General features: G+C 37.1%; 3 protein-coding genes and 1 long non-coding RNA gene across 4 annotated transcripts; 1 reads left to right on the top strand and 3 right to left on the bottom strand.

Moving 5' to 3' along the window:
- Positions 1 to 42,467: 42,467 nt before the first annotated feature.
- Arf6 (ARF GTPase 6) lies at positions 42,468 to 46,767 on the bottom strand. Its single transcript, XM_026391060.2, has 2 exons — positions 46,597 to 46,767; positions 42,468 to 46,496 (listed from the first exon to the last, which is right to left on the bottom strand). Exon 2 carries the CDS (start codon positions 46,012 to 46,014, stop codon positions 45,487 to 45,489), a length of 528 nt encoding a protein of 175 aa, XP_026246845.1. The 5' UTR covers positions 46,015 to 46,496; positions 46,597 to 46,767; the 3' UTR covers positions 42,468 to 45,486.
- A 16,302-nt stretch (positions 46,768 to 63,069) lies between these two features.
- Positions 63,070 to 64,966, bottom strand: LOC144255496 (uncharacterized). Its single transcript, XR_013343794.1, has 3 exons — positions 64,869 to 64,966; positions 63,360 to 63,640; positions 63,070 to 63,157 (listed from the first exon to the last, which is right to left on the bottom strand). It is a non-coding gene; the product is annotated as an uncharacterized LOC144255496 (long non-coding RNA).
- Positions 64,967 to 71,146: 6,180 nt separating this feature from the next.
- Positions 71,147 to 119,162, top strand: Nemf (nuclear export mediator factor). Its single transcript, XM_077800246.1, has 33 exons — positions 71,147 to 71,255; positions 72,035 to 72,103; positions 72,239 to 72,341; positions 76,289 to 76,414; positions 81,393 to 81,541; positions 82,435 to 82,502; positions 83,370 to 83,456; positions 84,963 to 85,036; positions 85,655 to 85,725; positions 85,806 to 85,881; positions 86,357 to 86,419; positions 88,862 to 88,939; positions 89,035 to 89,243; positions 89,468 to 89,659; positions 90,004 to 90,067; positions 92,891 to 92,979; positions 98,599 to 98,702; positions 99,667 to 99,729; positions 104,171 to 104,283; positions 105,656 to 105,713; positions 106,092 to 106,150; positions 106,233 to 106,353; positions 107,940 to 108,219; positions 108,848 to 108,890; positions 109,027 to 109,076; positions 111,537 to 111,684; positions 113,143 to 113,220; positions 113,578 to 113,775; positions 115,556 to 115,588; positions 117,275 to 117,375; positions 117,474 to 117,517; positions 117,591 to 117,670; positions 117,907 to 119,162. Exons 1-33 carry the CDS (start codon positions 71,197 to 71,199, stop codon positions 117,982 to 117,984), a joined length of 3,228 nt encoding a protein of 1,075 aa, XP_077656372.1. The 5' UTR covers positions 71,147 to 71,196; the 3' UTR covers positions 117,985 to 119,162.
- Positions 119,163 to 119,253: 91 nt separating this feature from the next.
- On the bottom strand, positions 119,254 to 131,427 carry Klhdc2 (kelch domain containing 2). Its single transcript, XM_026391100.2, has 14 exons — positions 131,221 to 131,427; positions 130,548 to 130,737; positions 127,719 to 127,798; positions 125,226 to 125,343; positions 123,498 to 123,613; positions 122,911 to 122,992; positions 122,685 to 122,768; positions 122,145 to 122,225; positions 122,012 to 122,070; positions 121,525 to 121,634; positions 121,078 to 121,150; positions 119,919 to 120,006; positions 119,779 to 119,831; positions 119,254 to 119,562 (listed from the first exon to the last, which is right to left on the bottom strand). The coding sequence occupies exons 2-14, from the start codon at positions 130,698 to 130,700 to the stop codon at positions 119,439 to 119,441; spliced, it is 1,221 nt and encodes a 406-aa protein (XP_026246885.1). The 5' UTR covers positions 130,701 to 130,737; positions 131,221 to 131,427; the 3' UTR covers positions 119,254 to 119,438.
- Positions 131,428 to 144,179: the final 12,752 nt, after the last annotated feature.

Here is a 144,179-nt window from a genome sequence, read left to right as displayed (position 1 = left end):
TTGACAAGACTTTAAAGATTTATTAATTTCAAAATTTCCCCCTCCCACCCCACATAATGACCCACCTCCCTCCTCCCACTGGAGCAAAGAGCAGGCTCCGCGCTTCCTCAAAGGAGGTTGTGGCAAGGTAGAAAACACAAGTTGCCGGTGGGACATCTTCCTCCAAAGCTTAAGCCAAAGCCAGGCATGGTGGTGCACACCTGTAATCTCAGCAACTTGGGAGACTGAGGCAGGAGGATCACAAGTTCGAGGTCAGTCTCAGCAACTTAGTGAGACCCTGTCTCAAAATAAAAAGGGCTGGGGACATGGCTCAGTGGTAAAGTGCCTCTGGGTTCAATCCCCTGTACCCCAGTACCAAAAAAATCTTAAGCCATTGATTAATTTATTAGGTGGGGGTAGGGAGCACTTTAAGGGAAATATGGAGAAAGTGGAATATTTATCAGGTTAAAGGATTCCTGGAGATGGGAAGGAGGGTCAGAGGCCTATGGGTTCCTCAAGCATCAGGGGCTAGTGCTCTCCCCATAGCAGCTGATCAAATCTTCAGGTCTTAGCTTTGTGGTATACACCTGGACATCTAGGACATCTAGGCAGCAGCCTTGCTAAAGCTCCCATGCTTCAGATGCTGCAGGGAGAAAACAGAGCCAGCAGATCTGAAGGGACTGCAGAGGCCAGGACATTGGGTGTCTCAGCAGTCACTAAGCGCAGCTCAGTGTATGTCCCCTTGTCTTGACACCATAAGACCCTGGGCTTCCAAATGACCCTTGGGAGATGGGACTCTGCCTGGGATACATTTCCTTCCTGCTAGGTAGGAACAGATAAAATTGAAGTTAAGTTGATTTAAATACATGAAAAACTCAACATTTCTTGCCACCTAAGCTCTGGATTCATACCTACAAACGTTGACTAATTCAGAGCCTGTCCCCAATGGAATTCCTCTCTATGTTAGTTGTGTCCGCTTGAGAGCTTGTTTGGAAGTTCTAGAAGTGAATGCAGTTACTCACATGCCCTTGACCAAAGAATGATCCTCTTCAATTGGAAAAGGTCATCCTCTTCAATGCTCAGCTTCAGTTAGGACATACACAGAACAGTGTGGGAGGAACAGGACAACCCACCTAGCCAGCCAGATCAGCTGAATCAACCCTGGCAATCAATGGGGTGACAGATGCTGTAGCCAGATTGTCCTTACATCCAGTCATGTCCACTTGAAACAAGCCAGAACTCCTTGACCCTAGATTGGCCTTAAAATCTCTCAGTACAACTGCTCTCCCATGAAGAGTACACTCTGCCCGCTGCAGTCTGTGCTAAAATAGCACTCAACTAGCAGCACTAGAAACACCTCTTTAGATTTGAGGAGAGCAACATCAGGACCCCCCAATATAATTCTTGGTTGCAAGCAACAGAAGCCAGCCCTGGCTAATTTTATCTAAGCTGAAATGTAGGATATTGAATAGTTCACAGGAAGGATGGGAGGGCTAGAGAATGAGGCTTGGGAAATGGGCAGCAAGGCCTAGGACATTCCACAGGACTTTTTCCTGCTGCCACAGGAATGACATCTGAACCATCCTTGAACCTCCTGCCTCTCTGTTATTCAACATCACAGAGAAGGGACTGATTGAGACTGGCTCCTGCCCCATACTCTGGATTTCTGGGGTAGGGAGAGGAGGATCACCCTGAATATAGTGTAGAACACTGAATCACCCCAATACTATGTCCACTGAGGAATCCCCTCCAGAATGGAAGATGGCATGCTGAGCGGAGAATAACTCAAGGGCTGGGATGTAGCTCAGTGCAAGGGCACTTGCCTAGCATGTTCGAGGCCCTGGGTGCAATCCCCAACACAAAGAAGAGTCAGGGAAGAAGAAAAGAAAAACTTAAACAAATGTCCACTGCATCCCCAACCACCAAGGAAGGACGAAGAGTGTCACAGCTTTGAAATTTACAGCTTTTATTTCACTACCTTGGAAATGTACACACCCTCTTTCCTGTAACCAAGGCCCTGTAAAAAGCTTTATGCAGGCTCATAATTTCACTCTCAGATCAATTTGTAACCTATGACCCTGATTCCTGCCATACGCTTGGCCCTGCACATTGGCCCTGCACATTGGCCCTGCCTTGTTTCCTGTTGAGTTTACACTGCTGCAGGGATTCCCTGGCCCAGGGACTGAAAGGCTTGCCAGGCACCTAAGTTCAAACAACCTTTTGTACTTCATCCCTCACCTCCCACCTCCACCCTGATGCACATGTGTCCCGTTGGCTTCCTGGTGAAGTTAAGAGGGAGGATAAACTTAAGGACCCCAGATATAGAAAGAGCTATTTTCATTTCTCTACTTATAGACGGAACTCTGTTCTCAGAAAAACAGGAATATGGCCTATTTTTAAGCTCTTCAAAAGCAAGAAAATACTATTCTTGATACATCCAACAGTAAATAAGATATAAACTGTTTGGAGCTGGGGTTGTAGCTCAGTGGTAGAGTGTTTGCCTAGCATGTGTGAGGCAATGGGTTCGATTCTCAGCACCACATATAAATAAATAAAATAAGGGTCCATCAACAACTAAAAAAAATTTTTTTTAAAGACATAAGCTGTTTTGGCAATTCAATAGAAAACAAAGAACACATTGGGGCTGGGGATGTGGCTCAAGCCGTAGCGCGTTCGCCTGGCATGCGTGCGGCCCAGGTTCGATCCTCAGCACCACATACCAACAAAGATGTTGTGTCCGCCAAGAACTAGAAAATAAATATTAAAAAAAAATTTCTCTCTCTTTCTCTCTCTCTCTCTCTCTCTCTCTCTCTCTCTCCTCTCTCACTCTCTCTTTAAAAAAAAAAAGAAAGAAAGAAAACAAAGAACACTTGATTAAAATAAAAAAAAAAAAAATGGGCCCCGGGGAAAATGTCCATAGACTTATCTTCAAATCTGTTCAACCACATAGGAGTAAGAGGTCACAGGGTCACGGTAGTGGCTGGGGATCTGTCTTCCCCACCACTGTGCTTCTTGCTGTTTCTCCAGCATAGTGAGCAGATAGAACCTATGGCATGGGTTCAGGCAGGAAAGAGGTCCTCTGTTAGATCTGGAAGCTCCAGAGAGAAACAGCCTCAGGATCTATAATTAACAAAGAATCTCCCTTTTATAGAGGTTTATCAGGATCTGGGACATGACAGAGGAGAGGAACCCTCTGGAAAGGGTAAAACCAGAGGATGCCTAAGAGTACATCCAAACCTATCACTTGAGTGACAGTGAGTCACATGTCTTAGAAAGGACTTTGAAGTTATAAGCAGCTAATAAATGCTTAATAAGTTCTTATTAGTTAATTTTCTTTAAAAGGAAAAAGTTGGGAAATTTCACGTAAAACCAAAATCTCTTCAGTTTTAATGTTCCCTAATTTTTTTTGCTCAGTTCATTCTGTATTCAGGGTCTCATATTGTCAGTTGGGCCAAAGGAAGGGCCAAGTCCCCCTGACTGTTCTGCCCTCTACCATCCGCAACCCATGTATGTGTGACTGAGCATGCCAATTAGCAGGATTTTGAAGTCACAGCACCAGTGGCCTCAAAGTTGGCCATTGGCCGATAATAAACAAGTTCTAGCTAGTCGCACCTGAGGTTTGGAAATCTGCTTTGTGCCCAACCCTGAGGTGGGATGAGGAGCCTGGACATGAACGGGCAAGCTCTGTGGATGTGTGAATGAGCCTACTCTGGGCTCCCTCCAATTTATGCTCTGAAATGGAAACCTCAACAAGATATGAAGTCTCAAGGGGGAAAATAGAGCAAATTTTAAAATTCTGAGAGCTCTATGGAGAGAGAGAAGATTATATCTCACCCTTTGTCCCTCCCCCCATCACTGTTCACTCTGCCAAAGAAGTTTCTGTCTTATGTAGCAGCAGTTATGTCAAAACAGAGGAGGAAACTGAAACTACACCTGTGTCAGATTTTTCAGAGGCAAACCCAAAGTACACAGTATTTATAAATGTTACATAAAATATAAATAAAGTACATTGTACTTAAGTTCCTCACAAAATTTGCCTGAATATGATTGACAACGGATGAAGGACATGACATGAGGATATTGGGTGAGTCATTTTTCTTTCTTTCCATTTCTTAGCCGTCACACTCACCCCATAATAAAAGGCTTTCTAACGTATTATTACATCAGGAACACTAACATTTCTCAAGGGAACTCCCTGCCCCAAGGAGCTTTTACTTTCTCTCGGAAGAAGACATAGCATTCTTGAAGAGCGACTTGATTTATCAGGTTAGTTAAGGCATAAATTACTCAGCCATCACTCCTTACAAGAATTAGTTCTGCATAGGTTTACTGTATCAGACCAAATTTCACATTAGAAGTTAAGCCCTCAACTGATCAGAAACTCCCAGGGTGAGGTTTTGTTTTGTTTGAATTAGCTCTCGCTAAATCACTGAGATTGGACTTGAACTTGTGATCCTCCTGCCTCAGCCTCCCAAATCCCTGGGATTATAGTTGCACATTAGTGCGCCAGGCTCCCAGGATGAGTTCTATAAGCAAGGTTGAGACCTTAGCTCTCCCATGGCTCTCAATATTAGCTTTTGGCTCTTAAATGGATGTTTTTGGGATTCAGAAGAAAACGAAAAATGAAATGTAATATATGAAGTCCACAAAAGAGAAAGGCACCATATATTTTAATTGATAATTCCTCCCATTCTCAGCAGATGACCCAGTCTCCTGTTTCAACAAGAAGGGAAAGAACATCAGTTCTGATAAATCCCTTTCTTCTCTCCTTTCTACTCCCTCAATTACATATTCATTTTCTTCCTTCTACCTGAAGGACTAAGAACCTTCCTCCAAGACTCACCACTGTGCTCCTGAGACTGCCCCACCTCCCTGAAATCTCAAGACAGCAGGGAGGTGGCTTGAGGCCCCACTCTCTTCTTTCAGTACTCTCTCCCTTGCTACTACGTTCCCCTCTTACTGTTCTCCCAAAGAAACATGGTCCACACTTCACCCTGGAAAACCTGTCAGTTCGACTCGCCTTCTCCCTGTCTATCCCTGTGAATAGACAGACCAGCCTCTCTTCTCACCAGTCATTCATGCCTGAACCCAGGAGCTTCTTTCTTTCAGCTGCTCCACTCCACAAACATGCTATTTGAGACCAGTGACTGTCCAGTGGCCATACTCCTATCTTGGCCTTGACTTCCAAAAACAGGACTCTTTCCCAAACCCCAATACTAGACTTTTTAAAATCTGTGAATATTCCTTTGAATGTTTACCTCTACGCCAATGGTTTCACTTATTACTTAGAAGCTGATAATTTCTACGACCCATCTCTAGCCTTGAGCTGTCTTCTGAGTTTCCAAGTGCATTTTGGCGATATATACCTGGGGGATCCCAGAGGCCCTTAAATAAACAAGTCTAAAGCCAATTTATAATTAGCATTATAAAGCATAAATTGGCTTTATAATGATGCTCATTTCAAAGTGTCTCATCTCTTCTCTAATCCTCCCCACCCCAAGAAAAATGCCTAGATTTTTATCCACTCAAGTGTGATCTTTGAATATCAGAAATTTCATTATCAAGAAACTACTCCAAGGGCCGGGACTGTAGCTCAGTGGCAGAGCGCTTGCCTAGTCTGCGTGAGACACTGGGTTCGATCCTCAGCACCACATAAAAATAAACAAATAAAACAAAGGCATTCTGTCCATCTACAACTACAAAAAAAAATTTAAAAAAAAAGAAAGAAATGACTACAAACTGTATATAGTAGTACACACCCACAATCTCAGTGAATTGAGTAGCTGAGGCAGGAGGATTGCAAATTCAAAGCCATCCTCAGCAAGTTAACAAGACCCTGTCTCAAAATAAGAAATTAAAAGGGTTGGAGATGTAGCTCAGTGGGAAAGCATGTTTAGTCTTCAACACTGGAGAAAAAAGGCTGAAGAAGGAGGAGGAAGAGGAAGAGGATAAAAAAGAAAAGACTATAGTTAAATTAAATAATCCCAAAGATTCAGAATAATACAAGGGACATCTGTAACAGCCTTAAAAATGATAAAACAAAACAAAACAAAACAAAACAAACAAACAAACAAAAAAAAAACACTGAAGAATGGCATGAAAGATTATTGAATAGAGAAAGTCCAAAACAGTATAGAAAAGCATGTTAAAATAGTAAATTTAAGTGGTGTCTTAGAGACAATTGGTGAAGACCAGACATGTCTGGCAATTAAGAAATAAGTAACTGATGGTACTTGCTCGGACTTAATTTGCTCAGCCTACTATTTCCCATTGAAAAGATCAAAGGACATCATTACATGGAATATGGTATTTATCACTGACTAAGTGGAATTGCCTGTTGAATCTGCCCAACATGGTCAGAAAAGGTGCTTCCAGTAGAGTGTTCCTGATCCAGTTTTCCATGCTTGCTTTAGTAAGGGCTCTAGCAAGAGCAGATACCATCGTGAACCAAGAGGGAAAGCCAGGAGAAGAGGGATTTAAGAAGCATCACTTTTCTCCATGTGCTAAACAAATTACATCACAAATAATGGTCATTTTCTTCAAGTGACTCGAAGATATAAAAGAATTGGATTCTGATCAATATTCCCAGCCATGTGCATATTATTCACTGGCCTTTGGCAAAAGACTGATATTTTCTGAGACCATTTCCAGATCTAAAAATGGACTGTCTCACGGTTAAAAATCACTTGACAAAATCAAGCTCAAGCTCCAGAGAGATGGCTAAGCGTTCAAAATCCCCAGCCCTGCCAACTGACTTGTTGAATGTTCCGATCTGATTTTCCAGTTGCCAAAAAAAAAAAAAAAAATGGAATCAAGTTAGCTTACATTTCTAGGAAATGTCAGATGAAGCAATTTGGAAAATCCACTTGCTGTGCGTAAGCCGGAATCTAAAACAAGAAATGGTCCATTTTTCTCTGGAATTTGAGTTCTCCTGAATTAATCTTTTTATAAGACAAAAGCTTGAAAGTAAACATGATGAGTCACGGCTCCTGGCACACCTGCTCATCCTGGTGCAAGTAGTGGCCCCTGCTTTCTCTCCAACACCGCTCTAGTAAAGAGCTAAGCCGCTGAAGCAGTGTGATCCACAGATGCTCATTCCATTCCTGGCACTTCTCTAGTTGCCGACCCCAAATTTAATTATTCACTTATCTGAAGCAGAAAAGGATTTCTGAAGCATTCTAGTAATCTGTGCTACCATGCCCCCCTGCCCCATGGGCCTGCTTACTCAGAAGTTTTTGAAGGTTGTATGTTCTAGCACAGGCTGTGTGTCTCTTCTAACTGTAAACAAACCATTCTCTAAAAATGCTCATGAGAATTTTCTACTAGGGATAAAGTCTAGTTCAGTGAAGACTGGAGACTACCCATGATTCAGGGGAAGAATATTGGAAATAAAGCTGCATATGTAAGTGGGTACTATCAGGTCAGCCTTTGGGCTGGGGCAACTCTCAACTCTTCTACCATCACCTCCCCCAGTTTGAGATGATCTTGAACCAGCAGCTGGATCTAAGGAGGTCCCAGGGTTCCCCATTCATTTAGTACTGTCCATGCAATACTTTTTCCCAGTCTTCATTCTGCTGACCCTATATTCAGTGAATTCTGCCTCAGCTTCAAACCCCTTGGAACAAAGGGACTGCCTGGGCTTTATTCCTCTGGACTGCTCTACAATGGGGTTTCTAGGAACTGGTCTGATCACGTGACCCTGCAGCCGCCTCAGAGGTCCTGTTGGCTCAGGGGCTGGTGTCAGGCTGAAGCAGAAGGTATGTTTACCCATGAGGGTAGGAGGGTGTTGGCAGATGGTGTGGGGAGGTTCAGCAGGGCGCTCATTCCCTGCTGTGGGTCTGTTCCTCGAATCAGCTGGCATCCTTCACTCTGTCTTCAGGAGCAGAATTCCTCTCTTATAGAGGGTGATGAGCCACTTCCATGTGGTTCGGTTGGCAAGCTTTTCCCAGCGCACTCCACTCCCAGCAAGGCCACCGTGACTGGGAGAAGGTCATACTTGTGACTCGGGCCAGACCCTGAAACTGACAGGGTCTTTAGAAACTCAGGTCCCTCTCTGGTCACTGGGCTGAAAGACGTGTGTCTTGCTCACAACTTGAAGACAGCCCATCTATCAGGTTGGGGGTGGGAGGGGTTCCCTTTCCACCATCTGAGCCCTGCACTCAGCCCTGCCTGGAGCCAAATTTAGTATGGATTTCATTTTTGTGACTTCACATGAGTTGTGTGTTCTTTCCCTGAAATTTTCCTCACTAATGAACACTCAACCTCATTCTCTCCCCAGTTCCTGCCTAATTTATTTAGATGAGAATCTTCCTTCTTTTTGTGGTCTTTGCCTAAAATTGCCCATCCTCACAGACATTCCAGACCCTCCATTCCTGACCTTTAAACTCAGGTTAACTCTAACTCTTAAAAGGATATGTCCCGGATGAACCCATAGATTCCAAAGCCTCAGAGTCTTCAAGGTATGAACACATTAATACATTCCATCCTGTGATCACACCCTAAGTGCCAATGTCATCCTTGCTGTATCATTGTTCTTTAACCATAAAGTTTTTGTGAGGATTCTTATTTAACATCTCTTACTGATTTAAAAAGAAAAAAAGGGAGGCACCTAATGTGACATACAGTGAGGATCCAACCCAGGCACACATGTTTGTTAAACAAATGCTAATATTTGAATGCTTATTGTGTGCCAAGCAGTGGGCTGAGCAATTTATACACATTCTTCATCGACTGTTAGAACAGCCTTGTGTGCTGGGTATTATCTCCTATCTTAGATTAGATTATTTATTTTGGAACCAGGAATCAAACCTAAAATTACTTTAGCACCAAGTATCATCCCAGGCCTTTTTTTTTTTTTTTTTTTTTTTTTAAGACAAGTCTTGCAAAGTTTCTAAGGCCACCTTCAAACTTGCAATCCTCCTGACTCAGCCTCTTGAGTCACTGGGATTCCAGGCATGTACCACCATGCCTGACATATCTCTTGTTTTACAGATGATATATCAAGACTTTGAAAGATGAGCTAATTCACTCAAGGTCACACAGCTGGTGAAACACAGGAGCTGCACTTTCTGAGTCCTTGGGCCACTCTTATCACCTCCAGTCCTGCCCACGCCCTGGGAGCAGGCAGCTGCCTTCTTGGAATGGCCGGTGCAGCTTCCCTTACAGTTACTCTGCGCATGTAACTCAGTACTAGCAGGTCAGTGTTTTAACAAGTGAACTCACAGCTCTTCTATCATTTCTTACCCATCATGGGACTCCCTCCAGCTGGATCCCAGATGGCCTCAGTGGCTGTATCTTATTAATACTTCTACGGCAACATTATTCACTTTATCAATTCATCAGCATCTATTTTAGACATATATAAATATGCTCCTTTATTTTGTTTCCTGGTTCAGAGCTATAATAAACAAATAAAACTTAGGAGGGAGAGCTGGGGATATCGCTCAGTGGTAGAGCACTTGCCTAGCAAGCATGAGGCCCTGGGTTCAACTCCCAGCTACCGCCAAAAAAAATTAAAATATAACTTAGGAGGGATTGTGAGGTGAGAACTAACCTTAGAAAACAGTCACAAGTGACAAATAGAACTAAAAGGAGCTTGAAAATCTGTTAAAGGAAGACATGGGAACTCGAGACACAGCCAGAGTCTACCCATCCCAGGCCTCTTCACTGCCAGATTTACAGACAGCCCTCAGAGAAAGGAGGCCCTCCCTGGTCCCAAGGACAGCATTATCACATGAGGTATGACCTCCAAGGCATGGGGCAGGGCAGAGGGGCAGCATACAGCTCTGTATGTAGGGTTGGCAAACATGTCACCAGCAGGTTTACATAAAGATTAGGTAGGTGTTGAGAGCCACAGCCCAAGGGGCCCCAGCAAACTTCCAGCTGCCAGCAAACTTCCAGCTGCCAGCTGGTGATTGGCTCACAGCGGCCCCAGTGAACTTCTAGCTGCCAACTGATTGGTTCCTCTTCGGTGATGCTCATTGGGCTGTTTCCCCACCCTTTCAGACCACGGAGCTGCTCATTGGGGGACTTTTTTGGCTCTGCCCACACGACCCAGCCAATCGGCCTCAAGAGCAGGAGGAGTGGGGGATGTTGAGAGGCTTGTGGGAAGCCGGTGGTGGCAGTTGGGCTCTGAGGGAATTCCTGAAGAGCTGTGTGGTGTGGTGTGTGTGTTCTAAAAATAAAGTTCATTTCTGCTTGACAAGTGGCTTGTGAATTGTGCCCAGCCAGACTGTGGCAAATAGGTGTTCTTTTTATGACTATTCAATCATCAAACTGTCTTTACAAATGTCTACATTCACTTTAGCTCTTCTGTAGGCCAATAAATTTGACTAATAAATCTTATCTAATAAATCTGACTTCACAGTGTTTCACGTAGTACTTGAGGCCCAAATGTCTGTATTACATAGATAATAAATTCTAGTTGTTTCTGTGATAAACTAATTGGACATTATTACTTTGAACACTGTCTAGTTTGTAAATGTTTTGTTTTGAATATCATCACAGAGGAATCTGTTTCTGAAACTAAAGTGTTCCATTCACAGAAGAGCGTCAGTGGACACACAAATTCAATAAATCCTCACATATTAGAATGTGAATAAAAAGAATAGGGGAAGAATCTTTAGAAAGAGGCCCATTAGGACAACAGGTGAGAAAAATTGAAGGAGGAAGAAAAAGCTTTATCAAAAGTAGGCTTACCAAGCCTGGAGTGGTGGCACATGCTTGTAATCACAAGCTTGGGAGGCTCAAGCAGGAGGATTGTGAGTTCAAAGCCCACCTCAGCAACTTAGTGAGGCCCTAAGCAATTCAGTGAGACCTCCATCTCTAAATAAAAAAAAAGTTTATCTGGGTGGTTCTGGGGTCTTTTAAAAAAATGGCTGGGGATGTGGCTCAGTGGTTGAGTGCCCCTGGGTTCAATCCTTGGTACCAAAAAAAAAAAAAAAAAAAAAAGTATGCATATCAAAAGAATCAGCTAAAAGTTAAAGTGATGATCTCAGAAGAGAAGGGAATCTCCCCCAAGTGTCCTTCCACACACACATATATACCTACTCCACAGGTTTGAAAGAGTGATGATTTTGCATCAAATTTTGGAGAACTGCAGCAGTCTCCAAAGTGGCCCCTTAGATGATTCTTGCCTAGTGGTTCACACTGTTGGTAGGTCACTCTCACAATGAGTAGGCCTGACTTGTGTGACCAATCAGATGCTGTGGAAATGATGGAGTGTGACTTCTGAGGCTGGGTCATAAAACACATTGCAGCTCTACCCTTGGATGGGAAGGAAGCCAGTTGCCATGTTGTAAGGACCCAATGGAGAGGCCCACAGATGAGGAACTGGACCTCCTGCCAACATCTGACCCCAATTTGCTAGCCATGAGAGAGGGAAGTGGATACTGCAGCCCAGCCAAGTCTTCAGGTATTAGCAGTTCTGGCCAATATTTTGACTACAACCTCATGAAAGACATTGAGAGACTCCAGAACCACCCAGATAAACTTGTTCCAAACTTTGACCCACAGACTATGAGATAATAAATGCTTATCATTTTCTGAAGCCACTGAATTTTTAGGGTAACTTGTTATGCATCAATAGAAAATCAATACAAAAACCATTTGACTCTATATTTATATGCTTATGTACCTTTGATTTAAAAAACCCCCCAATCTGTTTCATACTAATATTTTCACATGGTTTCTGGGATCTTTAATATCAAAGTTAAAGACTATGGAGACAGTGGGTTCCATGGTCAGTTTGTATATCTATAGCATACAAGAACCATACCTCTTCAGACCTTTTTCTGACATATAACTACTCAAGTCTCAAAAGGACTAAAATATGAGGACCTTCTCATTGAGTCCATATGCTCCATGTTCAATGATTTTAGTTTTACCTCAGCCAAGTCTTGTAAAGAGTGTGTGTGTGTGTGTGTGTGTGTGTGCATGTGCACATGTGTGCATGTTCATACATTACAGATATTAGGGAAGAAATTAGAGTTTAAAATATAATAGTAATATGTTTTTAAGGAAAATTAGGATATAAGTAGGAAAAAATAAAAACATAAAAAAACAAAGCATATGTTGAGGAAAAAACAACAGAACCACAGTTCATATTGTTTTTTATTTCTTTCCCATCTTTGTGCCCACCCAGGCATTCTTATTTTGCAAGCATAATGAAGAAGGAAGCAATGTTCAAACCTAGCCTTGACAGTTCGAGCAAAAGCTTGGCTTCACTATATTGTTGTTGTTTTTTTAAGATTCGTTCTTGAAGATACAGAAATGACAATCGTAAAAATGTGCAACTGTATAAATATGCACTAAGAGAGCTTTAGTAAAACACTTAACAAGCATTTTCAGCACTTCCTGTGCACACCAGACCAGAGCAGCTGTTTCCGGGAATCCTAAAGAAAAGAGTTTCCACCATTAGATTATACTTTATACTTCTATTCAGATATCAAAATGCATTTGTTTTGTGGTGAGCAAGTAGCCATATTCTTCTAATCATTCGATATAATTTATTTGATATAATTGATGATTTCCTAAAAATTTAGATCCTCCAGTGTTTTATGATCCATGGAATACACATACATGTGAATATGCATTGCTATTTGCATATATGTATGTATATACACATATGCACACATATATTCTTAATAATTTTAATTTTCACCTCACTGGAGACAGGAAATACCAACTGGATAAAATAGAACCAGGTTAGATGTATATGTTCCCGGGTAATAATGACAAAAGCTATTGTGAGTTGAAGGTCTACTTTGTACTTAGCATTTTACATAGACCACATTTGATCCTCACAACAGTCCCAAAAGGTAATGATAGCCCATTTTACAAAGGAGGAAAATGAGATATAAAGAGAATGAGCCACTTGCCTAATATCACCTAGCTCTTAAGTCCTGGAACCCTGGGTTGGAAGCTTAGTCTGTAACTCCAGAGCACTTTTTCTTCTCACAGAACCATCTTATCTATTAGATAGGGCTCTTATTTTCCACCTGATCCCTAGACCTCCTGTTACTCACATAAAAAAATGGCTTTACATGTTAGAGTCTGTAAACAAGTCAAGATGGCGCCTGGCATTTTGCCAGAGGGAGTGGTTTGTGAAGTAACGCCAGCAAGCCATTAAGTGTGGAGATTCCTTATTGGTTGACTGCTGTATCTAGTTTATGTTAATTAAGATAAGCTGTGTGGAATGTATATATACCCCTCCTGTCCTACAATAAACGGCTCCCACTCCTGCTGTATCAAGGTACACAAGTTGTTCGTCACCCCCCGGTTATTTTGCTGCAGCCGGACTGTGGCATTTACAGGTCTCTTTCCTTCCACAAGAAGACTGCAGTATCTCCTCAGATGACAAGTTGAGGTCCTTGGGAGGGGGTTGGGGGATACAGAGGGATGATCAAACATGGCCACTGACCCTCAGCATCCACAATACAGAGGTGGAAGTCAAACACCTGTTAAAAATTCACTTGCAATTTCTTCCTAGGGAAAAGTCTGATTTGCTCAAAGAGTTAAAATATTTGTAGAACACAACAGATGCAGTAACTTCATCCTATTATTTAACCTTGTTCGTTTTTCTCTGAAAATTTATTTTCTAGACCATCAATTTTTATTTGCTTGCAGAGACAAGTCAATTTCTTTCTGTCAGAAACTATCTACTCTTTTGTGTGCAGTACCTCACTCTTGCTTCTCCATAGTTGGAATGAGAGGTTTAAACGTGCCCACTCTGAAATGGTGTCATCAGCTATTCAGGTTCAACTGACAGCCACAGAGCACCCATGTGTCAGACTCAGAACTTAAAGATCTGGATGCACTGTCTCTTGAATGAAATTTCCCATCTGATAAATGCTAAAGCTCAAGTTTGGATTCCCTTCTTCACCCGAGTTCTCCAGGCATTGACTTATTTCAACAGTACTTTCTAAACACCAACTAATGACTAGGTTAGTAATTCTCAGTGTGGTTAGTCAACAGCCACACTGCTGGTTTTGCTGTAGATCCAGGAAGTAAATGAAGAGAATAAAGCTTGTTGTGATGGTTAGTGCTCACACAATGCTTACTGCGGAACAGGCACAGGTCAAAGTGCTCTACATATAGTAATCCATTTAATCTAGCACCAGACTCTTCCTCCTCCTTTTTTTTTTTTCCTTGAAATACTGGGAATTGAATCCAAGGCCTCATGCATACCAGGCAAAAGCATTTTATTCTAAGCTATATCTCCAGCTTTTTTTACTTTATTTTGAGGCAGGTCTTACTAAACAGTTTAGGTTTGCCTCAAACTTGTGATTCTCCTATCTCTACCTCCCAAGCTGCTGGGATTATAGATGTACACCATTGCACTCAGCTATCTACCTTCATTTTACAGTTGAAGGAACTGGATCACAGAGAGGTTAAGGAATTACCTAAAGGTCTGGGGATGTAGCTCAGTTGGTAGAGTGCCTGCCTCACATGCACAAACCCCTGGGCTCAATCCCCAGCACCACAAAAAACAAAATAACAACTACAAAAAATTTACCTAAGCTCACACAGCTTTCAGAGCCAACACCCAGGCAGCTGGACTCCAAAGTCCACATTCTAAAACACTGCTAAATTGGCTCTCACATGTTGAGGTTAATGGTAGCCCAGGGATGTTCAAAAAGTAGACAACTGTTTTTCCCCAAATGCCAGCCCTAGCAAAAATCATTTATGTAGTTTCATTTACCTCTTGTAATCCTGAACAAAGATATAGTTAAAATGAGATGTTCCAAGTGTCCTCTAAGTCTGAGCATTCTGTATGTGAAGTGCATTAATTAATCAGCAGAATGTAACCACTGATTCTACAGTTTGGAAGAAACTCACTAAGGCTGAAGTGGTAGTAATTCAAAAGTGACAAATTTGGAGACTTAAAAAGTCAAACTTCTTATTAGCATTTAATGGAATCAAATATTTAGTAGACTATAGTAGAAAGAACTACAAGAATAAGTCTCAATAAATCAGCAGATTCCAGGAACTTTTGGGGGTTAAGAATTTTTAAAGTATTCTATATCAGTGATGGCTATTCTTGGAAATGAGTCCCTTAAGTTGATGGAATAGATTTAGTTTTTTTTTAAATGTCTATTTTTAGAAATGTCTAACTAGAGTTATTAAGTGATCTAAGCAAAAAAAAAAAAAAAAAAAAAAGCTCAACTATCAAAAACTTTTTTATACTACACAGTGGTAAAGAAAGATACAACAAGGCTGGGGATGTGGCTCAAGCGGTAGCGCGCTCGCCTGGCATGCATGCGGCCCGGGTTCAATCCTCAGCACCATATACAAAAAAAAAAAAAAAAAACAAAGATGTTGTGTCCGCCGATGATTAAAGAATAAATATTAAAGTTCTCTCTCTCTCTCCTCCTCTCACTCTATCTTTAAAAAAAAAGAAAAGAAAATAAAGATACAACAAGATATAACACAGATTGTTATATATTGGAAAAAAATAAATATCAGCTTTTTAATTAGCATAAGTTACAACATTGTGATAATAATTATAATCTGAAAATGAAGGACATACCTCACACCCATTGAGATGACATTTATCAAATAAAATGGTACAGTTGTTATGGGAAATAGTATGGAAGTTCCTCAAAAACTAAGCAGAATTACTATATGATCAAGCAATTTGAATTTGGATATACATCAAAAAAAATGAAAGTAGGTTCTCAAGAGATATTTGTACACCTATCAGGATGCATAATTTTACATGTTAAATGATGGGACTAAAGACAAATTCTAATCAGATCAACTATAGAGAAGAAACAGAAAGTTTTCCACTAGAAAATATGGGACGTAGACGATTTCACAAGACAGGTCTGCTAAACCAGTGGCTCTCAGCTTTGGCTGCACATCACAATTACCCTGGAACCTCTTTAAAATTCTAAGAGAACAGTTTGTGCCTCATACCAATTAAATCATCATCTCTTGGAGTTATCAGTAGTTTTAAAACTTCCCAGATGATTTCAGTATGAAACCAAGCCTGAGAACTGCAATTCCAAATTGCTAGACATTTACAATGCTGATTAAAATTCTCCCTGGCATGGATAAGTAAAGACAAATTTCCAAATTATTAATGATTTGCAAAGTAAGTTCTTACTTTGTGCTATCATCTGAATGTTTGTGATCCCTGAAAACTCATATGTTGAAAACAAATCCCCAAAGCAATAATATTAAGAGGTAAGGCCTTTAGGCATTGATTAAGTCATGAGGTGGAGCTCTCCTGAATGGGAGAAGGGTCCTTATAAAAAAATACCTGAGATGGGGCTGGGGTGGTAGCTTAATGGTAGAGCACTTGCCTATCATGTGTGAGGCACTGGGTTTGATTCTCAGCACTGCATATAAATAAATAAAATAAAGGTCCATTGACAATTTAAAAATATCATTAAAAAAATTTAAAAAGACCTGAGATACTGACCAGTTCCTTCCACCATGCCAAAACATATAGACATCTAAGAAGAACAAAGGCTCACCAAACATCAAATGTGCCTTGATTTTGGACTTTCCAGACTTCAGAACTGTGGGCAATAGATTTTTGTTGTTTAAAAATTACCCTGCCTATACTGGGCATGGAAGTGTTACTGCTGTTGACCGGTGATGAGTCCTTGCTTCCCCAATGTTGAAGAATAACACCAGAGAAGCACGCCGAGGCAAGGTCAGAGTGGAAAATTAGAAGTTCATTAAAGGACAGCAGAAAAGACTTCTCCCAGAGGAAGAAGGGGACCCAAGAGGTGGAATCCGTGGAAGTGCGATTGTCTCTCCATTTTATAGTTTTCAGTGATAGAATGTAGGTGGGAAGGCCCGAGGGGTGGGACACAGGTGGCCAAAGAAGTAATCTGGACACTTCCCAGTCAAGTTTGCTGTTCATTAACATTTCTTTGGGATGGGCTATCTTCAAATCTGTTGGGGGCTGTTTCCTGGACTTCATTAACATTTCAAGAGTTGCTCAACTTTTCTGGGAATTCATCCTCATGGCCTCCATTTTAGATTTCACTCGATATTAGACCCGATTTACCTAACTACACGGACTACCTAATTTTAAATCTGGCTTCAGTAGCCCACACCTGTAATCCCAAAGACTCAGGAGGCTGAGGTGGGAGGATTGTAAGTTCAAAGCCAACCTCAGCAATTTAGCAAGGCCCTAGCAATTTAGCAAGACTCTGTCAAAATAAAAAAGGTTGAACAGTTAAGAGCCCTTGGGGTTCAATCCCCAGTACCCCGCCCCCAACAAAAAAAAGAAAAAGAAAAAATAAATTATTATCCAGGCTAGGACTGGGGAAGTAGCTCAGTGATACAGAACTTGCCTGGCATGCACAAGGCCCTGGGTTCCATCCTCGGCACTGCAAATCAACATCATCATCATGATCATCATGATCATCATGATCATCATCACCACCACTACCATCAGCACCACCACCATCCAATCTAAGCAGTAAGAATCAGGTAAGATACTTTGTAATATTACTATTAATAGTATTACTTTGTATTAATTTATAATGTTATTATTAATAGTATTACTTTGTAATATCACTGAATGTAACACTGACCCCCAAAATAACAAATAGCACAGGCACTAAAATCAAAACTGCACCTGGGTACAGTAGTGCTCCTGTATAAACCCAGCAAGCTGAAAGGCAAGAGGATTGCAAGTTCAAGTCCAGCCTCAGGAATTTAGTGAGGCCCTCAGTAACTTAATGAGACCTTGTTCCAAAGTAAAAAAAAAAAAAAAAAAAAAATTTAAAAAGATTGTGGATATATCTCAGAGCTTGTAAAGCATCCTTGGGTTCAATCCCTAGTACAAAAAAAAAAAAAAAAAAAAAAAGGAAAAGGAAACTAGACCAATATCCCTAATGGTTATCAATTCAAAAAAAGCCTAAAATAAAAGTCATCAGAATTTAACAGTACTTTAAAATAATAATATACCAGTGTGTTTCATTCTAGGATGAAAATATTAGAAAAACAAATATTAGAAAAACTTACTAGTATAAAACACCATATTAATAGATTTAATAAGAAAAATCATGATATGTCTATAATTACTAGAGAAGATTTGATAAAAATGTTATCAAATTGGTGATATGCACAAGTAGTCTGAGCTACTCAGGAGGCTGAAGTGAGAGGATCACTTGAGTCTATGAGATTGAGACTAGCCAGGCAACATAGCAAGACTCCTCTTAAAATAAAGAAGTAAGCAGTATCACTTTTTGATTAAAAACTCTTGTTAAAATAGTAATAAATAAGCAAAGATGGATACTTCCTTAATGTCATAGAAATGGACTCTCTCCCAATTCCAAACCTGAAATACTGCATGAGGACACATTATCCCTACAGAGTCCTTGTATGTGAGGCCTCATTAAGCTCTTTGTTCCTAGATGTCCTCGAAACTGATTACTCAATGTTTGGTCTCAGATTGCATGTCACCTTCTCTGAGAGCCTCCTGTGACCATTCAATGGAAATATCTGTCTCCAGATTCTCTGGTTTGTTCATTTCCTAGTCACTGCCTTCCCATGTCAATTTCACATAAGCATGATCTGGTCTGTTTTGGCACCACTACATTCCCAACACCTGGATCAGCACCTGGATTTATAGTAGATAATCAATAAATTGTGTGTGTGTGTGTGCGTGTGTGTGTGTGTGTCTGTGTGTGTGTGTGCATGAGAGGCGGGGGAGGAAGGATAGTTTCTTACTAAATTGCCCAGGCTGAATTTGTCATCCTCCTGCCTCAGCCTCCCCAAGTAGGTGGCATTACAGGTGTGTGCCAACAGACCCAACTGCCTGGTTTTTTATAATTTAAAATCAAACAAAGCAGTGCCTGAAACTTCAATATCCCTTTATAAGCTGTATTATATCTCCACTTGAGAGTGTGCATGTGTATATGTGTGTGTGCATTTCTCTTGGCCAAGTCCACCTGCATATAATTTTCATCAGCTACTTTTCTTCTTGGAAGTAGCAATAACAATAGTTCAAATTTGATCTAGGAAAGCGTCTGCTTTACACACTCCTCAGCTGGTTTCCCTTCCCCACCCTCCACTTCCTTCCAGACCTAGTCAGTAGGCACCTCAGCAACCCCAACTGATGCGTCTTTCTCTGTATGCAACCCATGGTGGAAAGAGTTTATGTGCAAGACCAACACAAAGCCTTGGACAAGGAAAAGAATAGATTGGTCCTGGATTAACTTAGCTGTTTCTGGGGGAAAAAAAGATGTCTCATAAACCACACTCTTGATCTGTTAGGCCAAGTAGTTTGAATATCAAACTATTGAGTGCAAAGAGAGCAAATTGAACTAGGAAATATGCATCAATATCAGTATTATTGACACACCAGATCTTCTGCAGCATAGCCAGAACTTTCCTCAATCCTTTTACTTTGTGTGTGGGTTAGGGACTGAACACAGCTCACATGTGCTACACAAGCATTCTGCCTCTCAGCTGCATCCTCAGTCCCTGAACTATATTTTTAAAAGTAAGTTGTATTTTACTCTAGATTGAGAGTGAGAACCATCAATTTATTACATGGGAAATAGCCTAAGTTAGACATCATATAAATTCTAAAAGTGTACACAAATTCCCCCTGAAAGGAAAAGATTGAACATATATGTGAGATATTACCAGAAAAAGGTAATTAGCCAGAACAGATGAAAAAGTGTCTGACTGGAGTGGTGGCACACACATATAATCCCATCAGCTCCCGAGGCTAAGGTAAGAAGATCTCAAGTTCAAAGCAAGCCTAAGCAATTTAGCAAGGCCCTAAGCAACTTAGCAAGAGCCTGTTTCAAAATTTAAAATAAAATGGGCTGGGGACATGGCTCAGTGGTTAAGTGCCCCTAGGTTCAATCCCTGGAAATGATGGATGGATGGATAGATGGATGGATGGATGGATGGATGGATGGATAGATAGATGATAGATAGATAGATAGATAGATAGATAGATAGATAGATAGATAGATGATATGGGGATGAAGCTGGGTGGCAGAGAACCACTGGGTTTAATCACCAGGAAAAATGGATGAAAGAAAGGAAGGAAGAAAGGAAGAAAGAGAAAAAAGGAGAAGAAGAAATCTAAGGGCATTTCCCCCTTAATATCATACTGTAAAATTTTTGAAACAGGATTTGAAAGAATTTTAACACCTGTGTATCCACCACCTACATTCAACCATCACCATTTTACTTTGTTTGCTATACCACTCTATCCATCCCTCTATTTTAGTTCTTGATGCAGTTCCAAGAAAATTACAGACTTCAGTATATTTTCCCCTAAATACTTTAGGATGCATATTTCTGACTAGAATTCAATATTTGCCTACCATGTTTTGTCAAATTTACATACAATGAAATACACTTTGAGTGTATATTTGCTGAGTCTTGACAAATGTACACACAGGTAACTCAAGCCCCTCTCAAAATACAGAACACAGCCATTACCCCAAAAGTTTCCTCATGCTCCTTTCCCAGTTTGTCCCCACTTCCATGCCCTTCAGTTAATACTATTGCTCTGGTATTTTCGCCATAGTTTTGCTTCTTCTGGAATTTTATATAAATGAGACTGTAAACTTTACACTCTGTGTAAGGTTTCTTTCATTCGAATGCTTTTTGAGATTCACCCATATCATCATGTGTCAGTAGTTGTTCATTTTTATTAGTGAGTATGGTCTGCTGTGTAAAATACACCACAGTGTATTTATCTGCTCTCATATTGATAGACACAGGCTATTTCTAGTTTCAGGCTTATTATAAATAAAGCTGTTATGAACATATTGTATAAGTGTTTTTACTAACATATATTCATTTTTCAGATAAGGAACTATGTTTAATTTTATAAGAAACTGCCAGACTTTACCCAACAGAGGGTAGCACATTTTATGGTCCTACCTACAATATTTAAAGGTTTCTATTGTTCCACATCACCACCATGGTAGGTATTTTCAGTCTGTCTAGTTTTAGCCATTTTGGTGAACATGTAAGCAGTTTTATTTTTGAATTAAAATATTTTTCCTGGCTCTCTCCCGCTCTGGAGATGGCCTATATTCTCCCATAAACGGACATTCCTTGCTTTATCCCCCACAAAGCTTCTCACTTTCAAGATGGCTGGCATTCTCCTTGAATGTGTATTTCTTACTTTACCCTTCAGACGAAATCTTTTCCCTGAGATAGCCCACATTCTCCCTTGAATATATATCTGCTTTCCAAAATAAATGTCTCAAAAAAAAAAAAAGACTTCTTTCTTCTTCAAAAAAGTGTTTGCAGAAGACTACAAAAATTCATGTGGCATGAAAACCAAACACAAAAATCAGAGTGAAGAAAAAACAAGAGTTTCTAAGTATGATGAACCCAGGAAGCTTTTATGGAACGGAATAAATGCATGAGGTGTTACATAATGATTAAAGTTAATTCATTTAACTGAACTCTGAGCTTCTGAGTGGCCCAAACAAAGAGGGAAATTTGAACAGACACAGGACATATGCTGTCCTTAAGGTAAAAATAGCTGTTATCATGCACTGGGACTTGAGAGATCTCCCTTGCTGGTTCTCAGGTAGCCCATTCTCTGAACAGTTCTGTGGTATTAGAACACTAAAGATCAAATCCCCTCTTCAATATAACATCCCTCAATGCAATCTAGAGCTGTGTGAGGGTTTGCCATTCCAGAATAAAAGCATGGGATAAAGTACAACAGAAAATACAAAGCTCCCCTTTCATAACGGAGGTAAAGTAATCAGAATCACCTTTTTTTAGTTCTTCTGTGCCTTATAGCCTCTGCCTTATCTAACTCAATCCCTTTAATTCAAACTGATTTGCATTGTTAATTTCAAATTGTTCACATTTCTATATTGAAATTTACTATTCTCTACTTTGTTCCAAAAAAAATTATGTGTGACATTTCCTTTGCTTATGCATTTTAACAAGTGACCTTAAACTTTCTGTGTATCTAAATATTACCTCTTCGACTAGATTATAAATTCCTCGAGGGCAATGATGACTTCCATGTTTCAGCCAATAGTAAATGTTGACTAAGAAATTGCTGGTAGAAACGATGTGTGTAGACACAGGCCTATAATCCCAGCAACATGAGAGGCTGAGGCAGGAAGATTGCAATTAGTGAGACCCCCATCTCAAAATAAAAACAAACAGGACTGGGGTAAAGTGCCCCTGGATTCAATCTCCAGTTTAAAAAAGAAAAAACAAACAAACAAAGAAGAAGAAGAGAAAGAAAGAAAAAGAGAAGAAAACAAGTCATAAATTTAAGTATTTATAATGCTTATTTACATTTAACTAGGGATGGTAGAATGGCAAGATTAGAGAGAGTCCAGGTTCATGATAAAATATACCTGAGTCTCCATGCCAGCTGTGGATTCCCTATGGTTGTGGCCAGCAACTAAGTTGGTCCCCAGGGATCCTCAACTGCTTTGAGTAGTCCCCTCCCATAGTGAATCAGGGCTGGCCTGTGTGATTAGCAGAACAGAGCAGGAGTGAGATGTGTGTGTCTTCTGATGCTAGATTATCAAAGTCATGGCAGCTGCTGCTTTGCTCTCTTGACTGCTCCCTCTGGGGAAAGCTAGCTGCCATCCCCAGAGGACAATGTGGAAAGAGATTGAGGCTTCCTGCCAAAACCTGGTGCCTCCTTGCCAATCATGAAAGTGAGCTATCCTGGAAGTGTTGCTTCCAGCCCCTTTCAATCCTTCAAATTGACTATAACCCAGCTGACAGCAACCTTGCCAGAGATCCTAAGACAGAATCACCTAGCTGAACCGTTGCTGAATTCTTGAACTACGCAAAACACAAGAAAGAATGAATTATTATTGTTGTTTAATCCATTCCATTTTGGGGGTGATTTGTTATTCAACATTCGTTAATATATGAATTCTTATTATATAAAATAAGCTGATGCCAGTGTTACTTGGGCAATATTTTTATTTGTGGCCAGACATTTCTAACTGATAAACTACTCTTGGAAAAAAGTTTTAAAGCATAAAAATTCATGTGTCTGGCAATTTATCCTAAAAACTACCTAAACTGGTCGTATATTGTGTGTGCAGCACACACAAGACTCCAGATTCAATCCCAGCATGATCAGAGCAAAAACAACAACAAAGGGGCTGGGGTTGTGGCTCAAGTGGTAGCCCGCTCGGCTGGCATGCTGCGGCCTGGGTTCTATCCTCAGCACCACATACAAACAAAGATGTTGTGTCCGCCGAAAACTAAAAAATAAATATTAAAATTCCCTCTAAAAAACAACAACAACAACAAAAAAAACAGTAGTTAATATACAAAATGAGGTTTAATATCAATACTATCTTCAGGGAAAAAAAATGAAAAAAACGAATCACATCTCATGCAACCTAAACTCCAGCCCCACCTCTAACACTTTCTTCTTATACGGGGCAGATCAATTTGTGGGCAATCTTTTTTTTCTTTTTTTCATTTGAATGAAGAGAGAACTAAACTAGACAAATTTTATAGCTTCCTTTAACTCTGTAATTCTGACCCTATGTGCTATAAGAGTTGTTTGGTATGTTTTTTAGGGATCTTGAAAATCTTTAATGAGGAAACATTACCTATACAATTTAGCATAGCACTGGATTTTCAATACTGGAAAAATGCCAGAAGATTGGTACTCGCCACTGCTGTTGGCCACATAAATTCATTTCATCCTCTTAGAAAGCAAATTGGTATTATATCGATTATATCAATAGTCTTTATTTTTAAAAGCCAATATTCTAATAGAAAATAATAGCATTGTAATCTTAAAGGTAAAACATATAGTAGCATTACAAATTATGTTTATGAAGAATTTATAGGGAAATATATTTTCATGCTAAGATAAAATTGAAAAACAGTTACATCTATGACAATCATCTTTGGGTGGCAGATCTAGAGATTATTTTTCTCCCCTGTCCCATTTGTTTTTGTATCTTCCTAATTTTTCATAAAAATCTTGATTCTCGGGCTGGGGATGTGGCTCAAGCGGTAGCGTGCTTGCCTGGCATGCGCGGGGCGCTGGGTTCAATTCTCAGCACCACATAAAAATAAAAGATGTTGTGTCCACCGAAAACTAAAAAATAAATATTAAAAAATTCTCTCTCTTAAAAATTCTTGATGCTCTTTTATAATTTTGAAGCGCTAACACAAAGTTAGAGTAGGTAAAATTCAAAGAGGGAAATTCAAGAGAATGGAAAAAATTAAGAAAAAATATTTAAGAGGGTGACTTTGGGTAGGCTAATTAAGCCCAAGGATCTATTGTATCTTGGGGGCTGGTCAAAGGAAGATGCTGGCAGTATGATCAGTGAAAGAAGAGGCAGTTGGTGAAGCTATGACTCGGAAAATTGGATTAGGAAATCACAAATGTATATGGCACAAATCCAAGAGGGATAGAGTTTATAGAGTCCGAGGAGTCAAGGCCAATGGGAAGTTTAAAAAAATGAAATATTCAACAGAATATAGGAACAAAGTGATCACCGAAGTAATAGGTAGAATGAGAAGACTAATTGCTATTGTGTTGTGTAGCATGCATACTGAGTCAGTCAAAGTCACAAAATCACACACAGAAAGTCAATTTATATTTTCACTTGGAGTATAAGCACTAGGTTATATACAATTGGATAGTGTTATTTAGAGCATTATATTGTTAGCTTTTAGCTTTTAATTAAAATTACTATGATAATGTCACTTCTGTGGTTGGGAAGTATAAGAAGTGATGGAACACCATGTCTAGTGCTTGCTTTCCCTCTCTAGAAGCTATTTATAGGCAGGAGACCAACAGTGAGCATGGAACATGAACACCCCCCACCAGGAAGTGTCCATAATTTCCACACACAATGAAGGGACCAGGTCAAATAGTAAGTGTCTAAGAGGAAATGCTCCTGGGTATTCTAGATTCAGTCATTTTTTTTTCTTCTACATAGCTCATCAAATTAAAATTATTATATACTTCACTACCAAAAAAACCTATAAGAAATGTGACAGAGCCAGGCATGGAGGTGCACATCTGTAATCCCAGTGACTTGGGGAGGCTGAGACAGAAAGATTGCAAGTTTGAAGCCATCCTAGGCCACTCATGAGACCCCATGTCTCTAAATAAATACATAAATGGCTCAGTGGTAAAGCACCCCTGGGTTTAATCCCCTCACTAAAAAAGAAGAAAAGAAATGTGACAGTACTTAGAAAAATAGTTTTGAAACCACAAATGAAGCTTAACAGAGACAAGTTCTGCTTTAGATATCTGTACTGGTTATAAGTTGGAGATAAGCTAAACCAAAACAAACATATGGGGCTGGGATTGTAGCTCAGTGGTAGAGGGGTAGAGCAGCGCTTGCCTAGCATGTGTGAGGCACTGGGTTCAATCCTCAGTACCACATATAAAAATGTAAAATAAAGGTCCATGAATAGATAAAATTTTTTAAAAACATTTGCATACTACCTTACACCCAGCAGAGTGTTCCATGACATGAAATGATTCTAAACTCACTGATTATCTTCTAGTTGTTGTTTCTTTGCTCCATCTAATAATAAACATTCTTTGCCCCCACCACTTGTCCTGTCATTCTTTGGGAACAATTTACAACTTATCACTTTAATGGCAATACACCAAAAAAACCCCAAAACATATTGAGCATGACTATGTTCTCTTTTTTAGTTTTGTAGTATTGTGGTACTGGAGATTGAACCCAGGGATGCTCTACCACATCCCTGGCCTCTTCTCTCTGTCCCCCACTTTTTTTAATGAGGGTTCTCACTAAGTTGTCCAGGCTAGCCTTGTACTTGTTATCCACCTACCTCAGTCTCCCAAGTAGCTGGGATTACAGGCATATGCCACCACACCCAGCCAAGTGCCAGCTATGAGCCAGGCACTGTACTAAACATAAGGGCATACCAAGAACACTCTGTCCACAATTCAAAGGAAAATACTTGAGTTACAACAATACATCATGTCAAATCCTCTACAAAAGGTTAACGTGGATTACTATGGGAACAGAAGAAAGGGAATGATCAATTGAAGAAGGCTTCACAAAAGGGGATATGGCTAAAGGAGGACCAAAATATTCTAAAGCAAAAATGATAATTTCAGACAAAAGGAATGATAGGTGCAAAGGCCTGGAATTATGACACAGCATAACCTGTCTGGAAGTTTGGGATGGAGGAAATGAGGGGACTCATATTTGAACTCTTACATAATTCCTCTGGAGCAGTTTGGATGTTTCCCTGTTAAAAATTAAGCAGGTAAGGGCTGGTGATGTGGCTCAGTGGTCTAGTGTCCCTGAGTTCAATCCCCAGTACCCCCAAATAAATAAATAAACAAAAATTAAGCAGGTAAATGAAATTTCAATAAAATCAGTGAAACTAGTTCCTGGAGACCATTTGTCAAGTCAGGTGGGTGATAAAAGAAAGAAAAAGCCAGAGAAGAGAATTGGGAGTTCACCTCAAGACCATGAGAAGAACTGAATGGAATAGAGACAAAGAAAGGGGTAAAGACAATCAAGATCATGAGGGCAACAACATGGACCCGGAAAGAGAAAGGGACAGAGAGAGAGAGATGAAGACTGTGAGGATTGCTTCAGATGACCTAGGGATGTAGATGGCTGGAGAAGAGAACCAGCCACGGAATCTTTTAGTGGGAGATATCCAAGTTGCTATGATAATCAAAGTGAGCTAAGAGGAAAGTGAGATCTGAGAGATGACCGAGACTGGAGAAGATGTCCTCTCAGATCAGAATGTTCTGGGAGACAGGATGATAGGAAAGATGACCAGGCAGAAGAGCAGGACTCTCCTCATGTTCCGCTCCCCCAGCTCTTTCAAGAGATGGAGAAAGAGACAGATCAAGCAATGGAAGGTGAAAAAGAGAAGCCCTCATGGAGAGCTGAGCTAAGAAAGGCAGGGAATCTCTTCCATGGTATTAAAATGAGACTGATGAAGATGGTGAACCACAGAACGATGATAAGTCCCTGGATAATGGATTCAAATTTGGGTTTTATTTAGATTTTTTCACATGCAAGTATTTTTATACTTGTGCTTCAACCACTCTAAGTCAGATTCCTTACTGTTTCACCATAACACAAAAAACAACTTGCATTAATCCTGTGTGACAGAGATAAATTGGTCTTGTACCATATCCACAGAAGACTGGAAAAAACATGTGCTTTCTGGAATTTAAGGTATTGCATTATCTTATCAATTATTTGTTTACTAAAAAAGAAAAACTAAAAAATAAATGTAAAAAGTGAGCCCTTCACATACTAAATAACACATGTATCTTGGTATAAAACTGATTTTTTTCCTTTCAACTTTGAAATATCTGATATTAATTTGGAATGAGTTATAGTTCTGTAAAAGGAAATGCATTGGAGGACCTTTTAAACCAGTGGATTTGAAACAATTTTTACACCATTAGTGGTTGAAACATACTTCTTTAGGTATTTTATTTACTGGTAACTAAATTTAGGAAGGTTTTAGATTTACTAAAAGCACAGTAAACATTACAAATGTAGGGTACAGTGGGATTTTGTATAGTTTTGACTTAAGAAAAGGTGAATTTAAAGCAATTTGCAGTCATTATTGTAATGACAATAGTGCTCAAGTGTGAATCCAAAACAGCACAGCTTTTAAATCTTAAAGCATTTGGTAAACTATTGCTGAGCCTTTTTTCCAACACATAGCAAACTGTTTTTCCATTAAATGGAGAATTTGTGCCTCTCATGCATTTTAAATATGACAATGTTTATAAATGTGTGGTTTAGAGAAATTGTTTAAATTCTTTTTTCCTAACTTCCTTTCTCTTCAGAGTAGATTCTTTCAATAGATAATTTATAGTAATGACTGTGTTGAGTTCAGTTTTGGAGTAGTAGCTATGTTAAAGATTAACTCTTTGGAGTTGGGTGCAGTGGCACACACTTAACAATCCCAGTGACTCGGGAGGTTGAGGCAGGAGGATCACATATTTGAGGACAGCCTCAGCAACTTAGTGAGGATCTAAGCAACTTAATAAGACCCTGTCTCAAAATAAAAATTTAAAAGAAGAACTAGGGATATGGCTCAGTGACAAAGAGTCTCTGGGTTCAATGCACAAAAAAATTAAATTAAATTAAATTAACTTGTTGAAGCCAATAGAGAACTTGCTATGTTTTTTCTTCAGGGATAAATAAAATATTTATAGAAAAAAAAAATCTAGGTGAGAAGTGTTGGGAGCCTAAACTAAGAGAGTGGCAGTGGGAGTTGGAGGATGGATTCTAGAAGCAGAATTGATCAAATCTATGAGTAAAGGAATGCAGGGGATAAGGAAATGGACCCATATAAGGCAAGAAAAAACAAGAAAAAGCAAGGTGCAAGGCAAGGGAAAGCAAGAAAATGCTATCTATTTTAGATATGTGGAATTAAAAGAATGCTTTGGACTGTCCGTGGGCAGATGCCCCATGAACACTTGAATACAAAACTGCAGAACTTAGAAACAAATATGGGGGCTAAAACCATCACCTGGACAGTTTGAGTACTGAAAGGAAATGCAGTCATCCAACAAATATAGGATAGAAAGCATATAATTTTATCTATAAATTCAAAATCTCTCAATATTCAACGCTCAAAAACTCTTGTTTTCTATTGTGCTCTATTTGTGTACAATGAATTGAAATGCATTCTGCTGTCATGTGTAACTAAGTAGAACAAATTTTTAAAAATGGGAAAAAAAAAAGCCAGTGGAACAACAACAACAAAAACTCTTGTTTTCTCTTTCTTCATCTACTCACCAGTCTTCCATTTGGACATCCTACCATAAACTCAGATATGAATGAATCTAATGAAATTGTAGGTCAAAATGGCTGAATGTTGGAATTATCTGTTTTAACCTTAATAATTAACATTTCAGGGCTAGGTTGTGGCTCAGTGGTAGAGTGTTCACCTAGCAGGTGTGGGGCCCTGGGTTTGATCCTCAGCACCTTATAAAAATAAATAAAACAAAGGTATTGTGTCCAACTTCAACTAAAAAATAAATATTAAAAAAATAATTGCTGCTGGGGATATAGCTCAGCTGGTAGAGTGATTGTCACCTATGTACAAGGCCCTGGGTTCAATCCCCACCACCACCAAAAAAAAAAAAAAAAAAAACTATCAATTTTGGGGCTGGGGATGTGGCTCAAGCGGTAGCATGCTCGCCTGGCATGCGTGCGGCCCGGGTTTGATCCTCAGTACCACATACAAAGATGTTGTGTCCGCCAAAAACTAAAAAAATAAATAAATATTAAAATTCTCTCAATCTTTTTCTCTCTCTAAAAAAAAATAATAATTGGCATTTCACAACTGCATTATCAAAGCCGTATCCTTGTTTCCTTGCCTCCCAGTCCATCTCCTTATAACTTATATTGCCAAGTGTAATATTTCTCAAACACTTCTTATTATATTACTTTATTAAAAGCCCTTTTGAAGTGCCCTGTTAATTACTGCAACCAAGCTATGCCCCACCCCCACTTTCCTACACTTCTGAACATTATTCTGTACCTAATAGAGCTGGGCCCCTCAATGTCCAGTAAACTAAATTCCAGGGTTCATTCCTTCCTTGTTGTTCATGTTGCATCCCTTACCTAGAACTCTTCTTGGCTTGTTCAAATTCCGGTTCAAAAAAAAAAAAGGACAAACATTTAAAGCCATATTTATCATGATTCTATTTGATAAAGCAAAATCAAAACCTGTCCTCAGGGGCTGGGGATGTGGCTCAAGCAGTAGCACACTCGCCTGGCGTGCATGCGGTCCGGGGGTTGATCCTCAGCACCACATACAAAGATGTTGTGTCCGCTGAAAACTAAAAAATAAATATTAAAAGTTCGTTCTCTCTCTCTCTCTCTCTCTCTCTCTCTCTCTCTCTCTTTGAAAAAAAAAACCTGTCCTCAGCTGGTTGTGTTGGCACATGACTATAGCTACTCAGGACGCTGAGCCAGGTGGATTGCTCCAGCTCCTAAGTTTGAGACCAGTCTGAGCAACATGGTGAAGCCCCATCTCAAAACAAAACAAAGTAGATCTTTAATTTTCTGCAATAATCAATTGTGCCTTCAAACAATCACTAAAACGCAGGAAAATCATACAATATTTTCTTTAACATCTCAATGCTGTATAAATAGCCACATCCCTATGAGTAAGTGGCCCACATTTGTTTACTTCCTGGAGTTTTTCCAATTGTTTGTAACTCAATATACATTCTTAGGAAACCAATATGGTTCAGAAGAGGAAACACTGGTACCTGTCCATTATCATTCCTGAGATAATGGAAGCTGGTTCCAGTGTCAGAGTAGTTGTTTTGGTTACTGTGTTTCTTCACCCAACTGCCCTCTTTCTCTGGTTGAAAATTATGTTAGCAGAAGCCATGCCACAGAAACTCCACTCTGAGGAGTGACTCAGATAATTAGACAAAAGTATTTGAACCTCTTCAGGATTTTTTTCAGGCTTATCTCTAGGCACTCCTTTTTTTTTTTGGTCAAATAATCAGTAATAAAAAGCACTAACACCATTCTTGAATCAATAATGCCTGTTCTCAACTATGATCTTTTTGATTTTTTTATTATCATTATTTTATTTCTTTGTGGTACCAGAGATTGAATCTGGAAGCACTCCACCACTGAACTACTTTTTTTTTTTTTTTTTTTGGATAATGGGAGTTGAACCCAGGGGCACTTAGGATCCACATTGCCAATCCTTTTTTGTATTTTATTTAGAGATGGGTCTCAATAAATTGCTTAGGGCCTCACTAAGTTGCCGAGGCTGTCCTCAATCAAACTTGAGACCCTCCTGCCTCAGCCTCATGAGTCACTGGAATTATAGACTTGTACTACCATACCCAACTATCATCTTTTTTTTAATAAATAAGTTATAAGTCTATTGATAGTTGTATTTTATCTGCATATTCCCTTTATATCAATGTATAGATTTTTAAGTACAACAAATAGTTGATTTCTAATCATTTTAACATCTTTGTTCACTAAATTTTTTTTTATATATAGCCTAATTTTTAAAACTTTATACAATTTTAAACATACAAATAATGAACACCCATTCACCCTTCTGCTCAGATTTAATAATAACCATCGTGGTCAATACTGTTTTATCTATAATCCACTTGCCAGCCCAAGATTATTTTATTACAAATCCTATACATAAAATTTCACTCTTTAGGGCCAGGGCTGTGGCTCAGTGGTAGAGCATTTGCTTAGCATGCATAAGGCACTTGGTTCCATCCCCAGCACCACATAAAAATAAAACAAATAAAATGAAGGTATTGTGTCCATCAGAAATTTTTTTCACTTTTTATATTTTAGTAATAACTAGCATAAACATTGAATTTTATTTCTTCTTTAACATTTTAGTATTAAACTAGAAGATAGAAAATAGAATTTTAGTTTCTATGGAACTTAACCATGCCAAATGCCAAGCTACGAACTTTCTCATAAATTACGTCTTTTAGTGATAAACCCTGCTGAATGAACATTATCATTCCCCCCCCCTTTTTTTTTTTTTTGGTGCTGAAGCTCACACTCAGAGCCTCACTCATCCTAAATATGTGCTCTAATACTGAGCTACACCATTAGCCCCTTACTACTCACACTTTTAGATGAGGAAACTGAAACAAAGATAACTTTCCAATGTCGTTTGGCTATTGAATGGCAGGGTTGGGATTCAAACCTAGAACTAACTCAAAATTCTGCTTTTTCCCTAATTCACCTCAGGCAGGAAATGAAAAATTTCTGAGAAAGGGTACGAAATGTCTTATTATATGAACTATTTGAGGAAAAGAAGCCTTTTTCAATCATCATCTTCCCGTCCAGAGTGCTCTTCATAGCATCATACATAAATGTTTCCAAATCCTAATTTCTCTAGTATTTGATTCATAATCCAGTAGTAATACAGTTTAAGTCACTTTTTTTTTTTTTTTTGGTACCAGAGATTGAAGCCAGGGGCACTTAACCAATCATTGAACCACATCCCCAGCCCATTTTTTAATTTTTTGAGATGGCGTCTTGCTAAGTTACTTAGGGCCTTGCTAAATTGCTGAAGCTGGCTTTGAATTTGTAATCCTATAGCTTCAGCACCCCTACCCACCCCCAGACAGCCACTGGGATTACAGGCCTGTGCCACCATGATCAGCCTTAAATCAAATTTTTGATGCTTAACAAAGTAACATGGACTCTTGAGTTTATTGATAGGAAACATACTTTAGGTTTTTAAGATAGGACATGCTGTCAGAAAAACAATATAGAAAAACAAGAGGTTTGAAAGAAGAAAAGTTAAACTGTGTGTGTGTGTATGTGAAAACAACAGCTCTGCCAACCATACTAATATGAAGATTAATTACCCAGGAGGCAATTTAAAAATCTTGTCATGCTAGTTTAAAATCCATACTCTATTCAACAAGATGCTCAACAAATAAGAGTATCTATTAGCATTTTTAAAGCATTATCTGTAAGACACCATTATCATATTGCTACACTAAGTAAAAAAAGAATAAAAATTTAATATTTCATTCTATAATTCAAATTTTTTAGGCACTGGTAACAGGAAATATTTAAGATTTTTTTTTTCCTCATTGTAATACTTGGGATTGAACCCAGGGGCATTCTACCACTGAGCTATATCACCATCCCCTTTTACTTTATTTAAATTTATTTTTTTAATTTATTTTGTAGCACTGGAGATTGAACTCAGGGGCTCATGCCATGCTAGGCAAGCACTGTACCACTGAACTACATCCCCAGCCCTTATGTCACATTTTGAGACAGTCTAAGTTGCTGAGGTAGTCTCAAACATCCTGCTCAGGCTCCCAAGTAACTGGAATTGGAGACTGGTATCACCACACCTGGGTCTCAAGTGTTCTTGATAAGAAAAGTAGGATTTAAGACATCTCAAGCCAGGTATGGTGGTGCATGCCTCTAATCCCAACAACTCCAGAGACTGAGGCAAGAGGCCAATTTCTATTGTTATACTGTGTGCATGTATGAATATGTAACAACAAATCCCATCAATATGTACAACTGTAATATACCAATAAAAATTGTGGAAAAGGGACTGGGGCTATAGCTTAATGACAGAGTACTTGTTTAACATGTGTAAGACCTTAGGTTCCATCTTTAGTATCACATAAAAATAAATAAAATAAAGGCATGCTATCCATCTACAATGACCAAAAAAAATTTGTAATGTGGAAAAATAAATTTAAAAGGATAACAAACAAACAAGCAAAAACCTCAAGATCTAAAGGCTAGGTTCTAAAAATGAAGCATTTAAAACAGGAGAGAATCAAAAACACAAAAGCTAATCTTATAAAGAGTCAAAATAATAAAGATAAGGAATCAACCACAAAAGACTGAGAATTTTTCATATATTACCAATGTCACTTGAGATACCTATCTACCCACAGACCTGATCATTAGTTGCATTTCAAATTTTTAAAATTTCAAAATTAAGCATAATGCAATGTGCTCTTTTAGTTATGAGCTCAAGGTTCCTAAGAAATAATTCATGTCTCATGAAAAAATTCCAGTGTACCAAATAGAAATATGATGTGTCAATAGCTACCCGTGTTCCAGGTTTATCCTGTTAAGTTTATAAGTGAGTCATCATTTACTAACCTCAAAAAACTTGTTTTCAAAGCAGATTAAGAATCACTATTAGTTACCCAAAGCTAAATATATACACAAAGGTACTGATGTTATTCCTATATTTTAATTATTAATACTTTTTAGTTTGAAGAATATATCTACTACTCTTGGTACCCTTGCATTTCTACTAAATATTTATTGAAAAAAATGAATGAATCCAAATACAAAAGATTTCTAAAAACAAAACAAAAATAAACTCTACTTTTATATCCCTGATAGCAAGCAAGATTTTTTTCAGTCACTCAAGGTTAAGCTCTCAAAGTCAATGTCTCAGAAAAAGGAAAGTTATGGTTCCTAGTCAATGACTCATTTCCTTAGATGATTCAACCTTGTGTCCTTAACATTGACTTGTCTTCCCCTCCCCCTTCTGATTTTAATTCAGAAAGGGGGGCATTTAATATTTTAGAACTGGTTTTCCTGTACTACCATATTATAATCTTTTAAATTAATCAAGTCTTTCTACCAGTCTTTGTACACTTTTGAAACTGATTACCAACTTTCTGACCTATTGGAAGGAAACATCGCCTTTATTTCCTTCAGATAAGCCCCTGCCCCTCCAAAATGCCCCTTTGTCTTCAGGAGTCCTATTACACAATTCAATTAACAGTGGATCAAACTCAGAACATGCCACACAGATCTCTCTAAAAGTGATTTTTTAAATTCAGGGACTTTTTTCCCCACCTCTTAAAAATGAATAGTCAAATTGTCACTGGCACAAACATGATTTAATGTGTATTTTTCTGCCAGCCTGCATAAACCTTTGAAAGTAAATATGTTTTTTTCATGTATCCCTTAAATATTTATATGCTTTAAATGTTGAGTTCCTTATGAAGAAGTTCATGATTTTACCTAACATAAAATCCAGTCCACTAAGAAAAATGAAGAGAATGAAATACCAACACACCGGAGGCATGTCTAGACACGCCTATGACTTCTGGCCAAATGCACAACAGAAACAATACATCTGGCTCCTCTCTAAGTAAGGCAACACAAGTTATACACAAATTGTGTACAGTGATGCTGCTTTTGAAAAAGGTACCTTGCAGAGTATTCCTCACTGAGGACATATGGAGGAATAGCTCAAAGGAGTTTGTTGCCTTATCTAACAATGCAGGATAGAAGAAAGCAACAAAGTTTGCTCACCACCTGTGCCCCATCCCCTGACCCAAAGCCATTTTCTATAACCATGCCACCAGTGCTAATGGGTAGATAAAGAAGGATGTTTGGGAGTTACTTAAAATTGCCAACTCTCTCACTCCTTGGAAGGAAATACCTCCTTTATTTACTTCAAATAAGTCCCTGCCCCTCTAAAATGTCCCTTTGTCTTCAGGAGCACACATAAACCATGGTGATAAACTGGATTGACCACAGAACTATTGGATTAATGACAGAACTATTGGATTAAATCCACCACATCATACTGGGTTCCATGTTTAAACACACACAAACACATGCACACACAGTATTTTGTTAGAATTCTGTCTCCCTTCCTTAAGTTCATTTGCTTTGAAGTCAACAGGACTTAGGTTTGAATATAGGCCTTGCCACTTAAGAGCTTCGGTGTCATGAACAAATTTACTTAATGTTTTTGTATTAAGTCTCTTATTTGTAAAATGGGAGATAATATCCCCTAGTTTGCTGGTATATTGTAAAGATTACATTTAAAACCCATAGCATACTGACAGTTACACAATTATTATTCAGTAGCATGTATTATTTAAGTCTACATTCCATTTTTTCATCCTGCATATTTTTTCCTCTAATTCCTCAATCATTATGGAAGAAAATATTCTACAATTCGGAATTAATGCTAACAATGAAGTATTAAATCCCAGTTTGTCAGATGCACATATGCTTGTAATCCTAGCAGTTAGGGAGGCTGGAATAAGAGGATCTGGAGTTCAAAGTCAGTCTCAGCAATTCAGCAAGGCCCTAAGCAACTTAACAAGACCCTGTCTTAAAATAAAAAACAATTAAAAAAAAAAAAGGGCTGGGGATGTGGCACAGTGGTTAAGGGCCCCTGGATTCAAGCCCTGTGATTAAAAAATAAAATTAAAAAATAAGAATAAAGAACAGTTTGCAAATCTCAAATTTCACAGTAAGTTTTGGTAACTATATTTTAAGAGATTAAGTTAATCATGATGCCCACAAATTAGAAATTTTTTTAAGAAATTCTTCTAAATTTCACTCCATAACTATTTGAGTGATGGATACAAGGAGATTTCAAGTTCAGTTTCTAGCATATCACTAACTGCTAGAATTAACTGGACTAGTCTCCAAGTCACCACTCCAGTAGCTTTCTACTTTGAAATGAGTATACCAGCATCTGCATTTTTAATTACAGTGGGACTAGAATCAATTAGGCATAATCATCACAAGCATTTCTAGAAGAACTTTATGCAAAATAAATAAATAAATAAAGCTTAAGGAATTAAGATACTTTTTTTTTCAAGGAGAGAATCTTTTCTTTTTTTTTTTTTTTTTTTTTGTAGATGGACACAATACAATTCCTGTGTTGTTTTTTTTTTTTTTTGGTGCTGAGAATAGAACCTGGGTCCCACCCGTGCTAAGCGAGTGCTCTACCTCTGAACCATAATCCCAGCCCAAAGATACTATTTTTTGAATGGATTCATCCTGGTGGTAGGGAGTACATGTTCTCCCACTCCATCCTGGGCCACCAAAACCTACAATACTTTTAAGAAAAATATTTTGATAAATAAATGGCCCTGTATTAAAGTGTTTCTGTAAGTGTTCACACACATCTCCCTCTATCACACCCTTAACTTCTATCATTGTCCCTTCACTACCAGCCTTTAGCTTCAACAGCTTCTCTGCTGCCTTCTATCTCTTTCACTGAAAACTAGTTTCAAACTTATCAAAGGAAGCTCCCAGTGACTCTAACGTCAATTGTAAAGAACTCTTTTTGAACTTCAACCTTGTCTCCATAGAAATGATATCACTGATGTTCTTCCCTTTAAATTTTCCCATTTTTTCTCAGATTTTTCTGTTAATACTCTCTTCTTCTACCCACCCTATCCCCCCATATTTTTATTGGTACATTATAGTTTTATATAATGATGGGATTTGTTGTTATATATTTTACATGTACACACTATAACAATATAATTTGACCAACATCATTCTGCAGTATTTTCCCTTTTCCTCCCACCCTCCCTCTCCTGTTCCATTTCCTCTTCTTTACTGATCTCCTTTAGATTTTCATGAGACCCTCACCATCCCTTCCTTTCTTTTCCTCTCTAGCTTCCACATGAGAGAAAACATATGACCCTTGATCAGACTTGGTGTATTTAGCTCAACATAATGGTCTCAACTTTCATCCATTTTCCCGCAAACAACATTTCATTTTACTTTATGGCTAAGTAAAACACTATTATGTATATATACCACCTTTTCTTTATCCATTCATTTGTTGATGGACATCTAGAATAGTTCCATAATTTATTGTGAACTGTGCTACTATAAACTACTCACCCTTTTAACATCAGTATTCCCTCAGGCTTCCAGCCTCTGCTCTTTTGCTCTTCTCACTCCTAGGAAATCTCACTATTAACTAGTATTTCAAATTAACTCCATTTTCAAGTTAATGCCTCACCTCTGTCTAGAGCCTAGATGTCTTTGGAACTCTTGACCTATGTACCAGATTACCTCCATCTAGATATCTATGCCATAGACACTTAAAATACGCTTTATTAAACACTGGCAGGTAAACCAGGCATGGTGGTATATATCCGTAATCCCAGCAACTCAAGAGGCTGAGGCAAAAGGATGGCAAGTTCAATGATTGCCCAGGTTTCAAAATTAAAAGGGCTGGGGATGTAGTTCCATAGCAGAGTACTTACCTAACATGTGTGAAGCCCTGGGTTCAATCCCCAGTGCTTGTGGGGGAAAAGTTCAGTGGCTCCATTACACATAAAATAATATCCAAATTACTTGGGCTGCTCTCCAAGCTTTCTAAAAATCTTATTTTTTATTTAATCATTTATTTTTTGGTGGTATTGGTCACGGAACCCAGGGCTTCGTGCAATACATACCAGGAGACATGAAATAAATGATAATACTGTAATTCTCTTGAGTCCAATTAAATTCCCACTGGCATTCTGTAGCCCACTCCAGCCCACAATATAACCTCTGGTCTGTCTAGTATTTTTTTCTAACTTTTTTAGTTGTAGATGGACACAATATCTATTTTATTTATTTTTATGTGGTGCTGAGAATCAAACCCAGTGCTTCACACTTGCTAGGCAAGTGCTCTACCACTGAGCTACAACTACAGCCTCTGTTTAGTATAGCACTTAACTATTTTGAACATTTCATGTGTGTCTTACATAGACTTAAATGTCTACTTCATATAGAAATGACCGACAAATAGGGGCTGAGGGTACAGCTCAATAGTAGAGAGCATGGATCACTGGGTTCAATGCCCAACACCACACACACATACAAATAATTTTTTAAAAATATTTATGTTTTAGTTGTAGTTGGACTCAATCTTTATTGATTTATTTTATGTAGTGCTGGGGATCAAACCCAGAGCCTCACAGGTGCTAGGCAAGCGCTCTACTGCTGAGCCACAACCCCTGCCCACAAAGAATTCTTAAATAAGACTTTTTTAACAACAAAATTAACAATGTTTACTGTTCATGCTCCCAAGTATATGATTAAGGCAGTCTTGCTGACCCTAGACTCTGTTATAGAAGGCATGAAGACACAGTGGGTTGTTTTCTTACATAGTGTTCAAGTAAATCTCAAAAAAGTGAACAGTAATGGCATCTGTAAAAAGAAATACACTTATTAAACAATATCTGAAACATTAGTCATTATGAATTTTTTGGCTACAAACGATAAAAATTGTGTACTATAAATTTTATTACAATTTTTCTTAAAGGGAGTTTATGTAAACATGCAAATAATAAGTGAAAATCAATTTTCCTGTTTTACAATAATCTGTAAAATTTAAAATCAAGAAGTCATATTTAGCTGAGTGCAGTGGTAAACACTTGTAATCCTAGCAACTCGAGAGGCTGAGCCAGGAATATCACAAGTTCAAAGCCAATCTGGGCAACTTAATAAGACCCTGTCTGAAAAAAATTTTTTTAAAAAGGATGAGGGTGTAGCTCAGTATCAGAGAGCCCCTGAGTTCAATCCCCAGTTCCTCACAAAGTAGTAATATTTGATTTTCACATCATTTTACAGAAGCCTCATATTATACAGACTCAAAATCTGCTGATGGTCTGAGGCGATAGCCCAGTGTGGTAGAGCCCTTGCTTGCATGCAGGAGGCACTGGGTTCAATCCCCAGTACTGCAAAAACAAAGCAAATAAAAACCTACTAATAATCAAGTAAGAAAAAGATAATAAATTACTATTTGTAAGAAAACACACTATGGGCTGGGGTTGTGGCTCAGTGGTAGAGCACTTGCCTAGCATATGTGAGGCCCTGGGTTTGATCCTCAGCACCACATAAAAATAAATAAAATAAAGGTATTTTGTCTATCTATAATTAAAAAAAAAAAAAAAACTAGAACAAGGCACTGCATGCCTCTAATCCCAGTGATGGAGGAGCCTGAGGCAAGTTTGAGGACAGTCTTACAATTTAGCATGATCCTCAGCATGTGAGATCCTGTGTCAAAATAAAAACATATAAAAAGAACTTGGGCCAAGTGTGTGGTGGCAAACACCAGTAATCCCAGTGGCTCAGGAGGCTGAGATAAGAGGATTGCGAGTTCAAAGCCAGCTTCAGCAACAGTGAAGTGCTAAGCAATGCAGTGAGACCCTGTTTCTAAACAAAATATTTAAATTTAGGACTCATAGATTCAATTCCCAGTACCAAAAACAAATAAAAAACCACATACCAAAAAGAAAAAAATACTAAGTTCACCTCAATCACATTCATAATACAAATTACTTGAATTCATATTCTGGCTTTACTAATTATGAACATGAAACTCCCCGTGCCTCAGTTTCCCCAAATACAATACTGAAGTCCCAAGGTGATTGTGAGGATTTAGAGAATTAAGCGTAGAACTATGCCTGACACATCAAACATTCAGCAAATATTATGTTATTATTATATTTCTCAATTTGATCTCTTTAGGCCCAACTGCAATGTAGGACTTTTTCATAAAACTTTTTAAAATAAAGATATGAGGAAAAAAACACTTTATAACAAACTTAAAAGATACAAATCCCCACTTCTATAACTAACAATTTTTTGTTTGTTTTTCTCTATGACCTCTCAGGCCAGTCAACTCAGCTGTAATGGAAACAACTTTTATGGTCATGAATAACCAGTTTCACATAGATCTCTCTATGAATGACAAGTGTTTTCATTTCTTCCAAAGCTCATTTTGTAAATGTCCTTCATATACTACTTTCCTGCTAATTTGGTTTCTCTTTTTAAATGGTTAAAATGTCCTATTATATTAGTATAGAACAACACTCCAGTCAAAAAAAATTCACATTTAGCAAATTATTTTTCCTTAGCTTATACTGGTTACAGAAATGACTCTGAAAGAACCATATATCCTGCAACATGTTAGTTTCTAAGTCAATGGAACACTTCCTCTTGCAAGTTTCACAATATGAAATACCAGACTCTGGACTTGATTACAATAATACCAAGTAAATAAAAGTCACAATTGAATGATGTTATCTGACCTTATTCCCAACTAATCTAGGTTATCTGGAGGAAAGAGCATTTTAAAAAAAAAATTTTGTAGTTGTAGATGGACAGAATGCCTTTTTTTATTTGTATATGAAGCTAAGGATCGAAACCAGTGCCTCATGCATGCTAGGCAAGCGCTCTGCCACTGAGCTACAGCCCTAGCCCAGAAAGATCATTTTAACAGAGTACATTTAACTTAAATCCAAATACCAGTAAAACCACTATATAAAGGGAAACATTTTACATGGAATTGTTTACAAAATTTTAAAGAATTACATTAAAAAGTAAAACAAACTACTGATTTCACACAAACTTGTTAAGAAAAAATATTCAGGCTATTTACTAACAAGTCTAGGAGATCACTAAAGGTGAAATTGTGGTAAATTATATAAGCCACCATTTCCTAAAATATTGATTCAACTTATTTAACAATGATTTTTTTTTTTTTTTAGTTGAAGTTGGACACAACATCTTTATTTTAATGTGGTGCTAAGGATCCAATCCAGGGCCTCGCACGTGCTAGGTGAACACTCTACCACTGAGCCACACCCCAGCCCTAACAATGGTCTTTTGCTCTAAATTATTGGATTAATATATTTTGATGTTTTAAAAGTTTGACCTTAGTCAACAAATATTTCCCATAGAGGGCCAGATAGTAAATATCTTGCTTTTCCAGTCCACATACTATTATTGTCACATATGCAGTATTCTTTTTCTTACAATCTTTAAAACCCTAAAAATATAAAAAACATTCTACAACTCTTATAAATAAAACAAGCCACATCCAGATTTGTCCTTGGTTAAACTGTTTTCCCAGCCTGCCTTTACACTCTTATGTTATCTTTTTGTTACTATGTCAATTACACCAATCTTATTTTCTTCTTTCAAATATTTGTTCAAATGTGACCTTTTCAATGAAGGCTTCTGAGAGCATGTTCTTAACCTGTTCCCCTACATGTAACATCCTATAAACAGTGTTAGCTAATACACTTTCACTTATTTTCTTTGTTCTCCCCTATCTACCATCTAAGTTCCATAAAAGCAAATATTCTATTTTTTCCCACCTAAACAGTTTTTGCACCTAAACAGTTCCAGGCACATTAGCAGATTCTCAGTAAATCTATCCTCACACTTAAAACAAATACTATGGAGGAAATGTTTAATCTATCTATCTAAAAATGTTTATCTCAAGTGAGATGTTCAAGAACAATTAAAGTTCAAGTAATCATAAAACATTTTAAATAAAAGGGAAAAAGAAGGCATTTTCTTACTCCTACAAAGTGAGGTTAATTCTCATAGTCTAATTCTCTTGAAGCTGACCATTACTTTAGCCAACTTAATAACAAATTTCAATTATAATTCCTAAAACCCTCTACAGACCAATTCTGCCTTCTTTGATCTCATCTAGTCCAACTAGTCTGGCAACTTAAAAGTATGCAGAGCAGGGAGAAATTTCTTTGATTTTTCTACAGCTCCATTTCCCAATATTCTATTTTTATAAATTTCTGAATACTGTAATTTTTCCTACTTAGTCTCTGCCATTTGATTAAATAGGCAAAATGCTAGACTCTACTGAATATTATATTCCAAATACATAATGCTTAGTGATTAGTCAGATTTGAAAGTTGTAATTGCTATTGTGGTTTTATAAATATATTTTTTACCTGAAGTAAGACTTGCCTTATTATAGAGTACTTTTGTATAAAGTATATTTAAAACTTTGGAATGTAGTACGCTCCATTACCATTCAGATTATGGCTGTTTCCAAGCCTATTAAAGCACAGCAAACCATTAAAGGGGAAAATATTTTTCTATTTCTATCAATGACAAATTGATCCTAGATATCTCAAAAAAAAAAATCACAGTACTGGATACATTAACAAATATTAATGTGGGGTTTAAATCAAACAAGGTATCACATTAACACCTATAAAATCAAACTACAAAAAGTTGCTTATAGAGGGGAATGCTTACTAAATGTGCACTAAAAACCCTTTTATCCAAACAAGTTATTCATCTACAATTTTACTAAGCAGTTATATTTCTGCCCTTATCAGACAAGCAACTTTGATCCCTTAGAGAAACTTTAAAATCCAAATCTTTTGTCAAAGGTTAAGACAATTCTGAAGGCCAAGTCTTTATAAACACAATTCTATACTTTAAAAATTATTATAAATTGAAAAAACAGTAAAATAAAGACTGCTGTAGGATGTTGATTTAAAAAAAAAAATTTATTCTCAACTGTTCTTGTGCCCTAAGTTGTCATAAAATAAAATTAGGTTAGGTGAAACTAGAACAGGGCAAACCTCCTTAAACAACCAGCATTTACAAGGACCAAACTGATGCTCTTGTTATTGACTCCCAAATTAAACCACTTTTTACCACATATCCCTGGAGAACAACAATGACCCAACACACCAACACATCCCACTTATCTAGTTCCGAGTAACATAACGTGAGAAACTGCACTGTGTAATTCCTTTATTTTCTGCATATTAGTGCTTTATCAACACTACAACCATGAAGAACACAATTCCAGTACTGTACTTTTTAGTTTGGGGAGATCACAGTCTACAGACTCATTTACTTATATTAGACAAGATTAACCTCATTCAAAACTTACTGCAATTTATAAATTCACATAAATACAGAAATTGATGCAATTAAACAAAAACTTGAGGATATTTTTTTTAAATCTTAAAATTCTTAGATTATAGCTTTTCTACGGGCTATAATTACCTGCTCCATTAATAACCAATGGTTATGGTTCAATTTAACTTCATCAATTATAAACTTTTTAAATCCTCAAAGAAAATGTTAAGATTACAGTTTTTCCAAGAGGTTTATTTAGGGTTTCCCAAATTTCAAATATTTGCTTCCCCCACCCCACCTTTTTCAGACATTTCAAATAAACTAAAAATAACCACATCTCACCTGCAACATTCAATAATAGCAATCACTTGATGTATAAAATTTTAACTATGCCCCCCCGTTATTTTAAGACACAAAAAAATGGCTGTCTACCAATCTGTCACAAGTTAGAAATACTACATTTAAGAATTAACATGAGGGTTTCAAGTTTCCTCCAGTTTAGGCATTTATACTTTTGTGCTTGTTTTATTTCAGGATGTTACTATAGCATTGATGTTTGTATAACCCATGTTAATGTACCTTAAAATGTAATCATTTAAAACACTAAGATTTACATTTATGGTGGAGCTTTGGGAATTTTAAGAAGCAACCAAATGTTCTTAGATGTGTTTTTCAGTCTCATTTTGTAGATACTTCTACTAAAGTGAAACTGAAAACCTTATACTTTAGTTGCATCTTGAATTCAAAAATCCCTCTGCACCAGCAGGAGCCTATAACATAGCACCTTTTCTCATCTGCTTTAAGTAGAATGTTTGAGATTTACTTGATAGTTGATTTTTTAATAGCCTTATCCTTCTCATACATCTTTGGTAAAAGCTCCATTATATAATATGGCCAAAACATGAAGGACCAATACTGTCCAACTATACCATGATATCCCGCTCAATTTTTGTTTTCAGACACCCTCATAAACAAAACCCACTCCACCTTTTCCTGTATACTGCCTTTGCAGTCTACATTTCTGAAATTCCCTAAGTTTAATTCCTTGAGGATCACTAAAAATTAATCCTTAAGGCTATGTAAGAACCAGATGCTGCTTCACAATTCTGAATCAAGCATTAACACTGGTTCAAAATATCACCATAGTGGTCTCAATCTAGTTACTGGTCCTAACCAGCTAATCTTTTTATGCTCTGGATATCACCAGAGAGCACACTGCTTACCCTTGAAGAAAAATAAGTTTACATTCATTGTCATCTGTAGGTTCTTTCTCTTATCCTACTTCCCCTTTAATTGTCCTCAGGCCTATACATCATTCATTCATCCATCACATTTCCTTCCTTAAAGGAGATGATGTACTACTGAACCAACAGGGTATCTATTTGCATGAGTTAATCCTACAATCAAGCAAAATTAAATACCTTTTTTAATAAATTTTTTTCCAGTGTTCTAATTAATGGAGATGTGGATCACTCATCTACAAAAAATGACTTATATTTTCAGCTTAATCAGTTGCTGTAATATGAAAACAGGAAGATGTATTTTCCCAGCTAGGTAAAAGGTGCATGTAGTTTGAATTGTTAAATGATTTATATTTAACAAAGTTAACTTTTTAGTAATTTTAAAACTACTGGTCTTAAAGACGTTTGAAAGGTAAAAGCATATATTCCAGTTTTGCCCAAAAGTCACTTAAAATATCTACAAATATCTCATCTGTGTGTGGCATACACCATTATTGCTCCACTTTCTGGAAAGAGTCTATTTTTTAAATAAAGAGGGAAAACAGCAAAATTGCTGACTTTGCAGTGAAAAAAATTTGCATCCTTGACAGGTTACACTTTCATACTTTTTGTAGCATAAGTTAGTTATATTAAGAAGAACTTGGGTTTTATTCCTACTCATGCATGATGTATGTTTCAGAACTTAATAGCTGACATTTCAAAGAACTTCTTACATTACCTGTTTAACATACTGATGTGCAACTGGAACATATTACAATGATATTACTCATTATTTGCCACTGTGGGCTGTTTACCATACTGGTCTCAGATAAAAGGTCACATTTGAAATTACTAAGTTAAAGTTAGAACTAATGGGGGGGGCTTAAATATAAAAGACAAAACGGCAGTTTGATTAAGCAATAATTTTCAGTTTACTAGATGAAAACAGACTTGCAACATAGTCTGCATGAATGCAAAATAAGCCATCTACAGCAAGTGATGAGGAATTGGGCAAAAAGGAAAAAAGCATACATTGGGGAAAAAAAGATTCTCTAGAAATAAAAAAATCAAACCATTATTATGAAGGACTTTACCAAGAACTGCTATATTTCCCCCACCCCATTTGCTGGAAGTCAACAAGAGCATCTAGCACTGTGTTCATGTCAAATGTCGGATCAGAGCATCCTAACGCAAAGCAAAAAGAGGGGAAAAAAAAGGAAAAAAGAAAATCCCCAAACCGCCCCCCCCAACCGTAGAACAGTAACTCCAGAGTTCAAATTCAAAAGAAAAAGTGGCAATTGAAGGAGGTGAAGATGGTGGCAATAATCCTATGAATGGGTTTTTGATTTCTCTCCTTCGGGGGGATGGGTGAAGAATGCTCATTAGGATTTGTAGTTAGAGGTTAACCATGTGAGCCCCTCATAGAGTCCGTCCCCTGAGGTGGCACAGGAGGGCTGCACATACCAGTTCCTGTCCCGAATCCGGGTCAGGCCCAGTTTCTCCTGGATCTCGTGGGGTTTCATGGCATCAGGCAGGTCCTGCTTGTTGGCGAAGATGAGGATTATGGCGTCCCTCATCTCCCGGTCATTGATAATGCGGTGCAGCTCCTGGCGAGCCTCGTCGATGCGGTCGCGGTCGGCGCAGTCCACTACGAAGATCAGACCCTGGGTCCCGGTGTAGTAATGCCGCCAGAGCGGCCGGATCTTGTCCTGGCCGCCCACATCCCACACGTTGAACTTGACGTTTTTGTAAGTCACGGTCTCCACGTTGAAACCCACGGTGGGAATGGTGGTCACCGACTGGCCCAGCTTCAACTTGTACAGGATTGTTGTCTTGCCCGCCGCGTCCAGGCCCAACATGAGGATCCGCATTTCCTTGTTCCCGAAGATTTTGGATAGCACCTTCCCCATCGCGTCGGAGGAGCCGGGGCCGGGGGCATTCAGGTGTCCCGGGTCCCCTCTGCCAACAACGCCGCCGCCGCCGCGAAACTGAAACGAAGGCTCCCCGCCGCGAGGGCGCTCGAGCGGCCTGCGTGGAAGTAGCCTCCTAGGGGCAGGGCCCGGGCCTGCGGCTCACTCGGGCATCGCCGGCCGCACAACTTGAAACCTCCAGTCGCTGCCGCCGGGGCCCTGAGTCTGCGTTGGGAGAGCCGCCGCCCTGCTGAGGCGCGGCCCGGCCCGGAACTGCCCTTCCCCCCGCAGGCGCCGCGCGAGCGCCGCCGCGGTTCCCGCTCCTCCGCCTTCTTCTCACCCAACCGCGGGAGACTGCGGCCCCCTGGCCCGCCCGCTGGTCCGCGAGCACCGGGCTCACCACCGACCCAAGCCACCCGTGAGGGAGCGCGGTTCCGGCGCTCCGTCAGGTCATTGATCCTCACAGGAACTCGGTGCAGAGCCTGCAGAGACACAGAGAGGGAGAAAGGAGTTACCGCCGGAGTTTCAGAGGGGAACGGAGGCCAAGGCGAGTCGCCTTTCCAGCTTGGCCCGGGAGGTTACCTCCAGCCGCCGCCCCAAGCGCGCGCTCCCTCCGGCCTCCACCTCCTCCTCCCAGTTCTGCCGCCGCCGCTGCCGGAAAAGGCGCCGAGAAAACCGCCTCACTTCCCCTCCCGACCACGCAGGCGCAGCAGAGGCCGACCGTTCGGACAAGAGCGACCTCTGTAAGGGAAGTAGCCTGCGCGCCTAGCGTCAGAGGCGCCACGCGCCGGAGGGGGCGGAGCTACGGTGGCTCGAAAGGCTAGCTGGTGCGGCCCTCGTGGAACGGCGCGTGTAGGACTCAACGGCCCTGCCCGCGCCCACCTGTCGCTCATCTAGAGTCTCCTTTCCTGACTGATTTTTCTCCGGGCTCCCCGACTCTACCCGGACCACAGTTGTAAATCCATTAGGTTGGGGGTCTACAGTGTGAGCGCGCAGCCGAGCTACTTCCAGACCTGATCCCAGACCTCTGTGCCTGCCAGAAGCTGCGCCTGTTCCCTCCTAGTCGCCCCAGACTTCGCGCGCAGTCAGTCTCCCCAGCGAAGCCCTGTTCGCTGTTTTTTCCTTTTCCCCTAACCCCTTCTTGGTTTCCTTCCCTGAGTTCTGTGTGTTTCCTGTAAGACACGTGGGAGACGAGTGTTCCGTGTGGAATCTGCGAAAGCAGCAGCGCTTTTACTGGGCTGGGGTTTGCCTTGAAGCTTCACTTCAGTGATCTTATGTAGTGTCTCGTTAGAACGAACTCACGTTTCTTAAAAATTAGGGTATTTTCAAGAGTTCCCTTGATACAGTACCTTACTGCTTTCAACTTCGAAAAAACGCGAGTACTCTTCATAAATACCACCTTCCCTTGGTGTGGTCAGTAGTAGCTTCTCACACTCCAGCTCATTCTTAAGCCTTAACAGTATTGTTACAAGATTTAGAATCAGAATGACTACTTCTACAGCCTGGATCGCCTGTGTAAACTGACTTTGGTTACTCCACTTGAGGATTAACTAATAAAATGTATGTGGAAGACTTTAGGAAAACTTTTTATATCAAGTGGTAGTGATAAAGTTAAAATAAGGTGAAAGTTAAATATCAAGAGGAGAAAAAACAAGAAATAAGGGTTTTTTTTAAGGAAGTTTTTTTAACAGCATATGATAGTGTTCTTATTTCACAATTTAAGAAAATTCAATAATAGTAGATAATGTTAAATGGTAGATAGGTTAGCCTTGTAAACTTCACCTTGAAATAAACTTATTAAATTTATTACTAATATTCTAATTACGACCTAATTTCCTTTCCATCGGCCCTAAAATGCACTGTTATAAAACTGAAAAAAAATGGTTGGGATTTAGAAGATTAAAATTTAGGTGTTACTCCTTTATTTTCTAAATGTGAATCCATATGTTTTCATCTTTGTACACTTCCTTTTCTTGACTGTAAAATCAGATGAAGAATATTATCACCATGAAAGTAGTCACCATTTATTTTAAGTCTTATGGCAAATACTGAACTAAATTGTTTGATGTATTTTAATCTTTACAGCAACCATATGAAGTTGCTTCAAGTATTAACATTTACAACATGAGAAAACTGAGGGTTAGCCAGTAATCTGAAGGTCATGGAACTGGGATTAAATCTATGACCTATCCTCTTAACCTCAAAATTATGCTGCCTCCCGTTTGCCTCACAGTTGTTTTGAGGCTCATTAACAGTATTTCCTAAAATGCTTTATAACTATAAAGTATCATTAGCAATTATTATATTTGGGGGAAGATTTTTTGGATAAATGACGATAATAGATAATAGGTTAATCAACAAGTTTTTCATATGTGGCATATCTTAGTGGCTATCTAAAATGGCTCTTCACATAATACATTAACATGCTATTTTAAATATTAATCATAACACAAAACCAATTATAATGAACAGAAAATGGAGTGAAAATTTTAAAATTTGTGTTTAAAGTCATACCAGTAAATGAAAAGTAAATTTTAATAAAATCAAAACATCTAAAAAAGATAACACTTAATTACTAAATAATACCACAAATGAAGCATTTTTTTTATTCCTTCTTGAAACAATGATTTTTTTTTTTTAAATATAGCTTAGTTGGTAGAGTGCTTGCCTCTCATGCACAGGCCCTGAGTTCAATCCCTGGCCCCACACATATGCAAAAAAAGTAAGGGCTGTGGATATGGTTCAGTGGTAGAGCAATTGCCTAGCATGCAATTACCTAGCATGCCCTGGGTTTGATCCCTAGTACCATAGAAGAAAATGAAAATAAATTTCAAATTTAAAAATATTTCCATTCAATGAAATATCTTACTGATAAACTAGAATTGTGAAACAAAACTTACATTTCTCAGTTGGCACTCTATTTCACTGATTTTTTTTTTAAACAGGAAAGTTCTAAAAACCAACTATAGAAAAATTAGTCTTTGCTTTTTAACTAAAGCCTATAAATGAAGAAATTTCTCCAACTTGAAAACCAAGATTCCAGGCTGGGGTTGTGGCTCAGTGGTAGAGCACTTGCCTCACACATGTGAGGCACTGGGTTCAAACCTCAGCACCACATAAAAATAAGATATAAAAAAAAAAAAAAGAAAACCAAGATTCCCAAGAAAACATCATTTCATAATTTCTGCTTTGTTCAGTAACCACTTATAGTATGCTTATGATATATATAGCTAAAAATAATGTAAGACAAACATTTACTTTAAAAATCATAGATTTTATTTTTAAAATAAAATGAATGTCTTCCTTAACAGCAGTACCTATACTGTTTTCCCCTACTTCTGAATTCTTATTACTATTAGCATCAATTCATTCGGTATGACCCTGTCATATATTTCTATTTATCCCACCCAGTGACAAGAACAAGCCTCACTACATGGCAAGGTGATCTGCCCACATACTTGTTGATGACGATTTTATTCCATTTATTATTTTGAGCCCTGAGGCCAGACTTACCCAGAATTGAACTCTTATCTAATTCAAAAAAGGCATATCACCCCAGGAAATCTATTAGTAGTTGAAGTAAAGAATAAGTAAGAAACAAAATATAAAGCATACCTTTACAAAATGTCCTGAAACTACTACTTGAGACAGTTAGCCCTGTCTTGGAGTTTAACCTATGTGTTTATAAGGTAAGGGAAGTTTCATGTCCTTTATATTTTGAATCCTTAGTGCCTACCATAATTTCTGGTATGTATTATAATAAAGTTTCCAAAAAAATTTTTAATGAGAACACATTAAAGATTGAGAGATAAAATAAAACAATGAATTATAACATATTTGTAAGCATTCTTGATAGCTTTAATGAATGTGATTTTTTTTTCTCTTTAATACTGGAGTTTCAGGGCCTTTCTAGGCAAGTCCTCTACATTCCCAGTCCTTTTTATTTTGAGTCAAGGCCTCACTAAGTTGCTCAGGCTGGCCTTGGAACTTGCAGTCCTCTGCCTCAACCTCTCACATAGCTGGGATTAGAGGTATACGCCATCATGCCCAATGGACATAGATATTTTAAAATTTTGAAAGGGATATCCTATGAGGACCAAAATGTTAGCTCACTAACATCCTGACCCTGTGTCACCTTAGGAGACACTTTTTGTTCTCTTCAGCCATTAAAAAGGAGGTAGCCTCCATAATCATAAATGTGGTTTCTCTAGGCTGAGGCTTATCCATTCTTTTCACTCCATATGTGTTGACCCTTGTGATTTTCCCAAATGTGGAAAACTCAACTGCATAATTTGCTATAGTAGGGGGGCTCCTCTCACTCTCAAAAAAAAAAAAAAGTTATCCTATTGAAAACCCTGATACCTTGATAATTACCTTCCTTCTGCCTGAGTATGAAGATTTTCATTTTTAGCAATTAAAATTGATGACAGAACTAAAAAAAAAAAAGTTTGAATTAGAGTTGATATTTCACAAATTGTTTAATAGTTACACCTTTAGACAGTAAACTTTGAAGGACATGGTCAAGTGAATAGAAAAAGCTAAGTTTTATCTTTCAATTAACCACCAACACTTTTTGGCTTACCAGAGTATAACTTGGGTAAGCTATTCATGCTCATCATCAGTTTCTCTATTCCTACAAGGGTAAAATCTCTCTTCATTGAATTAAGGCAGTACATATTATTATATCCCTTTATATTTGAAAGAATTGAGGCACTGAAAGGGAATCAACTTTCTTTTAAGATCAATAAATAGTACTGAGCAGATTCAAGTTTTTGATCCAAGTCTAGTGTTCTTTTCTCTACCATAATGAATTATTGTGTTTGTGTGTGAACACAGAAAGCTGTATTGAATCAATAATTTTTCATCCCTGGCTGCACATCAGAATTACCTGGGGAGATTTTAAGGCACAAAAAAGTGTTCGGGCCACATCCTAAATCAATTAAGTCCAAAAATCTGGGGTGGAGGGCCTGTCCACCAGTTTTGTTTAAATTATCTGAGTCATCCTCATGTGTAGCTAAGATTGAGAACCACTGAACTAATTACCAAATTCCTTTCATGTTCAAAATTGTATGTATTCTGAATGCTTATTTATCCCTTATCTCCAAGATATATATCCCCCCAAAATATTGTTTTCTTTTTTTTTTAACTTTTTTTTTTAAGAGAGAGTGAGAGAGGAGAGAGAGAGAATTTTTTAATATTTATTTTTTAGTTCTCGGCGGACACAACATTTTTGTTGGTATATGGTGCTGAGGATCGAACCCGGGCCGCACGCATGCCAGGCGAGCGCGCTGCCACTGAGCCACATCCCCAGCCCCAAAATATTGTTTTCATAGTGTGGTGCAGTAATATTTTAATCACTAGTATAAACTACCAAGACATTAGATTTTTCAGACAAAAGCATATTCTTGCAAAAAGATATTTTTAAAACAAACCATATTATAGTTAAAATTATTAGTAGAACTAGTTTCAAGTAGTCAGTGGCATTAAATGAAGAGAAAGTAAAAAAGAATTCTTGGCAACCATGGAATGATGGAGCTCATAAGTGCTAAATTAAAACTTGCCCATGGAGACATGTCCATTTTGGCTACCCAGAATGCAAACACTGAGCTTAATAAGACTTAATTGCAAATTAAGGAGCAGGAAAAATGAAGGCAGGGCAGTTTGGAAAACATATTCCCTTTCTTATTCCTTGATAGCTAGGATTTGGGCAAGTGAACTGTGCTTAACCAATTAAGTACCAATGTCCTCTCCAGGTTTTGAATTTTGAGTCTCAAAATTCCAGAGTTGCTGGGTCAAGAATCCTGAGTGGAGCCCGGCATCATAATGGCAGATATCCAGTGACAAAAATTTCAATATCAACAAGTGTTATAGAAGTTAGGCATATCCAAAGCAAACTTCCTGTGGCATAGTCCTAGTAGGGCCTTTTCTCTCCTGTCTATATAACCTTCCTGACAATTCTAGAGTCCTCCTGATACACTTCTAATAAAATTATTTTCAGTTAAAAGTAACCAGAGTCAGTTTTATTGATTGTAACTGAGACACCTGAACGGTACACATTTTAAAGACTGCAAAAATAAAATCATTTACCACATTATACAAGTTGGATATGTAATTGTATTAATTTTCTCATTAGACAGTCATTGGAAAATAGACAAGTAGAATTCTAGAATCATCATTTCCAATTTGTTAAAATTATGTTTTCAATCCTGGTGCAGTGATGCACTCCAGTAATCCCAGCAAGTTAGGAGGCTGAGGTAGGAGGATTGGAAGATCCAGTCAACTTAGCCTGGGCAATTTAGCAATGCTGCCTCAAAATATAAAGGATTGGGGATGTAACTCAGTGATAGAGCACTCCTGGATTTGGTTCCCAGTACCATTATTTTCTTCTCCTTTTAGTTTGTGAATGTATTTTTTATAGCAACTATTTAAGTGACTAAAATTGTTAAGAGAAAAAAACATAATTTCCCACCCTAGAGTTGTCTATAACATCCCCAGTGAAAAAGCATGTAAACTCAGTAATTTGACTTATATAATATCAGAAGAGTATTTTAAGACAAATCAAGAAATCTTCTGTTCCCTTAGGTCTGGAGTCCACCATTTTTTCAATCTTTTTTTTTTTCAATCTTTTTGTAGGCTTCTGTCCTGGACCCGGAGCTCAGGTTTCTGTGCTATGCAGAATCTGAAAACAAACCACAGGGAGAATGCCGAGAACCCTGAAATCCAGGAAATGGCCAGGGTAGTGACTCCTGCTCGGGTTGGGCTCTGGCTGACACCTTGAAGATCCAGGAGGTGGAGAGCACCATGAAGATTCTGTGCATAGCCTCACACAGCCACTGGAAGGGGCTGGGGCTCAACAAGAGCACACTGGCCAAGCAGGCAGCCGCAGTCAGGTCTACTTTTGTTAAGTGGCAACTGTACCAAGTCCCAGCACTTACAGCATGTGACCTCATAGAAGAGTTAATCAAAAGCAAGAAGATGGCAGTAAGAGCCATGCTATGGGCGGGACCCCTGGGAACTGGAAAGGTCCTTGTGTGATTTTTGCTGCCCAAGAGGACGATCCTCACATGGAAGCCAAATGGAATTCACATCTTAAATAGTCTTTGTTTAGCGACGTGGGTCACATGTGTGTTTAAGAAAGTAATCTGACCTCAAACTCATAATTCTAGAATGAAAATCATCCTAGCCAGAGGGAGGGGAAAGTCCTGAGAGGGGTCTGGTCGTTGGGATGGTCCTTGAACTCTTTCAAGTCTCCTTTGCTTGGGAAATGCATCTCTTTTTCTTTTCTTTTTTTTTTTTTAAAACCAGTGATTGAACGTGGGGGCACTCAACCACTGAGCCACATCCCTTTTTTGTATTTTATTTAGAGCCAAGGTCTTGCTAAAGTTGCTAAGGGCCTTGCTAAGTTGCTGAGGCTGGCCTCCAACTCGTGATCCTCCTGCCTCAGCCTCCTGAGTGGTAGGATTATAGGTGTGCACCACCATGCCCAGCTGAAAATCCATTTCTGTTGGTCCAGGGCCTCCTAAAAATTTGTGACGAGCTGTGGCTTGGCTCAGTGGTAGAGCACTCACCTCGCACTTACGGGACCCTGGGTTCAATCCTCAGCACCACATAAAAATAAATAAGTGAAATAAATGTATTTTGTCAACTACAACTAAAAAATAAATATTAAAAAAATTAAAACAAAGATATTATGTCCATGCACAATTAAAAAGAATATTTTAAAAAAATCAAGAATGTTGTTTTATTGTTTCAGGCTAAACTGACAAGAATTTACAATACCATTGCTTTGAATTTTTTTTTAACTGAACCCAGGGGTACTTTACCCCTGAATTACATACATCCCCACCCATATTTATTTTTCACCTTGAGACATGGTCTTGCTAAGTTGCTTAGGGCCTCCCTAAATTGCTGAGGTTGGCCTTGAACTTGTAATTCTCCTGTCTCAGCCTCCTGAGTTGCTGATATTACATTCCTGTGCCACCTCACCCCACTGTATTCTTTTTTAAAAATTTTATTTATTCAGAGATAGTTTATCCTTTGGCTATGTTGACCAGGCTGACTTTGAACTCTTGATCCTCCTGCCTCAGTCTCCTGAGTAGCTGGGATGACTCTAAGTTTTGTCTTTTGAGAACAGAGAGGCTAAATCATTTAGACTGCTTAATTGACTGAATACTCCAAACCTTGTAATTAAGTAATAAAACAGTGTGCATGTGGTGTTTGCAGTTGCAGTTGTTGGGTCTGTGCTATCTATTAGTTACTTGGTTGTGCTGTTGTGTAAATAACATACTGTCTAGCTGTCTTTTGGTTCAGATGATATGCTGTTCAAGAATAATCTCAAGGGACACCAAAAATCTGAGGACTAACATCCTTGTCCTGACTTTATAGAGATTCCAGCTTAAAATTTTCTGACTTATATGCTTTGTCTTTCTGTTTTTACTTGTTTTCCTCCGTAGATAGTCAATGAATGAAATGGCATATGAGCAAAACACTGACTTATAGTTGGTGATGGGGTCACAATGACCCTAAACAAAGAAAGTTAGTAACTTAAGTAATATTAGCTCTCTATATTACCTTTGTGTGTGTGTGTGTGTGTGTGTGTGTGTGTGTGTGTGTGCGCGCTAGCCTAGTATTTTGCACTTTATCTAACTTTCTGGTTAGGGTCAGCTTCTCAAAAAAAAAAAAATGCTTCTAATGTCTAACTTTGTGATAAAAGCAAGGAGGAAGAATTTTCCAGATTACAGAACTCAGGGAAAAGAATAATCTTCCAAATTTCAAGAAAAAGTTAGTAAACCAATAAATTCACTGTTCACAGATTAGAAACTATATAATAAAATAAATGCTATATAGTGCTCTTTCAAAAATAATAGGTAAACAAACAGAAAACAAGTAGGAAAGAGGAAGAAAAGAAGCAAGAAAGAAAAGAGAAACAGCACTGAAAAGCAGAACTGGACAATGTTGTATATTGATTCATTAACTTAAACTGAAACCCAACTTTGGGTTGGAGAGGAAAAATCAAAGGTATACTCATATCAGATTTCCTGTTCTATAACCTTTTAAAACTTTGTTTTATAAATACACATAGTGTATGTATCAAGAACAAACAATGGAGCAGCTTTTATGTTGTGCAGAAACTTTGAACCATCAGTAAATAATTATACGTTGTAGCTCCTACTCTAAGATACAATTTTGAGCACAGTGACCAAGATTTATGAGTGTGGAAATGGTTGTAAAAGCCTAGTTAAATGTTACACTGTAACCAATTTAACTACAGCTTAGCTGGGCACAATTTATGGGTTTGGGTTTGTTTCCATTTCAAGTAAGAAAGATTTATAATCTAATAGGCTTAGAAAGACCTACTGGATTATGTGTCCACAAATAATAGTCAAATCACATAAACCTGCTAAGCTAAAGACTAGCTTCCAGGATCTCATTATAATTTCCTAAACCAGGGTCAATACTGTTGTGACCCTCTCTGGTGAATTAGGTACGAGTTTCTGGGCTCTCTTCACTATAGGAAATAAGTTAGCTACCCTGTGTGTTGACTTTCCAAATTAACTAGATTAATGCTAGAAAAGGAAAGTCCGAGAGTCTTTGAAGTGGTTTCTAAGGTTTTACTTTATTTCCAAATGTATAAAAGTGGTCTTTTGCTGTGGATTATCTTTTTTAACATTACAGGGGAAAAAATCTCATGAATTCAATATGCTTACACAGTAGTGACCTTGGTTATATATGAGATTGACCTGGAACTTTATAATAATTTTGATATAAATAAATCCTTAACAGTAAATCAAAGATTCTAGGAGAATAAGTTCCTCAATGTATTTGACACCTTTGGAAGTTTAGGTAACTGCCATCCCCATCCACAGAATACAGAAATATATTCCTAATTTTCCATGCAATCCCTCACACACATATCCATGGCCACACAAAATGGGTTGCTCAGATTCTTACTCCTGAGAATTTAGAATCAGATCTGAAGACTATATCAGTCTGTCTATTCTCAGTGTATCTACATCTCTCTAGTGTCTGTGTCACAGACTATTCTTTGAATACAGGCAGGCAATAGAAGCTAATTTTCTGAGAAAAAGAAAGAAGCAGATGTGTGGAAAAGAGAAGAGACTATTCCCCATAATTCCAGGTCCTCCTTTGGGTCTGTCTGCATGCCAACCCTTGAGTTCATGAGACACACTTTATATTATTAGCTTTTTTTGGCTAAAGGAAACTCTAGTAAGTTTCTGTTACATAAAAACAGAAGTTATAGCTTTACAAAATGTGTCCAGGGAAAGTAGTATGCAGACAAAACATAAATTTTTTTTTTTTAATATTTATTTTTTAGTTCTCGGCGGACACAACATCTTTGTTGGTATGTGTTGCTGAGGATCGAACCCAGGCGAGCGCGCTACCGCTTGAGCCACATCCCCAGCCCCAAAACATAAATTTTAACAACCAAATAAAGTAAATGCATCAAAGTCACAGACTGATGCCTCAAGAGAATTATATATGCTATAATAAGATCTAATATATATGACATAAATTACCATTACTATTTATCATAAAATCACTACTAGAAGGAATAGGAGTGGACTGACAAGTTTAATTTGGTATATAAAGAAATTAAACAAATCTGTGATCTAGCTTCCCTGAATTGCTTTGTAGCACTCTTGGAATAATTTAATAAATTTAATAAATTCCTTCATGATACAGAAGTGGGTTCTTCCCAACACCCCTGGAATTGAACCCAGGAGTGCTTTACCACTGAGATACATCCCTAGTCCTTTTGTTTTATTTTTAAAACAGGGTTTTGCTAAATTGCTGATGATCTCAATAAATTGCTTAGGCTGGCCTCTAACTTGTATCCCCCTTACCTCAGCCTCCAGTGTCACTGAGGTTATAGGAATGCACCACTACTCCCGCTTCAAGCAGTTTTCTTTCTTCCTCTCTTTTATCAGGGGTTAAACCAAGGGGTGCTTAAAAACTGAGCCATGTCTCCAGCCTTTTTGTATATTTTATTTTGAGACAGGGTCTCCCTAAATTATTTAGGACCTCACTAAATTGCAGAGGCTGGCTTTGAACTAGGGATCCTTCTGCCTCAGCCTCCTGAGTCACTGGGATTACGGCATGCACCACTGTGCCTAACAAGTAGTTTTCTTAATGGAGAAGAAAAAGGGACATCACAGACCCGTGTGTGTGTGTGTGTGTGTGTGTGTGTGTGTGTGTGTGTTGCTGAAGATTGAACCCAGGACAATGCAATGTACCACTGATCCATGCCCTCAGTCCTTTTTGAGATAGGGCCTCGGTAAATTGCCCAGGCAGGCCTCCAGTTTGCTATCCTCCTGCCTCAGCCTCCCCAGTTACTGGGATCACAAGTATGTGCCACCATGCCTAGCTGGAGTTTTTTTTTTTTTTTTTTTTTCAGTTGTAGATGGACACAATATCATTATTTTTATTTATTTAATGTGGTGCTGAGAATCAAACCCAGGGCCTCACACGTTGAGGCAAGAGCTCTACCACTGAGCTACAACCCTAGCCCCAGCTGGAGTTTTTCATAAAAATGAATACAGTAGATATCTGCTTCCAGGAGGATGGAGTAGATATATCTATACTATAGATATAGATGCATAATGTAATATATATATATTATATATATTCTTCCTTCTAGAGACAACTGAAAATTAGGCATTACACACAAGACTCTGAAAGGTAAAGAGAAGGAGGTTTAACTGCTGAGGGACCTATAGATTTAAGGAATGGCAAAGTGGTAAATTCTCTGGGTTTCACTTTTTCCTTATATCTCTAAGACTTAGAGTTTAAGGAGCTGACAACCTGGAAATGCCCCAAATCAAAACCAAAACCAAAAAAAGAAAAGGAAAAAAGAAATGCCCCAAGAGAAGTCTGCTCTTTTCAGCCAAAGGACCAGGATAGGGACAACCTGGGAAGACAGAAAACTTCTAGAAACTAAACCACTTTACTCCAGCTAACTACTAATAAAAATCTGTGGCCACACTCTATCCATGACAGCAAAGGCCAGATGGGAGACTAGGCTTTCACACTTGCTGGACTCTTAATGACGTGTCCAACCTGCTGCACCCCCATCAGATGAAGCAGGGAACAGAGACCTTCATCACTGCTAGGTGGTGATGAGCCCCACCCAAATTCTGGGTGTCAACAGAGACTAAGTGGGAACCTGGACTTCTACCACCCACTGGCAGAAAGGGCACCCCTCCCGCTCCCTGGTGGGGTAGTGTCAGATGAGGCCTAGTGAGGAGTCAGGACTTTTCCCATAAGGAGGCCAGCCACCACTTTACCTCCTGTGATATTATAAAATAATAAGAAATATATATATATGGATAGATAGATATTTGTCCCTAGTTCCTGGCACAAAGCTTCCAAAACCCTTGAAATTTGCTAAGTGATAGGGGTGAGAGGAATATCTTTTGTTATTCATAATAAGCCCCTTCTGATCACACTGGAGTTTATGCTAATGAAGTGATTCTTGAAGGAGGGGGCTGGTTGCCAGAGGACTCCACCTTGTGATTAAGTTTGAAATTGTCAGCCTCATCTTCAGACCTCACAGAAAGGGGAGGGTCTGGCAATTGAGATGACCAATAATTTAATCAATCATACCTTCATAATGGAAAGCACATAAAAACCACATGGGGAACAGTAATAAGGCATAACTACCCTTTCCAGTGAGGGAGGTATCACTGGAGACTTTGGGGAGCAAGTACTTTCACTCCTTTCTAGCACTAAGGAGTCACCATCCTAAAGTGTCAGTAGAGGCCAATTGGGTAAACTGTACTTCTGTCCCCATCTAGCAGTAACAAGGTGGTATTCCCCTTTTCCTGTTGGAGAGGTGTCAGGGGAAGCCAGCTAAAATCGGGTTAAATAAGATGCAGAGGAGCTGGGGTTGTGGCTCATCCATAGAGTGCTCACCTAGCACGTGCGAGGCCCTGGGTTCAAATCCTCATAAAAATAAATAAATAAATAAATAAATAAATAAATAAATGTATTACATCCAACTACAATTTAAAAATAAATATTAAAAAAATAAGATGCAGAGTTTTATAATGTCCGAAATAGTCAGATCTCAACAAAAATCACTCATAACAGCAAGATCTCAAACTGAATACAACAACAACAACAACAAAAAACAATTAAGAAATGCCAGCCCTGGGGCTGGGATTGTAGCTCAGCGTGCAGGAGCCCTGGGTTCGATCCTCAGCACCACATAAAAATAAATAAACAAAATAGAGAGATTGTGTCCAACTACAACTAAAAAAATGTATAAATATTTTAAAAGGTATTAAAAATTAAAAAAAGAAATGCCAGCACCAAGATGAAAAAGATGTTAGACTGATAAAGATCTTACAGTAGCCAGCATAAAGATGCTTTAATGAACAATTACTAACACAATTCAAACGAGTGAAAATATAAAGTCTCAGCAAATAAGTAGGAAGTCTTAGCAGAGATATAGAAGATGTAATGAGCAGGGTACAGTGGGGCATGTGTGTAATCCTGTCATTTTGGGAGGCTGAGGCAGGAGGATCACAAGTTCTAAGTCAGCCTCAGTAATTTAACAAGACCCCAAACAACTTAATGAGACCCTGTCTCAAAATAAAAATTTAAAAGGGCTAGGGATGTGGCTCAGTTGTTAAGCGCATCTGGGTTCAATCCCCAATACAACAACAACAACAACAACAACAATTTAAAAAGAAGGTATAAAGTGAAGAACCAAATGGAAACATTAAATCACTAAGTCAAAGGATATCTAAATATATAGTGAGATAACCATGCTCATGGATTAGAAGATTCAACATGGTAAAGATGCCCATTTTCTCCAGGCTTAATGCAATTTCTATCAAAAATCCCAGAAAGAGTCTTTATAGATGTTGATAAGATTACATAATTTATATGGAAAGACAAAAGAAACAGAATAACTAAAATGATTTTCAAAAATAAAAGTAGAAGGGATCAGTCTGCCCAACTTCAAGACTATTGTAATAAAGACTGTTCGATGTTGATGAAGGGATAGATGCATAAATCAGAGGAACACAATGGATAACCCAGAAATAGACCCACAAATATTATATGTACACATATATTGAAAGTGTACAAGTGTACAAGTCAGGAACATTCGTTATATTTATAATGTTATGCATCCATTATTACTATTTCTAAAACTTTTATCACCCCAGATAGAAATTCTATACAAGATAAGCAATAACTCCCCATTCCTCACTTTCCCCAACTTCTACTTCCTAACTCTATGTATTTGCATATTCTAAATATTTCACATAAATGGAATTATACAATGGCTTTTTTCTTATCTCTGGCTTATATCACTTTATGTTTTCAAGATTCTTCCATGTTGTAGCATGTGTCAGAACTTCATTTCCTAATATAACTGGATAATATCTATAATACCAAATTTTGTTTACTCATTCATCTATTGGTGGACACTTGGGTTGCTTTCACCTTTTAACTTTATGAATGACTCCCCAAACATTGGTACAAATATCTGTTTGTCCCCCTCTTTTAAAAAAATTTTGGGGTCTATATCTAGGATTAGATTTTTGTTATTGTTGTTGCTGTGGTGATTCTAGTAGGCATGAAGTTGCATCTCATTGTTGGTTTTTGTTTATTTGTTGTTGGGTTTGTTTGTTTTGATACTGGGGATTGAACTCAACAGTGCTTTACCAATGAACTACATCCTTAACCTTTTTTATTTTATTTTGATACAAGGTCTCACTAAATTGCTAAGGCTGGCCTTCAACTTTCCATCCTCCTGCCTCAGCCTCCCAAGTATCTGGGATTAAAGGTAGGTGCCACATGCCTGACTCATTGTGGTTTTGATTGTATTTCCCTTATAACTAATGGTATAGAGACAATGGATGAATGAATGAATGCACAAAGGGACTCACTATTTTAATAAAATCTTACAATCAAAATAACATAATTCTTATGATTTTCTAGTTTGTATTATTATTTTAATATGCAAGATCATTAATATTAATTTTGAAAATGAGAATAAATCAGGATTTATATTTATTTTTCTTGATTATACAAATACTCTTCTGTACTATGTAACATTGTTTATCAATATATCATGGTGACTATAGACGGTCTCCTTTAACAGTGGTTTTCCCTTTATTTCTTTTTGTACCCCAGGCTATGCTCCCCCTTGGGAAATGAGCTGTGCCACAAAATGTATTAGAGCTTTGTCATCGGGAGGGGGGTTGTCAGTTAAGTAGATACAGCAGCATGTGCTTTCAGTATTCTCTGTATAAATAGAGCTACTTTCAAGATGCATTAGCTCCCAAAGCAATCCCTGAGGAAAGTGTGAATCCCTTCAGTCATAAAATGTGATACACAGAAACCAGTGTAACACAATATATTCTTAATTATTAACAATGCGAATTATGAAAACATAATTTATAAAGCATCCCCTAGCAAGCACCAAGCATGACATTGGATAAGTAACTTTGTCCAATATCAAGATTTATTCTGAGTTAAAAAACCTGTCACAAAAAAATCAGTTTATTAATCGATATGTGTATTAACCACATTAAAGGTCCTTCCTCAGAGCAGAGTGTGGTCGGAAAACGTGTGTCAAAGTGAAGTTCTAATTAATTCATACCTCATTAAGTATAATGGAATCTGGGTCAGCCCACAAGGGCATAGCCCTGAAATGCAAATAACTTGCCCTAATGAAAATCCTGTTGGTACTAGTAGGTGATCCCACTGTGATAAACGGCAGAGAACAGACACTCTGTCCAGGGTGGGGAAAGGATGGCTGTCGTAGGAGGGCGCAGACAAGAGTGTAATCGCTAAACCTAGGAACTCAGATCACTCGGTAATTTTCAGCTCGGATCTCGGGTTGGCCTCCGGCCCCGCCCCGCCCCGCCGCCTCCGGCCCCGCCCCGCCCCGCCGCCTCCGGCCCCGCCCCGCCCCGCCCCGCCGCCTCCGGCCCCGCCCCCGGCTGCCCCGCCTAGCTCCGCCCCTTCCGGCGGCCGCGGTCCCGCCCTGCTTTTTCAGGCAGTTCCACCTTCTCTGCGCCACTCTCCGCCTCTTCACTTGGGGCTCCGCGTGTCCTGGTCCCAGGTCTTGGCTTCTGTTCTCTGCTTGGACTAGGATACGGCTGGCAATGGTCCCCGAGTTGCGCCTCTTTCACTTGTTTTTCTGGGACCGCTGCCCGGTCCTCTTTAGCTGCATCGGGTCGCCTCCTAGGGTGCTCTCAGGGCCCAGCAATTGGGGCCTTTGTCCAACTTCTGCCTTGCCCTGTGCTCCTCCCTTGGTAGCTGCTGAGGTTTCGAGTCCCAGGCCCTATGTGGCCACACACCATCTTTCCCGACCAGGACAGAAAGCCTTTTCTTTTCATCTGACCTCTTGCTCTTCTTCATTTAACACCCCCAAAGAACTGATGTTTGGAGCCACAGAATTGACGGTTTACATTTTGAAAGCGCAAACCCCACCTAAAGATCGACATTGCCTTGTTTTCTGCAGTGTTAAAAAGTCACAACAACTGTTGCCCCCGCTGGCGCTGTGACACTGATTTGTAGCCTCAGCCTCACGGAAGGCTACAGTAGGAGGGCGGCTTCAGTCCAGAAGTTTGGGGTTAGTCTGGGCAACATATCAAGACACTTGTCTCTTTTAAAATAAAACAACCATACAAAATAAAAATCTAAAACTCAAATTTAAAAATGTAAACAACTGATTGGAGCTCAGGCATAATTGACTTAGCACTGAATATATGTTTCACTAATTCATAAAGCAATGGTGAAGTGGGGGTTAATGTAATTGATGGTGGTTCAACCTAAACCATCATAAAACAAAAGATTTTATCGATTCATAAGACGAGATTTACTGCCACTGAAAATACAGGGACAACTGAGAAAGGAAGAAAATTTTCATTTACAAAATAATAAAATGGGTGCAAATATAGAGAATGTAGGAAAATACAGGACTTTTTTTTTTTTTTTTTTTTTATTCTTACAGACAGTTAAAGATGATTCACCCATTAGGATGCCCTGTAGATGCTGCAGCTCTTTTGGTTCTTGTCCTTTAGAAGTTCTAGCTATGAAGAATTTTCTTGGCTGGGGTTGTAGCTCAGTGGTATAGCACTCGCCTAGCACATGCGAGACCCTAGGTTTGATTTTCAAAACCACATAAAAATAAATTAATAAAATAAAAGGCATTATGTCCATCTACAACTAAGAATATATTTTTTAAAGTTTTCTTCTGTGAATTTATCTGAAAAAGTTAAGAGTATGCTGTGAAAATAAAGAGGCCCCACCAATATATATTGATTTAAAGGAAATAGAGACTTTTTACTCTTGTAACAGACCAGAGATAGGAATGGTTCTGACTAGCAGGGTTGTTCAGCTCCATTTTCATTCACGCATCCTGGTTTCTTTCCTCTGCAAGTTTTCGCATCCTCTGGGTGAGATATTTTTCCTCGTTTGCGTGGTTAAAGCTGGAGCGCTACAGCGGGTGTGCACTGGCGCCACCTAGCGCTGAAGCAGAGACAATGAACATGAGAAGGCGAAAGCAGGCAACAGCCCCAGGTTTCCCTCCTTCCAATAATTCAGATTGAGCTGGCCTCCGACACTTTTGCGGACCTCCAACCTTTAAAGAGCAGAAACGGAGGGCAACGATTTATTTTTAAGCAAGAGTTACAGATCACCTGTAACACTTCATTCTTGTTCCACTGGTGAGAACTTAACCACTCTAGGTTGTAAGGTCAACTGGGAAATGTGGTCTCTAACTGGAACTTCCTGTGTCCAACTATAAATTTATCAGGGTAATAAAAGGTTGAAACAGACTTTGGGGAAAACTATCATTCTGCAACATTCCCACTTAATTTCTCAAGGGAGGCTCATTAACTTCAGTTTATTTACATTGTGGAGTCCTTTTGCTTTCAATCAATGTACTTTAATATATGCCTGTAATGTACTTTAATGTATGCCTCATTACTTTGGCCCCTCCCGCTTTATTCCATTTTGAAAGAGGCAGAGTCAAAGGGGGAAATGGGAGGGTTGTTTTTTAAGGTGAAAGAACTCAGAATCTCTGAGAGAGACACACAGAGAGCCAGAGATAAGAATTCTGAACTACTGGGTTTGAGTTAAGAAGGTACAACTGGGGGTTGTTATTCCCTGACTCTGTAAAGATAAATTTAGAGAAGGGGAGTAGCAAGGAGTTGAAAGAAGAGTTGAAAGTTTTTATCTGATGGTCTTTAAGTTACCTACCTCAAGGACCGAGGTGGAGAAGAAAGTTCAGACTCATTTTTGGGGGGGGGGGGAGGGAAAGGAAAGACTGCCCACGAGGACAAATGAAAGTTCTGTTGCAGCAGAACTATTCCGGTTGTATTTTTTTCTTTTTTCTTTCTTCTCCTCCATCCCTTAACCTAAGCTTGTTCCAAACTGCCTCCGAGCCGTCAAATCGAAATTCTTCGCCCAAATCTTACACAGTTACCCAGTTACTAGTTTTTTATTCAACAACAGGGACAATGAACATGAGAAGGCGAAAGCAGGTAACAACCCCAGGTTTCCCTCCTTCCAATAATTCAGATTGAGCTGGCCTCCGACCCTTTTGCGGACCTCCAACTTCAGTTACTATAGTTTATTCTCCTTCGTACAGCGCAAACATCTCCTAAATTTGCTTATTGTGGAAAATGGAAGATTTAGGTAAATGGTTTCCCTCTTAAAATAAAAATTTTTTTCAATAAATAAAATGACATCTTCCAAAAGATGCCACACGTATTCAAGATAATGCCGGGGGACCAGGCATTAAGCACTTCCTTTACTTTCTCACTGCGATTCTGGATACAACTAGGATCACTTAAGAGTTTACTGACCTGACCGATTCCGGGTAAATACAAACAGTGTTTGGAACAAAACTTAGTGAGATCACGCCACAGAGGTCCGCTTTGGATTCCTCGCTGAGTCTATTATACAGCAGAACTGTAACCCCGCCGGGGTGACGAAATATGGCCCCAGCCTCCGGACCGCCTCGCGCGAGGCGTGTTCAAGCTCTGAACCGCCCAGTTTTGCCCCTCCTCCGATGACGTCACCACACCTCAGCCTTTAGTGTCTTTCTGCCGCCGTTCCGATCGCCGGGCGCGGTGGCGCGCGCCTGTAGTCCCAGCTACTCGGGAGGCTGAGGTGGGAGGATCGCTTGAGTCCAGGAGTTCTGGGCTGTAGTGCGCTATGCCGATCGGGTGTCCGCACTAAGTTCGGCATCAATATGGTGACCTCCCGGGAGCGGGGAGCCACCAGGTTGCCTAAGGAGGGGTGAACCGGCCCAGGTCGGAAACGGAGCAGGTCAAAACTCCCGTGCTGATCAGTAGTGGGATCGCGCCTGTGAATAGCCACTGCACTCCAGCCTGGGCAACATAGCGAGACCCCGTCTCTTTTGGACTCTCCTACTACTATTATTTGGGGAACTTCACCGATGCAATGTCTTCAAAGTCAATAAAAGTTTTGCCTCGTCGAAGTTCACAAATATTCAGAAATTTACTAATATGTACAGTTTGAACATGTATTCCTGGACTCTTTTAAAATTAGTATTACCTCCCTCTTCCTTTTGTTCTATGTTTATCTCCAGTTTTATGTGCCTTTAGGCTTACAAGCTCACAGGCTAATTAGGCATTCTTCGAGCCCTGGAGTTACCTCATCGCTGACCCCTACTGGAGCACCGTCGAAACTTCTCAGCAAAAATCTGTTATTATCCTCGGAGCCACCAGGGGCTGCTCGTTTACACACAATCTGACGCAGAAAATGGCCACCTAACAAGATAGAAGAAATTCACTTAAGAATTCTTAGGAGTTGTGGGAGTTGTGGGTATGACAGTAATGAAGGGCCTTCCTAATTATGCCCGGGTTCAGGGTTCAGGCCCCAACAACCGAGGAAGGAGAAAAACTCTTCCTTAAATGAAGAATCTTCTCCTCAGTCCCTCCTGGGTCTGCTTGCACAGCCACATAAAGTCTTGTTATGGTTGTTTTGGACAACCTTTTAAGAGCTTGCAAGCCGGAGATGTAGCCCAGTAGTAGAGTGTGCCTACTTATATGTAAGGCCCTGGATTAGGTCCCTAGCACTGAAAAAAAAAAAAAAAAAAAAAAAAAAAGAAAGAAAGAAAAAGAAAAAGAAAAGAAAGAAAGAAAAGAAACCACACAACAAGAAACTAAACTTCCAAGTGAATGTGCTTTCACTAAGTAGAAACAGTGGAGAAACTATTTAAAAATATCTTTATCCTCTCTCCAGCCCCAAAATAGGAGGCAAAATAATTTTGGCGTATCTCATTGGTTTTTCATTAAATCAACTCTTGAATTCGGCCCAGACTGACAGTTATGGATATAAGGACTGCATTTAAATAGCTACCACTGTGAACCCTGAGCTTTTTACCCACCTCAACCTGTTTCAAGACCCATGGGGGAATTTCTCAGCTTTGTGTGATAGGCAGCATAATGACCACCCCTCCCAAAGATGTCTGTGTACCAACACTGGAACCTGTGATGTACTAACCTTACATAATAAAAGGACTTTACAGATTTGGTTAAATTAAAGAATTTGAGATGAATAGATTATACATATTGGACCCATTTAACCCAAGGGTTGTTATGAGAGCAAGGCAGGTGAGTCAGTCAGAGAAAGGGATGTGGCCTATAAGCAGAGGTTGGAGTCAGACAGAGACACCAATTAAGAAATCAACAGCCCTTAGAAGCTGGGAAAGACCAACAGAAGGAATATAGCTCTGTTGACCCATTTGGTACTCTGACCTCCAGAACTCTTCCTTAATCAATTTGTGTTGCTTAAGCCTCTACAGTTATTATAGCAGCAATAGGAAAGTAATTCACAGAGGGAGTCTAACTTAACCTGTACCAGACAAAACTCTGCAAGATAGGAAAGGAATCATTTTAGTAACTGTCTTCTCTAACATGCTTGTACTTAAAAAAAAATCTTTTAAAAACACATTTTTACATCAATTCCTTTATGTGTGTATATGTATATGTTGATCATGATTTTATTTTGAACTTAAAATTGTGTTTACATTGGAATATTTTTGATGTTTTTTTTTTGTTGTTGTTGTTGTTGGTGGTGGTGGTGGATTTTATTTTATTTTTGTTACTAGGATTGGAACCCAGGGGTACTTAACCACTGATCCACATTCCCAGCCCATTTTATTTTTTTATTTTGAGATAGTGTCTCACTAACTTGCTCAGGGCCTCTCTAAATTGCTGAGGCTGACTTCAAACTTGCAATCCTCCTGCCTTAGTCTTCCAAGCTGCTGGGATTACAGGAGTGCATCACTATACCCAGCATTATCTTTCTTTTTAAATTTTCTTCTCTTTTCTTTCATTCTTCCTCTTCTTTTCTTTTCTTTCTTTCTTTCTTTTTTTTTTTTTTGTGTGTGTGTTGCTAGGGATCAACAAATGCAGGTTGTTGTGCATACTAGTCAAATACTCTACAATGAAACTGTATTAGGGTAGAATGTTTTGGACACATACTGCAGAATGCTGCGGTTTGGGTATGCTTTGAGTGTGTTCCCCAAATGGTCATCAGCTGGAAGTTTGGTGCCCCCAGTGTGGCAATGTTGAAGTAGTAGTACTTTAAACAGGTGGTGCCTAGTAGAAGTGTTGAGGTCATTGGTCTTGGAAGGGACTAATATAGTTATTGCAGGACCCAGTTAGTTTAGTGAAAGAAAATTGTTATGAAAAGAACAAGACCTGAATCTCTGTTGTTTCCTTGCCATATGACTGCCCTCTCCCTTTCCAATGTGGTCCTGCTGAGTCTATCTACTATGTTATGATATAGACAGAAGGCTCTCATCAACAGTCAAACAGATCTTGGACTTTCGACCTCCAAAACTTTAAGCTAAATAAACTTGCTTTCTTTATACATTATCTTCCCTCAGGTATTTTTTTATAGCAACGGAAAACAAGCTAAGATATTCACCAACTTCAAAATTTTATGTATTCAGATCTGTTAATTGATCCTTTTCCCTTTTTTTTTTTTTTTTGGTGTTTTGTTTTTAAAGGGTCTCACCCATGCCAAGAGCATATAAATACTCATAGGAATGTTTACGATTCATTTATCTTTTTGAGTACAGATTTCATTGATTTTTTAAAAAACACTTTGTTCAAAACCTTACTTTTTGTTTTTGTTCTTTAGTCTAAATTTGTTTACTGTTAATACTAGAATTATTAAAAGAAAACATTAGACTAATTAAATTTATCAGGGAGTAATTTAGCAAAGAATGATTCATGAATTATGCAGCACTCGGAACTAGAAGAGGTTCAGAGAACTCTGGGATGGGGGCAGGAAGTATTCATCAGAAAAGGAAAGTGAGGTGCAGATACAGTTGTGTTTGAACATAGTCTGATGAGTTAGCAGCTGGTAACTGACTGGAGCTCAGCTACTAGGACTGGCTGAGACAGCTATTTGTTATAAAAATATATTCTTAGACTTTCAGTTTGTTCACATACTAAGTTAGGTTGCAGTTGGCTACATAGGGACTCAAAGCTCTAGGCAGCTTTCATGACACTAATATCTGCAGTTCTTTCTGGAATGAATTGTTGCTTTTGGTTAATTCCAAAATGTGTTCTCTGTTTTTTCCCAGGGGAAAAAAATCCACCTCAATTTTATGGAACTAGATAATGGAGGCAGTTTAACAACACTGTGAATATTTCAATAGTTTCTGAATTGTACATTTTAAAATGGGTAAGATGGTGAATTATATGTTATGGAACTCACCTCAATTATGAAAACATCTGAGAATAGGCAGTGAACATTTCTCTAAGTTGAGTAGAAAGTGAGAATAATAAATGTCTTGTTTTTTGTGAAAAAACCCCAGTGGTCTTTGTTTGTCTAGAGGTTAGTGAATCTCCAAGAGCATATAAATATTCATAGAATTTATACCTGTAGGTCACAAGTTCCTTTCATCTTCACAGTTGAAAATGTACATACTCTGAGCCAAAGTTAAGGAATCAGAAACTCTGGGTATGATACCAGGAATTTTTGAATGAACACTTAAGTGTGAGAATCACAGCTCTAGGTGCCTATAACTGGTCTATTAATAATTTCCTACAAACTTTTTGTTGGGTCAAGTAACTATTCACTTTGACAATTTGAAGATGACATGCCTATCTCCTGTTAGCTTTTCATTTACCCACAAATCCTCAATCATCCTTGGTTCATAATTTTCTGAGAAATGAATAAAAAATAGAAACGATGCAATTCAGTACTAAATAATGAAGTTTTCTTGTGATCTTTACATTTATCTTGATCTACTCTTATAGACAGTCTTGCACATACCTTTTAATGCCAATTTTTCTTGACGGACATGGAAGCAATAAGCAATGTCCTGTGTAAATTGTCAATTGTCAATTTTCCCATGTAAAACTTAAACAGATATCTTACATCTGTCTTACTGTCTTGGGTCCTAAGGTGAGAGTTTTGTAATAAGGTGCTTCATTTTGGGAGGGTGGGCAGTGGAGTACTGAGCTACATCCCAATCCCAGTTTTTATTTTTAAAGAAGCACATGAGTGTTTTCTCTTTTAACATGGAGTCTTTCATGGGCGCTTTTTTTTCCAAAGAAAAAAGTTTTTTGTTTGGGAAGGACTTCAGGCCAACAAACTTGGTAAACTTAGTATCTTTTATGTACAATTAGTCCTCTCAATTTGGCACTTTGAACTGGGATCATCTCAGCTTCATCTTTCTTAAACCTTCCAAAGGTTTATTACAAATTGTGAGAATTCTGTTTGGCTTACTGTACCATATGACAAAGTTATATTGTGCCATATGACAAAGTTATGTTGTGCCATATGTACTGTAGCCCCTTTCGCAACTATAATTCTTGGGTTATTCTGAATCTATACCACACCCTTTCATCTTAAGTGTCACTTTCTAAGGGTAGGGAGTCTAGTTGCGGAGATGTGTGGCCCTCAGACTCAGCCCAGGCGCTTTCTGCTCTATGCCTGGAGGCTAGGGCAGAGGTATCTTTTTACCCCAGGAGTTGTGCGCTATGCATGGTGACCGCCCAGGAGCTGGGGGCCCTCAGGTTGCCTAAGGAGGTGAACCATCGCAAGTCAGAAACACCTGTAACCCAGCGACTCTGGAGCAGGAGGATTGCAAGTTCAAAGCCAGCCTCAGCAACTTAGCAAGGCCCTGAACAATTTAGGGAAACCCTGTCTGGGGGGAATCAAATGGGCTGGGGATGCGGTTCAGTGGTTAAGTTCAATCACCAGGAACAAAATAAACAAATAAAAACTCCTGTGCTGATCAACAGTGGGATTGCAGTGGTCAATAGCAACTGCGGCTCAACTTAGGCAACATAGTGAGACCCAGGGTCTTTTGAGTTCTCAATTAAAGTGGTCTTTCTTCCCATGAATTTACCCTAAGACAACCAAAACTTGCCTATTTATATTTTTTTTTTTGCATGACTATTAATTTCACACATTGTTTCATCCTCCATCCCCCACAAAGTGAGAAATCTTATTTTTAGGTTTATCTTACTTCATCATTATCTAGTGAAACACTTGACTATTCAGGGTAACGAGAATTCATGAAGCCCCAGTTGTATACCAGATTCTACACCGAGTCTCGGGGATACCGAGACCAGGGTTGGATGAGGCAAAATGCTCTGTCGCAGAGCAGTACCCATGAAAATAGTAACTTCTCTTTCAGGCTTCTCCTCGATCATGGAAGACAATTTTAGGATGAATGAAACAGTTCGGCTTCCTTACATTTACAAATTCGACACGTTTAAGTAATCCAGGGTCATTGCTCTTCTATACTGAGCCCTATCGTCTACCGGGGGGAATTCTCCCGATATTCCCCTTAAAAATTGTTATGACCAGCAGGAGTCACTATGGAGGCTGGATTGAGTTCCCAAACCAGGGGACAGGGTAACCAGAGTGGCCCGTAAATGTTCGAGGAAGGGATGCAGATTTATGAGAACAGTTTGTATCTATTTATTTCGAATTGTCTTGGTGTAACAAAAAGCGAGTCGATTGTAATTTAATAGTTAATTCTTCAGACAAATACGCAAACGGGTTCCCTTCAATGAATATTGGATCCTCAGGGCGACCGTAGGTCTCCTTCAAGTGCGCCTGCGCGGAAGAGTAGCGGCGTCGAGTCAGGCTGGCAGCGGAGAAAACTGCGGTAGCGACACTCAACGCCTCGCCATGAAGACGCGCTTTAGCACGATTGACCTCCGTGCCGTATTGGCGGAGCTGAATGCTAGGTACGGTCCTGTAGGTGGCTAGGCTCCTGCTAGAACTGCAGGAAGCAGATCAGGGGCCCCACGTTGAAAACAAGACCAGCCTGATGTGTCCCCTTATTGCCTTCCAGTCTGTTCTGTGGACCTGGTTAGGCCCGGGTGGGCTTGCGCGTGGCGTCTTTGCTGCTGCCCTCAGGACACCCGGGAGGCCCCAGGGACCGCGGACCCCTTCTCCAGCCCTCTGCGCCCTGTTTTTGTCCCGCAATTGCGGCGCTCTCGCCTTGTCGACCCTGGTCTGGCAGCAAATGTTTGGAATAACCGGAGACGCCAGTTGGTCCTCTGTTTTTGGTTTCCAGACCGGAGGCCTGGTTTCCTCAACAGCCCTCACGCCAGAGAAAGCTAACCTTGCTGTTTCAACTGGCATTGGCAGATATGGACTGAGACCTGGATTCTGGTCTTGTTTCGTATTATTCATCTGAGTGACCTTTGTCATACTTCCGGGGGCCTCGTTTGTCTTTTTTCTCTTTTTGTCATAAATTGGTTACATTTTACTATACCCCCCGCCCCAAAGGAGTGAGTTATTTCAAAGACGCGAGGCATTTTATGATGTTCCCAGGGCTGACAGACCACTTCTGTGCTTAAGTGGTTACGCTTTAAGTTTCGGACAGAATGCCTTAATGGTCTCTGGACTCCCACTTTGATAAAGCTGAAGAGTTCCTGTTTTGCAGCTTTAATTAAACTGTGCGTAGTTTTATGTTTCAAACAATAGTGTGTTTTGTTACATGTTTCTTTTGTCTTTTCAGCTTGCTAGGAATGAGAGTAAACAATGTTTATGATGTGGATAATAAGACATATCTTATTCGTCTTCAAAAGTAAGAAAATTTTATAGGTTTGTTTTCTCTTTGGTAATTATGAGATTTTTGATTTTCTTATCCACATTTTAAATCTGTTTTATAGAGTAAACTTTGGCAAATTCCCTTAAAAATTTGACCTTTTTTCTTCTATAGACCAGACTTTAAAGCAACACTTTTACTTGAATCTGGCATACGGATTCACACAACAGAATTTGAATGGCCAAAGAATATGATGCCATCTAGTTTTGCCATGAAGGTAAATTTTAAGTTATGTTGGGAGCTAAATTTTAAGGACTTGATAACTAACAATTGAGTTTTTAAACTGTTTGGGTTTTCTATGCTGTTATGAATAAAACACAGATAAAGGTAGAGGGAATAGTTAATAGGTAATGGGATGAATAAAGTAGGTGTTTATTGATTTCTCCCTGTTATCTTACAAGTCTTTTTTCTGTTTCCACAATCAAGTTCCAGTTCAGTCTTTATCCCAACCAACTGTATAGCCCCTTAACTGTACTCCTCCTCTCTCCTTCAAAACAATTCTCTTAGACAACATTAATTTTCTTATTTTAGGAGGGTACTAAGATTGAAGTCAGGGGTACTCAACTACTGAGCCACATCCCCAGCCCTGTTTTGTATTTTATTTAGAGACAGGATCTCATTCAGTTGCTTAGTGCCTTGCCTTGCTGAGGCTGGCTTTGAACTTGCCATTCTCCCGTTTCAGCCTCCTAAACTGCTGGGATTACAGGTGTGTACCGCTGTAGCATGCTAGACATTTTCATTAGTTATTTCACCTGATATGATGCTCTAATTTCTGAATTCATACCCAGTATCCTGACATTGTTGGCTTTCTATGATCAGCCCCTCCCCATTTTTTCCCCCTAGTCTTATCACCTAGAGCTCACCTTTGTGGACTGTATCCCTCTTCCCGATCTGTATTTTGGTAGAATACTTAATGATATTAATATGTTATCAAGGTGCTGGGGTTGTGGCTTAGTGGTAGAGCACTGGCCTAGCACTCGCTTAGCATGTGTGAGGCACTGGGTTTGATCCCTAGCACCACATAAAAATAAATAAACAAAGGTGTCATGTCCATCTACAACTAAAAATTAAAAAAAAAAAAAGTTACCAAGTCATTAAATCTTGTTATTTTTTCATTTCTCTCTTTGTTTTTGGTTTTAGTATTAAAATTGAGATTTTTACGTTTGTGGGCATGTGACCCTTTTTGTGTATGTGGGGGGAAGATGGGGAGCATTATGGATTGAACCGTTGCACATGCTATGCAAGCACTAAGCTACACCCTTACTCTTTATTTTATTTTGGAACAGGGTCTTGCCAAATTGCCCAGACTGACCTGAAACTTGTGATTCTCCTGCCTAAGCTTACCAAGTAGCTAGGATTGATTACAGGCATACACAACCATGCCTGACATATTACCCATGATACAACGATATATTAAAAATTCATGTGATATATAGAAGACTGACTTTTTAGTTAGATATACCTAAACTTGAATTAATTAATTTGCCACTAAATATTTTTTTAACCTGTAAAACTTATTTAACCTTTCAGAACTTAGTTTATTTAAGTGTAAAATGTGGTTAGTAACTCCCTCAGAGTTATTGATGAAAATTAATTGAAGTAACAGGTAAAGTATCTAACACAATGCTTGACACGTATTAGAGTTGCATATGTGTTAATTTCCTTCTTCTCCCCTGTTCTTTAGAAATTTGTTATGGCATTGTATTATTTCAGTAGAGACTATAGAGAAGAACTTTACCCCCAGCAACTTAGAATTTGTTTTTGATTAAAGATTAGGTGTTTCCCATTTTATAAGAGCTTTCACAAAGTTATTAAATTATTAAAGTTTATTTTATGTATTTATTTATTTATGGGGGGTACTGGGGATGGAACCCCAGTACCAGCTACATTCTCAGCCCTTTTTTATTTTATTTATTTATTTATTTTTTTTTTTAAGAGACAGTGAGAGAGAGGGAGAGAGAGAGAGAATTTTAATATTTATTTTTTAGTTCTTGGTGGACACAACATCTTTGTTTGTATGTGGTGCTGAGGATCGAACCCGGGCCGCATGCATGCCAGATGAGCACGCTACCGCTTGAGCCACATCCCCAGTCCCCTTTATTTTATTTTATTTTATTTTTGAGACAGGGTTTCACTGAGTTGCTGGCCTACAACTTTTAATTTTCCTGACGCAGTCTCCCAAGTCTCTGGAATTAAAGACATGCACCAGCAGGCCCAGCTATTGACATTTAGTTTACTTAATATTAACCCAAAGTGGGTGTTTGGAGCTGTCCTTGATAACAGTGACACTTCTGAGCTACATCCCCAACCCTTTTTATTTCATTTTGAAATACCTCCCTACATTCTCAGGCTGGCCTCAAACTTGAGATCCTTCTGCCTCAGCCTTCCAAGTCCAAGGTGCTTGGATACTGGGATTATAGGCATGTGCCACCCTTGGCTGACTCTTTGAATTTATATAGTACTTTTTAACATAGATAAATATGTATTTTATTTAAGTTGCTTAGCAACACAATGGAATATAAGGAACGAATATTATCAGTATTACTGATGAGTTAACAGGATAGTTAAAGAGATGACAGTAGATCATGGGAACATTTCCAAATCAGGCCACATTCATAAGGGCCAGGCACTCTTAAAACGACGAGGAAAAAAAAACTTCCTTAGAATTCTGATTCTAGTGTATTTGTCAATTTAAATGTGTTGAAAGATTTTCTCCAATGGAGCAGACAGTGTTTAACACTTTATAAATAAAGAGCTGTTAACTGTTTGGCATAGGCAGGGTCAGGCTTAGTATGTGGTAAATCACAATGATTGTTCCTGGTTCTTATATTTGTGGTTGCCAATTATACTTCTTTGGCAGTGAGGAGAAGATTGTTTTCACTATGCTGTTGTAGGGAAAGAAAACAAGCTTTGGAGCTGGGCATAATTGTGCCCACCTGTAATTCCAGCAATTTGGGAGACTGAGACAATTTAGCAAGATCCTGTCTCGAAGAATAAAAAGGACAAGGATGTGACTCAATGGTAAATTGCCCTTGGGTTCAATCCACAGTACTACCAAAAAAAAAAAAAAAAAAAAACAACAAAAAAACAAGCTTTATGAATATAATATATAACTATTTGTATTTACCATGATCAAGAATCTCTATTTCACTTTTCCATGGTGTAAACTGCTGTCCTTTCTAGGATGACTTTTCATTTTAACCTTGTCTGTCTTTTTTTTCCTTTCTTTTCTTTTGACTGGATCTTTCTAATTTTATTTTAATTGTCAATAAGAAAAAGAACCTTATGGCTAGGGATAGAAGAAATGGCATTTGATAAAGAATAGGAATTAGTATATTTGGATATGAAATAGATTAATCAAAAGGTTGAATAGAAGGTAAATGGATATAAGTAGGGGGATTAAATTTTCAGTGTACCATAAATTCATGATCCATATTTCATATTTAAAGTAGAAGATCAGGGCTGGGGATGTGGCTCAGCGGTAGCGCGCTCGCCTGGCATGCGTGCGGCCCGGGTTCGATCCTCAGCACCACATACCAACAAAGATGTTGTGTCCGCCGAGAACTAAAAAATAAATATTAAAAAAATTCTCTCTCCTCCCTCTCTCTCTCTCTCCCCTCTCACTCTCTCTTTAAAAAAAAAATTAAAAAAAAAATTAAAAAAAAAAATAAAAAAAATAAAGTAGAAGATCAGTGGGAAAAAATTGGAAAACAGTGAAGCACACAAAAAGAAATTTGGATACTTAACAGATTGGCATAGGAAAAGACTTTAAAAAGATGAAGAGGTTGGGAATCTAGCTCAGTGGTAGAGTATCTGCAGAGTGTTAGAGGCCCTGAGTTTGATATGCAGCACCAAAAAAAAAAAAAAAGTTATGTCTTTGAGTGAAGTCATATCAAGGTATTTATTTTGCCAGTGCTATAAATGAGCAAAGCATATTTTGCTATAGGTCTATTATTTTAAAATTTTGAATATAAAATGCAATTTCAGAATTAGCAGTTAGTTGTCTTGAATTTTTTCCTTTGTCATCAACAAACTTTTGTTTTATTATGACTACATTGTTTTACTACCATTTAAATATTATTCCTGATGGTAATGAAAAGAACCAGTACCAAACAGAAATTTACTTTTACCTCATAAATGCCTTTTTTTCCTGTTTCTTGCTAGTGCCGAAAACATTTGAAGAGTCGGAGGTTAGTCAGTGCAAAACAGCTTGGTGTGGATAGAATTGTAGATTTTCAATTTGGAAGTGATGAAGCTGCTTATCATTTAATCATTGAACTCTATGATAGGGTAAGTAAAATTTGAGGGATGGGGTAAAGAAATAGAATCTATATTCATTTTGGGATCTGCCTTTTATTCAATATTTAAGGTATTCATTATGTTCTACACAATGTTATTTTCAGTGATATGTTGAGTTTTGTTAGCTCCATATCTTTGCTAATACTTGGCATTCTCTTTCTCTTAATTCAACAAAACTCTTTAAATGAGCATTTTATGATGGTTATATGATGAAAAAATTAAATTATCCTTCAAAAAAATACCTATTATATAATCATCATAAATGCCCATAATAATTATATGTAAACATTTTTTCCATAGTATGATTTGTGTAGTCATTAGTAGTGGTGGCAGTAGTAGTAGTAGTAGTACTAATAATAGTAATCTAAGGTAGGTTGATTAATTGATTGATTGATTTTGTAGTTGTAGATGGACAGAATGCCTTTATTTTGTTTATTTTTATGTGGTGCTAAGGATTAAACCCAGTGCCTCACACATGCTAGGCAAGTGCTCTACCACTGCCCTAAAAGAATCTATTTATTTAAATAATTTTACTTATAGAAAAGTTGTAAACACAAAAAGTTCCTGTAACCTTTCACCTAGCTTCTGTGAATGTTAATATCTTATAGAGTATTTGTCACAACTAAGAAATTAACATTGGTACATAATATTGTTTCTTCATTCTCATAGTTTTTCTGTTCCAGGATATCCAGTTGTATTTAGGGCCTTTCCATTTGAAGGCTCTGAGCAGTAGGATGCATACTGTCTGGGTTGCAAAGGTCCAATTAGTGATGATTTTGGAATAGATATTAAGGGTTTATATATGAGAGAATGTGCTTGGGATTTTTCCATAGTCATTGTGGTATCTGTGAGAGGTATGTTGGTTGATGCTTAAGAATTGATCCTGAGAGCTGGGGTTGTAGCTCAGTGGTAGAGCGCTTTCTTGTTACGTGTGAAGCACTTGGTTTAATCCTCAGCACCAAGTAAAATAAATAAAAGTATTGTATCCATCTACAACTTAAAAAAAAGAAAAAAAGGAATAGCATTTAGCATTTGATCTTTGAGATTGTGTGCCTGGAATTTTTCTTTTCTTTTTTTTTTTTTTTTTTGGTACCAAGGATGGAATCCAGGGACACTTAGCTATTGAGCTACATTCCCATGCCTTTTTATTTTCTATTTACTTATTTATTTATTTTTACCTTTTGCTTGCAGGAATCAGGGATGGCTCTCTAGCTTAAGGGTCTGTTAGAAAGAGAGAGAGCACTCCTGAAACCATCCTATTTATTGAGGGGAAGACACTTGAGAAAGTTCCACCCAAATGAGTCAAGGGATTGGGTTTCAGGGTGGTGAGGCTCACTCCCAGAGCTGTATAATTCCTTGCCAAGTGAAGATGAGGTCCATCTGCTTTTGCGCTGTGAGCAGAAGCCAGTTCTACACCTCCATCGCTCAAGGCTAAGAGTTGTGCTCAGCTCCTGTTCATGGAGGCCCCCGACACACAGTTAAAGGACTGAGGATGTAGTGTGGTGAGGGACATCATAGCCATCCCTTTTTATTTTGAAACAAGGTCTTCTTAAATTGTTTAGGGCCTTGCTAAATTGCTGAAGCCGGCCTTGAACTTGTAGTCCTCCTGCCTCAACCTCATGAGTTGCTGGAATTAGAGGTGTGTGCCACCATGCCTGGCATGCCTGAAGTTTTGATATGTGGTGCTTCTAGAGTTGGTCAGACTTTGAGGAAAGCTTATTGCTACTCACATATTTAAGATAGTAGATTTAGGCCAGATGCAGTGGCACATGCCTTTAATCCCAGCAATTTGGGAGGCTGAAGCAGAAAGATTGCCAAGTTTAAAGCTAGCCTCAGCAACTTAGTGACAGCCTGTCTCAAAATAAAAAATAAAAAGGGCTAGAGGTGGCTCAGTGGTTAAGCACCCCTGGTTCAATTCACAGTACCAAAAAAAAAAAAAAAAAGTAGGTTTATTAAGTTAGCAATAGGAAAGACTCTGGGAAACATAAGATTAGAAAGTGGCTTATTAAGTATATCACAATCAAGCGCAGTATTTCCCAAACTATGTTCCTTGGATACTATGTTCCTGTAAGATAATAGGTGTGTCTAGAAAAATGGGTTCAATAGGCATGAAAGTTTGAGGAACCCTGAGATAAAGTAAGATTAAATTTTTTTCACTTTAGTACTTATTAGTCCTTTTAATATGATAATGCGATGGGTACATTTCTTACAGAAGGAAGTGTTAAGTAGAATTTCCCAAACTTACTTGATCACAGAATTGTTTTTAATAGAAGGTAAGGAAACCCATGTTATGAAGTACTTTTAGGAAACTTTGCATTAAGGAAAACCCTTTCAGGGACATAATCTTCCTTATTGGAATCCTTTAGATGTTCCTGATAACTATATAATTTGATCAAAGAAATCAAATTTTGAATACCTTTTATGTTGCAGGCTCTATGACCTTTTATTCTTCATATCATATCTTAACCAGACACTATCAGAACTTCTTTATAAGCCCTTTACTTTCTTTTTCCAGTTAACTTTTTTTTTTTTTGGGGGGGGGGTATCAGGGGCACTGGACCACTAAGTCTCATTCCCAGCCCTATTTTGTATTTCATTTAGAGATAGGGTATCACTTAGTTCTTAGTGCCTCGCTTTTGCTGAGGCTTGGGAGCCGCTGGGATTACAGGCCAGTGCCCACCGTGCCCAGATGATAGGTTTTTTTTTTTTTTTTTTTTTTTTTTTTAAAGAGAGAGTGAGAGAGGAGAGAGAGAGAGAGAATTTTTAATATTTATTTTTTAGTTCTCGGTGGACACAACATCTTTGTTGGTATGTGGTGCTGAGGATCGAACCCGGGCCACACGCATGCCAGGCGAGCGCGCTACCGCTTGAGCCACATCCCCAGCCCCTCCAGTTAACTTTTTATTTTTTTTTTGGTACTGAGGATTGAACCCAGGGTGCTTAACCACTGAGCAACATCCTTATCCTTTTTTTTTTTTTTTTTTAAATACCAGGGATTGAACCTAGGGATGCTTTACTACCAAGCCACATCTGCAGCCCTTTTTATTTTTATATTTTATTAGAGATAGGGTCTTGCTGAGTTGCTGAGGCTGGCTTTGAACTTGTGATCCTCCTAACTCAGCCTCCCAAATCGCTGTGATTCCAGGCATGTGCCACCATTACCAGCCCCAGCCATTTAAAAAAACATTTCTTTTTTTTAGTTGTTGATGGACCTTTATTTTATTCATTTACTTATATGTGGTGCTGAGAATTGAACCCAGTGTCTCACACATGTGATGCAAGCGTTCTACCAGTGAGCCACAACCCCAGCCCCCCATTTTTTATACTTTATTTAGAAACAGAGTCTTGCTGAGTTGCTTAGGGCCTTGCTGAGTTGCTGAGGCTGGCTTTGAACTTGCAATCCTCCTACCTCAGCCTCCCTAACCACTGGGATTACAGGCATGTGCCATTACCCCCAGGCTCCAGTTAATTTTATATTCTTTAAGTTAAAATTAATGTTTAAAATTTAAATTTATTTTCACTCTAATAAATTTGTAAGGTTGTATTTTGGGAGCAGTTTTATCTTCATTAAGTCCTCCCTTTTTTACCAAAGAGGTTATATAGTAACATTAAATTTTAATTCTAAACTTCATTAGTTTGTTTGGTTTCGTTTTTGACTGTGCTAGGTATTGAACTCAGGTCCTCATGCATGCTAGGATACTAGTAGGCAAGTGCTCTACCACTGTCCCTAGCCCTAATAATTTCATGGATTTTTCGAGGGTATAGGGACTGAGGATTGTATCCAAGGGTGCTCTACCACTGAGCCACATCTCCAGTCCTTTTTCATTTTTTATTTTGAGACAGGGTCTCACTAAGTTGCTGAGGCTGGCTTTGAATTTGCCATCCTCCTGCCTTAGCCTCCCAAGCTGCTGGGATTATGCCACCATGCCCAGCTATAATTTCATTTTTTGAAATTAAGTCTTTAATTATAAATCTTTAGTAAATAATTTCATTTTGTCTACATATACCTTCTCCTTCCACAGAATTTTTTGTGTGTTTTGCTGACTTTTTTTTTTTTTTTTCCTTTCTGTGGTGCTGGGGACTGAATTCTAAACCTTGTACATATTAGGCAAGTGTCACTGTGTCACTGAACTACATATCCAGCCCATCGAGCTCATGTGTCACTACTACTTCTTTTTTTCTTTACACATTCAAATATACATTTAAATATTAAAATGTTTTTTTTTTAAACATAGTCTTCATAAGGTAATAACATTTTACTATTGTTAAATTGATCTATCATAATTAGCAATTTCTGAGGCTGGGGATATAGCTCAGTTGGTACAGTGCTTGCCTTGCATGCACAAGGCCCTGAGTTTAAACCTCAGCACCAACAAAACAAAACAACACAATAATTTCCCAGATTTTTACACATAGACTATTTCTTCTTTTTTTTCTCCCTCTATCATAAATAAATTTCAGTGAACATCTTTAAGCATGTAGCTTTGGGTTTATTGAGTTAATTCATTAGGCTACATTAGACCACATAACTATTGTTATTAAAAGACGAATTGTAGGTGAAAGTATAATAGCTCTTTGCTTGGCTTCTAAAATATATATTTTATTTTTCTTAATAAGTCAGTACTTATATCCTGGCTCATGCAAATATAAACATGAGGTCCCCTAGTAGTTGTCAAGGTGTTAATAAATGATTGTGCTTCTGCTAGTACTTCTGTAGTAGCGTCAGACAGTGAATTTGATGTTGCTCTAGACACCTTCACTGTTTCAAACTTGGGTCTTTAGAATTTGTTTATTTTGTTTCAGTCTGCTGGGCAGGTTCAAGGAGGATTGTTTAGATGTGACTTTGGTGTATTTTGTTTTATAACTTCATTTTTGTAACCTCAATAAGGTTGTTAAGAGACTACATCCTTTTTAAGAAGTTTCATGATTATTTTGAAAAAGCATTAAATTATATTTTACTCTATTGCAGGGGAACATTGTTCTTACAGATTATGAGTACCTAATTTTAAATATTCTAAGGTTTCGAACTGATGAGGCAGATGATGTTAAATTTGCTGTTCGTGAACGCTATCCAGTTGATCATGCTAGAGCTGCTGAACCTTTGCTTACTTTGGAAAGGTAACATCTTTTGTCTTAAACTCATTTCATATTGTATTAAAAGATAAAAATAGTTATATTTCAGAATATGAAAAACTGTCAGATAAAAAATACTTTGTTTACTTGAATAACAACTAAATTTGGACTATTGAACTACAAATACATGTCTTTTTAAACTAAGTTTTGGGTTACTTCAGATATTTATGATTTCTTGGTAAAGAGTGGGGACAACTCTTGTTCTGTGAGAAGGCAGATGGACATCCTGGGCAGAGTGCAAAGAGAGAGAATTTTTGTTTTACTTAGGAAAAAGGGAACTAAGGTAGTATAAGGTGATTATAGTTGTACTTTTCTGGCTCGAAGGCTTTTGCTGACAAATAGTCTATGGTAGTGGTCCTCAAAGTGTAGCAAGCATCAGAATCTCCTGAAAGGCTTGTTATAACATAGATTGCTCCATTTTGCTATTCCTCATGTAAGGCTCAGGAATCTGCATTTCTAACAAGTTCTCAGATAATGCTAATCTGGTGATCACACTGATCCACAGGATCCTTAAGAGTTTTTATCAAATTAATTAGGTAAAGCCATTTTAGATATTAAGATACAGCATGATGATTTACAAAGGACATTTGACATATAAAAATGTCTCTTTCATGACACATATGTGGGCAAATTGATGATAAGGAGTGTGTCTTAGTTGATTTCTCTTAGAAAACCTCGATTCAACTCCCAGGCTGCTGATTGGGATAAACTACTTTTATGAACTCATTTCCTCACTTACAAGAGAACTAATTTCTATTAATTGCAGAGTATTATAAAGATTAGGTCAATTGATGCAGGTGAAAGCAGTGTGAATGTGAACAAGGCTATAATTTTTTTTAATATAAGACAGTAAGAGTTGTGTCAATTTTGTTTCACAGATTGACTGAAGTAATAGCCAGTGCACCTAAAGGAGAACTACTGAAGAGAATTCTTAACCCATTACTTCGTGAGTAATCCTATAATAGCAATGAAATATTTGTAAGATAATGTGATTTTCAGGACTATATCTAAATTTTTTATGGTTCTGGTTTAAAATATGAACAAGGAGTTTAAAATGATATTTTTAAAAATTATCTTTTAATAATGATCTGTTTTATTTTTAAAGATTTTTTTTTTTTTCTTTCCAATACTGGGAATTGAACCCAGGGGTGCTTTGCCACTGAGATACATTCCCAGACCTTTCTTTTTTTTGAGACAGGGTATTGCTTAATTGCTGAGGGTCTCACTAAGTTGCTGAGGCTGGCCTTGAACTTGCAACCTTCCTGCCCCGGCTTCCTGAGTCACTGGAATTACAGTTGTCTGCCACCATGCCCAGCTATTGCCTGATTTTTTTTTTTTTAATATTTATTTTTTAGTTTTAGGTGGACACAATATCTCTATTTTACATTTATGTGGTGCTGAGGATCGAACCCAGTGCCCCATGCATCATAGGCAAGTGCTCTAGCACTGAGCCACAGTCCCAGCCCCTGTTGCCTGATTTTTAATGTGGGCATTAAACCAGTTTTTAGATGCTAAACCAACCTTGCATTCCAGTGATAATCCCCCTGGTCATAGTTTGTAATCTTTTCATATGTGGCTAAATACTATTACAGTCCTATAACTTAACCTGATTTCTCTTAAGTTCTTTATAATTTTAATTTTTTGTGATACTTCATTGTTATTTTGGATCATACTTCAAAATAAGTACATTTACTATTATTTTCATTGGCTTCTTTTATTGAGTAGATCATTCTTATTTGGATGTAAATTTGTACTACATTTTTTATTTAATTTTATAGGAAAATAGTAAAAATAGTTCTCTCTGCTTTTATAGCCTATGGGCCAGCTCTCATTGAGCACTGTCTTATAGAAAATGGATTCTCTGGCAACGTCAAAGTGGATGAAAAACTTGAAAGTAAAGGTATGTGCATGGTACAAGTTTTGAAGTTTTGTCCATTTTCATCTGTCCCCTCCTCCCCCCAGTACTGGGAATTGAATCCAGGGTCTTGCACATGCTAGGCAAGCACCTTACCACTTAGCCACACCCTCATCCCCCATTTATATCCTTTTTTAAAAACTGAAAATTGGAATTGAGAATATAGCTCAGTGGTAGAGCACTTGCATAGCATGTCAGTCCTCATCACTGCAAAAACAAAAAACAAACAAACAAAAACAAACAAAAAAAACCCTGAAGGTTATTTCTGATAAAGTAATAAATGAATAGGTAATTCTGGACTTAAAAAACTTTGACTTATGAGTGTCATATGCATGTGGGTATTCCTGTCCTTCTCCACTATGTAGCTTTATCCTTGGTAATTTGTAGTTCAATCTCACACTTTTTTGTCTTTTCTCTGGTACTGGGGATTGAGGCCAGAGGTACTTTACCAATGAGCTACTTCCCCAGCCCTTTATTTTTTATTTTGAGATGTTTCTGCTAAGTTGCCTGGGCTGGCCTTAAACATGATGTCCTCTTGTCTCAGTTTCCTGAGTAGCTTGGATTATAAGTGTGCACTTGCCTACTAGCCAGTTCAATCTTGAAAACTTTTCACTTTAGAATATTTTCTTTCTATCCCCTAAGATTTTGGACTGGCTCAGCTTGGGACAATTAGAGTCTCAAAGAGATGAATTTAGTAGCCTTAAAACCTAGAACATGCAATGCTTCTAGAAACAGCATTATTCATATATTTGGATTTCTGTAATTCTATTATGTGGCCATATGATTGAAGTAGGCTTTTGTAACTACCTAGGGAACCTAATTTAACTGCCAGTTTAGGAAGTAAAATAGCGGAAACATTAGGAAAAGATAAGATTTGGTATTTAACAAAATTCAACTTATACTTTATCTTGTGTAATTTTTTTTCTTGTGCAATATTTGAAAAATTATTCTTGTTTATATTATAGGTATATCATTTCTTAAGGTTTAGGAATAATTTGTGTTTAAAAATGTAAATTGAGTGTTTAAGTTTCTGAAATACACTAAATCAGTATATTCTCCCCTCCAAAATGATAATAAAGGTATTTTTATTCATTATATAAATGCTAATAAAGAGGTATTTTTGTTTTGTTTTAATAAAATGAATCTGATACTCATCTGGAACAAAAGCATGTGAAAACATGTAAGAAAGCTCTAAAATAGTGATTTGTTACTATTAGTCAGAGTCAGAATAAAGAATCTAGAAACACGCTCAAATATATATAGGAAATTAGTTTGAATAAAGTGCCTTTCAGATCATGGAGGGAAAGATGACTTATTCAGTAATAGGCTGACCAAGATATAACCTTATTTATATAAACTGATTAAACAACTATACCTAATTTTCTTGAACACTTTACATTATTTCTTAAATACTTTTCTACATAGTTGTTAATGGTTAATTGGTTAATTAACACTTGATTGGCACTCCTTTTTCTTTTTTTATTCCATTAGATATTGAAAAAGTACTCATTTGTCTGCAGAAGGCAGAAGAATATATGAAAACAACATCCAACTTCAGTGGAAAGGTAACACCATGTACACCATGTTTCATTTATTTTGATTTTCTAGAAATCAAGTGTTCATTTAAGGATTAATATACGTATATTTTATTGTTCTAATGTTTTAAAAATGATATTTGTGATATACTTATTCCAGGATAAGATTTTTCTTCTCTTGGTTGTGGTTTATTTTGGGTGCTGAGGATTGAACAACCCAGAACCTCAAACCATGCTAAGTACATGCTATACAACTGAGCTATACTTCCAGTCCCAGGGTAGTTTTTATAATTGGTATGGATTTATAATATTTGTTCTCCTTTTATAGAAAGTACTATGTCAAGTACTCCAGAAAAGTTGAATTTGTAAATTATTGTTTTTGTTTTGTGGTGCTGAGAATTGAATCCAGGGCCTCCCTCATGCGAGGCAAGCACTCTACTCTTAAGCCACATCTCCAACTCCCGTAATTTGGTGATTTACATATCTGTAATATTTAAACAGTTTTAAAATTACCTCATACCTTATAAGTATTTTTCTTCTCTAATCATAGTACATATTTACTTACAAAAATTAATAAAAATGTTAGTCGTGGAAAGAAAATCTGTACTAATGATGAATAGAAATAATTTTATTATTGGATTTTTGTAGGGATATATCATTCAGAAAAGAGAAATAAAACCAAGCCTGGAAGTAGATAAACCAGTTGAAGATATACTCACGTAAGCACGTAGGCATGGATCAATTTGCTTTGGATCTTTATTAATGTTCTTGAATGTGATATAATAAATATGTTTTACAGGTATGAGGAATTTCATCCTTTCTTGTTTTCTCAACATTCACAATGTCCATATATAGAATTTGAATCATTTGACAAGGTGGGTTTTCTAGTTCTGTTTTTTGATCAGAAAAAAAACTTGAGCACTTTATATTATTTCACAAATACTTTTCTGAAAAAGTCCATATATTCCTCAGAAATACTGAAATGATATGAGGTGTTAATATCAGCTTGCTTTGATTAAGAATTTAACATATTCTTGTCACTTTGAAATACTGAAATGATATGAGGTCTTAATACCAGCCTGCTTTGATTGAGAATTGAATATATTCTTTTGCTATGAATCTGGGCATTAAAAATCAATGCAGTCATAGATACAGTTCCTGGAAACAATTGTTGCCACTTTATTTGAAGGGGAAGGACCAAAGACTTGAACTTAATTTGATTCTTGATACAATTTAGCTCTTTAATACATGGAGTAGAAATGTTGTCAAGTTCTTTGAGAAATTCTGTGTACATTTAAAGTAGAGACCATACTGTTTTTATAGCTAGTGTGTATTTGTTTCTTTAATAAGGCCGTGGATGAATTTTATTCGAAGATAGAAGGTCAAAAAATTGATTTAAAAGCTTTACAACAGGTATGGTATTATTAAATTAATGACTTATTTATCATTTTTTTTTTTTTTTTGGTTTAGTTTGATTTGGTGTTTTGGTGCTAGGGATTGTACCCAGGGCTTCCTGCGTGCTGAGCAGTCTACCACTAAGCTACAACTGTTCCCTATTTGTCATAAACTCTTTTTTTTTTTTTTAGGACTTTAATGAAACTAGGTCTTGTGTTTTCTTCAGAATTTTTTCCTTTCGAACCAAGGTGTGCTCTATCACTAAGCTATATCCACATCCCTTTTTATTTTTTATTTCTTTTAAATTTTGAGACAGAGTCTCCATAAGTTGCCAAGGCTGCCCACAAAGTTAGAATCCTTTTGCCTTAGCTTCTGAAATAGCTGGAATTACAGGTGTGTGCCACCAAGCCCAGCTAAAGCTAGACCTTCAATTTTCGGTGTATTGTGACTCCATGAGGAGGATTTAATATGCAATATTTTTCCAACACATTTGACCATGGTTTTTTGTTTGTTTGTTTGGTTTTGGTCTTTAGTTGTAGATGGACATAATACCTTTATATTACTTATTTATTTTTATGTGGTGCTGAATATTGAATCCAGTGCCTCACATGTGCCAGGCAAGCATTCTACTGCTGAGCTGTAACCCTAACCCCATTTGACCATATTTTTAGAGTATGTGCTGGCAGAACGTTTCAAGAATTGATAATAGTCATTCTTGATTTAGAAAAGACTTGATTTTTTAAAGAGACTTCATTTTTTAAAAATTCAAGTCTTAAAATATATGTGCAAAAATTTCAGGTTATGTACCCCCTCCTGTTTAGTTTTAAAAAAATAGTTAATAGTAAGTACAATATCAAAGCAGGTAATTAAATGGATTACATGATTGCTACATAGTACTTTGGCTAACGAACAAATGCTTAGCAGTAACATTGATACCCATGTTTTTATGTGCATCAAAAATACAGATTGAAAGAATAAAAAATTTTTTTGTTGTTGTTCTGGGAACTGAACCCAAGAGTGCTTCACCACTGAGCTACATCCACAGCCCTTTTTATTGAGTTGCTTAAGGGCTTGCTAAGTTGCTGAGGCTGACCTTCAACTTGTGATCTTCCTGCCTCAGCCTCTGAGTTGCTGGATTACAGACAGGTACCACTGTGCCTGGCTTCAGATTGAAAATTAAAAATAAGGTGCTGGGACTGTGGCTCAGTGGTAGAGTGCTCTCTGGTATGAGGCACTGGGTTCGATCCTCAGCACCACATAAATGTAAAATAAAGATATTGTGTCTACCTAAAGCTAAAAAATAAATATTAAAAAAAATTTAAAAATAAAAACTGCAGATTGAGCATCCCTAATCTGAAAACCTGAAATGCTCTAAAATCTGAAACTTTTTTAAAAAATATTTTATTCGCTTATTGATTTTTATGTGGTGCTGAGGATCAGACCCAGTGCCTCACCTGTACAAGGCAAGTGCTCTGCCACTTAACACAACCCCAGCCCAAAAATCTGAAACTTTTTGAGTGTCATTGGTGCTCAGGAAGATTTAGATTTCAGATTTTCGTGTTAGGGCTATACAGCTGGTAAAGTCCATGCAAATATTAAAAAATCCAGGAAACTTAAAATCTGAACTACTTCTGGTCCCAAACATTAATTTATTTTGGTAATCTTCATGGGTTCTTTTAATAGTATTCTTGTAAATCTTTTTTGGTATTTCACCTCACATTTTAATATTCACTAATTTTTGGTGTTGTTAATATTATTAGAAAATTTGTCCCCAAATCAACTTTGAAATGTAAATTCTTTTTTTTTTAATGTTTCTTTTTTTTTTTTTTTTTTTTTAGTTGTAGTTGGACACACTACTTTTATTTCATTTATTTATATGTGGTGCTGAGGATCGAACCCAGAGCCTCGCACATGCTAGGCGAGCACTCTACCACCGAGTCAAAACCCCAGCCCCTTGAAATGTGAATTTGATATGATAAAATGCTATATAAAAGGTCAGATAACCACCATAAAACTTTGTATTTCTAATTTAGGAGGAAAGTGCTCTGTAAAATATTGGCAATAATATTGAGAAAATGTAATGTATCAATAAAATAAAAAGGTGTTTGGTAATTTCTGCTCTTTAAGAATTTATTCTACCAAACTTTACTTTTATGTCATAGGAAAAGAATGTTTTGAATTCTGTTTGAATAATGACAAAGGGCATATCTTACAATTTAATGTAACCTTTAATCAGAACACCTTCCTGTTTAGGGCACAGGAGGTATATGAGGAGAGGGAGAGAAGTAATTGTGGAGCATGGAACATTTTCTGGTGGAAAAATGGACTAGGGGGAACTTGAGCTAGCTAAATGACATTAAGGCGGCAGAGGTGGGACCAGAATAGTGAATTTTAGGAGTTAAGAGAAAGTGCCATAAAGTAGGAGAAATCTAATTTTTAAGTGTGTTTTGTTACCAAAAGGAAAAACAAGCACTGAAGAGATTAGATAATGTCCGAAAGGATCACGAAAACAGATTAGAAGCTCTTCAACAGGCTCAGGTATTGTGTTTAGCTTTTTCATGTTTGTTTTTTTTTTTTTTTAAATGATAACCTCAACTGGCATTATAGTATATGTATTTGGTTTATTTTTTAAGGAAATAGACAAACTGAAAGGAGAACTCATAGAAATGAACCTACAGATAGTTGACAGAGCCATTCAGGTAGTTCGAAGTGCTTTAGCCAACCAGATAGATTGGACAGAAATCGGGGTAATCGTGAAAGAAGCCCAAGCTCAAGGAGACCCTGTTGCAAGTGCAATCAAAGAATTAAAACTACAAACAAATCATGTTACAATGCTGCTAAGGTAAGTTTGGTTCTTAGTTAAGTAGTCAGTGCTTATCTTTATTTTGTTATTTAATTGTTCACTGTATTTTAATTTTTTTCTTTCGAAATTTATTCTTAGAAAAAATTAATTTACACTAGAATTAATAATGAAACAAGCCATTTATAAGTTCATTGAGGAAAAAAATGAAAATAAAAAAGTGATGTCATTGACATTAGTGAAATACTATTGAATATTTTTAATAGAAATCCATACTTATTATCAGAGGAGGAAGATGACGATGTTGATGGTGATGTCAGTGTTGAGAAAAATGAAACTGAACCACCAAAAGGAAAAAAGAAAAAGCAAAAGAACAAACAGCTGCAGAAGCCTCAGAAAAATAAGCCATTGCTCGTTGATGTTGATCTCAGCTTATCAGCATATGCCAATGCCAAGAAGTAAGTCATTTGAACACAAATTTTAGGTAATATATTATCTGCAATAAGTCAGTTAAGAGTATTAAGAATGTTAAGAGCAATTGTTTTGGTGAAAATACTCCCTTTGCCCCAGTATTAATACTTTATTTTAGTGTACAGATGGAAAGCTGGAAAATACACTGTATTGAAATTTTCTTGGTTCCCCCTCACATTATGGAAACCCTATCCCCCTCTGGAAATGCCTTTTTAAAAATTTAATTTGGTGCATTATTCAGCTTTGTTCTGTGATTAAATAATCTGTAAAATTAGAAATAAGTAGAAAACTAAAGAATAAAGATATTACTTAAAGAGATATATTTTTCTAGGTATTATGATCACAAGAGAAATGCTGCCAAGAAAACACAAAAGACTGTTGAAGCTGCTGAGAAGGTATTTAATGTTAGAGTGAATGTTAACTGTTTTCGCCTGCTTTAATAGCCTTAACTATTTTTTCTGTTTAAATGAAATTTAAAGAAATTTTTTTGAGACTGGGGGTGGAACCCAAGTACTTAAACACTGAGCCATATACCTGTAAAATATTGGCAATAATGTTGAGAAAATGTAATGTATTAATAAAATAAAAAGGTGTTTAGTAATTTCTGCTCTTTAAGAATTTATTCTACCAAACTTTACTTTTATGCCATAGGTGGGGGGGGGGGAAATGTCTTGAATTCTATTTGAATAATGAAAAGGGAAATAGGGGCATATCTTTTTTATATTTTTATTTATAGAGACAGGGTGTCTCACTGAGTTGCCTAAGACCTTGCTAAGTTGCTGAGCCTGGGTTTGAACTTACAATCCTCCTGCCTCAGCCTCCTAAGCCATTGGGATTATAGGTGTGTGCCACCACACCTGCCTAAATGAGATTTTTTAATTCAGAAAGGTCTTTTGAATTTAATGGTGCTTTAAATGTATTTCCAGTATTTATTTTCTTTTTCAAACCTTTTCCTCTCCATTTTTCTCTGCTCAGATGTTGGAGAGGTTCTGAACTTTTTGCTCATAAATTATATCCAACCTATCAGTGGATCTTTTTGGTTTTTACTTTAAAGTATTAACCAGAACCTCACACATCCCTTTTTTCATGGGTCAGGCTTTCATTTTCTGTGTTCATATGGACTATAATAGCAGTCTCTTAATTGGATTTGTGTCCTACCTTTTTCCCAATACAGCCTGTTCTCCAATAGCAATCCTGGTAATGCTTTTAAACCACAAGTGAAGTCCATTCTCTCCTCTATTTAAAATTTTTTAATTCCTTTCCATTTTTATATAACTCAAAACCCTTCTCTTGGCCTTAAGGGCCTGTGTGATCTGCTTTCCTCTGACCTCTTCACTTGAATTCTTCCTCTTAAACATTCTTTCTGGCTACATTGTGATTTTAGCTATTCCTAAAGCCATGGTAAATTGTCCTCTCAGGGCCTTTGCATTTCCTTTTCTCTACCTGGAATGCTCTTTCCTGAAATTTTCATGGTTTGATCATTCTATTCATTCACTTATCTCCTTAAATTGAGACTTTACCAGAGAAGACTTTGTTGACCACTTAATAAAATTAGTACCACCCTGAATCTCTACTTTGTTGATTTCTTCTTTAAAAAAATCTTCCCAATAGGGCTGGGGAGATAGCTCAGTTGGTAGAGTACTTGCCTTGCATGCACAAGGCCTTGGGTTCAATCCCCAGCACCACACACACACACACACAAAAAAAAAAAAAAAAAGACATATCTGTTGGAATACTTATGTTTTTCCTCTGAAATGTAGATTGCGTAAAAGTAGGATTTTTCCTCTCAGTACTGGTATTGAATCCAGGAGTACTCTACATTGGGTTATATATACCCCCTACCCCCTTTAAAAAAAAAAAAAAAAAAGGGTCTCACTAAGTTGCCCAGGTTGTCCTTGAACTTAACAGTCGTCCTGCCTAAGCCTCCACAGTAGCTGGATTTGCAAGCCTGTGCCACCATACCCAGCAAAATGTAGGATCTTTGTCTGTTTTATTGATTGCTACATCCTAATCCCTGGAATAGTGCCTGGAATAGAACAGTAACTTTAATGTATGTTAAATGAGTGACCTTCATGAAGTCTGCCTCTATCTACTGCTCTCTGATTTCATTTCATGATATTTTATCCTATGATCACTACTAGCTGGTCTTTTCTTTCTGTTGATAGGTCTCTTCTTCCTATTCTCAGTCTGATAACTTCATAGATCCTTTAGATTTCAGCTTCAATGCCATTTCCTCAGAGATACCTTCTTTAATCAAAATCTAGTATAAATTGGGTTCCCTTGTTATGCTTTGATAACATTCTGAGAAGCACTTACCATATGTTTATTTGAATGAGTACTTGTTTAATAGTGCCTCTTTTCATAGACTCCAGTGGGGTGTGGGAGGGGGCTTTGTTCGCATCTTGTTCACTATTGTATCCACTTAAAACCAGCAACATGATAGCACTTGGAATCTGATAAGTGAACAAGGTAGTTCTTTATTTGTATGCCTTGAGCTAATATTTGCATATGTTCAAGTTTTGACTTTTAATTTATTTTAATATTTAAGGCAAAATCTTTTGTTCTTCATTACTTTCAAATATGTATATGTTAGTGGGTAGAAAATGCTAGTTTTAAAAACTACTGTAAAAATTTTCCAATCATTGGTAAGTAAAATGTTTGAGTTACTATAATCTTATGTGCATTTTTTTGCATACTTAATAAAAATGGATGTGTTTATGAAAAACAAAACAAAAAAAAAACTATTTCTTAGCTGGTATGGAGGCATGTCTGTAACCACAGAAACTCAGGATGCTGAGGCAGGAGGATTCTAAGTTCAAGGCTAGCCTGGGCAACTTAGGGAGACCCTGTCTCAAAAAAACAAAACAAGGGCTGGGCTATGGCTCAGTGGCAAAGTACTTGCCTAGCATGTGTGAGGCACTGGGTTCAATTCTCAGCACTACATATAAATAAATAAAATAAAGGCTTGTTGACAATTAAAATAATACTTTAAAAAAATAAAAATAAATAAATAAAATAATATTTAAAAAAAATAAAAACAAAACATAAAAGGGCTGGGGATATAGCTCAGTGGTAGAATACCCTTGTGCTTGTGCTTGGGTTCAGTCCCCAGTATCATAAAACACAAAACTATTTCTTGTCCCATTGTTTACCTGGGTGTATTTAAATACATTCTGAACAAATTATTTTAAAAGTTTATTATTTTTTCCTGTAAATAGGCATTCAAATCAGCAGAAAAGAAAACAAAGCAAACATTAAAAGAAGTTCAAACAGTCACCTCTATTCAGAAAGCAAGAAAAGTATATTGGTAAGTGTTCTCCCTTTTTAAAACTTAGTTTGTTTTATCAGCAGTGTACAAGTACACTATTTAGAAGGTCCAGCAGTTCTATAAATTTTATTACAAAACCAGTAGCCCTGTAATTTTTCACCTCATTCCCATTGCCTTCTCTTTTCTTTGCCTTTTTTTTATAATATGCTTATATTGCTGCTTACTTTTTCCTTTTTACAGTCTTACTATTGACTTCTAACTATGGAAGATGAGAATTTCATTTCTTATTTGTGCTCTGTTGCACTCACACACTTACAGAATAATTTTGTCAAGAATGATAGTCATCAATGACAGTTTGAATATTTAAATTGCAGTACTGGGGAATGAATCCAGAGACACTTTTATTTTTATTTTGAGACAGGATCTTACTAAGTTGCCCAGGCTGGCCTCAAACTTGTGATCCTCCTGCCTCAGACTCCCACGTCACTGGGATTATAGGTGTGTGCCACTGTGCTTGGCTTCTTGCTCAGTTTTTTATCTTGCTTAGTCAATAATTTTCTTGTTTCATTTGCTTTCTATTTCTTTTATTTTTTTTGTGATACTGGGGATTCAACCCAGGGGTGCTCTACTACTGAGCTATATCTCTAGCTGTTTTTATTTCCTGTTTTTTATCTTGAGACAGAATTTTCTTAAGTTGCCCAGGCTGGCTCAAACTTTGGATCCTCTTGCCTAGCTGGGATTACAGGCAGGGTTTGCTTTATTTTTATTTTTTATTTTTTTTTTAATATTCATTCGGTTGTAGATAGACACGATACCTTTATTTAATTTATTTATTTTTATGTGGTGCTGGGGATTGAACCCAGGGGTTCACACACATGTGAGGCGAGCACTCTACTACTGAGCCACAAACCCAGCCCTTATTTTTATTTTTATCACTAATTCATCTTCAGATTCTCTTTCAAGTGAAATTCCTTTATTATTATTGCCTTGTAGAGGTCAGAGGTCTGTCTTGGAGCTTTTGACCTGCATCTTAGCATATTAAAATCTCCTTTTATTATTATCTTAGAAGATCTCTTTCCCCCTCTTTGTGTTGGATTTTCTGTCCTGGATCTCATACTTCTCTTTATTGGTTGGTATGGAGTGTGTACAGAGCTTCATGAGAAAGGTTTGTACAGGAGGTAAAGTTTAGTTTAAAGTTCTCTAATGTATAAAAAATTATTTTATTCATATTTAATAGGGTTTTTGGTGTAGAAATCTAGTTTGAAATAAACATATATATATATATAATTTTTTACACGCGTACAATATTGAAACTATATTTTCCTCGCACTTAGACTTTGGAAGGCATTGCTTTGTTGTAGTAACTTTCAGAATTGATTTTGAGAAGAATACCTTCCTGATGGTATGATTTCATAAGGATTTTTGTGTGTGTGTATGTGGAGGATGGCATCCCACTGTGTTGCTAGCTGGCTTGAACTTCTGGGCTTAGCCTCCTGAATAGCTGAAACCACATGCCATGCCCAGCTCAAGGGTTTTTTTGTTTGTATTTGTGGGTTTTTTTTTTTTTTTTTTAATAGTGCTGGGGATCCAACCTAGGGCCTTGTGCCTGCTAAGTAAGCACTCTGTCACTGAGCTATACCCTCAGCCCAGATGTTATTTTGACATTGATATTTTATATGCAACTTGTTTTTGCCTTCCATAAACTTGTAATTTTTCATTTACTTTTTTTTTTCTCTCCTCATTTTTTCCTAAAAAATTTCCAGAATTTCATGATAGTATGTTTGCTTTGTTTTTAATTTATTTTTATTTTATTTGTCCTTTTTAGATATACATGACAGAGAATATATTTTGGCATACTATACATACATGGAGTATAACTTATTCTAATTGAGATCTTATTCTTGTGGTTGTACATGATGCGGAATAATCCTGATTATGTATTCAAATATAAGGCTAGGAAAGTTATGTCCAATTAATCCTGCTGCCCTTCCTGATGGTATGATTTCATAAGGATGTTTTAATCCATTATGCTGGATATTTTCTGGGCCCTATTAACCTTCGGGTTTTGTTTGTTTTGTTGTTGTTGTTTTAATTTTTTTTTTAATAGCTATAGATGGACAGCATGCCTTTGTTTAGTTTTATGTAGCACTAAGGATAGAACCCAGTGCCTCACACTTGATAGGCAAGCACTCTGCCACTGAGCTATAGCCCCAGCCCTAACCTTCAGTTTTGAGACATTTTCTTGACATGATTCTTTCTGTTTTTGCAATGCTGGGGATCAAACCCTTGGCCTTGGGCATGCTAGGCAAGAGCTCTACCACTGAGCCATACCCCAGCATTGCAGTTCTTGAAAAACTGCCTGTTGTCTACTATGTCTTTTTCTTTTCTGGAAATCCAGTTTTAGTTATGGAACATCCTAGGTGGGTCCTCCAATTTTCTTGAGTTTTCTGTTTTTTAACTCTTATTTTCTTATAATACATTCTGAGAGATTTCTTCAACTTTCAGTTCTTTCATTGAATTTATTTATTCCTATCATGATTTATTTTTTTTTAAAGAGAGAGTGAGAGAGAGAGAGAGAGAGAATTTTTTTTAATATTTATTTTTTAGTTCTCGGCGGACACAACATCTTTGTTGGTATGTGGTGCTGAGGATCAAACCCGGGCCGCACGCATGCCAGGCGAGCGCGCTACCGCTTGAGCCAAATCCCCAGCCCCCCATTTTTTTTTTTTTTAAATCATGATAGGAGGGGCTGGGGATGTGGCTCAAGCGGTAGCACGCTCGCCTGGCATGCGTGCGGCCCCGGTTTGATCCTCAGCACCACATACCAACAAAGATGTTGTGTACGCCAAGAACTAAAAAATAAATATTAAAAAAAATTCTCTCTCTCTCTCTCTCTCTCTCTCTCTCTCTCTCTCTCCTCTCTCACTTTCTCTTTAAAAAAAAAAAAGAAATTTCCCCTCGTACTGGGGATTGAACCTAGGATCTCAATCAAGTATGCTGGGCAGGCATTCTGTCACTGAGCTATATCCCTAACCTTATGCTTTTAATTCTAGGAACTCTCTTTTGGTTCTTCATGCCTGTTTTATATCCTGCTCTAGTTTTATTTAGCTGAGAAGTGTTTTTGTTTTGGTGGTGGCGATGGTGTACTGAGGATTGCAACTAGGGGCACTTTATCACTGAGCTATATCCTCAGTCCTTTTTTACTTTTTGTTTTGAGACAGGATCTCACTACCTTACTAAGGTTGGCCTCAAACTTTTGATTTGCCTACCAGAGATTGAACCCAGAGCCTCACACAAGCTCTTTATTTTTATGTGGTGCTGAGGATCTAACCCAGCGCCCCACGCATGCCAGGCGAGTGTGCTACCGCTTGAGCCACATCCCCAGCCCCCCAACTATTCACATTTTATAGTAGAGTATTAAAATGCTGATTAGGGGACTGGGGTTTTGGCTCAATGATAGAGTTCTTGCGTACCATGTGTGAGGCACTAGGTTTAATTCTCAGCACTGCATATAAATAAATAAATAAATAAAATAAAGGTTCATCAATATCTTAAAAAAAAAAAAACTAAAAAATGCTGATTGGAAGTGGTTGGACTTGTATAACAATCCATGTAGGCCATTTTGGATAAAATTCTTGTGGTCTTTAGCTCTTCTCTTCTTGATGTTCCAAAATGATTCTTTTATTCCCTTGCTTAAGGTGAAGACCTGGCTGTCAACATGTGGGTAGCCCTGTGGGAATAATAGTCCGGGGGGGCTTAGTATCCAGTATTTTTGACATTTAATCTTTGTTTTGTTTTATATGTATCACATGTATTATATACGTTATTCCTATATCTGTTAGGATGTGGAAAGGGAGTTACAAACATATTTACAGCTAGAAAGAAAATACAGGGAACTAACTGAATAGATTTCAGCCAGTCCTCCTGTTTCTGAAGTCCCATCTTAACCCCTATCTTCCTTTACTACTTGTAATACTGTTTTTGAGCTTTATATGAATTAGACAGTGTAAATTGAGTTGTTTCTTGGGTTTTTCCATTGTTAGCATAAGATTCAGCTTCTTGAGTCTGATCACTTGTCTGTTTTGCATCCAACAGATTTTTTTTTGTCTCCTCTCTTTTTTTAGTATGAATTAATTTGACATCTCTTTTGATCAATAGGATAGCCTATGATTTTCATTTCTTATAATATTCTTATTAGGAATTAGTATCAAGGTCATATGGCCTCACAGAACAAGCTAAGAAGGTTCCTTTTTCATTTGCCCTTAAATGTTTGATGAAGTTCACTTGTGAAGCTCAGTATTTCTAGAGTTCTCTTTATGGAAAAGTTTTTCATTATGGACTCAAATTCTTAGTAGATATAAGGACTATTCAGATTTTCTAGTTAAACTAAGCAGAATTTTTCTGAGACTTTGAAAAAGATTGGCAAAAAGCTTGTTCTGCTTAAGAACTTTCAAATATTGTAGATTTGTCAATGTCTTCTTTTACTTTACATACACAAGGCTATGTAATTAAGAGATACCTATCTAGAAGTATTATATCGTCCTGATGAATACAGCCTGTTGACAACTTTAATGAAATGTCCTTCTAATTTTAACTATTTTTTCATTCTTTGTGAGGGGTTATAACTAAATCAGCTTTCTTTTTGGTTAGTTCTTGAATGATATATCTTTTTCTGTCATCATATATCAGCCTTTTTAGCCTTATATTTTTAAGAAATGTGAATCTGTGTACACACACATATATATACATGGATGTATATGTGATAAGGATGTATATATAGATATATATCCACGCTGTTGTCATTATTTTCCATTCTGATAGTCTTTGCCTTTTTTTCTGAGGCCTTTAACACATTTAGATTTTATATATTCTCTAGTATCTTTAGATTTAAATCTGCCTATTTGCTGTTTGTCCGTCTTGTCTCCCTATCCCATGCTAGTGAATGAATCCAGGGCCTCACACATGCTAGGCAATCACTTAGGCACTGAGCTGTATTCCTAGTCCCACTTGTTCTATATTCTTTTTTGTCCCTTTATTACCCTCTTCAGATTGACTATTTTTTTTTAAGATAGAGTGAGAGAGGAGAGAGAGAGAGAGAGAGAGAGAGAGAGAATTTTTTAATATTTATTTTTTAGTTATCGGCGGACACAACATCTTTGTTTGTACGTGGTGCTCAGGATCGAACCCGGGCCGCACACATGCCAGGCGAGCGCGCTACCGCTTGAGCCACATCCCCAGCCCAGATCGACTATTTTTTATTGGCTTGTTACATATTTTTTATGAGGATGATTATCCCCTTTTCTTTGTCCTTGTGTTCATCATTTTACAAACCCCTTACTATTGGCTTGATTTTTTTTTTTTTCTTAGAGAGAGAGAATTTTTTTTTTTAATATTTATTTTTCAGTTTCCGTGGACACATCTTTATTTTATTGTATGTGGTGCTGAGGACCGAACCCAGCGCCCCGTGCATGCCAAGCGAGCGTGTTACCACTTGAGCCACATTCCCAGCCCTGGCTTGATATTTTAAAAATAATTAAATCATCAAGATGTCTTAACCTACATAATCAGGATTGTTTCCTGATTTTTTTTTTTAAATGGTGTGAATATAGGCAGCCAAGAAGAAAAAAATATTAACTTTGTTTTCTTTCCATTTGGTAGGTTTGAGAAGTTTCTGTGGTTCATAAGCTCAGAAAACTATCTAATAATAGGTGGACGAGATCAGCAACAGAATGAAATAATTGTGAAAAGATATTTAACACCAGGTAGGTAAGATTAAAATTCTAAAAAATTCTCTTAATGTTTGTACCAGTTATCTCAATGTTAGGGACTGATTTTCATCTGTATTCTTGTTTGATACTTTACAGTTCATGTGTTGAAGATGTGCTTTGCCACTTATTCTCATTTTAAGTGGATATTCCTAAAGTAGTACTGCTGAGCTAACCTGTGGTATTGGACTTTTTATATGTATATTTATTTTTTAGTTGTAGTTGGCCACAGTATCTTTATTTCAACCCTGTGGTGTTGGACTTTTTTTTCCTACAACAATTATAAAATAGTTTTTAATCCTCCAATGGCAGTGGAGTAGTATTTTTAAAATAATTTTTCAGCTGGACATGGTGGTGCGCACCTGTAATCCCAGTATCTTAGGAGGCTGAGGTAGGAGGATCACAAGTTCAAAGCTATCCTCGGTAAAAACGAGGCACTAAGCAACTCAGTGAGACCCTGTCTCTAAATAAAATAGAAAAAAAAGGGCTGGGGATATGGCTCAGTGGTTGAGTGCCCCTGAGTTAAATCCCTGGTACCCATTCACCCCGAAAAAAAATTTATTTTTTTATTGTTGTAGTTTGTAACAATTTTTCACCTTTAGAAATAGGAGTTAAGGGTTAGGGTTGTGGCTTAGTGGTAGAGTGCTTGCCTCAAATGTGTGAAGCACTGGGTTTCATCCTCAGCACCACATAAAAAATAATAACAATAAATAAATAAAATAAAGTTATTAAGAAAAAAGAAGAAATAGGAGTTAAAACCAGGTGCAGTATCATATACCTATAGTTATAGGTACTTGGGAGGCTGAGGCAGGAAGATTGCTTGAGCCCAGTTATTTGAGATCAGGATTGGCAACATCGTGAGACCCTGTTTCACATACACCAAAAAAAAAAAAAAAAGAAGAAGAAGAAGAAAAAGAAATAGGACTTAAAAGTATCATTTCTTATTTGTCTTTTTTTTAAGGTGACATCTATGTACATGCTGATCTTCATGGAGCTACTAGCTGTGTAATTAAGAATCCAACAGGTAATAATAATATATTTGTTATTCAAAATTTAATTCCTTTCCTTAAATTTTTTTTTTTAACTGTAAGATTTAATAAAGGATATAGTAGGGGCTTGGGCTATAGCTCAGTTAGTAGAGTGCTTGCTTTTCATGCGTAAGTCCCTGGGTTCAAGCCCCAGCACCACACACACACACACACACACACACACACACACACACACACACACAAGAATGTAGTGATAAAAGGTATCCTATGAAGACAGTAAAACAATTATGAACATATATGCATCTACTAGAATTACATGAAGCAAAGCCAGACAGTACTAAAGGAAGAAATAGATCTGTAATCATATTTGGAGACTTCAAAATCCAGCTTAAGACAAAATCGTGCACAATAATTTTTCTGACTTTAATGGGATGAAATTAGAAACCAGTTGTATAAAATTTGGAAAATTCACAAATATGTGGAAATTAAACAATATAACTCATACATAATATATCAAAATTAATGAGATTATTTAGAGGAAAATTTATAGCTATAAATTCCTATGCTTAAAAAGAGGAAAAACTCAGATCAATGACTTTATACTTTGTCAGAAAAATAACTCAGAGCTAGACAAGGAAGGAAATAATAAAGATTAATGTAGGAATAATTGAAACAAATAAGAAAACAATAAAGAAAATCAATAAAACAATTTGTTTTTTTTTTAAAGAGAGAGTGAGAGAGGAGAGGACAGAGAGAGAGAGAGAGAGAGAATTTTTTAATATTTATTTTTTAGTTCTCGGCGGACACAACATCTTTGTTTGTATGTGGTGCTGAGGATCGAACCCGAGCCACACGCATGCCAGGCGAGCGTGCTACCGTTTGAGCCACATCCCCAGCCCCACAATTTGGTTTTTTAAACATTGACATTTTGGAACATATATCCCCAACCCGTGTAAAAGAGGACTGTTGGTAAATGGAAGACTCCCACATGTATGGATTGGAAGTCCTGACAGCATTACTACCCATAGTAATTCATAGGCTCAGTATAATCTGTCTCAAAATTCCAGCTGCCTTTTTCTTTTTTAACAGAACTGCTCCTAAAATTCATATGGAAATGCAAGAAACCCAGTTTAGCAAAAGCATTGTTGAAAATTTGGAGGCCTTACACTTCAGTAATCAGGGCAATATGATGTTGGCATAAGGGCACACACATATTTTACCAAGTAGAATTGAGTTTCCAGACATAAACCCTGTAGTTTATGATTAGTTGATTTTCATCAAGGGTGCCATGACCATTCTTTGGAAACAAAATATCGTTTATCTCTCCTTCTAAAATTTTAATAGAATTGATTTTTAGATGAGTTTTACGTTCCCAGCAAAATTGAGCAGCAGATATAGAGCTTTACTGTGTAACCTCTTCCCACACATGCATAGCCTGTTATTATCAGTATCCCCCACTGGAGTGGTACAGTTGTTAAAATTGACAAGCCTATATTGACACATCATTCTGACCTAGAGTCCATAGTTTATAGTAAGATTCACTTTAGCTGTACATTTTATGGGTTGGAATAAGTATAAATACATGTATATACTATTATAATATCATATAGTCTTTTTATTGTTGTAAGTCCTCTGTGCTTCACCTGTTCATCCCTAACCCATGGCAACCACTGATTTTTTTTTATTTTTATTTTTTTTTTTATTTTTTTGGTACTGGAGATTGAACCCAGGGATGCTTTACCAATGAGCTACATCCCCAGACCTTTTTTTTTTTCTTCCATTTTTTTAATTTTGAGAGAAGGTCTTGGTTAAGTTGCAGAGGTTAGCCCTGAACTTGTGATCCTCCTCCTCAGTAGCCCCCAAATTGCTGGGATTTGATAGCTCATTTCTTTTTAGCATTGAATGATATTCCATTGCTAGAATTTATCAAAATCTATTTATTCATTTCACCTACCGAAGGGCAAGTTTTGGCAGTTATGAATAATGCTGCTATAAACATCCAGATGCAGTTTTTCATATAGATAAACATTTTCATTTGGGAAAATACCAAGAAGCAAAAGTTGCTAACTCATATGGTAAGAGTATATTTAATTTTGTGAGAAACCACCAAACTGTCTTTTCAAGTGGCTGTACCCTTTTCGATTTCCAGTAACAATGAATGAGAGTTCTTGCATTCCACATCCCTGATAGCCTTTGGTATTGTCAGTGTTCTGGATTGGGCCATTCAAACAGGTATATGGTAGTATCTCGTTTTAATTCACATTTTCCTGATGACATATAATGTGGAGCATCTTTTAATATGCGTATCTATATATTTTCTTTGGTTAAGGTCTTTGGACTTTTTTTTTTTTTTGTAGTACTGCAGAATGAACCCATGGGTGCTTTAACCACTGAGCTACATCCTCAGGTTTTCTTTTTCTTTTGAGACAGTCTAAGTTGCCAGCATTGGGCTTGAGCTTGAGATCCTCCTACCTCAGCCAACTCAGTAATGTTGGGATTACAGACATGTGTGTACCACCATGCCTGACTTTTGAACTGTGTTCTTATTGTTAAGGTCTAAGAATTGTTTGTGTAACAAACTTTGGGTAACCGTTTTTCATCTGATATATATCTTTTGCAAATATTTTCTCCCAGTCTGTGGTCTGTATTTTCATGTAATAATCTTTTTATCAGTGGCACTGGGTAAATTAGATATCCTCATATAAAAGAATGAGGTTGGACCCTTTCTTTACACCATTTACAAAACTTAGCTCAAAGACTATAAGACTGTTAAAAGTCAAATCTTCATAATCTTGGATCATGCAATCATTTCTTAGATGTGACACCAAAATCATAAGCAATCAAAGAAAAACAGGTAAGTTGAACTTTATCAAAACTAAAAACCTTAATTCAAAGGATGCTATTAAGAAAATCAAAGACACCAACAGAATAGCAGAAATATTTATAGATCATTTAATAAGAGACCAATATTCAAAGAACACATAAAACTCAAACAGTAAAAAAGGAAAATTACCCAATTAAAAAATGAGCAAAGGATGGACACAGTGGCATATGCTTGTGATCATAACAGCTTGGGAGGCCAAGAAAGGAGCATCACAAATTCATAGTCTCAGCAACTTAGCAGGGCCCTGTCTCAACATAAAAATAAAAAATGACTGGAGATGTGCCTCAGTGATTAAGCACTATTGCATTCAATCCCTGGTACCAAAAAAAAAAAAAAGCAAAGGATTTGAACAGACATTTGTTCAAAGATAGACAAATGACCAAGAAACACATTAAAAGATGGGGGAAATGCAAATCAAATCCACAGTGAAGTGCCAATTCATACTCACCAGATGGTTACCAGGAAAAAAATGGACAAATATTGGTTAGAATGTGAAGAAATTAGAATCCTTATACCCTGTTGGGAGGACTAGAAAATGGTGCACAGCTGCTATGGAAAATGATTTGGCATTTCTTCAAAAAGTTAAATATAGTTGTGACCCAGTGATTCCTAGTTTTGTATACCCAAGATAATTGAAGACATGTATCCATTCAAAACTTGTTTACAAATATTCACAGTGGCATTATTTATAATAACCAAGAAATGGAAACAACTATGTTCATTTATTAATGAATTGATAGACCAAATGTGGTGTTATCCATACAGTGGAATAATTGGAAGTATCTGTGCTCTAACATGGATGAACTATTTTTTTGTTTTTGCTACTGGGGAATGAACCTGCATCCCCAGCCCTTTTATTTTGAGATAGATTCTTGTGATCTCTCTAAGTTGCACAGGCTGGCCTAGAAATTGTGATCCCCCTGCCTCAGCCTCCCAAGTTGCAAGGATTACAAGTGTGAGCCACTGCACTGGGCTAGCATGGATGAACCTTGAAAATGTGCTAAATGAAAGAATACAAAAGACTATATATAATTCAGTTTATATGAAATGCTCAAAATAGGCAAATCTATAGGGGCAGAAAGTTAGTGATTGCCAGGAGCTTCATATAGGAGGGAAAATGGAAAATGGCTGCTAAAAGATGCAGATTTCTTTTTGGGAAGGATGAAAGTTTTCTGAAGTTAGATAATGATAATGGTTCCACTACTTTATAAATATACTAAAAACCTTTGGATTGTACACTATAAAAGGTGAATTTTATGATCTATGAATTACATCCCAATTAAAGAATATTTGAAATCTAAGGGATAGTACTTCTAAAAGTCTTCAAACTTGAGATTTTTCTAAATTATACTTTATGGAATGAAGTTAAAATGATTGATATAATTGAAAGGATATTTTTTCTGTGATATTTCTTATGTACATAGGTCTTTTAAAAGCCTTTCATGTAAATATATTTTAATTAAAACAATCATTTTTTAAAATCTTGAAATAAAGCATGGTGTTAGTATTTAAGATAATTGAACTGGTTATACTATATCTTGCTTTGTAGAAAGTATGTACTTGAGTATTGAAATGTAGCATTATTTTTATAGGAGAACCCATCCCTCCACGGACACTGACTGAGGCTGGCACAATGGCACTTTGCTACAGTGCTGCTTGGGATGCACGAGTTATCACTAGTGCTTGGTGGGTGTACCATCATCAGGTAATAAGGGCCATAGTCCTTTTTTCTTTATTAAGAGCTGTACTGTGTATCAAATTTTGAGGATATAAAAGTAAATAAGGAGGGCAAACTACTTGATTTGCTACTTCCTTGATAGATCTTTCATGTAGGTGGAGAAAAATACATATCAGGTAAAAAGTACTATTAAAAAAACTTAAGGCATATATAATGAAATAGAGAGTATTAATGGCTATCTATCACTATAAAGTATCAGGGATCTCTTTCTGGGAAGGTAAAGATTTGAACAAAGATCTAAGTGAAGAGTGATCCATTGCAGTTATATAGGGTATATATAATCCCATATGTAACATATAATGGGATATCAGTTATGACTATTATACTGGCCTAGAAGGTCTTTTTCCTCTTCATCTTTCTTGGAATTTTTCTTTTGCCCTTTGTAAAAAGCAGATATATCCTGTTGTGGGTTTTTTGTTGTTGTTGTTTGTTTGTTTTTTGTTTTTTTAAGTTCACTTGGTTTTAGTAATTGACCTTTTTTATTGTTAATGCTGTTATTTGATGATACTTCATTCCATATTTAACTTTGCATTACTATTGATTTCATTTTCAAGAATTATGATTGATAATGATATACTTTTACAAGGTCCTAAAGTTGTATGATAGGATAGAATTTATTTGTATTATCTTCCTATAGAATTAGTTTAATTATATTATCTATTTATATTTATTATCCTGCTATGTTGTAATATTATGTTTTTAGGAAATTAATAATACTTGAGGGATTATATCTTCTGCCATAATACTGTTATAAAAGTAGTTTGAATTCTTTTATAAGGAGATATGTTTAAGCTTTTGTTTGTTTGTTTTCCTGCTAAGAATTGAACCCATGATCCCTCTACCACTGAGCTACACCCCCAGCCCTTTCTACTTTTTATTTTGAGACAAGGTCTTATTAAGTTGCCCAGGCTGATCTTAAACTTGGAGATCCTCCTGCCTCAGCTTCCTGTGTAGCTAGGATTATATGTGTATGGTACCATGTCCAGCCTCAGGAAAGGATTTTACTTAATAAATATAGCTTTATTTTAATATTTTGTAATAAACTTATTAAACTATCCTTTTCTCATTATATCTCATGCTAGAAGAAAGGAGTGGATCTTTTCCAGAGCATTTGGAAACATTGATATAATAGATCCTTCTTTCTTTGTTGTTGCCATAGGTGTATATCTATCGTTGAAGGGAAGTCGATATCTTTAGTGTTGAGAATTTTTGTTATTATGAATTTTATAGTGTTGCTTATTTAAATATGACTACTTTCACTTCTTGAATAGAAAAAAAAAACAATATTTCTTAAGAACAATATTTCTTAAAAAACAATATTTCTTATTGTGTTTGTTAGGTGTCTAAAACAGCACCAACTGGAGAATATTTGACAACTGGAAGTTTTATGATAAGAGGTAATGGCTTGACATGAAAAATGTCCCTAACTTCCCAGTGGATTATGGAGTCAGGTTTGAGTATCATCTGTAAATATTCTCAGAACAGAAATTCATAACTTTGTGTCATATATGAAGTCTTTTATGAAATAAGCAAATTTTTTCCTTGTCATCTTTTTTATAGATTATTCAGGGTCTGACCCAAAACATAAGAATAAGCATGCATATTTTTTCTTAATTATTGTTACTATACCTAATGCTAGATTCTATAAATGGGAAATGTTCCCCATGTCAGAGTAAGAGACAAAATGGGTATGATCACTGGTGTCATATATTTTGCAGACAAAAAATGGAGAAAACTAATTTTTTTAAAACATCAATGTATATTATCTTTTGTAGGAAAAAAGAATTTCCTTCCTCCCTCATATCTAATGATGGGGTTTAGCTTCCTCTTTAAGGTACTCTTCAACTTCTTCCTTTTTTTCCCCCCTCATAATTTTTACCTAAAATTCTATAAATGAAAAAGAACTATTTCTGTAGGTAGATGAGTCATGTGTTTGGAGACATCGGGGTGAACGTAAAGTCCGAGTGCAAGATGAAGACATGGAGACACTGGCAAGTTGCACAAGTGAACTCATCTCAGAAGAAATGGAACAACTAGGTAGTTCACACATTTTAGTAAATTTGCTTGTGATATTTTTTATTTTCTAGTTTTACTTCTAAATCCTTAAGTAAATGATATTTTGGGATAATTAAAATTTCAAAGAATATTCATAAAAATACCATCTATCAGTTTGGTTTTGGATATGTTAAATATAGTTTTTATTTTAGTGTGTTGAAAAGTATTTAATTATATCCATAACTTACATAATTTAGTGTATATATAATAAAACTTTAATGTTTAATGGGTAATGTATAAATTTGTTTGACAAAAAAGGACTCAGGTATTTATGAATTATCATTTATATTGGGGGTTTAGGAATTAGAAATGATAGTAAAGTTGGGCTGGGGTTGTGGTTCAGTGGCAGAGTGCTTCCCTTACACATGTGAGGCACTGGGTTTGATCCTCAGCACCACATAAAATAAATAAACAAAATAAAGATATTGTGTCCATGTATAACTAAAAAATATTTTAAAAAGAGAGAAAGAAATGATAGCAAAGTATCTTGGCATGGTGGCAACATGTCTATAATCCTAAATACTGGAGAGGCTGAGGCAGGAGGATCACAAATTTAAGGCCAGTCTTGGCAACTTAGCAAGATGCTGTCTCAAAATAAAAAATTACAAAGGCCAAGAGTGTAGCTTGGTGGTAGAGCACCCCTGAGTTCAATCTTTAGTACTGCAGAAAAAGGACAAGAAATAATAGAGATGAATTTATAACAAGTACAATTTCTCATGAGAATTTGAGTTGATTTTATGTTTCAAGTAGAAAGCAACTATAGTTGCTGGAATACGTTTATCTTAAGAGAGCTAGGGAAAGTTGTTCTCTAAACTACTTTTGCAGTTATACCTTTTTCCTAGAGTTATTCATTTATAGGAGTAATATTGTATTGTTTCATTTGTAACTTCTACTGATTGATGGTTACTGTTTCTCTGGCACTGAATAAAGTGCTTTATATTTATTTAATTTTGGGGGAAGGGGAACCTGGGATTGAACCCTGGGGTGCTTAACCACTGAACCACATCCCCAGCCTTTTTTTGTATTTTATTTAGAGGTAGGGTCTCGCTGAGTTGCCTTTTTTTTTTTCCTTTTTTAAAAAATCATAATTATTAAGTTGCCCAGGACCTCACTAAGTTGCTGAGGCTGGCTTTGGACTCTTCATTCTCCTGCCTCAGCCTCCTAAGCTGCTGGGATTACAAGCATGTGCCACAATTCTCCGCTTATTTATTTAATTTTTATGTAATTTTCATGACCATCTATGACAGATGGGTGGTGGCATTTCATTTTACAGGTGGGGCAGATGGACCCTACAACTGATTTTATTGTCTTACTTCTGGGAAATACCCAAAAAGGCAGGTTACAGTTTTCATGTAGAAATGGTAGCAATGTCCATAAAATCTACTTAGTTCAACCTGTTGATTGTACAGATTATCCTTTTGTCTAAGAGTGGTCCCCTATGAGAATGATCAGTGATCATTCTGGTGATTTTCGGGTGATCTTTTGAGACAACAGGGAGTAGAATTGTTCATATGAAGTTTTCAAGAAAATCACATAGACTTGTCAGTTTCTTTACGGTTATTTTATAGATGGGGGTGACACTAGCAGTGAAGAAGATAAAGAGGAATTACATGAACCTCCTGTAGAAGTAGAACTTGTGACTCAGGTTGACCAAGAGAATCTTCCTGTTCAGAGTGGTGGTGATGAACTAAATGAGGAACTAATTCAGGAAGAGAGCTCTGAAGATGAAAGAGAATCTGAAGTGATTATAAAAGATCAGGAGCCTATCAGTGATATGAAGGATGAAAGAGAAGAGACATTAGAGTATCCTGATACTACTATTGACTTGTCCCACCTTCAGTCCCAAAGGTAATTAAAAAGAGAACATTTTAAGTTTTATTTTGTAAGTTGTGAATCATGACAAGTTAATCCTTACAAAGACAATGCCAAGATTGACTTCAATACTTTCACCCTTCATTTTTCTGTTATTCAGTGCTATTGTTCTTTTTTTTTTTTTTTTCCACATTTAATTTCTCTAAAGAAATTCCCAGGACAAGGGTGGAAAAATACATTGATATTAAAAATGACCAAAGTAGTTCAGAATAGAAACAAATGATTCTAAAGGCTAGTAATCCATCTAAAAAAGAGGTGTTCTAGTTATTAATGTCTTAATGATCACCAAGTAACAATATATAGTTTTAAAAAAGTGTTTTTATTGGGATTATAAATAATGGCTTGGGAGTCAGACAATCAAAATTGAGTCTTAGGATGTACCTTTGGGCAAGTTACTTATGTGTAAGCTTGTTTCCTTCTTGGTGAAAAAATGTGGAGATATGAATGATTTGATTGTACTTGTAGGATTATAAGTAATTAAGAGCACAATGAATTCAACTTATGTATAGTTATAGTACTCTAAAAAATAAAATACAAAAATAAAAATCATTTAGAGTATGATATGAGAATGTTTTCAGGCTTTATACTCTTCTTGTTTTTATAGGTCCCTTCAGAAATTGGCTTCAAAAGAAGAATCTTCTAATTCAGTAAGCTATTTTAAGGTTTTATTTAAAAAAAAAAATTACATTTTTCTCAATATTTTCTTTTTAATTTTACTTTTTGAAAAATTCAATGATATTGTTGAGGAATTTTATTTCTTTCTTTTTGTTCTCATTTTAATAGAATGACAGTAAATTACAGGGCCGGAGACATTTATCAGCCAAGGAAAGAAGGTAAATATATTTGTATTATCTAACTGAAAGGCATTATTTATTTAGTGAGTAAGTGCTAGAGTTCAAACAAAGGCTCTGCACACACCAGGCAAGTGATCTGACCTATAGCTATAGCCTTTTTAAAATTTTTTTTCATTTTGAGACAGGGTCTTGCTAAGTTGCCCAGGCTGCCCTAAACTTTGTGATCCTGTTTCCTTAGTCTCCTTAGTAGTGGGGATTGTAGGGGTGCCCCCACTCTGTCTAACTTTTTGTATTTTTTTTAAATGATAGCTCAGCTATCACAGAATACTTGACTATTTATTCTAAAGACTTACTTTATTAAAATTACCAAGACAAGCACAAAGCTTTATTTTTAGATATTCAACTCTTTAATGTTTTTCAGGTTTAGGTCCCTAATTTATTATCAAGTAATAGGACTGGCCTTTTGGGCTCGGTATGTAACTCAGTGGTAGAGCACTTGCTTAGCATGTGCTAAGCCTGGGTTCAATCTCCAGTACTGAGAAAGAAAAACTAAAGGACCTTTTATTATATAAACATGTATAATGATGATTATTGTGTATTAAGTAGACACGTTAATTCTAGGATAATACTGACAGGAATAAATAAGAATACTTGAAATTAGGAAAAAATTTGTCTTTTTTTTTTTTAATAGCAGGTCTTTTTTTTTTTTTAATAGCAAGTCTTTTTTTTTTTTAATAGCACATAGAAAGGCAGAAGAAGGGAACAACTCCTACAGGATGGGAAAGACATAAAGTACTCTAGGAGGAATGAAATAGATAATAAAGTCCTTTTGGTTTAGAAAGACAGTCATTAAAAACAATTACAGAGAACCCTCAGTACATCTCAATACATGGTGCTTTACTTATACTGAGTATACAAAGAGGTTTACATATCAAATTCATGCCTTCAAGAAATTTTTGAAGTATTGATAAGTATTTTATTGATAAGTATTTTTCAGGAAATACTTATCAATACATCGTATTGTCAAAGTGATACAGTAGGAGTGAGAGATTGCTTTTAAGTTTAGATATTTTGGGAAATACCATCAGAAATATACCTTGAAGATATAGTAGCCATTAAGTATATGAAGAAAGATAAAATACTCCAAGGAAAATTAGCATTAATGAAGGGGAGAGAGATTTGGAAGTTATTTATATATATATATATATATATATATATATATATATATATTGCTTTGGGAAAATGATAGACTGAGGCAAAAGGAAGACAAAGTTCACATTAGTGAACAGATTATGGGAAGACTGAAGAGGTGAATTTGGACCGAAAGTGGAGAACATGGAATGATAAGCTAAGTATTTGGCACTTTATCCTGAAAGTTATGAAAATAACCTTTGTAGGATTTTGAATGGGAATGTAACATAGGTAAGCAATTAAAGAATATTAATATAGAAGTTTAGGTAGATTACTGGGAATTCCTTAAAGAAAGTTTGGCAGTTGGTGAGGTCCTAAACTGGGAATATGAAGAAAAATATAGCAATGGAATGTTTGCTTCTTCCTATTTATTTTTTGTATCCGTTTATTTATTCAATAACTAATCAACAAATGTTTTATTGAAAATGCTTAAGATCTGCCAAGGCCATTTTTGATACAAAGACTACAAATCCCAGTACCTGGCCAGCAAGGTTTTCTTTTCTTTCTTTTTTCTTTTTTTTTTTTGGTCAATGGACATTTATTTCATTTATTTACTTATATGTGATGCTGAGAATCGAACCCAGTGCCTCACACATGATTGACAAGTACTCTACCACTGAGCCACAACCCCAGCCTCACCAACCCTGTATCTTTATGTCAGAGGACATATGGGATATTGTACTTTACTCCCTAAATTTGGAGTGTAGGATGTTTTTGGACATAAGTATTATGAAATCAGTAAGTTCTTAAGGCACATAGCTATGAAATCTGGACAGAGGACTCCTTAATTTCTCATCTAAGAACAACTTCAAAATTCATTTGGAAAATTGGTATAGAAGTAAATATAATAAGCCATATTTTCCCTTCTCTCAATCCCTCTGTCCCATTTAAATATATATATATATATATTTAGTTGTAGATTGACACAATACTTTTATTTTATTTATTTATTTTTATGTGGTGCTGAGGATCAAACCCAGTGCCTCACACAGCTGCTAGGCAAGTGTTCTACCACTGAGTCACAACTGCAACCCCAAGGTTTTCAATTGAGTGAGTGTGGGTAGATGAAGGATAAGTCAAGGGTGACAGAATGTTGAGCCTGGATAACACAAAGAATGATTAATATATTACAGCTGAAAAATTTTCAGCTCTTTTCTATGTGATTCTTTGAGCCTCTTTGTATGTATACTATTCTATAGTGATTATCAGGTTAAATAGAAATCATGATCTTTTATATATTGTGCATGTTCTCTGAATTTTTTTTAGGGCACTAAGAATTTGCTTTTTTTTTCACTTCATTTGTTTTAGGGAAATGAAGAAGAAAAAACTTCTAAGTGACTCAGGGGATTTAGAAGCAATAGAGGGAAAGGACAAAGAAAGTTCTGTACACATGGAAACTCAGCAGAACACAAACAGAAATGTTGCAGTTGCACAACCAATGAAACGAGGACAAAAGGTAATAAACTTTGTAGTGATCTGTTTGGTACAGTATGGTTCACAAATGAAGTTGTGAAATTGTGAGTTTTTTTAAAGTTTAAATGAATAGAAGATGTAGGCAAAAAAAAAAAAAGAGAGAGTCCTGTATGACTTCCTTTGATGACTAGCTAGGAAGACAGTCTTTAGGGAACATAGAGAACTCCAGCATCTCCTCAGAAGCTCTCAGTTTATGTAGGAGTTGTACTAGGGATTCCATCCAAGGTCTCATGCATGATGGGGCAAGTGCTCAACCACTGAGTTACCTGCAGCCCCAGAGCTGATCTTTATTGAGAGAACTTAGTTTCTTTTTCAATTATGTGATTTTGGGTAGAATTTTTATTTATTTTATTAAATGGAAATGATGAATAAAAAAATAAATCTATAGGGCTGGGGATGTGGCTCAAGTGGTAGCGCGCTCGCCTGGCATGCGTGCGGCCCGGGTTCGATCCTCAGCACCACATACCAACAAAGATGTTGTGTCCGCCGAGAACTAAAAAATAAATATTAAAAATTCTCTCTCTCTCTCTCTCTCTCCTCTCTCACTCTCTCTTTAAAAAAAAAATAATAATAATCTATATAGAATATACTTTTTAAAATGCTGTAGCAGTATTAAGATTATGTGCTAATATGTTATTGTATCTTTTGAAAAATTAACTCAGGGCTTTGGGGTTTTGTAGCTCAGTGGTAGAGCATGTGCTTACCATGCTCAAAGCCCTGAGTTCAGTCCCCATTGCCTAAAAAAGTTAGTCACTGGTAAATGCCTAGGCCTACATTAGCTCATTTCCTGTTCTTCCTTTGTGTGTACCATGATTCTAACTAAATGTAATGACTGCAGTTACTATTCCTTGGTCTTTTCTTTTTTTTTTCTTGGTTTTCCCTTATTTCCAGATGCTATAAATTTTACTTCTTTTTTTAAAAAAAAACTTTCAGATTTTGCTTCATTTACTCCCCACAATTTTTGCTGAGACTGAAAATGCCTCCTTTTTAAAAATTATCTCAGAAAGAATTGTTTATACTTTTCCTACATTTTTAAATTTAATTTTAGTGTTTTGGCAGTGCTGGGGATTGAACCCTGGACTTTGTGCAGATGAGGCAAGCACTCCACGAACTAAGCTATATTCTCAGCCCACCTTCCTACAATGTTTTAAATGTTAATTTATTCTTATTTCTATATGTATCTTCTCTTTACCATATGGCAAATTCTTTGAGTATGACTATGGCTTTATCCTTCTTTGTATCTGTCATATTGTTTATAATGGTGCTTTGTTCAATAAGTTCTTTGCTGTGTGTGTGTTTGGTGGTACTAGAGCCTCACATGCTTGGCAGGTACCCTACCACTTAGCTACATCCTCAGCTCAATAAGCATTTTGACAGAGATTAAAGAGTCACCTTTTCTTTACAAATATTTGTTGACCATTTTACTGTTGAATTTTTGTAGAGTAAAATGAAAAAAATGAAGGAAAAATACAAAGACCAGGATGAAGAAGATCGTGAACTTATTATGAAATTGCTGGGGGTAAGTAACATTAAGAACATTCCTTTTGCTTTTCAGTGGACACCCAGCCCATGCTTAACTTGTGATAAACATTCAGTACATCTTTATTAAAAATCTTTTTTTTTTTCCTTTTGTTGTACTGGGGTTTGAACTCAGGGGCATTCTACCACTAAGCTACATCTCCAACCCTTTGAAAATTTTTATTTTGAGACAGGCTTTTGCTAAGTTGCCCAGGCTGGCCTTAAACTTGTGACCCTCCTTCCTCAGGCTCCCAAATCACTGGAATTACAGGCGTGTGCCACCACATCCTGCTGTCTTTGGGAAAATCTTGACAATAATATTGACAACATTAACTGAATTTTCCTCTATGAATTGAAGTCTGCAGGTTCAAACAAAGAAGAAAAAGGGAAGAAGGCGAAGAAAGGAAAAACAAAAGATGAACCTGTGAAGAAACAACCCCAGAAACCTAGAGGTGGACCCAGGATTTCAGAGAGCATTAAGAAAGAAACTCCAGCCCTTGAGGTTTTAACTCATGAGTTACAAGACTTAGCTGTAGATGACTCACATGATGACAAGGTAAGGCTTCCACACATGTGGGCTTTTGCTTTTTACTTAGGGTGACCAACCAAGACAAGTGGCAGCCGTCTTACTAATGAAAAGGCATCTTAGAAATGCAACCTGAAAGCCTAAAATTACAGTGTCTAAGCACAAAAATGGTAAGTGTTCACTGCTAATAAAAAATTTGTCATAAACCATTAGAGAATAATCAGTTTTATGAAGAGGATTTGATTCTGATAGGAACTTAATTAAAGTAAGACAGAGAATTAGGCTTATCTTAAAGATGAATGAAAAATAAATTTTTAAAGCATTTTTTGTATACTATATATTATCTTAATATATGTTGAAAGTGGTTACATAATTCAAGGGCCAAATCCTAAGGTGCAAAAGCACTGACAAGTTACCTTTACCAGGGTTGGAGGTGTAGCTCAGTGGTAAAATGCTTGTCTGGCATGTACAAGGTCTGAGTTCCATCCCTATCATCACCCAATTCCTCCCAGAAAAAAACATTTTCCAGATAAGATAGTTGTCAATTGTTTTATCAACTGGATACAGTAAATCCAAACTTATATATCATCTTGCATGAATATATACATCTTGACATTCTGAGCATTTATTTTTATAAATTTGTGTAAAATACAGGATGAATCAATTTTTTACTTTCCTGATCAGGATTGTTTTTATTTAAAGCTTGAATATAATTTGTGCTTAGGGGGCTGGAGTTGTGACTCAGTGGCAGAGCACTTGCCTAGCATGTGTGAGGCACTGGGTTTGATCCTCAGCAGCACATATAAATAAATAAATAATAAAGGTACACCAACAACTAAAAAATATTTTAAAAATTGTGTGCTTAGTATAGGTGATATAGGGATTTTATATTATAATATTTTCTTTTTTTTCCTCTCCTGAACAATGTTGTTTAGTAATTCTGAAAATTCATTTTGGGTCTCATTTTTTTTTACCATATTCTGCAGTTTATTCTGTAAATCCTAAATGCACATATATTCATAAGATAATAATTATTAATGTTCTTTCATGGGTAGGTGCCATGGTCTGAATGTCAGTAACCCCCCCAAATTCCTATGTTGTAAACTAAATACCCAATTTAATATTACTAAGAGGTGAGGACTAGAGGAATGGGATTAGTACCTTAAAAAAAAGGTTGAAGGGAACGCCCCTTCTGCCATGTGAGCCAGCAGCAATGTGCCTTTTTTGAGGCATGCCCTTACCAGACACTGAATCTGTTGGTATCCTGATCTGGGATTTCCTAAAACTGTGAAAAGTATTCTATTAAGTTTTTCAGTTTAAGGTATTTCATTCTAGCAACCTGGACAGACTCAAGTTATTTCCAAATATATTTTTCATATCGAAGTAATAAAATTATGTGTATATCTTAGTATTTGAAAAATTGTCTAAAACTATTAAACAGAAATTTAAAAATAAAAGTTCTTTTCACCAGAATTTCCCATTTTCTTTTCCCTTGACAAACATATCAAGTTTAATTGTCATTTTAAATTGTTCCTACAATTTTCACAGCTATAAGATGTACTGTATGTGAAGGATTTTTTTTCTCCACTTCAGGGAACTGTCCTTTTTCTCTTTGAATGGTATTGCTTTCTGAAATATAAGCACACACACCAATCCACTTCAGAGTATTGGTACACTAAATAATACAACCTTGGTGCCCCTACCCTGTGGGTTGGATATGACAGTCTTATTATTTCACTATTTCTTTCTCCGCATGGTTTAATGATTTCAAATTTCATTGCTGACTTTTAATTTTCGTATATTTGAACAGGAAGAGCAGGATCTGGATCAACAGGGAACTGAGGTATGATTTTTATATTAAGATTAATATTACAACAGTTTTCTTATAGTCCTATCCCAGAATATTTGATACAAAACTTCTACCTAATTAAAACTTAAGACTACATGATCTTGAGTCAAACTTTCAGGATTTGAATTCCAAGCCTGCTGGATATAACTGTGTAAACTTGGAAGTAGACTTTGTGCCTCAGCTTCCTCATTCTTTGTGCCTTATTGTTATGTTTAGTAACTGTACCTACTAGGAGACTTGTTTTGAGAATATATGTGATACATTTAGAAAGGCATATGACACAAAGCCAACACTCAGGTCACCATTTTGTCCTAAATCTAAGTTTACTGACTCTAATACATAGGGTCAGTCTTATAGGCAGCCTACCCACCAAATGAGAATTCTAAGAAGCCCTGGGATTTCTCCTGAAGAACAGGTGAAAAGGCTATTCTAGCCCGGGTTTCTCAACTTTGGTACTGTTTACAGTTTGGAATGAGGTACCACATGCCAGTAAGCACTTCCCCTTCTTTTTTCCCCTCCCCTCATTGTAAAAATCAAAACTGTGTCCTCTGGGGCACAGAAATTATTGGTCAAGAATCACTGGTCTGGGGCTGGGGATGTGGCTCAGTGGTAGCGCGCTCGCCTGGCATGCGTGCGGCCCGGGTTCGATCCTCAGCACCACATACAAAGATGTTGTGCCTGCCAAAAACTAAAAAATAAAGATTAAAAAAATTAAAAAAAAAAAAAAAAAAGAATCACTGGTCTCTGGGCTGGGGATGTGGCTTAAGCGGTAGTGCGCTCGCCTAGCATGCATTCTGCCCGGGTTTGATCCTCAACACCATATACAAACAAAGATGTTGTGTCCGACGAAAAACTAAAAAATAAATATTAAAATTTCTCTCTTGGGCTGGGAATGTGGCTCAAGCGGTAGCTCGCTTGCCCGGCATGCGTGCGGCCCGGGTTCGATCCTTAGCACCACATACCAACAAAGATGTTGGGTCCGCCGAAAACTGAAAAATAAATATTAAAAAAATTCTCTCTCTCTCTCTCTCTCTCTCTCTCTCTCTCTCTCTGTCTCTAAAAATAAATAAATACAATTTCTCTCTCCTCTATCTCTCTCTGATCTAGCTGAAGTTCCATTTCCCTGCAACAGATTTAAATCTATTTGTGGCCAGATGTGGTGGCACACACCTGTAATCACAGCTGCTTGAGAGTCTGAAGCAGGACCTCCCAAAGCAGCTGTGATTACAGGTGTGTGCCACCACATCTGGCCACAAATAGATTTAGAGGCTAGACTGCACAAATTAGCAAGACCCTGCTTCAAAGGGACAGCGGGGTGTTGCTCAGTGGTCAGGCATCCCTGAATTCCATCCCCAGTACTAGAGAAGGGAAAAAAAAAATCTAACTGTGGTCATTACCGTGTATCATCATAATCCACAGGATTGTTCTCCATCTCGAGTAATTTTTAGGTATTGCTGTCATTATTTAGGCTACATCAGAAAAAGTTAAATATATGTTGAAATTTCAATTGACTTAGAATTTTCCTCATTCTTTGTTTTTGTGGTGCTAGGGATGGAACCCAGGGCCTCACAAGTACTAAGCAAGTATTCTCTACCCCTGGGCTATATCCCAGCCCCTAGTTTTCTTTTTTTAAGGCTGTTGTAAATTACTTTTATAATTGTTTTTATTTTCCCCTTTTAGGAAAATCTGTTTGATTCTTTGACAGGCCAGCCACATCCTGAAGATATCATACTATTTGCCATTCCAATATGTGCTCCTTATACCACCATGACAAACTATAAGTAAGTTACCATTAGTTTACTCAAAATAGTTGACACAGTGACTTTTATGAGCTGTTTTATAATCTCTATTTAGTAACTCATGCAATTTCTTTTTAAAGGTATAAAGTGAAACTTACTCCTGGAGTTCAGAAAAAGGGAAAAGGTAATTTTTTAAAATTATGATTTTAAGCAGTTCAGTGACTGAACAGAGCTAGATTCTTGTTTTCTGTTTACAGCTGCCAAAACAGCCTTGAATAGTTTTATGCATTCCAAAGAAGCAACAGCAAGAGAAAAAGACTTATTCCGCAGTGTGAAGGTAAAGTTTTCCTTCAAAACTCTGGAGATTGGTGGTATAGTTAAACATTTTCACAGTTATTTTCTATTGCTTTATAGAAAATGCTGTCTTAACTTGAAACTTGAAGCAGTAAAATCATTTCCATTAAAAATTTTGGATATGCCTTTCTTTTCACAGCAGAGGATTCATAGTTGTCATAAAAGAAGCATGATTTACCATATAGAATGTGAAAATATTCAGCAATTTTCTTTTTTTAGGACACAGATTTATCAAGAAACATTCCTGGCAAAGTGAAAGTATCTGCACCCAATCTTCTGAATGTAAAAAGGAAATAGCTGAAATGAAATCCTAAAATATTTGAGAAGAGTCAATTTTATAGCCTTTTGGAAGTTCAGAGATGAAAACACCATGTAACAGGACTTCCACGTTTAAAAATGAACTAAACATTGCCTTGCTGTATTCGCCAAAATGACTTAATTCTTGTTTTTTTCCAGTTTTATATAGAGGAAACACTGTCTGATAGGATTTCCTAAAATATTTGTGAAAAGTTAAATGCTAATTATATTCATCTGTAGTTATTCTCCAACATTATCTTGAAGTTTGGGAGGTTAATATTCAGTATTCATTTCATGATGTAAAGAAATTGAACATTGAAGTGTGGCTCAGTTGCTTAAACTACTGACTTGGTAATCTACTGTATATAACATCTAACATATATATATATATATACACACCTGTATATATATATACATATGTATTTGCGTGTATATATAGAGAAACAGGCCAATCATAAGGGTTTTTTGTTGTGGGAATGGGGGCGATTAAACATTTAGTATTGTGTCTTGAAAACCTTGTCAAAAAATATAGTAGAGCAGATGTAAAAAATACTAATTCTTATGACTCAGAGCTTGAGAAATAACACCTAAAAGAAACTGGTATTGATCATTTCAATGCATTTATACATCTTCATTTTTCATCTTAATTTCTTCCTTGTAATCTCATTCAGTTCTGTACCATTTTCTTTTCCATGTCTAGTAGTTATCAATAGCATGTAATAGAATATCAACCTATAATATCAGAAGTGCACTTTAGGCTTACCACTAAAGATTCCTGACCCAGCTTTCTTCCTCTGTCTCCTATCAGAATGGAGAATAAAGTCATACATTATTTCCATTCATTTATGAGCTATAAAATATACTTTTTTAATTGATTGGACAACATCTGTCTATCTTCAACCACTTTCTTGCCCCAGCCCCTGCACCAAAGTGTTAAGGTCAAGTATTGAATAGCTGTTGGTCCCTCTAACAATTTTTAGTCTCTATTGAGAATAGTTTTCCTTTTGAAATTAATGTTTAAAAAAAAACATTTTATTGTATTTATGATGCTAGTCTATAAAATTATGGACTGTTCTTGCTATTTAAAGAAAAACTAAAATTCCAATGTTTTCTTTAAAAAAAAAAAAAACTACCATTTTGATAATGGTAAGATTATTTAGTACGTTTCTATAGATATATCCTGAAGTTAACAAAAGGAAATGTAATAACCATTCTTTGGGGTAAAAAGCCTAAGTGTTACTTTTTTTTGCTTTAATAGAGGAAAGTTACTGGTGTTAAATACATTTATTGTAAACTTTGACACAAAAATAGGTTCTCTAGGCCATTCACATGCACATTAAAATCAAAAAGCTGCAAACTACAACAATGCATATAATTATACAAATGATGCCACTCTGTGATGATTACAGGATTGTTGTCCATGCAAGGAGATCTGAGGCATTATCTATGACGCCTTAAGATCCAGAAGTGTTGTTACTACCAAACCTCTGATTAACACTGTGAAGTAAGTGTTTTGGAAGGCAGTTCCACGAGTTGGCTAACATTTCTTTAAAGCAAATGACTGCTTCTAAGCTTAGCCTGAAAAGTGGACAAAAGAAAAATAATTTCACTTTGCTGTTTAAAGTACATTAACTTGAATTTAAAATTAAATAAATAAATAATAAACCTCTTTCTTTAGGAACTGATTACATCAATGAAGATTCATTGCTCTTAAATAATCCATAAACCTGTTTTTTTTTTGTTTTTTTTTTTAAGAACACTAAAGTGTCAAGTGCCAAGGAAAAATTTACTTACCGTACAAGAGATTTTGGTTGAACTGAAAATATAAGTATTTCATTACTGTGTGCCTGAAAAATAGAGGTGAACACATTAAAAACAAAAAGGCAAGTGCATCACAGATAAGTTTCAGTAGTAATATGAAGTGGTATACTTACAGCTCTGTGATGAACCAGCAGGTTGTTGGCACACCCACCAAAAACAATCACTTCTCCTTCATCACTAGCACAAGCTGTATGCCATAGCCTGAATTTAAAAAAAAAAAAAAAAAAAAAACTTGAATTTGAAGTCACCCAGAAGACCAACTTGATCATTCACACTCATAACTAGTGAAATAAAGATTAGAGATCTTAAGATAGTTGTTGTGCCTAAACATGACCATGAGAAATAAAACCTTAAGGAAAAGTAGCAGAACTAGAAAAATCAGTGTTGATTTTATATGGATATTATTTGTCTCTGTTTCATTTATGGAGTGAAGAAGTGTGAATTCAATGATGTGTTTTGTAGGTCTTTGATAGCAATAAGTTAGCGTTACACAGAACATCTGAGGGGTGCTGAAGTTCTGCCCCAATAGAACATCTGAGGGGTGCTGAAGTTCTGCCCCAATAAGCTGAAAGTCTTAAAGCCTGATAATTCTATAGAAAAGTCATTTGAACCAAATGAAATCTTAGTGGCATGCCTGTGCTTGCATTAGAGGATTGGGGGGAAAAATGCAGGTGATATATCTAAATATGCTTTGAACTCCATTGCTGAGTAAATCATTGTCCTTAACAATTCATTTGACAATGATAATTTGATTTATCCTATTGTACATTGCTATTGTAAATTTAATCAGCAGTTGTTTTACCTTCCCATACATTAAGATTTTTAAATTCTCCCCTTACAAGTTCCTTTTGTTTTTGTTTTAATTACAAACTTAGGTGCCATTCAACTCAGGAAAACAACTTGCTTTTAAGTTTTAACTGTGTCAATAATTTTTTGATAGCAGAAGGAAAGGGCAGCCCTATTCTTCCTACACAGATAATAACAGAAAGGCATTTGATACTCAAATTAATATTGGTTTTCCTTGCCTGGGAATATAACTCCATGGTAGAGTATTTGCCTAGCGTGTGCATGGTCCCTAGGTCCAATCTCCAGTATCACAAAAGAAAAATATTGGTTCTCTTTGAGAAGTATGATGTTAAACCCTAATAGATACCAAGATTTTTTAAAATAAGAATATGGGTAAAATATAGCTAAAATATCCTCAGTTCTTATTAGTCTTGCACATTTCTAGGCCTAATTCAGTATAAGAATTGTCTTTTAAATAGTTCATACCTTGGTTTTTCAGTATAGGGATGATTAAACTGTATCCATTCATTTTTACTGATGCAGTAAGTCCAGGCATCACCTGATTGAAGCAAAATTTAAAAAGCTGTGATGTATGTTTATCTTTCATTATGACATTGATGTTTAAAGGGCACAACTTGTGCAAAAAAAGTAATGAAGTTTTTCCTTTTTTCCCCTCCTTTTTTTCTCTGCAGTTAACCACCTTTGCATGTTACAGCCTTTCAAGGCTTTTTACATACTGCAGGTCATTTCTCTACTGGAGGAATGGATTTATGACATAATATGTACAATGTAGCATAATTTCAGTATATATGGGATCAAAATTAATAAATCTCCAAGCCAACCCTATACTCTCTTGATGCATCTAAAATAAAATGATTTTCAGCAAATCATATGTAAGTGATATATAAATATTTAAGTTTTTTAAAGACTCACTTAGTGGCTGTTTTTCAGTGGTAAATCCTCCAAAGAGAAAAAGATGATCTGAAGAAACTGGTGTTAGTGAGTGCCAGGATCGGCCGACAGGGCATATACCTTGTGGAATTCTGAAAATAAGTTACAACATCCGTTTCAAAGTAGCTACTATATTTAATGCAGAGAAATATTTAAGTTTTCTTTTAAAATTTAGATGGGATTATTAGGAAAGGAGATTTAAGGGTCTTAGTATTATCTACATGCTTTATACTGCCCCCCCCCCCAAAAAAATAAGGCAAACATTAAAGCCCATGCTTGCTATGCCAGGCACATAGTTTTTGAAACTGGAAATAAGATTCCATCCTTAAGAACCCTGGTAATCATGTTTATTAAATTCATAGTTAAAGAAGATTAAAGCAAGTTTATTACATACTAATAATAAGGTATAGGGAGAAAGGGTTTTTTAAAAAAAAAACTTTTCTGAATAATTATCTAAAGTGATACTTGCAATTCATTCCACTCCCATGTATCCAGATTAAGATAGTGAAGATCATTCATTCTAGCATCCTAAAAAAGAATAATTAAGTAGTTACATTTTGAAGAATTCAAAAGTAAGCTATTGAAACTGTTTATATACTCACTCGGTATCTGCCTCCAAAAACAAAACCTTTGTTTCCAACAGTTGCACAGGCATGGGCAGCACGAGGTGAAGGTGCTTTACCCTATTAAAAAGTAATAAAAGCAATTTAATAAACAAGTGAACTATTTAGAAATGGGGAAAATCCAGTCTTGATGTAGAATAAGAATATGCAAAATACTTGAGTTTTTAAGAGCTGAAGCACAGACTTCTAGACAACAGCAATACTGAAGACTGATGCATTATTTAATATGTATCAGAGGGAAAGGAAATCTAATGTAAGTTCCCATCTAGAACTAGATTATATATTACCAGTAACAGCTGCTATTATATACCATCTATTAGGTAATAAATGTTGGGTTAGTCTCTTTATACATTTATTAAACTACTCTGAGTTCTAAGTTCCTTGGAGAATAATGGAAACTATGGATTGTCTCTCCAGAAAACAAGAAACAATAGTTTCACATCATCTCCCAACTCTGGCATATTCCCCTCTCCTCTAAATAGCCTTGCTTTAATGGTATATTATTGCTTATTAACTCACAGTAGTTAGAGGCTGGCTCCAGGTAAATGTTTCAGTGTCTAAAATATGTACATGATCATTCCATCCTCTTGGATGACTTGAATTCTACAGAAAAAAAAAAAGACCCTCTTTGAGTTAGTTTACAGATAATGTTTATAAAATTACACAGCCACGTTCAATTTATTAATAAGTGAACAAAACTACTAGTGTATATACAATGTATTATGCAGACATGAAATTTACTTACCCAAAAAGATGTTTCATCAAATTCAAAAGTTCCCAATACTTTATCTTCAGGTAAATAGCCATACCCTCCAAAAAATATTAGCCTGTTTGATTAAAAAAAAAAAGACACTAAAAATTCAAACATCCACAGGATAGGACCCAAGGAATTTTTCTCACTATTTTTTTGCAATATTATGGATTGAACCCAAGGCCTTGTGCATGCTATGCAAGTGCTTTATCATTGAGCTGCATACCTAGCCCTTTTTTATCTTATTTTTAAAATTTTGAGACAGAGTCTCACTAAGTTGCCCAGGCTGGCCTCGAACTTTCAGTCCTCTTCCTCGGGCTCCTAAGTGATTTTTTTTCTTAATTTGACATATAGTACAAGTTGAAAAGTTACACTTATATATATGAATATACTTATTCAAATAATAATAGCTAACACTTAACTATATCTTAAGTACTGTGTTAAATGCTTTTATGTGTTAATATATTTAATATTCATATTGGTCCTATGAGTTATATTGTATACTGTTTATTGCGTAGGATATTTGAATGGTAAACTACTTTCTGCATAAAAATCCAAACCTATATTACTTTCTAACTCACTTGTTTTTATATACCCAGACACCAAGTTTGTCCTTTGATGATGGAGGAATTCCTTGGCAATCAATTCTTTCCCACTGTAACACTCTATCTGTAGACCTTGAATCCAGCATGTAGAACTGTCAGAAGCAACAAATTCAGTTAGATTTTGTTATGTGGAAGAAATTCAACTTTATTTAGCAATTAATTTTACTGTGGCTTATAATAATAAAGGTGCCATCTAATTCAGTGTTACTGAAATTGTGACTATAGACTGACCGCCAGGTGGGTCAGAGTCAAGATTACTAAGAACTTGTGACAGAATGTAAATTTCTAAATCACTAAGAACACAGTTATTTCAACTAATTTTTCATAGCCACCCTTTTATGATGAAGGACTCAACAATGTGTTTATTTACCATCTGGCATAAGCTCCTTATTTTGCTGTAGACAGGCACTTTGAGTCAAACTGATTTGATTTATACATATTAGGACAGTATTACCAAAAACCAAAATCAAGTCTGTCAATTTTACCTTTAAGTTCAATTTAACAAACACATCTTCAGTGCCTACCTGGGAGCTCCTAATTCTGGGAGCTAAAGATCCCTATCAGTACTTAAAAGGTTAAATGTTGTCCACCCATCCAGGTAACTGGATATATTGACATATCAGTCACTTCTCAAACACTCAAGCTTCCTTTTGGTCAAACTTAGAACACTGAATCCTAGCCATCTGTGACCACCCTCTAAAAATCACAGCTTTCCTTTCCAAGCTTTTTCAGATTGTGTCAAAGTTGTTTTTCTCCCCCAGGGCTCTGAAAAATACATGGCCAAACTACAGCTCAAACCTCTTAGGCATAGAACCATTTCTTTAAACAAAAATCTTGAAAGCCCAATATGTAAAAACAAAAGTGGAGTTAATACTTGTTTAAATGGGGGAGGGAGGGGCAGTGTGGAGCCCACCTAACACTATACATTCATTCTCATGGGTACCTCAAAGAAATCCCTGGTTTCTAGAAGCACAGTTTGAAACCATCTAAACCATATATCACACCTACAAAAAAATCCCTGGCATTTCCTTGAGTAAGATATACTTGATTATGTCTCTGCACCATTGACTACCCCTATTATTCAGTTTAAACATTACCTCTTGGTTGATCAACTCTTTGGTTTTCTACCAAACCCAATGTCAAGGACTCTTTTAGAATTAATAATATTTACTATATTATTACTTGTGTCAGGCTGTGTGCATATAATCATTTACTTATGTGTGTCCCTTCCAGATTGAACTCCTTGAGGTAGAGACTGTTATCATTCATCTTTCTCTGCAGTGTCCAACTCGGCATATAAGGTGCTTACTAAGTTGCCAAATAAATGAATTGATAGGAGTCTGCCTATATCATGTGTCCTTCTGAATCTTAAATCTGTCTCTTACTGGTCTGAAGAGAACAAATGAGAATTTGGAAAAAAAAATATATGAGCAAAATCTGAGCAGCAGTGTCTTAGGGTATCATATTATAGAAATGTTACTATCTGAATTTTTTTCAGTGTCAATTTATCCTTATGACTTTCTGAGTGTTCTGTTCATCTTTACCCTTCCCTCCATGATTACATCTTGTTTCCAATTTGTATCCTAATCAAAGTACATAATATTTTTAAACTGGAACAGATATATAAACATAACCTGACTTGGGTAATGTGAGGTCGTCTAAAAGAATAAACTTGCCTTGAGCCATAATTCTTAGAACACTAACCTTATTTGTATTGCCTCTTGAATGGTGTCCTCCAAACAAGTACAGGACCCTGTCTACACACACAGCACAGCTTCCTGACATAGAAGGAGGAACATCACCTTCAGTATTTATTTTTTTCCTGAGGGAAGGAAATTGAATATATATAAGTTTACCAAAAATTAAGAAAGGCAAAACTTCATTTTCTTCTATTTATAGTTCCTCAATAAAGGGAGTAAAATAACAGGGCCAGTATATCTAGGGTCTCTTAGACCTGAAATCAATCCAAAGGATGAACCTTTCTCCTTTTTCTGTTCTGTGGACAATGAATAGAGTCCAGCTGGTCCTACATGCAGGCAAAATGAGATTCTGAAACCCTAAATGTTGTGTTACCTTTTATTATTTTTTTTAATTTTAAAGTGTTTTTTAGATGTTGACAGACCTTTATTTTATTCATTTATTTATATGCAGTGCTAAGAATTGAACCCAGTGCCTCATGCATGCTAGGCAAGCATTATACCACTAAGGCACAATTGCAGCCCCTTATGTTGCACTTTTAAAAAAATATTTTTAGTGTAGGTGGACATTTTATTTATTTTTATGTGGTGCTGAGGATCAAATCTAGTGCCTCACACATGCTAGGCAAGTGCTCTACAACTGAGCCACAACCCCAACCCCTTGTGTTGTACTTTATTATTCTGGGAACCATTTTATATTTCTCAAACTAAACTATGCTATTTATTCACATGGCCATAAGCAGTCAAGACCACAGGAGGAAAACTTCAACATTCCCAGTCTTGATAGACTAATTCAGTGTTCTTTATTCAGTCACCTTTTAGCCATTTGAATGAATCTGATTCAGATTCTTATGTAATACTCAAACACCTAAGTGGTGGTGTTTATTTACTTTTTGCCAGGTACTTGTGAGTGCTTTGGTATGTATTGACTCATTCTGAATCTAAAAATGAATCTGAATCAAAAAATTCTAGGATTCATAATATTAATAGCACATTCAAGGTCCTCTGTTCACACAGATACATTTATCAGTTCATCTTTGCTAACCCTGAAATTTGACTGTCTTTTTTTAAATTTATTTTTACTTATTTATTCATTTTGGTAGGCTTATTTTTAAAAAACGTTTTGAGTATATGTGTGTGCTATTGGGATGGAACCCAGGATAGATGAGCCACATTCCTACTTTTAATATTTTGAGTCAGGGTCTCACTGTTGCCCAGGCTGGCCTTGAATTTGTAATCCCCCTGCCCCAGCCTCCTAAACTGCAAATTAAAGGTGTATGCCACCATGTCTAGTCTTTAAAACTCTTAATTTAAAAATATGTAGAAGCCCTCTATTAGGGAATACTGTACTAGTAAAAGTTTCCAGTTCTCTAGAAAAAGATTTGCAAATAGCTCATAGTAACACTGATTTGCTATAATCCTGACTTTTAGTTTAACTCTTAAGTGGGACTTCCCCTCCATTTTTGTCAGTGCTAGGACTTGACCCAGGGCCTCATGCTTACTAAGCAAGTATTCGCATCATTGAGCTATAGCCCCAGTTCTCAAGTGGGCCTACTATTCTAATATTCTTGTTCTTAGATTTACAATAGGTAAAATATCAAAGTGCAAAGTTCTCACAAACCAAACCATTGGAAACCCTTTTATAAATCCCCAAACATGGTTCACCCAGCATTTTGAGCAACATTTTAATTTGAATGACATGTTCTTTATTTATCACTGTTGTGCAATTGGCAAAAGAGATATTCCAGTTTTATATAAAAGAAAATATTTATTTTGGTTTTTAAAGAGAACATTCTCTTTTTTTCTTTTCTTTTTTTAAGGGTGATATAACCACTGAGCTATATCACCAGGCCAGAATATACTCTTTTTTAAGAGATTTGTGTAGAACTTAAATTCTAAGCTATCTAAAACCTAACAATTCAAACAAACTAAATCTTAAGATACCATGTAACAGAAGTCATATATCTTAAGATATCATATATTTAAAAAGGGTATATGGAACTTTTATCATCTTTTCATTCCAGGGTCTGAAGCTACTGCCTCCTGGTACTTTACAGAGCCCTGAATAGTATTTACAGTGCCCTGAATAAAAATTTATTCTAAGGTCATAAAAGTATCTAGTAATTACTGAACTGTTTCTGAAAAGATTAATTTTAAACAGAAATGAAATAGGTAAGGTGAGGTTTTTTTTAAGTGCATGTTTTTTATTTTTATTGTTTAATTATCATACTTCTTTATAATAAAGTTCACAATTTGCATGCTTTTTGTTATTAAAAAAAAAAGAAATAGGTAAACTAGAACATTGTTTTCAGAGTAGCATCTTTTTTTTTTTTTTTTTGGTGGTGGTGGTTCTGGGGATTGAACCCAGTGCCTTGTGTATTCTAGGCAAGCACTGTACCAACTGAACTATATCTCTAGCTCCTTAAAATATTTTTTTGCTTTGCAATGTAATTTGTTTTCTTTTTTTAGTCCCCCCCTCCCCCGCATAATACCCAGTTACCATCTTCCAGTCTCCATGTTGTAGATCCATAGTTCTTCTCTAGGCAGATAAAAGTCATATAATCCTCTGACTTGATTACTCTAAGAAGAATCAAAACAATTGCAAATAACAGTAGTTGATATTTTAAGGAGGCATATTATGAAATTAAGGATGCAATTATGAAATTAGAATGAAAAAATAAATAAGCCTTACACTTAGATTAAATGCACAATTTTCCTAGACTCTTACCACATACTCAGGGTAAAGCTTAATGTAAATAGTCCTTAATGCACATTTTTTTTATATAGCATTGTAATGGTGCAAAGAGTTGAAAGGCCTCTGGGAACTTGCTAAGGCTGCTCTATCCTAAAGAAACCATGCATCAAATTTCAGTTGCATGACTTCAGGTGAGATTGGTTATCTGTGCTGTGACCAGCAGACTATACAAAGTGGCCAACTCATGCCAGCATATGTGTGGTGTTCTAACCAGGTTTTCCTTTCACTCATTTTATGACAAGAAATGGAGGGAATAACTGCAAATATGTGAATATTGAGTCTTTATGCAAAACTGTAAGTTCCTTATTTTATTCTGATTCCCTTCAGGTATTAACTCCTAAAGATAGCTTACCATATGCCAGAACTAAATGCTGTCCACAAATCTCTTTATTTAATACTTACAACAAAAAAGTAGTTGATATTACAACAGGTTTTTTTGGAGAGGTTAAGTAATTTGCCCAACTTAGCAAGTTATGGTGGAAGCAGGAATTCTTCTTTCCTGAACTTTGATGACTGCCTCACATTTTCAGTCTTTGATCCTCCCTGTACACTTTTTTTTTTTGCATTTCTTAAATTATTTTATTTTTTACTTTGAAATATTTATAGATTCACATGAATTTGTAAGAAATAATTCAATTCTTTTTTCCTCCCCTGGCCTGGGGAGGAAAACCCACTACTACGAAGGAAGCCAAAGTTTACTACCCTTGAAACAATTCCCAAGGGTTTCCTGTGCCTGCTGTCAAGAGTACCAGTAAAAAAAAAAAAAAAAAATTATATATATATAAATGAAGGAGGGAGGGCGGGCATTTGGTAATCACGCACTTCAGTGACTGCCTCTCATGAGTCCCCCAACCTCATAAATTAATCAGAAATCTGCTGTGATGGTCCTCTTCCTCCCAACAACCTGAAAATCCTTTTCCCTCAATGCTGATTTTTACTGATAGAATCATAAAGTAGTATTAGACTGAAGTGTGATTGAATGCTGTTTCCCCCTCAAAAGTATTTACATTTTAATAATGATCACTACATACTTAATCCCTCCCTCTTCACAATTCCATACCCCCAATCCTGATCTCAATGAGACCAGCCTGACATGGGGAGAAAAACACTACTATGAAGGAAGCCAAAGATTACTACCTTTCAAACAATCTCCAAGGGTTTCCTGTGCCTACTGTCTCCCTCTTCACAGTTCCATTCCCCAACCTTCTACACACCTATTCATGGGAAGCTGGGGAAAACATGGCAGGTTAATTAGGATTGGAAAAGAAAAGTACTTTTGCAGTTGAACCAAATGACAGTGTCAGGACAGCTGTCTTTGGGAGCTACCTCAAAATTGGTCAACTGTGATCAGATCAATTGTACCATGAGCTAAACTGTTACCAGAGTCACAAAGCAACTCATTTAAGGCATAGGTGCAAGAAACTAGATTTCGAGTCTTCGGTAAGAGGGAGATCCTCCCCACCCAACCAAGGCCTCCGGAGTGCGAGGCTAGTCTACAGGTCTACCCCTGAAGCAATTCCCCCAGCCCCCGTCAAATGAAACCTCCGGGGGACACGTGATTGAACTTGGGGTCTCAGACATATTAGACAATGCTCCCTTTGACCACTTACAAAACCAAAAGGAATAAAGGATTTCGTGGTCGAAATGGATCACAGCCACCCCAGCTAATAAGAGAATTCTAGAATGTAGAGTGTCACTGGAAAACGAAAACCAATAAAAGAAGAGAACGAATGAGCGAGCACGGTTTTACACTGAAGACATCTGGGTAGGACTCCTCGGTGGGCGGGGCGGGGCGGGAGAAGCGGTGCAACTGGCTCTAAACTGAACTAAGCACGTTTTATGATTAGGGTGCGATCTAATAACATGTTGCTAGGGGTTGTTGGTTGGTTAGTGGTGGAAATACTCCATTAATTTTCTAAATGGAGGTTTATTTTTAAAAACTTCAACCCTTTCACGGCTGAAACCAGAGGGTTGTGTTCAAACAATAGTCTGGTGTAGCTGGTACTGCTTACTGCACAGGCGGGGAGGTTGAAGAAGGCGATACCGTGGCCTTGCAGAATTCCAGGGTATTCCTACATCTGGGCCACCCCGTAAGTGGGCAAGGCTACCTATGGCCCAACTGGCCTCAGCTTCATAGGTAAAGTTCTCCTGAGTAGTCCGGACAAAGGGTCCGGGTGACCTCATAACGCCATCTCCTTACACACCCCCAACCCTTTTAAATAAAACCTGTTCCGTAGTCAGCCACCACCAACCCACATTAACAGTGCCCTCTCCAGAATAACGCTCCAATAGCAACAATGCGGGGGGGCGCGGCAAGCCGGCTTTGTAAGCTAAGGTTGACGTGACAACCGCCATGGAGCCTTGAGAATGGTTGGGGGACTCACGAGAAGACACCCCACCACACACACACACACCCAAGTAAAAGAACCAACGGGTAGAGTCGCGTGGCGAGAGATTTGGGAAGCGCCCTGGACAGCCCGCTCCTGCTGCCCGCCGGGCCACTGACCAGCTGCTCGCCTCGCCACTGACCGGCTCGCGCACCAGCCAAGCGAAGCCCGCCGGCCCCCCACTGACCTTGTAGCCGCCCCAGACGAACATGTGGCGCCCGTCGCTGACGGCTACGTGGCCGCTGCGCTCGGCTGGGCAGGCGAGCTCCATGGACTCATAGCTCTCAAAAGCTGGCCCTGGCAAGTCATCCGCCCGCAGATCCTCGTTGCCATCAGCCATCTTGAGGCTGCACTTTCGTGCACCAAGAATGTCCACACTTGTGAGCCGGGAAGAGACAAAGAAAAGGAAAGAAATGCAAAGCGGCGCGTAGCCAGGAGAAGGCAGAGGCGATGACAGGCGCGGCGGGCAGGCCTGCTGGCCGCCAGTGCGGTCTCCCGCCCTGCTCTTCCGAGCTCAGACCTCCACCGCCCCGGCGCCCTGCGTGCAGTGGGTCGGGGGCGAGGGACAGCAGTGGGGCCCAGGGCAGGAGCAGCGAGGGGAGGGCTGCCCACTCGACTGGCTAGCTCTAGCAGCCTTGCGCCCCGCCTCCAGCAGCCCAGGGCCCTTGTTTACGCCGCGGCCGGAAGCCGCCGGTTCCGCTGACGCGGCTCGTCGGGCTCCAGAATCGCGGCCGCGCTCAGCGCCCCCAGCGCCGGGTCCTCCCGCCGCCGCGGTCGCCGCAGCCCGCCCCGCCGCCCGGTGCCTGGGCCTGGACGCCTACGTGGCCCCGCGAAGTCCAGGCACACTCCAAGTCCCCTACCTTGAGGAGCTACAAGGATATGCTAGGGTTTAGCCAGATTCGCGCATTCCATTTTCTTTTGGAGAGTTTTCCTTTCTCATTGAAGGGTGTTTTCAAAGGGTTCCCAGTCTGGACAAGGCATCAAAATTTCCCAACAGGAAGTTTCCAATCTTAGCTTCTCAGATACGGAGTAAATGCCCGCCTTCCTGCGAATAGGAGGGTGGCGCCTGGGCCCGGTGACCCCAGCTCCAGTGACTCGCAGCTTCGCTGAGCGGTGCCAACTGGGCTCCCTGCGGGTTCTGCTCAGGCTCCGCGGGCGTTCTGATTTTTACTGCTGCAAACTGCCTCCCAGTTTGGAGAATCGTATTAAAAGGCGTATCATAAACTGTAACCGCTCAGTTCTCCAGAAGGAAAGCGAATCCTATTCACAGGTTTTGGGTTTTTTTTTTTTTTTTCTTATATGATACATTTAAGTTAGGCCAAAAGGAAATCACAAATTATCTAAACTACATAACTCACGTGTAACGTATTAGGGGTTGGACTAGAATACATCTTAAATTCCTAATTTAATGGTGCCTCTAGAATTTGCGGTGGGAGCGGCGTGCTTCATTGTCCTCTCTTTCCCCCTTCTTCACCCTGGAACACTACACAGAACAGCAATACACTGAACAACAAAGCATTTTTTTTTTCCACTTAAATTTTTGTTGTCTGAAACTTTCTCTGCTGACATTATGCTCACTTGAATTCAGAGAAGAGAGTTACTTAATAGGACTAATTTAAGCCTCCAAAAAGAAACAAATCCTCTGGTAGCTGTTGAGACTTTCTTTGCTACTCACCTTGGTTTGTACAAGGCTCACCAATGTGGCTCACCAGGATTTCTTGGAGTAGTGTCCCTTCCCGATGTGATGGATTTGTGCTTAGTACAATTTTGGGGGAAGTGGGGGTGCCGAGGATTGAACTCAGAGACACTTGACCACTGAGTCACATCCCCAGCCCTATTTTGTATTTTATTTGGAAATAATGTCTTAACTGAGTTGCTTAGTGCTTTGCTTTGCTGAGGCTGGCTTTGAACTCTTGAAATTCTCCTGCCTCAGCCTCCGATCCTCTGGGATTACAGGCGCGCCCCACCCGCGCTTAGTATAATTTGGGGTTAGAAAAGTTTTATTGTGAAGCAGCTTTGCAAATCTTTATCAGGTCATTTTGACACGAGAGAAGAAGCGTCCGAAGCGGAGTCCGAAGAAGAGTTCCCGGGGAGAATTGGGGGACTCGACTCAGTACCAGCGGGGTTCTTGGCATAGAAGGGAAAATAATTTCAATATCTGCCAGCTGGGGACATCGACGGGTCATTTAGAAACGTAGGTACACCTTCAAGGGAGAATGCAGGTCCTTATTCAGAGTGAGAGACAGGTTTGAACGGTTCCCCTGCAGTTATTTTAAGGGAAACTTGGTGCGTGGCGACGGTGGCGCATGGAATTCCAGCAACTCCGGAGGCTGAGGCGGGAAGATCACAGGTTTGAAGCCAGCCTCGACAAGTTAGCTAGGCCCTAACCAACTTAATGAGACTTTCTCAAGATTAAAAAGGGCTGAGGACGTAGTACAGTAGTTCCCTTGGGGTCAGTCCCCAGTGAGTACGTACATACATACCTATGGAAAGGGGTGTCTATGTAGGAAGATCCCAGTCTGGCAATCTCAAGATGGTTTATGGTGGTCTGGACAGTCAAGATCTTCAGGCTGACATGGTTTTCCTTATCTGATCATTCAGTCGTGCTGGAAAAATCCCTTAAATTATGGTTTCCTTGAAACATATTTGCTCTTGTTTAGTCTATTTATTGGGGGTTTAATTAATGATTCACAGATAAAATTACAGATTTCCCAGGAATTGGGGAGTAATAGGCTGGCAAGGGAGGACAGCTCAGGGAGCAAAGGGCCTGGAAAAGTTTGAAGTATTTTTGAATTAAAATCCTTAAAATCTTTTTTCCTTTTCCTTCCTTTGTGGTTTTTTTGTTTTTGTTTTGCTTTGCTTTATTTTAATTTTTGGTATTGGAGATTGAACCCAGGGGTATCTAACCATTGAGAAAGATCCTCAGCCCTTTTTATTTTTTTTTACTTTGAGACAGGGTCTCACTAAGTTGCTGAGGTTGGCTTTGACTTTGGGATCCTCCTGCTGCAGCCTCCTGAGCTTCTGGGATTACAGGTGTGCACCACCCCACCCTTTATGTCTCCTTTCTATTTATTTCTCACGCCTTCTATCCTACCTCAACTTTACTAACAACTTTTGAGTTGGCTCTCACAGTTCTTGGGATAGAGTTCAAAATTCTTATCTTGGTGAGTACAGGACCCAGCATGGCCTGGCCCCAGCTTATCTTCCAGCTCCATTTGGGGGCTGTCCTTTGCTCCTTCCAGTTTACATTAGCATTCTCTTGGCTCTTGAAACACATTTGGCTCTTTGTAACTTAGGGCCTTCACATCTTGTGGTTCCCTATTCCTAGAAATCTAAATCATCTGTCACCTCTCAATTCAAATTTTCTCAAGGAAACCCAGATTCCCCCAGGCAACTTTTAGTTTCCCTGTTAGAAACTGTTAGCTGCTTCTGCTTCTCCATAGCTCTGAATCAACTGAAACCAATATAATTATTTGTCATTCTTGGTTCCCCTTACTAGATTGTAAACTTGAAGTAGGACCCTATTCAAGTGATGATCCAAGTTATAAAACCACCTCCTGTCAAAAAAAACATGAGAAGTTTGTTTTTCCTTTGGATGAAGCTGACTAGCTAACAATTACCTTAATTACCAGGTGACTCTAGGATGAACTATGTGAGACAAATGAAGCTGTTAAGTCTTATTTTAGAACTAGCTATTGTTTACCTTGAGAACATGTATGTATTGGACTGTTTCTGCATCACTGTATAAAAAGATGATATTTCTTTGATTTTGTGATCTCTTAGTAGCTTGCCTATGATAGACATCACATTTTGGTTTAATGTTTATTCAACAACCAAAACTGTTTGCATTATCTGTTTTTGTGGAGAGATGTTCTGGGTTGAGAGATTTTGTTTTAAATTTTATTTCACCAACAGGAGCATTCAGAAAATATTTGTCACAGATCTGAGTTGCCATAGTAATTAGAGATATGAAATTGGGAATAGACTGAAGAATGCTTTCTAATAGCATACTTAAAAAATTCTTATGAAAGACTCCTTCTTTGAAGTAGGTCATTGCTTGATTCCTATGGAATTATAAATTTCTACATTACATTCTATCCTCAGAATCCTAAGGGATCACAGCATCAAGGGGACTGAATCTAGAACCATAAACAACATCTCTGGATGCGTGAATTAATATATATTTTACCTAGAGTCAAATATGTACAGATGCTCCTTAATTTTGGATAGGGTTATATCCCAGTAAGCACACTGCAAGTCGAAATTATCACAAATTAAAAATGCATTTAATACACCTAAATTACTATCATAGCTTTAGCACATAACACACTATAGAATACCAGTTGTTTACACTGCTGGTCACATGACTTACTAGGAGCAGCTGCTTACTGCCACAGCTCAGCATTGCAAGAAAGTATGAGTCACATAATCCACATCCCAGGAAAATATAAAATTAAAAATTTGAAGTATGATTTCTATTGAATACAAATCACTTCTGTACCCACTATAAAATAAAAATATCACTAGGTGGAACCATTGTAAGTTGGGGACCGACTGTGTGTGTTTGTGTATATGTGTTTACCGTTTAATACAACACTATAATAATCACTTTTAATTTCTATACATGTATCAAGCCATACTCTTATTATACTTATGAGAATGAAAACAAAAAGTCTTAAAACACATTAACTAGTTGTACTCTAAGCAGAATTTCTCAAAGAGGAACCATGGCCCCAGGCTCTCTGGATACCTGGAGATCTTTTCAGGAGTTCCTCAAGTAACTCATGCAGGGGATGGCATTGTAGCTCAGTGGTAGAGCACTTGCCTGGCATGTGTGAGACACTGGGTTTGATCCCCAGCACTACATAAAATAAATAAAATAAAGATAATGTGCCCATCTATAACTAAAAATATTTTGAAACAATCAGTAAGGTGAATACAGAGCCTACAGCTTGGTAGTAAATTTTTACTACTTGAACATCAGATAGAACACTAATCTCTAGGGTCTATCAAAAACTCAAAAAGCTAAACATCAAAATAACAAATAGCCCAATCAATAAATGGGCCAAGGAACTAAAGAGACACTTCTCAAAAGGTGATATACAATCAACCAATAAATATATGAAAAAATGTTCAACATCTCTAGCAATTAGAGAAATGCAAACCAAAACTACTCTAAGATTTCATCTCATTCCACTCAGAATGGCAGCTATTAAGAATACAAACAACAATAAGTGTTGATGAGGATGTGGGGGAAAAGGCACTCTCCTACATTGCTGGTGGGACTGAAAATTTGTACAGCCAATATGGAAAGCAGTATGGAGATTCCTTGGAAAACTTGGAATGGAACCACCATTTGACCCAGCTATCCGACTCCTCAGTCTATACCCAAAGGACTTAAAAACAGCATACTACAGGGACACAGCCACATCAATGTTTATTGCAGCACAATTCACAATACCTAAACTGTGGATCCAACCTAGATGCCCTTCAGTAGATGAATGGATAAAGAAAATGTGGTATATATTAAAGAATGGAATATTACTCAGCAATAAAAGAGAATAAAAATCATGACTTTGCAGGTAAATGGATGGAGTTGGAGAAGATAATGCTAAGTGAAGTTAACCAATCCAAAAAAATCAAATGGTGAATGTTTTCTTTGATATAAGGAGGCTGATTCATAGTGGGGTTGAGAGGGAGAGCATGGGAAGACTAGATGAACTCTAGATAAGGGAAAGGGGAGGGAAGGAAAGGGAGGGGCAAGGGGAGTAAAAAATATTGTGGAATAAGATGGACATCATTACCCTAAGTACATGTATGAAGACATGAATAGTGTGAATATACTTTGTAAACAACCAGAGATATGAAAATGTGTGTTCTATATGTATGATATGAATTGTAATGCATTCTGCTGTCATATATAACAAATTAGAATAAAAAAATTTAAAAAATAAAATATAAAAAAGGGCTGGGGATGTGGCTCAGTGGTTAAGCCCCCCGGGGTTCAATCCCCAGTAGCCCCCACCCCATTAAAAAAAAAAACTATAAAAGGCAGGAAAAGCATGGCAGACAAAATAGAAACAACAAGGGCAATAGAAAACAATAACAAATAGTTGGGCATGGTAGCCCATGCATGTAATCCCAGTAATTTAGGAGGTGGAGGCAGGAGGGTTACAAATCCAAGGTCAGCCTCAGTAAATTAGCAAAACCTTGAATCAGAAGAAGAAAGAAGAAGAAGAAAGGAAGGAAGGAAACAGTGACAAATATGGTAGATATTCATCTAACTATATCAATAATTACTTTAAATATCAATGGTCTAAATGTACCTATTAAATGATAGAGATTGTCAGAAAGCACCAAAAACAAGACTCAACTAGATGTTGCTAACAAGAAACTCACTTTAAATTTAAAGACACATATAGATTGCAGGTAAAGGATGAAGAAAGATATACCATACTAATAGAAAGTAGGAGTAGCTTTATTAATTTCAGATAGAGCAGACTTCAAAGCAAGGAAAATTATCAGGGAAAAAAGAAGGGTATTACATAATGATGAAGGATCAACTCCAAGAAGATGTAACAATCCTTAAAGCATATGTGTTAGACTGTTAAAGTACACGAGACAAAAACTGATAGAACTGCAAAGAGAAATAGACAATCCACCACTATAGTTGGGAACTTTAATAACTCTCTATCAGAAATAGATCCAGTAGGCAGAAAACTCAGTAAGGACAGAATTGAATTCAACAGCACCATCAATCAAATGGATGTAACAGACATCTATAGATCATTTCATCTAACAGCAGCAGAAAACACATTGTTCTCAGGCTCACTGGAACATTCCTGTAGATAAACACATGCTGGGCTATAAAACACACCTTAACAAATTTAGAATAAGAGAATTCATATAATGTCATCTCAGATCACAATGGAATTAAACTAAAAATCAATAAAAGAAAGATAGCTGGAAAATACCAAAATACCTGGACATTAAACATGTTTCTAGGGCTGGGAGTATAGCTCAGTAGTAGAGTGCTTGCCTAGCATGGATTAGACCCTGGGTTCAATCCCCAGGACTAAAACATAAAACAAAAGAACACATAGATCAAAGAAGAAATGAAACACTAAGTAACACATGGATCAAATAAAACAATCTCAATAGAAATTTTAAAATATTTTGAACTAAGTGAAGTACAACTTATCAAAATTTGTGAGATACAGTGATAAGAGTGACTATAAAAGAGTAAAATGTAAAACATGGAGTGTATATATTAGAAAAAGAAAACTGAAAAAAATCTGAAATCAATATTTAACATTCTGCCTTAGGAATTCAGAAGAGTTAGTTAAACCCAAAGTAAGCAGAACAGAAATCATAAAAATTAGAGATGAAATAAGTGAAACTGAAAACAAATTAATAGAGAAAAATCAACAAACCCAAAGCAGATCCTTTGAAAAGATCAATAAAGTCAGTAGGCTTATAGCCAGGTTAAACAGAGAAAAAAGAGAAACACAAATTCCTAATAACATAAGTAAAAAAGGGGGACATGATTTCAGATGCCAGAGATATTAAAAGGATAATGAAGAAATATTATAAACGACTTTATATCACACATTTAAAAATCTGGAAGAAGTGAGCCAATCTTCCAAAATTCATCCCAGAAGAAATAGGCAATATGAATAGACCTATGTCTATTAAAGTATTTGAATCAGTAAATAATAATCTTCCCAAATACAAAGCAGCAGGCTCAGATGAATTCAACAGTTGAATTTTACCAAATATTTAAGGAAGAATTTATACCAATTTTCTTAGTACAATCTCTTTCAGAAGATGGAGGCATAGAAATATTTATTAATTCCTTTTATGAGGTCAGTATTACCCTAATGTCAAAACGAAAGACATTAGGGTATAAGAAAACTATAGACTAAACTTTTTTATGAACATAGATGCAAAAACCCTCAATAAACTCTTAGCAAATCAAATCCAAGAATATGTAAATAATTATATATAATTTCACATAATTATACACAGTACAACCAAGTGGGATTTATCCTGGGCATGTAAGGCTGGTTCAGCATTTGGAATCAATCAATGTAATCAATCATATCAACAGGCTAAAGAAGAATTACATGATAATATCAATAGATGTGGAAAAAGCATTTGACAAAATTCAATACCCATTAATGATGAAACCTCTCAACAGACTTAGAGAGGAATTGCCTCAATTTCATAAAGAACATAAACAAAATACCTACATCATACACCATGATTAACATCATACATAATAGTGAGAAATTCAAAGTTCAATATCAGGAACAAGGCAAGGATGTCCCTTCTCACCACTGCTTTTCAACATCATAGTGGAAGCCTTATATAATTCAGTAAGACAAGGAAATTTTGTACAAATAGGGAAGGAAGAAATAGAAGTGCCTTTGTTTGAAGATGACATGATCACCTATATAGAAAATCTGACCCCCTCAAACAAAAATGAAAAAAAAAAAACTCTCTGGGAACTAATAAGGTTGCAAAATACAAAGTTAATATAAATTGCTGCCCCTGTCCAGTGCAGGCAGCTGAATTAAGGTCACTTGTGTGAATTCCAGGTGACGCAAAATAAAACACAGACATGAAATACCTTTACACAAGCTTCAGGATGGCTTTCTCCGGCTCCTGGCTTCAAGCCTCCCAAAAAAGGAGAGCAAGAGAAAGTCACCAGAGGCTGACCACAGAGAGGGCAAGCACGGTGGGAAGTGGGCTTTTATTTGGGGGGATTCCAAGGAATAACTCCAAGAAGATGTAACAATCCTTAATGCATATATGTTAAACTGTTAAACTGTTAAAAAATAAACTGTTATATGAGACAAAAAGTTCTATCCAAAAAAGGCAGAAGGGGTAGGATTACAAGGGAGCAGGTGAGTGTAACTCAACCCCAGCAGGTACACCTACACCTGAAGCCACACCTTGCTATCCGAACTGGGACAATACCCAAGTCACTACAAAATGTAGTAATTGGTCAGAGCCCCCTGTATCAGAACTTGAAGGTGTGTTCATTCAGAGCAGCTTCCCACAATAAATCAATCATTTTCCTACACGTAAGCAATAAGCAAGTATAATTTGACATTAAAACCATTACTATTTACATTAGCACTCTCCAAAACGAAATACTTAAGTGTAAGTCTAACAAAATATGTACAAGATCTATATGAGGAAAATTACAACCCTCAGATCAAAGATTTCCAAAAACTAAATAAATGGAGAGATTTCCATATTTAGAAATAGCAAGACTCCTAGATGACAGTTCTTCCCAATTTCATCTATAGATACAATATAACACCAATCAAAATTCCCTAAAGTCATTTTGTGAATGCTGACAAATTGATTCTAAAGTATATATGGAGAAGCAAAAGATCCAGGATAGCCAAGTCAATATTGGAAAAGAAAAAAGTTTGGAACTGATACTACCCAACTTCCAAGATTTGCTATAATGTATGATATTGGTGAAAGAATAAAGAAATAGATCAATGGAACATAATGGAACCTATAAATAGACTTGCATGAATACTGTCAACTGATCTTTAATAAAGAAGCAAAGATAATACTAACAGAGCATGGGCTAATGGGCTTTTCAAAAAATGATGCTGAAACAACTGGACATCTATATGCAAAAGTATGAATCTAGATAAAGTAAGATCTTAAATGATTCACAAAAATTAAATCAAAATGGAAAAGAGACCTGAAAGTAGAATGCAAAACTATAACATTCCTAGTAGGAAAATATTTCCAGGGAAATATCTGGACAACGTTGAATATGGTGATCTCCTTTAGATACAACACAAAGCAGAGACTATGAAAGAAATAGTTGAGGGCTGGGGTGGTAGTTCCTCAGTGGTGGAGTGCTTGCCCGGCATGTATGAGGCACTGAGTTCAATCCTCAGCACCACATAAATAAATAAATAAAATAAAGATATTGTGTCCATCTACAACTAAAACTATTTTTTTAAAAGAAATAGTTGACAAGATAGATGGACTTCATTAAAGTTAAAAACTTCTCTGTATAGGAAAATGTCAAGAGAACGAAAAGATGCACTACAGATTGGAAGAAAATATTTGTAAGTCATTTATGGTAAAGGACTAAAGGACTATTATCCACAGTATACAAAGAAATCCTAGAACTCAACAATAGTAAAATGAACAATCTGATTGACAATTAGTAAAAGACCTGAACAGCACCTCATCAAAGAAGATATTCAGATGGCAAGTTAAATAAATGAAAAGATGTTCAACATCCATGTATCATTAGTGCATTATAAATTTAATCAACAATAATATACTATCACACCCATATTAGAATTGCCAAAATCCCAAACACTGGTAACATCAAATACTGACAAGGATATGGAATAAAGAAGAAACTTGAATTCATTGCTGGTGGGAATGCAAACTACCAACACCTAATTTGGAAGAGTCTGGTAGTTTTCTACAACACTAACTATACTCTTAACCATATGATCCAACAATCTTGCTCTTTGGTATTTATCCAACTGAACTTAAAGTTTATGTCCACATAAAAACCTCTGTGTGTGTGTGTGTGTGCGCATGTGTGTGTGTGCGCATGTGTGTGTATGTGTATGTGTGTGTGCATCCAGACAATGAAACTCTGTTCAGTGTTAAAAATGAACAGGCTGGGGCTGGGGATGTGGCTCAAGTGGTAGCGCGCTCGCCTGACATGCATGTGGCCCGGGTTCGATCCTCAGCACCACATACAAAGATGTTGTGTCCACCAAGAACTGAAAAATAAATATTAAAAAATTCTCTCTCTCTCCCCCCCCTCTCTTTCACTCAATCTCTCTCTTTAAAAAAAAATGAATAGGCTGTCAAGCCATGAAGAAACAGAGAAAACTTAAAATACATATTACTAACTAAAGAAGCCAATCTTCACCATAAGATTTCTACTATATATGATATTTTGGAGAAGCAAAATTATGGAAATGGTTAAGAGATCAGTGATTACCAGGGGTAGGGCGAAGAGAAGGAAGAGTAAGCAGAACACAAAAGATATTTTGGGGTAATAAAACTATTTGTATAATACTACAGTAGTGGACAAATGTCATACTCATCCAAACCCATGGAATGTATAACACCAAGATTAAACCCTAATGTAAACTATGGGCTTTGAGTGATTTTAAAAATGTTTTTTTTGTGTGTGTGCCCACATATAGAATTGCATTAATATAGTAGTCACCATTTAACCATGGAGGATATGTTCTAAGACCCCCCTCCCCAGTGGATGCCTGAAATCACAGACAATACCAAACCATATATATATATTTTTTTCTTATATGTAAATATCTATGATAAAGTTTAATCTATAAATCAGGCACAATAAGAGATTAATAATAATAATTATAAAAATAGAATAATTATAAAAATATACTGTTATAAATTCTATGTGAATGTGGTCTCTCAAAAATATACATATGTGCATATATACATATAAATACATATATATATAAATACATATATATATACATATATATATAAATACATATATATATATACATATATATATATATATATATATATATATATATATATATATATATATATCCCCCCTAAGGTTGGGGATCCAATCCAGGGCCTTGTGCATATTAGGTAAACACTCTACCACTGAGCCACATCCCTAGCCCTCACTTCCTTCAAAATATCTTAATTACTCAATGAACTCTAATAATATTTTTAGACTATGGTTGACCACAGGTAACTGAAACTGCAGAAAACAAAACTTCAGATGATGGGACTACTATATAGTTGAAATATAGTCACCAAAAAAAAGTGCTTAAAGAGAAATTATGTTTCTTAAAATTGGTTACCCCCGCCAATGTTCCAAAAGTTTGTTGACAGCATGAACTACCCTGAAAATTCTTAGTAATTTTAGATTACTTATCTCTCAGACACTAAAACACAAACATAAATAATGTATTAATGAAAATGTCACTACAGTACAAAGTCTTAAAGAATATTTTGCAGCTTCTAGATGTGAGAGGCTAATAATTTTTAAAGGTGTTTGTGCAAATATACTATTTGTAAAAATGTATACCATTTGATGTGCTATCTATTGTATCATTAAAATGATAACACCTTAAAAGAATCCTTCCTAACAGGTGAAGAACATCCTAGGATTCTTTTTCCTTGAGAACCCATTTTGTGATCCATCTGAGAAAAATCATTAAACCTGCTAGAATAATCTTCCAGAGAGACAGTAATAAGTATTAAGAAGTAAAGTCGTGAGGCTGTTGTTATCTTCTATATACCCTGGCTTCTATATACTTTGGAAATCAGTGGCACAAAAGTTGATAGTAAAACATCAGCTGGTAAGAAGTGACGAATGAAATGCCATTTAGTCTATGGAAATTAAAACTTTCTAATAGCAGGGAAGCCCTGGTTTAAGCCAAAATTCAGAATATGAAGGTAAAGATCAGAATTTCAGTCACTCCTACCCTAGACTACCTTAAAACACATAACTTTTTGAAGCAGCACAGAATATCATTTCAAATAAAAGTAGTACTAGGGCTGGGGATAGGTTATTTATAGGTTTCATTCCCAAAGCCGAAACAAGAATATGCATTTTGAGGGGACTAATCCAACTTTTAATGTTTTGAAAAAAAACATTTAAAAACAGAAGTGCTCTTTTAATGGGCTGGAGAAAGCATCCACATAATCCAGAAATCATTTTAAAAGGTGTTTGTTCCATTCAATGTCATCCATCACTAACCAATTAGGTTTTGGTATGTGTGTGTGTGTGTGTGTGTGTGTGTGTGTGTGTGTGTATGTGTATTTTTTTGTGTGTGTGGGGGTCGAGTGGGGTACCAGGGATTAAAATTAGGGGGTCGGGTGGGGTACCAGGGATTAAAATTAGGGGCACTCAACCACTGAGCTACATTCCCAGCCCTGTTTTGTATTTTATTTAGAGTCAGGGCCTCACTGAGTTGCTTAGCATTTCGCTTTTGCTGAAGCTGACTTTGAACTCTCCATCCTCCTGCCTCAGCCTCCTGAGCTGCTGGGATTATAGGTGGCCCCCGTGCCCAGCAGATTTTGGTATATTTTTGCCTCAACTATAAAATGATGACTGAAGGTCATAGTAACAAGATCATTTCTCTTAGGATGTGTGTAACTTGTGAGATTCATTTTCTAAATCTGATATGCAGATTAAAAACAGTAAGAAAAAATCAAAACTCACACTTTTTTTTGTACAATCAACTCTAATAACTGGTTCACATTGACAAAATTATGAAACAGTAACTCCATATTCTTTGTACAATAAATAAAAATGTAAACACAAATATTACAATACATAAATAGAAGCTTTATACATCCAAAATACAATACATATATAAAATATATATCTAAATTTAATGACACTACAAACTATAATTTTCACTATAAATTACATATTTCAATGTAGAAATATATTTTTCTGACATTTTAAACTTCAAAAACAACTTGTAAGGTGATAGTGTGGAGAATAGTTTTATATACAAAGCTTTGTAGCAGTTAATTATACCTAATAATGGAAGGGCATGACTGTGATAATATGAAGAAAAATATCTCAATTATGGCAAAAGTACTATTTGAGTAATTCAAAGATACAGGGTTCCATTTCTCGATAGATGGTAAATACTTTTATTTTAAAAGGATTCAAAGGATTTTGAACATCCTGATGTTTTAAGCATCAACTCTATGGAGCAGACTGAGTCAAACTGTGGGCTTTTCATAGTCAAATTGCTATATTACCACCCCATTTTATTGCTTACAAAAATTATTT

The sequence above is a fragment of the Urocitellus parryii genome, chromosome 6 (assembly GCF_045843805.1).
Source record: "Urocitellus parryii isolate mUroPar1 chromosome 6, mUroPar1.hap1, whole genome shotgun sequence".
Taxonomy (NCBI): Eukaryota; Metazoa; Chordata; class Mammalia; order Rodentia; family Sciuridae; genus Urocitellus; species Urocitellus parryii.
Note: the sequence above shows the minus strand (reverse complement) of the source record. Positions and strands in the feature narration are given on the sequence as shown.

Coding starts and splice junctions, on each gene's coding strand:
- Nemf (XM_077800246.1), top strand. CDS start 71,197: ATGAAGACGCGCTTTAGCACGATTGACCTCCGTGCCGTATTGGCGGAG. Junction 92,980..98,598: donor AAAGCAAGAAAAGTATATTG/GTAAGTGTTCTC, acceptor TCCATTTGGTAG/GTTTGAGAAGTTTCTGTGGT. Junction 98,703..99,666: donor GAAAAGATATTTAACACCAG/GTAGGTAAGATT, acceptor CTTTTTTTTAAG/GTGACATCTATGTACATGCT.
- Klhdc2 (XM_026391100.2), bottom strand. CDS start 130,700: ATGGCTGATGGCAACGAGGATCTGCGGGCGGATGACTTGCCAGGGCCA. Junction 122,226..122,684: donor GGAGCCAGCCTCTAACTACT/GTGAGTTAATAA, acceptor ACTTTTTAATAG/GGTAAAGCACCTTCACCTCG. Junction 122,071..122,144: donor TTTTTGGAGGCAGATACCGA/GTGAGTATATAA, acceptor ATTCTTTTTTAG/GATGCTAGAATGAATGATCT.
- Arf6 (XM_026391060.2), bottom strand. CDS start 46,014: ATGGGGAAGGTGCTATCCAAAATCTTCGGGAACAAGGAAATGCGGATC.